This window comes from Mixophyes fleayi, chromosome 9 (genome assembly GCF_038048845.1).
Source record: "Mixophyes fleayi isolate aMixFle1 chromosome 9, aMixFle1.hap1, whole genome shotgun sequence".
In the NCBI taxonomy this organism is placed as follows: Eukaryota; Metazoa; Chordata; class Amphibia; order Anura; family Limnodynastidae; genus Mixophyes; species Mixophyes fleayi.
Genome location: NC_134410.1, coordinates 14,347,349 through 14,491,527, shown reverse-complemented (window position 1 = coordinate 14,491,527; position 144,179 = coordinate 14,347,349). Strand labels below are relative to the sequence as shown.

Genomic DNA, 144,179 nt, shown 5'->3' with positions numbered 1-144,179 from the left:
TATTCCTGGAATTGCCAGGGTGAATAAAGTACTTGCGGTTAGTGGTCTATGCTGGGTACCCAGATACCGGCTCCTGAGCTGTGATAGATGATGTTCGTCACGTGCGTTCCACAGTGGAACGCACAGGCTTACCGGACTTCCTGTGGTTGAATACATCACTGTAAGAGTGTCTCGTCTCAATGCGTTTCGTCTGAATTTGTAGACTTTTTCAAGAGAATGTAGTATGTGTGCTCTAGCTCAGCGTTATTTATGTGCCCAACTGAAATGGGATTGGTTGTTGGTCTGTCTTCAATCTTGGTTAACCATTCATGAATCTTTGTCTCTTATCCTAAGCCACCATGCTTGGTTTACTAAATCCATAGGAGTCTATTAATTGTTACATATCATAATTACAAATATCAATTTACCAGTGGTGCATTAATTAGTTATTCCATAATTTATTAGTTAGTTATTAAATATTTTGTATATAACACTAAATATCATCATATCATTAAGCACCAATATTAATCACAATACATCAATCAGCTATTTCCATTTTAAATCATTGATCAATTATTGATATCAATCCTATTACTGATACATTATCAATTATTCCATTCGTAATTCATTAGTTGGTCATTAAATATTTTATCCGGAGTTCACCATGTCTAAGATACCAATATTAATTAACCAGCATTACATTAATCAAAATATTCCCATTGTAATTTATTGGTCGGTCATTACTTTTTTAAAAAAAGGGGGGTAACACTAGACATTCCCTATACCGTATATTGTATGTAATGATATACGCCTTTCCATAGATCCATGAACTAACATTTCCATTTTGAATTTCGTGTCCTCTATAAGGTTTGATGTTTTATGTTTTCCATAACCAGACTTTAATCTCTTTATTGAAGGTTCGTCTCTGAGGAGAAAGACAACGAGGTGACCTATAATTAAATTAGCCAATAGTGGCTTACATGTTGTGAAACATAATCCATGCATTACTTCTTGTGGTATTACGATGTATCATTTCTGTCTTTAGAGTGTAGACTGTTTGGTTCTACGAGTATATGAACCAATGATTATTCTTTGGGTTATTGGAGTCTGCCGTGCACAGCCCTGTCGCTTCACCAGAGTATAGCACCTCTACCATACCAGGTGTTCTTAGGTGGTCTCCAATCCTATTACTCAGTGCCGTAACTAGGGCTGTGCGACAGGGGCGACTGCCCAGGTCGCAATACTGAAGGGGGGCGCAATTTAGGAATATTTTAGGTTAATTTGGTTAAAATTGACGGCTAGGGGGACGACATTTGTCTTTCTCGCCCCGGGCACTAGAATTCTAAGTTACAGCTCTGCTATTACTTACCTGGCTCCACCCTGCTTGGTTTCCAAGATCGAACGTTATTGGGCATCTCCAGGGTGGTATGACCGTAGTAACTGTTGCCTCTATTGGCGACTAGGCCATGCATGGATATTTCTTGTAGTCTCCATTATACACCCCTATGTCGTCTATGATCATGCATATTGATGATGTTATAACATCAAATCAAGTTCCATATTTAGACCCCATAGGCTTCGGGTTTTCAAATAATAAATGGTTCTAGTTTCCTCTCTATAGAATAACCTATTTGTTTTAAATGGTGACTGTCCTCACTACTCTGAACATGTACTAGCTATTATGGATTGGGAGCTATTGTGGAGCACCCCAAAGTAGGAGTTACTTGAAGATGTGTGTGCAGTCTTTTCCAATAATTATAATTAATACGAATATATATATAAACAGTGAATATCCAGGGATTGCTTTTGGACTGACATTTGTGTAACTTACATTGTTTGCACAGTTATCGGTCTCCATACTGAGAGAGTGACGCATTTTGTGCCACAAATACGCCCCATAAGAAGCATATTTGGGGTGGCCCATATCTAGCTATGTTTATATAAACATTCCACCCGGCACTCAATGGTGACATACAAAACTGAAATTGTCTCACGTCAGGAACCTAGACCCTCCAGCATAGATCCTTTCAACAGTCCTAAAACAGAGAGAGAACCACGACACTCACAGGCTGCAGCAAAGGCTACACTTAGCCATATTTATTTACATGACAGCTGGAGACATAGCTGAGATAAATAAAACACACAACAGTGTCCGAGTGATCTCCTTCCTCAGGTGCACAACATATGAATAAACAAACACACCAACACCTTCCTTATATCACCAGTATAGCTGCTAATTAGGGCAGACTAATGTTCTCTCAAAACTTTTAACCCATTTTGAAATAAAAAAAAAAAAGCAGCAATACTGGAGACTAGAGATGCACAGGCTAGGTTTCCCAAGAACCGAACACACCCGAACTTAGCAGATCCGAGTACCGAGCCGAGCCGGCTTGGTAACTTCGTGTGCCCACGGAATTGAAAGCAACGCAAAACGTCATGGTTACGTCGACGGATATAGCAATTTTTGGATTCTATAAGTACCGCCCTCCACGGCGATCCAGCGCCATTTCACAGAGGGACACAGAAGGGGTAGCACAGTCTGTAGAGCAGTTGGGCAGCATCATAGGTAGAATAGAAAGAGGAGGTGATAGCAGTGTTCTTCAAGGTCTACAGTGACATTCAGGAGAGCTCATTTGCTCCATTGCTAATTGTTATTGCTAAAATAGAATTAATAGGTCTGGCAGGCTTGGTCTTCAAAATCTGCAGTCACATAATGTGCAGTGTTACATAGGTAACACACAAAGAGGAGAGCTCCATTGCTCCAATGCTAATTTTCATTGCTGAAATGCAAATACTAGGGCTGGCAGGCTTGGTCTTCTGAATTTGCAGTCAAATTGTACGGTGTTATATAGGCTACACACAAATAGGAGAGCTCCTTTGCTCCATTGCTAATTGTCATTGCTGAAATACAAAAATTAGGGCTGGCAGACTTGGTGTAAATCTGCAGTCACATTGTACTGTGCTATATAAGTTACACACAAAGTGGAGAGCTCCATTGCTCCACTGCTAAATGTCATTGCTGAAATACAAATACTAGGGCTGGCAGTCTTGGTGTAAATCTGCAGTCAAATTGTATGGTGTTATATAGGTTACACACAAAGAGGAGAGCTCCATTGCTCCATTGCTAATTGTCATTGCTGAAATATAAATAATAGATCTGGCAGGCTTGGTCTTCTAAATATGCAGTCTTTGTTTGAAAGTGTATGAAAATAATATTGTGACCTGTGAGGTGGTCAAAATTGACTGCAAATGACTTAAAATTAGTGTTAATGAGGTTAATAATAATGTAGAGGGGAAAAAAGCAAAAATATGTGATTTTAGCAAAAAAATAAATATTGATTTTAGAAAAAGATTCGGGATGCAAAACCAAAACACGCAAGGGCGGTTTTGCCAAAACCAAAACCAATACCAATACAGAAAGTTAATCCAGATCCAAAGCCAAAACCAGAATACGGAGGTCACTGAACATCTCTACTGAAGACACACATACAATACAAACTGATCTATAATACAGACATCAATAGATAGCAAAATACATATACTGTTATAAAGATGTGTACAAAATCAGATATTGACTGAATCACTTATTCTGAAACAGGGATATCCTTAATATGTGGCCTGTTGATAGCATATGATGACTGCTTTTGGCACAATGACATAATCCATCCTCAGTAAACCCCCGCACCCATTACGACAATCACTCTGTAATATGACTTCTCATATAGCTGCTATGGGTTGTCCTCAATACCAGGGAGAGTCTAGAAGAAAGTTTTAATCCTATCCTTATAATGTCATGTGACAAGTTAATTCCATTCAGTGCCCAATACAGCCCCGGACAGCAGTGACAATGTGACAGGGACAATGTGAGAGATTGACGGACAATGTGTAATACAATGACACGGAACCAAAGAATTTTACTGTACGCTGCACAAATTGTAATAACACAACATATATATAACATGCAATAATGTAAAATAACCACTAAACAAAGTATGGGCATTGTACTAAGGTGGACGTGTCCAGATTTCATCCTATAACAGTTTTATCCTATAGCAGAACCACAGTTAGAGGAGACAGAAGGGAAACTGCATTAGCTGTTAGCACACAGCACAGGTAAACTCAGGTTCGTATGGTACATGCTATGAGGCATATTTAACAATCATCGTGTTTTTTACACAATCATTTTCATTCTTTATCACAATTATTTGGAATGAAAGATCGTTACTGTTTAACAAAACTGTTGTTCCGGAAGAGCAGTCACAATAAACTGCTGTCCCTGCAAACACACAAGTGCACCTATAGCCGATCTGCTCTATGGTCTGTGCTAGTGACCACCTTTGTGATAGTGAGCGGAGGAGAGAGCAGGGAAGCTGCGGTGATGGATCCGAAAGATGCCTCTACCTGTCAGGAGCCGCGGCGGCCTCGGGCACCGCCGCGACTCACTTCCTGTCCCTAGTGAACGTCCCGGCCGTCTCCATGACGACCGGGGCGTCACTTCCGGTTCTCGGGCCCGACCATTGCCAAGGCAACGGCCGGACGCCGAGTATAACAAGCGGTGCGCCCCGGCAAGTGAGGCAGCCGGGCGCATGCGCTAAAATAGCCTGTGTGGCTAATTATTGTCGGGGCATGGGCTGTGATGTGTTGCAGGGCTAAGCCCTGATTGGCCAAAGTCTGTATATAAGGCAGGGAGGGCTTAGCCTCCAGTCTGCCTGTCAGCTAATCTGCTCCTGCTCCTGTTAGTATTGGTGAAAACCTGTTTGGACTGATTACCTGTATATGACCCCTTGCCTGGATTTGACCCTGCCTGTGTATCCTGTGACCCTGACCTTCTTGCCTGTATCTGGACCTTGCTACCGTGCTTGTGACCCTTGACCCTGGATCATGTATTGGATTCCCTGTCTGCTGCCGGCCCTTGACCCTTGCCTTGACTTCACTCCGCTTACCTGGGTTCCCCCTAGTCGGTACGCACTTCACGACCCTCTGCTAGTCTGCGGCCAAGTCTGTCCCCACCACTAGGGGCTCCAGTGAACACCTGACTGGCAGAGCAGACTCCGGGTTGTGCTGTACCGGCTAGAGGGGTTCCTAACACTACCACAATGTTCTCCCCATAGGCATCAATGGCTAAATCAGGTAGAAGTTCCAAACATCTTCGCTCTTCGGAACTTGTTAAATCGTACAACGTAGCGGTCCCCATAGAAAGCTATGGGAACTGCTTTTGTATTCCAAGACACTGGGACTGCAGCAGATATCTCCAATATCTGCTGCGATGCCCTAATAATACATTTAAACAATCCTTAAATATGCGCCTATCTCCCGAAAACAGATTTAAATAATAAATAGGATTGATAAATAGGCCCCTATGTGAGGACCCTCACTACACTCAGACCTCATAGGCTCCATACACTGTATGTCACCAGCATATGATGGACATACACTGTCCACACACAGTGAGTAACAGCGAGCGTTACATTGTACCAATATGAACTTCCTCACAGATTTATCTTTATCCCCAGAACTGGTTTATATAAGGGTCACTTCTTTAGAATTAGGATGTCACAATGCTCACACCATCAGGTTATCTAGAAAAGGTTTCACAACTGTAATCAGGGCCTGACCTTTTGTTATGTAATATAAAATTATGTTGTGGGGGATGAACATGTTTAAATGCTTCATAGTTATATATTTTTTTTTAATGTCAGTTGCTACTAGCAGTATATGTATGTTGTCTATAGTATATGGAACACTGCACAGTACAACATCTCTACAGTTGTACACAAAGAGGTTCATGTAGAGTTGGACAGATACACTCCGAATGTACGCAGGAAAAGACCAGTACTTTAGGAACACGTATGTCCCAATCAGAGCTGGATTAAGGCTTTAAAGGGCCCGGGGCACTTAAGACAGGGGGGGCCCTAAGATCTTACATTAAGGGCATAGTGACACATCCTGCATTACATCACCTACAGCCCACAGTATGACACTTACAGCTCTCCCAGAGAGCTCGCCTAGGTTGTCTGCATAAGAGAAATCGTTGCTTCCACAAACTAAAATACTGTACATTAAAACTAGAGATGGGCGGGTCCGGTTCTCCGAGAACCGAACCCACCCGAACTTTGGGTATCCGAGTACCGAGCTGAGCAGCTCGGTACTCTCCCGCCAATTCCGAATCCAAATCGAGGCCGAACGTCATTGTGACGTCGTCGGATCTCGGGACTCGGTTCTCGCGATACTTCAACTTTATAAATACACGCCTCCACAGCAATCCATCGCCATTTGACAGAGGGAGAGAGCAGGGTGTAGTCATAGGCTAATTAGAGCAGGGACAGAGAAAGAATACAATATTGTTCTTGCAATTGCTCTAACCAAAATCGCTAGTGCAGAGAGGAGGATAGAGGTTTATTATTTTTTCTTCAGCGCTTTTGGGTTGTCCCCCATAATTGTGCATTAATATTTCTGGCTGTCAAAAGTCATATCTGTCAGCAGTATCTACTCAATAAATGTTAGCACTCCTCAGTGTTTTTGGGGTGTCCTCTCTAATTGTGCATTAATATTTCTGGCTGTCAAAAGTCATATCTGTCAGCAGTATCTACTCAATAATTTTAAGCACTCCTCAGTGTTTTTGGGGTGTCCTCTCTAATTGTGCATTAATATTTCTGGCTGTCAAAAGTCATATCTGTCAGCAGTATCTACTCAATAATTTTAAGCACTCCTCAGTGTTTTGCGCTCAGAATGGATTCAAAGCAGTCCACATATGATCTGAATGAGCAACCAGGTTCTGTCACCAGTCCTGATGTTAGTGTTCCCAGTACGTCATCTGGCCAAGGCGATGTCAAACAACAGAGTGTTTTCAAATTAGTGCAAAAAACAAAAACCCAAAAAAAATTTACTGTATTGAAGCGAAAAAGAAGTGTAACTGAGCAAAAGTTAAGTGACGATAAAAAAAAAATTGCAAGCATGCCATTCTACACACGCAGTGGCAAAGAGAGAATGAGGCCTTCACCTTTGGCTATTAGTGGCAGATCCCAAAAAGTTACCCAGCCTACAATTGGTGCACAACTACTGTTACGCGTCAAAGCCGAGCTGCAAGATAACAGTGAGGCATTACAGGAGAATATTTGCTCTGATTCACAAATGACAACAATCCCTGTGGAGAGTCCATCCAACAGTGGGATGTCTAATCGTGAGCATTCTGCTGATGTGTGCCTTAATAGCCCGAGTGTAGCCGGTGATACCCAAATTGAGGATGCCACTTTGGAATTAGAAGAGGATGAGGGGGAGATTTGTGTAGGCGACGAGGGCGCTAATGATGATGTTGATGATTATGATGCAGACAGATACCAAATTGCCTTTCTCAATTTCTATTTATATTCTAGATTATATAACGGCTGAATAGTTTTCTATTTTACTCCTAGTGGAGAGAGGATCTGATGCAGACAGATACCAAACTGGCTTTGTCCATTTCAATTTATATTGTACAGTATATAACGGCTGAATTTATTAGTATTTTATACAAGTGGAGGGGGGCCTAGAGAGACAGAAACCAAACTGGCTTTCTCCATGTCAATTAATATTGTACAGTCTATAACGGCTGGATTTTTTGGTATTTTATACAAGTGGAGGGGGGCCTAGAGAGACAGAAACCAAACTGGCTTTCTCCATGTCAATTAATATTGTACAGTCTATAATGGCTGAATTTTTTAGTATTTTATACAAGTGGAGGGGAGCCTAGAGAGACAGAAACCAAACTGGCTTTCTCCATGTCAATTAATATTGTACAGTCTATAATGGCTGAATTTTTTGGTATTTTATACAAGTGGAGGGGGGCCTTGAGAGACAGAAACCAAACTGGCTTTTTCCATTTCTTTACATATTTAACTATAAGTGTAGGGTGTAATATACATTCAAAGACGATGGCTGCATTGCAAATATGCATAGATGGAGAGGAAGACAATCTGTTTTGTGTGTAGAATAGGCCTACCAACGAAGAATTAAACTGTTTTTTTTGGATGATTTATTACCTCAACAATTAGATTACTTGTCTCTAAAACAGTTGGAGCACTAAATTGGGTTAATTTAGGCCCAAAAACATGGATTTTCCAAAAAAATAGCAAAACAAAACCAAACAAAACCAAAACCAAAACCAAAACACGCAATGGCAGTTTTGCAAAACCAAAACCAAAACCAAAACACGACGGTAATCCAGATCCAAAACCGAATCCAAAACCAAAACACGGGGGTCAGTGACCATCTCTAATTAAAACAATCATCAAAACACCACATTAAAATGGGTATTGACACCACACATTAAAACTAGCAATGATATTGCACATTAAAAATACCATTGATAACGTACACTAAAACTAAAATAAAAAATAAACATTGATAACATTACACGAAGTTTGACTATATATGTCTATATATATATATATATATATATATATATATATATATATATATATATATATATACATACAAGTTAACCCGTGCATGATACTCATGCATTCTAGTCAAATCAAGCTACTTAAGGTGTTAAAAAGGTTCTTGTCATGCATTTGGGCCTAGCCCAGGCCTCCTCAGGGGAAGAGCGTTACTTCCCGACGCAAGCGCCCTTTTTTAACGTGGTTTTGTCCACATGTCACCACCTCATCATTTTTCTCCATCACCTCATCCTTCATCTTCATCACCACATCCTTCATCAACCTACTTAAGGTGTTAAAAACTCCCCACTGTCACCCCTGGCAACCACCAACCACTCCCAACTGTCACTTCTCCTTCAAGAAATATATAGGTCAGTGTATAACTCTGCCCAGCAGGTGGCGCTGCAGCTTGTTTTATTTTTTTCCACACACGCCACTAGGCATTTATATAGTAGATATATATATATATATATATATATATATATATATATATATATATATATGTGTGTGTGTGTAGTTATGTATATTATATTAAAGCTTTAATTAGATTACATGAATATGTGTATAAAAATAAATATATATATGTGCTACAATTTTATTCAATATTTAATCAAGAAATAAACATGAAGGCTTTTCTATATATACTTTTTTATTTTTTATATTTTTATTATTTATATTTCCACTCACCTCTCTTCATGCCGAGGAGGAGCTACTGCAGCTGCACATGCTCAGCAGCTCCATTTCGACCATTTTAGATATTACAGCAGCCGCGGTGCTGCTGACACAGAGTGGCAGCATCGCGCATGCGTCAGTAGGGACCCCGCTGCTGTCAGATGCGGCGGTTGCTGTCAGCAGGGCTGCCAAAAGGAATTCAGGGCCCCGGTACAACAACTTCATGGGGCCCCCTTATAGTTGAAAATGTAAAAAAAAATGCTAATGGGTGTTTTTATACAATTGGGGGCGTGGCTATGCATCATTGGGCGTAAACAGGCCACCCTCCTACAGACAAAAAAACCTGCATTGTTGTTTACACCATTGAACGGTCACCAAAAATTGGTATTGTCCCACTAGAATCACAACATTTCACAGACTCTGCTGCTCTCTCCTACCTGTTCTTCTCACTTTCACCACCTGTGCTGCAGGTTTCTTTAGTTGCGGCTTATCTGGATCCTGGAATGTTGGGGGCCCTATTTGGAAAATAAAATGGGTACATTTAGAAAATTACAGCCAGCCCCGGCATTTAATTAGTACCACCCACGATTAATAATTAGGCCTTCTCCCAGCCCCAACATTAACATAATAGTATTCACATTTAATAAATAAACCTATTTCCCTACCTACAAACGACCACAGCAATTAATTAATAGTATTTACATTTCAGAAATATACCTATTTCCCGCAACCGTGACTGCCATTAAATAATTCATAGGCACATTTAATAAAGGGTCCTCATTCTCCCCAAACTCACCCCCACATTCAGTAGTGCCAAAACCACCCCATCTTAAATTAATAGTCCCCACTATTGTGCCTCTCTCCCCCCCTTTTTCCTCATACTGTGCCTCTGTCCCCCCCTTTTCCTCATACTGTGCACCTCTCTCCCCTCGTTTTTCATCATACTGTGGTTTTCTGCTTTCCTCCCTTCTTTTACTTACATTTGTATTAGCTTCTTTCTTCTCTTTTCTTCTGTCTTCTCTCTTCTTGCTTCTTTCTTGGTCCTCTCTGCGCCGCTCCTCACTGAATGTCGGGCGTGACTTGGTGACGTCATGCCCGACATTCAGTGTAAACAGAGCGAGCAGAGAGGAAGAAGGAGGGACGCCGGCGCAGCGATCACCTGATTATATGTATTATCATTATTATTATTTTTTACTACCCAGCTCCCCCCCACCAATAAAGGGGGGGAAAGTGAGGAAGCAAAACGCGCGTTGGCGTTTGCCTTGCTGTGCTACAAATCTATTCACTTTGCTTTGTCCAATTTGCCTGGACAAAGCGAGGAAGCAAAATTGCTCCTAAATACAATTTATGATGGTTGCTAATCGATTTGTAGCACAGCGAGGCAAACATCAACACGCGTTTCGCTTCCTAGCTTTTTCACTTGGACAAAGAGAGGAAGCGAAAAGCGCGTCGGTGTTTGCCTCACTGTGCAACCATCATATATTTAGGAGCAATTATTATTATTCTCTGTTACTAAAAAAAGGAATAAACTTTGCAGATAGGATATTACCCCTCACTCCACTGCTCCTATCTAATGATAATATAGTAACCTCATATATAAGGGGTTTATTATTCTATTTTGCAATTGATTAATAGATGCAATTTATAGATGGTTGCTAGAAGTTATTCAGGAATGCATGATGTTGAATTAGGGTTCTGTTAGGATTAATCATGTAATCGTGACAATATATGTTGCGACGGCAATAAAGGACAGTATATGAAAAATACACAGCGAGGCTAGTAGCAGTGCTACTATTTTAATCACCTTTATCTTCACTTTATTATCACTATCACGTATTTGGCTTTAATATTTCGCTATCATTTTTGCTCAGGATTTTTGGGAGTTTTTGTTCCTCCTTCTATTTTGTCTTAATATCAGTAAAGATTATAGTATTAATGGTTATTATTTTCTGAATCATAGAGTGCCCCTATGAGTCAAGCTTTCTCTTTATCTGCCCTCTGATATTATATTATAGTTAGGCTATGTAGTGAGTGAAAAGCAAATGACGAGTGGTATTGAGTGATCAAGTAATTAAATAGATAGATACATAAATAAGTAAAAAAATTGAGATAAATAAATAATTAAATCAATGCATTTCAAATTATTAGGAGGGTAGGTAGAACTCGACGCGTTTCACCATGATGCGCAGCTTGCTCATTGGGCTCTGCACAGGGATGGCTCACTTCTGCTTAATTAGGGACAGGTCTTGTGCTAGGGATTAGCCTTTGCTGTGGTTGTACAACAGATCATGGTTCTGTGGCTTCAGCATATATTTATGTGGGCTAACCAGTAAACACATATATTATACATCAAGTAAAGTATAAATAAAAACGTTCCATCGGTATCTCCTGAGTACAGTTAAACATCTCACTTCCATAAATAGAGTAAAAGAAATGAAGACGTTTTTCCTGTTACATTGGCATATACAAAGCTTTCTTCTGACTGTATAATCCCCTTATATCTGGTTGCTGTGGTCAGGTATAATCATAGGAGATGGAAGTAGCAGTCATTTGTCCTGGACAATAGATCACTCCTGGTGAATACTAAAGTCACTGTTCACTAGTAAAGTGCATTGTTTAGGCAATTAGCTACTTGTTTGGTGCAGTAACACAGCTTCTATTTTTGGAAAGTAAAAACCTCCTGGTTCAGCATACAGTACAATCAAATAAAGCATTATGGTTACATAAATTAAGGTTTAAGCGTACATTATGGCACCATAAAATTCTGGGCTATAACACCACTGTCAGTGAGGAGCTGTAAATGTAAAAAGTACATTGATCCCGGTCCCTATTTATGTGAGAAAAAAGGCGCAGGCTGGTGGAGGTGACATTATCCAACCATTTCTTGACAATATATATATCACCCAAATTAACAGGACTTGTTTCACTATCTACTAGAGACTTCATACTAATTGAATTGGAACATACGTGTTCCTAAAGTACTGGTCTTTTCCTGCGTACATTCGGAGCACATATCTGTCCAACTCTACATGAACCTCTTTGTGTACAACTGTAGAGATGTTGTACTGTGCAGTGTTCCATATACTATAGACAACATACATATACTGCTAGTGGCAACTGACATTATAAAAAATATATAACTATGAAGCATTTAAACATGTTGATCCCCAACATCATAATGTTATATTACATGACAAAAGGTCAGGCCCTGATTACAGTTGTGAAACCTTTTCTAGATAACCTGATGGTGTGAGCATTGTAACATCCTAATTCTAAAGAAGTGACCCTTATATAAACCAGTTCTGGGGATAAAGATAAATCTGTGAGGAAGTTCATATTGGTACAATGTAACGCTCGCTGTTACTCACTGTGTGTGGACAGTGTATGTCCATCATATGCTGGTGACATACAGTGTATGGAGCCTATGAGGTCTGAGTGTAGTGAGGGTCCTCACATAGGGGCCTATTTATCAATCCTATATATTATTTAAATCCATTTTCGGGGGATAGGCGCATATTTAAGGATTGTTTAAATGTATTATTAGGGCATCGCAGCAGATATTGGAGATATCTACTGCAGTCCCAGTGTCTTGGAATACAAAAGCAGTTCCCATAGCTTTCTATGGGGACCGCTACGTTGTACGATTTAACAAGTTCCGAAGAGCGAAGATGTTTGGAACTTCTACCTGATTTAGCCATTGATGCCTATGGGGAGAACATTGCGGTAGAGGCATCTTTCGGATCCATCACCGCAGCTTCCCTGCTCTCTCCTCCGCTCACTATCACAAAGGTGGTCACTAGCACAGACCATAGAGTAGATAGGCTATAGGTGCACTTGTGTGTTTGCAGGGACAGCAGTTTATTGTGACTGCTCTTCCGGAACAACAATTTTGTTAAACAGTCACGATCTTTCATTCCTTAACATTGTGATATGGAATGAAAATGATCGTGTAAAAAACATGATGATTGTTAAATCATTTAAATCATTGCAGCGTACAGTAAATTTCTTTGGCTCCGTGTTATTGTATTATACATTCTCCCTCAATCTCTCACATTGTCCCTGTCACATTGTCACTGCTGGCCGGGGCTGCATTGGGCACTGAATGGAATTAACTTGTCACATGACATTATAAGGATGGAATTAAACCTATTCTTCTAGACTCTCCCTGGTATTGAGGACAACCCATAGCAGCTATATAAGAAGTCATACTACAGAGTGATTGTTGTAATGGGTGCGCTACTTTACTAAGGATGTGTTAAGTCATCATGTGCTATCAACAGGCCATGTACGCTGCACAAATTGTAACACAACAACATATATACAAAATGCAGTGATGTAAAATAACTACTAAACAAAGCATGGGCATTGTACTAAGGTGGACATGTCCAGATTTCATCCTATAACAGTTTCATCCTATAGCAGAACCACAATTAGAGGGGACAGAAGGGAAACTGCATTAGCTGTTAGCACACAGCACAGGTAAACACAGGTTCATATTAGAGATGCTCAGGCTCGGTTCCCCCAGAACCGAACACACCCGAAATTAACAGATCCGAGTACCGAGCTGGCTCAGTACTTTCGCGCGCCCTCGGAATTGAAAACGAGGCAAAATGTCATTGTTACGTCGTCAGATCTCACGAGCTTTGGATTCTATAAGTACCGTCCTCCATGGTGATCCAGCGCCATTTCACAGAGGGACACAGAAGGGGTAGCACATTCTGTAGTGCAGTTGGGCAGCATCATAGGTAGAATAGAAAGAGGAGGGGTAGCAATGTTGTTCAAAGACTCCAGTGACATTCAGGAGAGCTCCATTGCTCCATTGCTAATTGTCATTGCTGAAATACAAATAATAGGTCTGTCAGGCTTGGTCTTCTAAATCTGCAGGTTTGTTTGAAAGTCGAGCAGGGTTCTCTTACCTCTCTGTCTGTATGTATTTCCCAGTATTGTCTCATTAATGTTTGTTCCCAATTGTAAAGCTGTATGGAATCTGCTGGTGCTATATAAATAAATGTTGATGATGATGATGATGATGATGATAATGAAAGTGTATGAAAATAATATTGTGATCTGTGAGGTGGTCAAAATTGACTGCAAATGACTTGCAATTAGTGTTATTGAGGTTAATAATAATATAGGGGGAAAAAAGCAAAAATATGTGATTTTAGCAAGAACAAAAAATCGTTAATTTTTTTTTTGGGGGGGTGGGGGGGAAATCGGGATCCAAAACCAAAACCAGAACACGCAAGGGTGGTTTTGCCAAAACCAAAACACGAAGTTAATCCAGATCCAAAACAAGAACACGGGGGAACATCTCTAGTTCAAATGGTATAATGAAGAGACCCCATAACATGCTATGGGACATATTTAACAATCATCGTGTTTTTTACACAATCATTTTCATTCCTTATTACAATGATAAGGAATGAAAGATCGTTATTATTTAAGAGAGCAGGGAAGCTGCGGTGATGGATCCGAAAGATGCCTCTTCCGCAATGTTCTCCCCAAAGGCTTCAATGGCTAATTCAGGCACAAGTTCCAAAACTCTTACATTTTCGGATCTTATTAAATCGTACAAAGTAGCAGTCCCCATAGAAACTTATAGGAACGGCTTTCACTTTTGAAGACACTGGGACTGCAGCAGATATCTCCAATATCTTCTGCGATGTCCTAATAATGAATTTAAACAATCCTTAAATATGTGCATATCCCCCGAAAACGGACTTAAATAAAAAATGGAATTGATAAATAGGCCCCTGTATGAGGACCCTCACTCCACTCAGACCTCATAGGCTCCATACACTGTACACCAGTATGAGAAGGACATATCCTATAGATTGTAAGCTTGTGAGAAGGGTTCTCTTACCTCTCTGTCTGTATGTATTACCCAGTATGCAAACAGAGCCCAACAAGGGGTCTAGATGAAGTCTCCGCTGTCCATCATAAACACACACAGCTGCACACTGCGCATCATCCAATGGAATTGTGAACTTTGTTTCCTACACCTGCACACACTCCTCTCATTAAACACCACTATATTAAGTCTAGGGATGTTCACTGACCCACGTGTTTTGGTTTGGATTTGTATCTGTATTACCGTCGTGTTTTGGTATTGATTTTGGTTTTGGCTTTTGTTTTTGGATCTGTATTTTTTTTTTTTAAATTGCTAACAAAATGCTAAAAATCACATAATTTGGCTCTTTTTTTGTTCCTACATTATTATTAACCTCAATAACATTAATTTCCAGTCATTTCCACTCAATTTCTGTCAAGTGACAAGAGCACTGCTACCCTTCTTTTTTCTGTATGAGCAATGTCACTGGAGACTGGAGAGTGACCCCCGTTTCTGTGGGAGCAATAGCACTGGATCTCCTGGGGAGGCGGGTACTTACGGAATCCAAAAGCCGCGAGATCCGACAACGCAACAATATTGTTTCGCTTTGATTCAGATCCGAGGATACCCCTAGTAATGTGCCACATTGTTTATTTTGCTTTGTTTGTTTTCATGTTATGTGCCTGTTTAATAGTTTTTTTGGGAGGGTTCCTATTTTTGTTGCCGATTTTACTCCTTACAGTTTCTCAAATTTTGCCCAATACGTTAACTTTTTTTTTTTTTGGTCATTATTTTATTCTTTTGTATTAGAGTTCCATAATGAGTCTTGGAAACCAAATTGCAGGTATAAGTATATTTGCAAACTTTAATGACCAAACAGACACTAAGATTTACAAGCCATAAGGTAATGTAATTTTTGAACCCCCTTTATTCTTCTCTCTCAAATCTCTTTGAAATGGCTGAGGCCCAGGTGGCCGCACAGGAGGGCAACAGACGTCAACTCCTTCAAAACCAGCAACTGATCCATCGTCACCAGACCACGGAGCGTATCTTCAGGCCACATGTCAGCCTCTTTGGGATCTAAGATGCTGAGGTGGTCCGTTGCTATCGGCTCCCGCCTCATGTCATCATTGACACACTGCACAGAGTGACCTAGAGCCAATGCACAACATTCCAACAGCTGTCCTGCCATTGAACAGACTGTTGGCGGTAATTCACTTTTGCACCACAGTGTCATTCCAGACCACTGTGGTGTCGCGGCAGAGATGTCCCAGAAGTCCTTCAGTCGTGTGCTGAAGGCTGTTCTGCTGGCGTTCCTGTCGCGGATCAGGCAATTCATACATCTGCCACTCAATGAGTCCCTTCTGGCAATAAAGTATCAGTTTGCCATCATAGCCAGCTTCCCGCATGTCATAGGGGAAGTAGATGGAACATACGTAGCCCTGGTCCTATCGGGTGGGAATGCTTCGATTTATTTGAATCGGAAGCATCTCCACTTGGCAAATGTCCTGCCTATATGTGATCCCTCTCTCCTTACTCAAGACCAGGTAGCTGTGTGGACAGGGAGTACCCATGACTTCTTTGCCTTCCGGCAATCAGAGACCTGGCAAAGATTGCAACAGAGGCAAGGGGGTGCAAGGACACATGGTAACACGTGGCTATTAGGTACTGTTTCCATCTTTTAAATTATTGATAATGTTGCTTTATTGCGCACAAAAACCCTTCTTATATGTTGTACTTCGAACTGGAGTTATATACTGTGGTTAGAATTGGGCAAACTTTTCATGATTGGTCAGAGCGAACACCAAAGGTCTGGTATGTGAAGGGTGCCCCTGGTGGCCATAGCTGCAATTACATGCTGTACTTGCTGCCCCGACTAGCTGGTGGAGACGGACAACCAATACCAGAGGACTCTCCCGAATAGACAGGTGTTTAACAAAGTCATGATGTGGAGTGGACACTAGTGGCGGTGCAGTGCAAACGTACATAAATATTGGGAGCCAGGCCATCTCGATTCAAGACAACGAAAACTTTATTACACTCCATCTTCTCTTCCAGCACATAAACATAACGGTTGCAGATACATTTTGTCTGGTAACTCCAACTCCTTAAGCACACACTTAGCAGCAATAAAACAGATATGGCAGCTCACTTACCTGGTGTTATGGGTGCAGTTATTACACAGCATAAGTCAGAGCTCATCATGTCTACAGACAGACTGTAGGAATAGACCAGAGGTTCTTGCACTCTACTTGTGCACTCCATCCCTTATATTAGGGACCTCTTTATAAGGGGACATTCCTACTACGGCTGTTCGGAGTGATTCCCCATTATCCAGGGACTTCCCTCCACCCCCCTCAGGGGCGCACGCAGGATTTTTAAGAGGGGATTCCCCCCCACCCCCCCAAAAAACCCAGAGAGAGCTGCTGCGCATGCTCACCACCGCGGAAGCTTATTTGACAGCGCCGCGGCTGCCATATACTACAGTGCTGCTATGTAGGGACACTTCTTTAGCGGAAGGGAGGGGTTTCTGGAGACCCAGAAACCCCCCACTGTGTGCGCCCCTGCCCCATAGCTGATAAAAACCCTTTAGGGAACTCTTTCAGATTATTTTCTTGTATTACACATCCCGGTTACAAGGGATTCTTCCACTACAGACTTGCAGCCTCTCAATGTCTCACAACACTCCCCTGACTGCAGGGTCCAGCCGTACAGCTGTACATGAAAAGCTCCCTTCAAACAGGGGCGCAGTAAATCACAGTCTCCCATGGTATCAGTGTTTTTCTGCTGGATCCATTCTCAATTACAAGGTCGTGCTCTCCCCTCCACCGGCCACTTTGCTAGAGTGACCGTAGAGGAGATAGGACATAGGTAAAATGTGTGTTCGCGGGGTCAGCTGTTTACCGTGACTGCAGAACACTTGTAATAAATGCTCACTATCTTTAATTACGATAGGGAATGAAAATGATCTTGTCAAAAATGTGGTAGATGATAAATACGCCCCTTGTCTTGTTGATGTTTCTTCCTATTTCTTATGAGAGTATTATTATCTTTGATTACATGCGAGTCTTCTTCGCCTGTGTTCTCTTTAGTGTAGCGGATAGTGTGATCATTCCCAAGAAGCATTGTGGTACCTATACCTATTACTGTGATAAAATCTTCTTCTTATGCTCGATCTGTGGTGTTTTCTTTTTGATTATTGATTAATATACACGTCACAATTCTTGCGAGAGCAGCAAAATAAACCACAAGTCTTTGATAATGTTGCTGTTCTGATGTTTAACTTTCACTTCCTTGGTTGTTCTTTGGAAATTTTCTTATCTGTATTTCTACATCATTCCGTGACAGTTTTACCCCTCCCACTATTATCTTGAAATTCATTTATCCACCAGAATATAAACCTGAGCCCTGAGCTGAGAGAAGAACATTGTCAGAGACACTGATACCTCCGTGAGACATCTGCAAAATGGCCAAGAGGACCACACTCGAGCTGTTTGAAGAACCAGATTTTAAGGGAAACCCCATCTCTCTTCATGGTGATGTCCCCGACCTGTCAGCAAACGGCTTTTTGAATGAAGCCTCCTCCATGCGCATCACTGGGGATCCCTGGGTTGTCTATAAAGGCAAAAACTATGGTGGAGACTATCAAGTCTACAAGCAAGGAAATTACAGCTCCATCCCTGAATTTAACAACCAAATCGCCTCCGTGAGGGTTGTTAAAGGTGGTCTGTATAATCCCAAGATCACCGTGTTTGAGCATATCCACTATGGAGGCAAGACAGCGACCATAACACATGCAGAGCGGTCACTAAAGCCTTATGAGATGGATAACATGATCTCATCCCACAAAGTGGAATCAGGATGCTGGATCCTGTATGAGAAGGAAAATTACCAGGGAAGAAACATGATCACACTGGCTGGAGATGAAGTAGCAGACTATCGTAGCATAGACTGGAATGATAAGGTTAACTCTCTGAAACCTGCTGAGCCCTACATATGATGACCTACAAGAGGCGCCCTGATTACTGCGCAAAGCTTGCTAGAGAAATCAATGAGCTCACAATTACCTGCATATGGCTGATTCCTGTCCTTATATCACATACCTACAGTAAGAGACTGTTCCCACTACCATGCACATTGTGCCACAAATAAACCTGTACAGGAGCCTCAGTGGTTCCCCACACACCTCTGTCCTGTTCCTCTTGTCTGAGAGATGCTGCCTGAGACATGGAAATATTATGTGTGGGATCCTGGCTGCAGATGGACAGATCAGGAGAGGTGGAGAGAACAGTGACATTATATCATTATAGAGGTGCTGCTGGTGAGAAAAGCTCCGGATGGTAATTGAGACGTCTCTGACATCTAGTACCCCCCCCCCCCAAATAATCTACTATTCTTATTCTTGTCAAATGAATAGATTGTTCCCTCTGTGCTTATTCTGCTGATATAATAAACCTTTCTTAGAGCAGTGATTGTCCTGTCATATATATTGTATATGTGTAAGTGACATTGTGGTGATACTGGGAGTGAGAGAATGTGAGTGTGTGAAATAATAACATACGTGTCATTTATATAGGGAGTCATCACTTTATTGTGTATCTTTCTGTTGAACACTTTGTATTGATCTGCATAAGGGTTATAACTATGCACATCATTCATCCAGCAGGGTTATCAGTTTTATACTGAAACAATTTATATATGATTCATTAAGGAAAGTAAGGCAAACAAAGGAGTACGTTTTCTCTGGGACAAACCATGTTACAATGCAAGGGGTGCAAATAAGTTTATTATTTTTCACATAAGTTAAATACTGGCTGATTTTCATGTAGCACACAAATAATTGATAGCGTGTGTGTGTCTCCTTGAGACGATGAAACAATGTCTCATTAGCCATGAGGGCATATTGCAACTAAAATAATACATCCATATATATATAATAATAATAATGTTTAAGGAGATATAACAATCATGTCAAATGACATAGCGCTGACCTATCTGGGTGATCAGATACCAGCCTAATTTAGATGGATTTGTACATAGATTGTCTGTGTTACAGACTGGACATGAGATGTATGTAGCCAGGAGATATGTGTCTGGAGTACATGGGATTTAGAGTAAGGTGCAACTTTTGCCCAAGTGTAGAATTTGTACCTAGATAGACCATGTTGCACTGCAAGGGGTGTAAACACAAACATATATTTTCTTGCAGGGCAAAGACTACATACAAGCTGCACTCACATACTGGTCACCATGTTTAAACTGCATTTTGGGCTGGGAGTTAGCATTTGTACATATGTTTTTGCTATTTTTTTTATGAAAACACACAAACACACCCACAATCAGTGTGAAGTTTGCATGTACCCACCATATTTGCATGGGTTTCCTCCATGTGCTCCAGTTTCCCCCCCACAATCTAAACATATAAAAATGAAAATTAATTAGCTGCTGACTAAAATGGATACTAGTGTGTGTGGTATAGAATTTAGACAGTAAGCTCCAATGGGGCATTGACTGATGTGAAATTTTCACTATACGGACACTTGGGTCGATATATAAATATACACCTGGTGAAATTATTGTAGTTCTTATACTTTTATATGTTGCTAGATGCAGCACTACTGCCATCTACTGTCTTAAGATATAACTTGCATTCTCGTATTCTTTCCTTTAAAATTATTAGGGATGTAAAACTAAGGTAAACTAATGTGTTATATATAATACAATTTCCCATATAGCTAAAATTTAGGAGAGAGATTTGGCACATGATCATGTGTAACTTTTTACTGGCAAATTTGGTATATAATAAAATCTTTTTATAAATTGGTTCCATATTCTTTGTCAACACTCAAACATGTCTTTAATAGTTGGAATAAAAATGTTCTATATCTTATGGTGCCAGTGGCCCTAGATTACATCTTAAGAAAGTTTTCAGAGGACATTGGTCCTGCTCTCAGCAAAAGCCACATAATTTACATCAGATAAGGGGTGTTTGAACATGACTTTATGGTCCCTCCTTGCCGGACAGAATACATGTATACAGAGATGTAAGAGGAGGCTGTGAGTCTGAGAATAGCTTTGGTTTTACTTCAGGCAGGTCATCCCTGATATATTAACACCCCAGTCAAAAGCCCACAACCAGGTAATCTTCCCTTTCTATTGTGCTATGGTCATAGACAACATTTTATTGTTGTCTGTACTGTTTAAATAATTCTGGGTTGTATTCCTGTTTTTTTTAAAGAAATTGAGAAGTGGTTGACTTTTTGACAATTAGGGCTATGGTTAAATTGTCAATAGAGTCATAGGGGTATATTTACTAAACTGTGGATTTGAAAAAGTGTAGATGTTGCCTATAGCAACCAATCATGTTTGAGCTGTAATTTTGTAGAACATACTAAATAAATGTTAACTAGAGTCTGATTGATTGCTATAGGCAACATCTCCACTTTTTCATACCCGTAGTTTAGTAAATATACCCCATAGGGAGCAAACTGAGAGACATTACAAATGATTTGGGGATTCCTTTTTTTTCGGGAATTAGACGTTGGTTCAGTAAAATGCAAACTCAGCGTATTCACACTCACGCCTGTACCGTGGGTAATACAAATACAGAGAACAATTGGGAGGGGAAAGGGCAGAGTCCATCAGGGATTGTTCCATTTTGGATTTGGAAATGTAACAAAATTCTGTGAAGAGGGACTTGTGATTGGTAAATATGTATATAACTGTTATGGGCTAAAAGATGCAAAATAAAAAAGAAATGAGTGGGTATGCTGTCATTGTTGTAAACTATATGTTTTGTTTTTAAAAAGTGAAAACAACTGGCTTTTTACTAATTGGCCTGATTATTGAAACTGATTCAGAAGTCGCAAAATGGAAGTAATTTAAACTCAAAAAAGCCGTACTTAGTATATTTACACCCATATGCATCTTAAGAGACATGCCGGTTAACATCAGCAGCAGTCCATTAGCTAATGATCAACTCAGCCTCCTAGGCAAAGGCTTTAAGGGTGCCCCTCATTCATACCCTAACAAATTTCACATCTATATTAATCTACACAAATTTCTTTGCACAATCTGCTTAAACAAATACTTTCTGAAAAACCCCATTCTAACAAATTCCACCACAGAACCAAATGGATATATACAGTGGCCAAAGTGGGATTTAGAAGGGCTGGTTTGGAAAATTGAAGAGAATGGCCGGGGTCCAGGGGCCGTCTTGACCCCTAGAAGGTTTAAGGGTTTTTTTTTAGTGTGAAATTTAAATTTTAGATAATGTTTAAGACTGTATAATTTAATATAAAATATATTAAATGATGTAAGGCTATCCACTCTGTTGCCAATGTTCCCTCCCACTTCCACTCCATGTCTCTTGTGATACTTCAAGTTTCCTTAATGTCTCCCCCGTGTTTGTTCACCTCTTACTTATGTCTAGAGTGTCACACACCAGGCTCTCAGGTCCTATCACTTACCTCTTTGCTGCCTTTCCAAGTTGTCCCTGCGGTCCTCAGGCTCTGCTGGTTTCACACCTCTCTGTAAGAAGGTGTCTAGTCTGTCTCCACTCCAGAGATCCCTCCAGAATCAAAGTATGGGCGTGGCCATCTTGAATTCCCTCCAAAACCAGTCCATGAGAGATGCCATCTTGTATATAGTCACCTGATCCATTTCAGCAACTCAGAGTGCTGCTTCTGCCCAGCTGATTGCAGTCACCAATCAGGAATCAACAACAACTATAAAAGGACTTCCTAGAGCCTTTACCTGTTGCCAGTGCAATGTTGTATTTCAGATACCAGCCTGGTTGCCCGGTTGCCCGTCCATCCCAGTCTGATTCCAGCAATCTGGTTCCATCCACTCCGGTTACAGCAATCCCCTTTCAGCATTACGGTTCCAGTCTGGTACAGTATTCCAGTTCCTGTTTGCTCTCTTCTGCTAGTGTTATCACCATCTCCACCAGTCCATTCACTACATGCAGAGGAACACTATCAGGCCACCCAGCTTTGTCCACATAATCACCAGTCCAGCTCCAAAGACACAACCCAGTCTGGGTACAGATCCTCAGGCGTGACATAAGAGCTGTTCACTGACCCCCGTGTTTTGGTTTTGATTTTGGTTGTTGATCTGTATTAAGTTCATGTTCTGGTTTTGTTTTTTGATTTATTGTTTTTTGTTTTTATTACATTACACTCAATAACACTAATTTCCAGTCATTTCCAGTCAATTTTGAACACCTCACAGGTCACAATATTATGTCAATCCACTTTTGGCCAAAGACTGTGTAACAGATTCTGGATACTAAATTACTAATCTTGATTAGCGCTGGCTTACCTGAGGTGCGGAGTCTAACGATCTCCCCGGTGTTCACCAAGAACCGCCGCAAGGCGGGGTGGGCTTCGCTGCCAGGAGTCGCAGGTCGCGGTCCCCAGGTTCGCCTCAAGATGTAGTACAGCGGAGTGAAGCGGTGGTAGCGGAGTCAACAAGCCGGTTCGGTACACAGGAATGGAGTCAGGCAGAATCAGAAGGCAACTCGGAGTCAACAAGCCAGGTTCGGTACACGGGTCACAAGAATAGGAGAATGGTCAGCAAGCCGGGTCGGTACACAGGGATTAGAGAGCCAGGGAAGTCAAACAGGCAGAGATCAGCACACAGGAGACACTGGAAACAGGAAGACACTGCAATCCACGAAGAGCAGGAGCCAGGAACAGGTAAGTGTTGCTCTGACACTCAGCGAGTGTCAGAGTGAGGTTTTTATACTGAAGGGGATTCAAAATCCCCGCCTCTAGGTTGTGGTCATGTGACCGCCTCCGGGTGCGGTCACATGGTCCTGAATGCGGAAGTGCGGCTGGACGGAGCGGCGGGGATAAGGTAAGTCCGTGACAGTACCCCCTGCCATAAAGGTGGACTCCGAACACCTAATAGGGTTTCAAAGGAAATTTTTTATGGAAGGATTTAAGTAGACGGGGAGCATGTAGGTCAATGGCTCTTACCCATGAGCGCTCCTCAGGGCCGTAACCCTTCCAATCCACCAAGAACTGTATGGCACCTTGAACTTTACGAGAATCTAGGATAGTTTTAATCTCGTATTCAACTTGATCCCGATCCACAGCAGGAGGAGGAGTTCTGGATGAGGTGGAGAATCTGTTGGTTACCATCGGTTTTAACAAGGAGACATGGAAGACATTGGGTATGCGTAAGGAGGGAGGCAGACTCAATCTAAAGGCTACGGGATTAATAATCTCAGATATAGCAAATGGGCCAATAAACTTGGGAGCAAATTTTTTACTGGGAACCTTTAAACGAATGTTCTGGGTGGATAGCCATACCCTGTCACCAACTGCAAAACTTGGAGTCATTCTTCTCCTTTTATCGTAGAATTTTTTGGAACGAGTAGTTGCTTGTTTTAAGTTTGTCTTGGTTTGTTCCCAAATATCAGAGAAGTTACGAACCAGAGAGTCCACTGCTGGAACTTCAGAAGATGAGACTTGAGAGAAGGTGGGTAGTCTAGGATGGCAGCCATACAGAACAAAAAAGGGGGAGTTAGAGATGGCCTCATGAAAATGGTTGTTATGGGCGAACTCGGCCCAAGGGAGAAGGTCCACCCAGTTGTCTTGGTTACTAGAGATAAATATTCTTAGAAACTTCTCTAATTCTTGGTTGGTTCTCTCAGTAGCCCCATTGGACTGGGGATGATATGCGGAAGAGAAGTCAAGCTTAATCCCAGATTTATTGCAAAAAGACCGCCAAAATTTTGATATGAATTGTGATCCCCTATCGGAGACAATATGTTGAGGACAGCCATGGAGGCGAAATATTTCTTTAATAAAAATATCGGCTAAGAAGGAGGAAGAAGGAAGGCCTTTGAGAGCAATAAAGTGGGCTGTTTTAGAGAAGCGATCCGTGACCACAAGCACTACAGTACAGGATTTGGAAGGGGGAAGGTCCGTGATAAAATCCATGGAGATCTGTGACCAAGGGTAATCAGGAATGGGTAATGGGAGCAAGCATCCATAAGGCTTCTTCCTAGAGGTCTTGTGTTGAGCACATTTGGAACAAGCAGCAACAAATCTCTTCACATCCTCCAGCAAGGAAGGCCACCAGTAGCTTCGGGACAATAAGTCCCAGGTCTTGCGAATGCCGGCATGCCCAGAGAAGAGTAAGTGATGAGCCCAGTGAAGGAGCCGGGTGCGTAGATGTGGCAAGATGAATGTTTTGCCTGGAGGACAACCCTTTTTCAGGTGTGTAGCTGCCAATACTTGACATGGATTTACAATGAATTTCTTATCTTCCGAGGATTCCATGTCAGCTGGATCAAAAGAGCGAGATAAGGCGTCTGCCTTCGTGTTCTTAGATCCTGAGTGAAAAGTGACGTTGAAATCAAAGCGTGAGAAGAATAAGGACCACCTTGCTTGTCGAGGATTTAGACATCGAGCAGTGTGTAAGTAAAGCAAATTCTTATGGTCGGTATATATGGTGATAGGGAATTGCGCTCCTTCTAGTAAATGTCTCCATTCGGAGAGAGCCAATTTGATGGCCAGGAGCTCTTTGTCGCCAATCCCATAATTCCTCTCAGCAGGTAAAAAGCGACGGGAACAGAATCCGCAGGGATGAAGTTTTCCAGAAGGACCTCGCTGTGATAGTACGGCTCCTGTGCCAACAGAAGAGGCATCTACCTCCAGGACAAAGGGACGAGAACAATCTGGCTGTTGAAGAATGGGTGCGGATGAAAAGAGAGACTTTAATAATATAAAGGCTTGGATAGCCTCAGAGGACCAAATACCAGCATCAGCAGATTTGCGGGTCAATGCTGTGATGGGAGCCACGAGAGAGGAGTACCCCTTGATAAATTGACGATAATAGTTGGAGAATCCTAGGAAGCGTTGAGTGGCTTTAAGGCCTGAAGTTTGGGGCCAGTCAAGTATGGCTTTCAATTTTGTGGGATCCATCTGTAGACCGGTGCCCGAAATAATATATCCCAGGAAGGGAATTTGTCTCTGCTCGAAGGTGCATTTCTCCAATTTGCAAAATAACTGATTTTTTCGGATACGCGAGAGGACCTCCAATACATGAGTACGATGAGATGCTAGATCTTGAGAAAAGATGAGAATGTCGTCCAAGTAGATGACTACAGATTGGTACAAGAGGTCTTGAAACAGCTCATTCATAAAGCTCTGAAATATGGCTGGGGCATTGCATAGCCCGAAAGGCATGACCAGATATTCAAAGTGGCCGTCTCGGGTGTTAAACGCCGTCTTCCATTCATCCCCCTCCTTAATGCGTATAAGGTTATACGCTCCTCTGAGGTCAAGTTTAGAAAAGATGGTGGCACCCTTGATCCGGTCAAATAGTTCAGAAATCAGTGGCAGTGGATACCGATTTTTAACGGTAATGGCATTCAGGCCTCTGTAATCAATGCAAGGGCGGAGGCCCCCATCTTTCTTTTTTACGAAGAAGAAGGCAGCCCCAGCTGGGGAGGCAGACTTGCGGATGAAGCCCCTGTTTAGATTTTCTTGTATGTACTCCTCCATAGCCTTAGATTCCGGGAGGGAAAGGGGGTAAACACGGCCCCTGGGAATGGGTTTACCAGGTATCAGATCAATGCCACAGTCCCAGATTCTGTGAGGGGGAAGTCTAGTGGCCTCTTGTTGACAAAAAACATCAGAGAAGGTTTGGTATGGCTCAGGCAGGAGAGTCACAGGAAATTCTTGGGTACGTCTGGGACTATTCGGGGGAACCACTCTCTGTAGGCAGCGAGAGAAGCAGGACTGTCCCCAGGACAATATGTGACCAGATTTCCAGTCCAAAGTGGGAGAGTGGACACGAAGCCAAGGAAGTCCTAGGATGACTGGGTTGGTAGATCTCTGTATTACTAGAAAAGAAATCTTCTCCCGATGAAGTGCTCCTATCTGAAGTAGAAGAGGAATAGTGCGTACCAGGATGGACCCCTCAGGGATTCTTCCCCCATCAATGGCCATCAGAGAGATGGGTTGTTCCAAGGCTTGTGTGGGAATAGCGAATTGTTTAACTACTGTGGCAGAAATGAAATTTCCTGCGGCTCCGGAATCTAGAAGAGCCGACTGCGGGAAGGTCTTTTGTCCTAACTGAAGGGAAATGGGAATAGACAGGCAATCATTACTATTGGGAACTGACTGACACTGAGAAAAGAGGCCCAACGACACAGCTCCAGAACTCGTTAGGCCCTGTCGTTTCCCGAGCGTTTGGGACAAGAACTCAGAAGATGGCCACTCTCTCCACAATATAAACACAACTTGTTCCGAAATCTCCTCTCCCTCTCTTCGGCTGATAGGCGGGTCCTCCCAAGTTGCATGGGCTCTTCAGGGGGAAGAACAGGGGTTTGGAAGTTGGGGGCCAAGCGAATCATGCTACGCCGCGACTGTTCCTTCTCGGAATTATGTTCCTTGAAACGCAAATCAACTTTGACACAGAGGGAGATAATGTCGTCCAAAGACGTAGGGAGTTCCTGGGATACCAACTCGTCTTTGATTCGGTCTGAAAGGCCCTGCCAGAATGTAGCTACTAGAGCCTCATCGTTCCAGCGAAGTTCAGAGGCCATGGTTCTGAAGTGGACCGCATACTGCCCCACAGACTGGTTTCCCTGGCAGAGACGTAGTAAGCCGGAAGCGGCATTGGACACCCTTCCTGGCTCATCAAATATTTTCTTGAAGGTGGACAAGAAGAGGTTGAAGTTATGTAGAATGGGGTCGTCCCTCTCCCATAAGGGGGAAGCCCATGCTAAAGCTTGACCGGACAATAACGAAATCACATAGGCCACTTTCGTTTTTCCGGAGGGGAAGTTCCCAGGTAGAAGCTCGAATTGTATGGAGCATTGATTTAAAAATCCTCTGCAATTTTTAGGGTCTCCATCGAACTTAGGTGGGTTAGGTAACCGTAGCTGCGAGGAAGAAGCTGCTGCTGCGGCCTGAGGTACAGGGGCCACTGCCGGCCCAGGTGATCCACCAGCCACTAGGGTGTTCTGGACAACATCCAAGTGAGTGGATAGACTATTGAGGAATTTTAAAAGTTGCTCTTGGTTAGCTTCTTGCTTATCCATCCTTCCTACTAAATGCTCCAACAGATCTTTAGCTGTGGTATCCATGGTCAGAGCAAACTGTAACAGATTCTGGATACTAAATTACTAATCTTGATTAGCACTGGCTTACCTGAGGTGCGGAGTCTAACGATCTCCCCGGTGTTCACCAAGAACCGCCGCAAGGCGGGGTGGGCTTCGCTGCCAGGAGTCGCAGGTCGCGGTCCCCAGGTTCGCCTCAAGATGTAGTACAGCGGAGTGAAGCGGTGGTAGCGGAGTCAACAAGCCGGTTCGGTACACAGGAATGGAGTCAGGCAGAATCAGAAGGCAACTCGGAGTCAACAAGCCAGGTTCGGTACACGGGTCACAAGAATAGGAGAATGGTCAGCAAGCCGGGTCGGTACACAGGGATTAGAGAGCCAGGGAAGTCAAACAGGCAGAGATCAGCACACAGGAGACACTGGAAACAGGAAGACACTGCAATCCACGAAGAGCAGGAGCCAGGAACAGGTAAGTGTTGCTCTGACACTCAGCGAGTGTCAGAGTGAGGTTTTTATACTGAAGGGGATTCAAAATCCCCGCCTCTAGGTTGTGGTCATGTGACCGCCTCCGGGTGCGGTCACATGGTCCTGAATGCGGAAGTGCGGCTGGACGGAGCGGCGGGGATAAGGTAAGTCCGTGACAGACTGCAGCAAGCTGGATGGATATTAAGTGACAGAGCAATGGCACGAACACACGGCAGTTCATAGCACATCTAGGTAACATTGCCACACAGCAGTGGCAGAAAAGAAAAGTGGTGCAAGATGCAGTTGTCCTTGGGCCCTCCCACCCACCCTTATGTAAGAAACTGAAAAGGACATGTACAGTTTAACAAACCAAGCACTCCAGCGACAAGGAATGCAACCTTTGAGGCTGAAGTGCCTGGTTTGTTTCGGCTCCCACAAAACAAGCTACCAATACCTTAGCTGCCTTAAGACCAACAGTGCTGTCAATGAACTCTACAGTGGCAAGATGTTGTCATTATCCTCACCCTCATCAGTGTGTATATCATCCTCACTCAATATTAAATCATCCCTGGTGGAATGCACCATTACAGAAGTCTTTGTACTTTGATGTAATTGCCAGTAAAGACCTTCCTCGTGGAATTTGTAGTTCATTTTGATGAACATCATATTTTACACATTGTTAGGAAGTAGTCTCCTATGCCGATCGCTGACAAGGTTCCCTGCTGTGCTGAAAATTCTTTCTGAGTACACACTGGAGGGTGGGCAGCTTTGGTATTGCAAAGCAAGTTTGTACATGGGACTCCAAATTGCTTTTTCTTCCTCCCAGTATATAAAGGGTGTCAGGGTTCCCAAGGTAAGACTACGGAGAGAGGATAAATGAATGAAGTGGTTTATTAGATAACACAGATAACACTGGTTCAATATGCAAGACTGGCAAGGCAGTAATGAACTACAGTTCATAACAATGGAATAAGCAACAATAATCAGTGATGCAGGCACAGATAGTGGAACGGATAACAGAAGTCAGTGATGCGGGTTGATTGGATAACAGGTGTAGCGTTTACCACGAGTAATGGAACAGGTCTGCAGAGGTGAAGGAAATCCAATACACAGCAGTAATGAACACACAGCAGAAATGAATAACCGTTCACCACGGATAATTGAACAGGTCTGCAGGGCTGAGGGAAATCCAATACACAGCAGAGATGAATAGCAGTTTACCATGGATTGTGGCACAGGTATGCAGAGATGAGAGGAATCCAATATTCAGCAGGTGATGAACACACCAGAGATGAGTTGCAGTTACCACGAATTGTGGCACAGGGATGAGAGGAATCCAGCAAACAGTAGCGATGAACACAGCAGCAGAGATAAATATCCAGGAATCAAGTATTGCTTCTAATCAGATACAGTGACCTGATGATCTGGCAAAGGTTGCTTGAACCAGACAGGCTTATATAGGCCAGAAGCAGGTGTAAAGCTCCCAGCAATAATGAGGCAGGTAAGAACAATCCAAGTAGCACAGTGACCCCTTTGGTGGGCAGTGGTACTACAGACAGGACAATATATGCAAAAGATCAAACAAGGTACCTGCAGACAGGAGCTGCAGAATGCAAGTCGTGACAAAGGGACTGTCTGACATGTCTATTTGTACACTGTCATTAAAATCATCCTCCACCATCCTTTGGATGTTAATAGTAGGATCAGGTGGAGTTACGGTTGAGGTGTCACGGTTTTAGGTCAATTCTTTTCGACCAGACGTCAAAATGTTGTGCTGGTTCATCTGCATCTTCCCTGGTTCTCTTTGGAAAGCTAAGATTTTTTCCTAGCAGCAGTTGCCTGAGACACTGAAAGAGAAGACACCGTTGTGTCACGTAGCACTTGAGCTATCAACTTGCTCACCAGGAGCTCCTTGCATCTCTTGAGATCTTGGTCAGTTGCAAGCAAAGAGAAGACATAGCTCCTAAAATTAGGATCAAGCACAATCCCCAAAATGTAGTTATCCAATTTCAAGATTTTGATTACTCTTGGATCCTGGTGAAGTGAATAAAGTACTTGATCTTCAAGTCCGACATACTTGGCGTAATGGCTTTGTTTCATCTCCTCCTTCAGTTTCTCAAGCTGCTTTTCCACAAGTTTAATTAAAGGAATCACTTGCATCAAGTTAGCAGTATCTGAACTTACTTCACAGATGACTTCTTCAAATGTAAAGTATTCTCCATTACGTAGGACTAAAATACATTTCCCTTCCTTTCCCAATGTCATGGCTTGTGGAATCAGCATGGATGGCTTTTCGCTGTTCCTCCACCTTCAGAAACATATAAAGGGTGGAATTCCACCTTGCTACCACCTCTTGCTTCAGAATTGTTCTTGTAGCTGCTGCAATCTCCTACATGATGTCGCAGAATGCCGGAAACTTCCCTTAATTTTATGGGCCATAGACAGCATCTCCTGCACGTCCGTTATTTTTAAAAAAGCTCTGCACCACCAAGAATGTGATGGAATTTACCCAGCTGTAATTAGATATGCTCGGGCTCGGTTCTCCGAGAACCGAGTCCACCCGAACTTCGCAAATCTGAGTACCGAGCCGAGCCAGCTCGGGTGCCCTTGGAAGTGAAAACGAGCAAAAACATCATCGTTGCGTCATCGGATCTGGCGAGTTTTGGATTCTATAAGTACCGCCCTCTACGGAGATCCAGCGCCATTTCACAGAAAGACACAGAAGGAGTAGCAGGGTTGTTGGCAGTCTCCAGTGCAGTTGGGCAGCGTCATAAATGAAAGAGAAAGAGGAAGGATGGCAGTGCACTTGGCAGTCTGCAGTGACATTGTACTGTGACATAGCTCACACAGAAACAGAACAGGTGGCAGTTTTCAGAGCTGAAAGACAAATTATAGGGCTGGCAGTGTTCTTCAAAGGCTCCAGTGACATTGTACTGTGCCATAGCTCACCCAGAAACAGGAGAGGTGGCAGTTTTCAGTGCTGAAAGCAAAATTGTAATAATAGGGCTGGCAGTGTTTTTAAAAGTCTCCAGTGACATTTTACTGTGGCATAGCTCATACAGAAACAGGATGGATAACAGTGTCCTTGTCACTCTCCAGTCACATTGCTCAGTGCCATTGCTCATACAGAAACAGGAGGGGTGGCAGTGTTCTTGTCACTCTCCAGTCTTCAGTCACATTGTTCTTGTCAGTCTCCACTCTCAGTGCCGTTGGTTACACAGAAACAGGGGTGGCAGTGTTCTTGTCACTCTCTAGTCTTCAGTCACATTGTTCTTGTCAATCTCCAGTCTCAGTGTCGTTGGTCACACGGAAACAGGGATGGCAGTGTTCTTGTCACTCTCCAGTCACATTGTACTTGTCCTTCTCCAGTCTCAGTCATGATGATACTAATCCCTCTACGTCATGTGCTAAAGCATATATTCAAGAACCGAGTGGTTAGAAGTCTGGGAAACAAAAATGTAAAAAAAAGATTGTACCTTTTAAAGAAAAAAAACACCTTTCTAATAAAGGTGAAAGTTTACTGTCTGGCGCTCCGCGGCCTCCATGGCCACATGCGTCTCTGCTGCCTCCATAGCAGCATGCCCAGGCGTGGGCTGGCAGATGTCAGCCCGGGGGGGCGCACAGGCGGCCGCATCACGTGACACGCGATGCGGCCACGTCATTGATGACGCGGCCTACCCCCAGACCTAGCACCGGTAAAACTGAGCGGTCCGGGCCAGCCCGCCCCTGAGCATGCCTCTCCGCTGACTGGTACTGGCGTTCTGCAGCTTCCTTCTCTTGGAACTGCTGTATAAGCTGAATTTTGGTTGCAATGTCCGCTGGGCCCTAATGTTTTAGGGCAGTTTGCCGCGACTCTCTTCCTCTCTGTTCCGACGTCCCCGGCCATCGACATGGCGACCGTTGCCAATGGTCGGACTCCGAAACCTCTAAACATCGCGCCCCGGCGTTATTGAGCAGCCGGGCACATGCGCTGCAACTAATACAGTCTGTGGGCTGATTAAACTAGTTAATTAGGGCATTACCTACCCCTGTGGTCTGTTACAGGGCAAAGCCCTGATTTTTGGCACTATTTAAGGCAGGGAGGGCTTAGCCTCCCTGCCGGTTATAGCGTCCTAGTTTTGTACTTGTGCTGACCTGCTCTGGATTCTCTGCTGGATTTCTGTTGTGACCTTCTGCCTGTTTACTGGACCTTGCCTTATTGCCTGTGACCCTGACCTTTTGGCCTGTACCTTGGATTCTGTTGTTCTGCTCGTGACCTTGACCATTGGCGTGTTTTCTGACCATTCTACCCTGAAAGTGACCCCTGACCTTGGCTTTCGTCTGACCACCCTTACCATCTGTACTGTCTCCAGGTCTGCGCTGCAGTTAGTATAACAAACCTACACTACATTGGAGTTAAGTCCTGGGGGCATCAGAGTACCTGTGAGCGCGTCTAGCTCTACGGGAAAGGCGGCTAATATAGGTGAAGACCTCCGCCTATTAGTTCTGCAGGTTCGCTATCTGACCACTAGCAGCCTAACATGTCCACAGCAGTGTCCACACGTGAACTATTAGAATTACCAGAAATTAACAGTCCACGGTTTTGAGCAATATCCACAGTCAGGTCCTCTTCTAAATCCTGACTGTGCCCTTCCTGTGGAAAATCTCTAACTTGGCGCTGATCTCTGCATGAGGGCTTCAATTGCTTCTTGCTTTTGCCACTAGTGGGAATTCTTCCCTTCCTACTTTGTGCCATCAGCGCCTCCTTTGTCATGCTTTATTATGTCGCAGCCATCTCCTCAGTTATGTTGCAAAATAAAAACAGAGAGAAAGAAAGGGAACTGCTTTGCACATATGTCTTAAAAAATAAAAATAAGCCCTGAGATTTGTCCTTTGTTCTTATAAAACTAATGTATTCCTCGCAAGGTTACAATTAGTTTATAAGTGCAAGGGTTAATTGCTTAAACCATGCATTTAATACTCTAATTAAATACTCTAATTAAATAATCCCACCGCTATGCCCCCAATTTGTCACAAACACGCTCCCAGCTTCCGTGACTTTGTATGTTTACTGTATGAGGTTACACACGATTCCAGCACTCAAGTCTCTCTCTACCTATCACACAGGTTATAGACCTGCTGAAGCACCCCGCAACAGCACTCTCACACCCCCACACACTTCAGGTTTGCCACCACCTATTGAATACGGGCAATAGGACCTTGATATTCTGTCCCACACTGGCACACAAGGATTCTGGCTACCCACAGGTCATCAAAGCCCACACCAGCAATCAAAGGTTTAACTCGTCACACCTCCAGACTGTTACACAAATGTAAATGCAAGCACACACTAGGCTTGTTAGTCAAATGTATTAGCAAATCACACTCAAGCATTCAAAGAGTTAACTTGGTTGAGCTATATTCTTCTTAACAGGCCAATGTATTCATTGAAAACAGAAAGAGGAACTGCGCTCCTTCTTGATTGCAAGAGCAGCTCTGCTAGTAAAGGAATCCCACCGTTATTAACAATTTATAGTGCAAACAAAAGGTAGGCACTTATTGGCTAATCAATTCCTTTGGCAAGTTCTAGATGTTATGGTCAGGAATTTTACTATGTATATTATTAGCTATCCTGTTAGTGTATGTTCCCTTATTGTTATATAACTGAGGATATATATATTTCCCTGTATATTGTTCATCTTCCCTGTTGATGTGCGTTTCCTCATTAAATTGGTGACTTAATGAACTTCCGTTTTTCTCTTTTATTAACAAACCAATACTAGTAAAAACTTGGCTAAAGTCTCCCCTTTTGGGTTTCTAAAACAATAATGCGCTAATACTTTAAACAAAATTCAATTCACATTCTAAATCATTTTAGTTCCACATGAAACACAGGAGAAATGTCCATATATTGCACTTAGTCCCAGTTCGCTATAGTTACATGAATGGCCTCAAGCAGATAGCGACTCTAAACAATAAAATAAAGTCCAATGTCTTCAATATCGGGAAAGATGGTAAAAATATCATCTAATGTCCAAAATGTTGGTTAGTATTAATTGACCAAATGAGTCGATCGGGTCAGCGTCTCTAATAAACTGTTGGTTATATCAAGGAAAATAGACTCCTAGAGGAGTACATTGAAGGTGTTCAGTCAAGATATTAATATATTCCTAGAATTGCCAGGGTGAATAAAGTACTTGCGGTTAGTGGTCTATGCTGGGTACCCAGATACCGGCTCCTGAGCTGTGATAGATGATGTTCGCCGCGTGCGCTCCACAGTGGAACGCACAGGCTTACCGGACTTCCTGTGGTTGGATACGTCACTGTAGGCGTGTCTCGTGGGGATTGGTTGTTGGTCTGTCTGCAATCTTGGTTAACCATTCATGAATCTTTGTCTCTTATCCTAAGTCACCATGCTTGGTTTACTAAATCCATAGGAGTCTATTACTTTGTCTCCATTACATATCATAAATACCAATATCAATTTACCAGTTATGCATTAATTAGTTATTCCATAATTTATTAGTTAGTTATTAAATATTTTATAGGGAATTAACACTAAATATCATCATATCATTAAGTACCAATATTATTCACAATACATCAATCCGTTATATCCATTGTAAGTCATTGATCAATTATTGATATCAATGCTATCACTCATACATTATCAATTATTCCATTCGTAATTCATTAGTTGGTCATTAAATATTTTATCCGGAGTTTACCATTTACTATCCAATTCTACTATGTGACCCAATTTTATTATTAAAAGATCTGCTATGAATTTACCCATCTATTGATACCAAACAAGCCTAGGTACACGGTGTCAGTTGAGCTTATACTCATTTCCTCAACTTCTGTGTGGCAGAATTATTAATTTAACATATGAGCTGCCCTTTAACATGCTATTGAGGAATATGTGGTTGATCATTACTTTTATTGATTTTAAGTGGCATATTTTAAATCTGAATTATTCTTGTTTATATAAAATATAGCCAAGTCAGCACATGATCTCTTTGAGCCAGACACCATGCTGAGCAATTCGTAAAAGTCTATTCAGGTGTCAAAACTCCATCTGATGCCAGGGGCTTTTGAAGCTGCTATAGACGACACTTCTATCTTTAAACACTGGGATGTGCAGAGCCACCGAATACACACACAACAGATTCTCTGGCTTCACATTTTACACTTTAATAGCTCAACTGATCAATGGATTTTTTTTGATATACCATATTTACACTGCAGTTATGATTTAGGCCTTATTCCCCACAATTATGTGATGGGTTAACCCTTATAAATAACTAAGTTCTCTATGTTCACGACACTCTCCCTATGTTTCTAATAGCCCCACGTTCTGCAGCCCTCTGACACCAGCTCTGCCCCTCTCCCCCTCTAATCGATCCCTGAACTGCTGGCAGCAGAAGACCCAACAAACAAGTTCAAAGCAGAATTAGTCTGGAGGGTTATTTCCCAAAAACTATGTTTTCTTAAATATTGAGAACCCATCTATACCACTTCCTTTACTAGTGTTTTACCAGTTGCCCAAAATTCACAAGAACATCCAAGACGCACCAAGACATCCGGTAGTAGCAGAAATCAATTCCATCATCTCAAATCTAACCGAAGACATTGACTTTTTCATGCAAGACTGCCACGTCCCAAAGGAGCCACCTCAAAGACACCACTAGTATTCTACAAATACTACAGAAAATACATTGGAAGAACTCATATATTGGGAACATGTGATATGAAGTTGCTATACAAATGCAACCAGCATGCAGATCGATGCGCTCACACCTATCACTATCTATGCACCCAATCTACCCTAAATAAATGCACAAATTAATTTTATTATGAATAATATTGAATACATTTTACAGCACAAGTATTTCTGTCACAAAGGTACATTCTACAATCAAATAAACGGCACAGCAATGGGCACAAAATTTGTTCCCAGTTATGCCAGTCTGTTCATATCTAATTGTGAGGATGACAACATATGGAAAAACAAGGTATTTCATGATCAATTTATAACATGTGTAATGAGAGCTATAGGGAGGTGGCTGTAATGAGAGCTAAAGGGAGGGGGCAATGACAGAGATATGAGAGTAACAATAACACAGCTTTCATGAATGATGATACTATGCCCTTCATTTTCGATCATAGGGGCCAGAGGCAGAATTAGCAAGCTGTCTGTGGGCCCCGGTGCAGGAAATCGGGGAGGACAGAACCAGGGACCATAGCTCGCTAGCTCCCCGTGCATCGAGCCCCATTATCTTCATGGGTCCCGATGCACCGAATCTGTTGCACCAATGGTAGTTCCACTACTGATAAGGGCCCCCCAAAGCCTTAATCCAGCTCGAATGTGTACGATGGCTACATTTTAACGCATCCATTCAGCATGCTTTTGACCAAACTGCAATAAATTTATAGAGCATGTGTGCATGTGTCTGGATTTACATGACTACTCTAGTATTTAATGAATGTCATGTTACTGTCAGCCCCATAAAAACATATAGTCACAGTGCAGTCAGCTATAAGGTGTCCAAGTGTATGTAATACTGTGCAACCGATTTAATGCAGAAATGTTTTATTGAACACAACAAACAGCAATAAAAAAAGCAGAAAAAACACAATTATTACAACGGTAAGTGGGTAGTAAACTCCCTGACGTAATATGGCTAACACAGGTCTTCATATCCAGCAGTGTCAGCTCTTGTGCCTTGGTACAGTGACAACGTGGCTTCCAGGGTTATAAATACATAAATACCCCTCGTACCGAGCGTCCCAGTCCAGTCTTGTGGAAACACCGTTCTGTCCATCATTTATAAAGGTATAAAAACTGCCCCCCACGCTCTCCAGCTTGTCTGTGAGTGTAGGGAGCATTGCATTGATCAGGGCCTATCTTGCAGCAAAGGAATATTTTCATTTCTTGTAACTTAAAATGTACTAGTCATCTACACACAGTGGAGGCGGCCATTTTGTCGACTGGACTGCTATTCATGGGATTGCAGGCTATGAATTCAATAGGTACTAATGACATCACTGAGGAATGAGGCTTTTTGTGCCTCATGCCTCTGTAACGTCACAAGTCCCTAGTGAATCAATAGGCTAAACAGTGGTACGGCCCACAACATGGGTGCCTCCACTGTGCGTAGGTGACAGGTCAACGTTAAAGGCTTGCCTACTATGAACATCCCATAAATTGAGGCCATTATTTTATCACAGAGGATTAGAGGTGCAGAGGTAGGATACACTTTTTTCTTATATATGTTACATATGCTTCATTGCCAATTAATTAATGGCACCACTATTGTGCAAACTGCTTCCCAAAATTAATCTTCCATTACTATAAAAGGTACAAACAGAAAACATTCTACCTTCGAAAAAATATCCTGTTTGGGAGGTATAAAAGTACCTACATATCAGAGTTAAATATTGGAGAGATGATCCACTTTGGGGTAAAATGGAGATTGGCAGATTGAACTGCCCAATTAAAAGAAAGAAAAAAGTGACCGGCAGTGTGTGGAAGGGTCCGAGGAGCAAGTTCTTGGAGTAAGAGGAGAAGACTGCAGTGGACCACACCACAAGGGATAGGATAGGTAAGAAGAATACTGAGGAGTAGCGGGTCCAAGTCATTCTGCAATGGGGAGGATAATGAAATATGTGTCATTATTCCAATGTAGAGCGCTGTAACATTAAGTGAGCCACTTTTCAATGCACTTGTGGAAGATGGTCTCGTTCGAGTGCCACATTGTGTGCATGACGTCCGGGACAGAGTAGACCGTGACTGCTCCACGTCTATCTAACGTACGGAGACCAAAGGAGTCATCTTGATAGACCTAGGGGATATTAGAAGGACATTACGCAGATTGGTTATTTTAAATATATTTTGTTTTGTACGGCATCCTCTACCCTACATCTCATGTCTCCACCCTCCGTCTAACTCGAATGTACCAGTTTATGTTTTCTATGTCTATTGATGTGAGTGTTATCATCCTGTGTTCAACCATGTGCAAACGGAAATTGTACCGGTATACGTGCTAATTGCAATTGCACTTATGTCTTTATTTCACCAACGCGTTTTGCCATCCCTTTTATTACTATGTTTAACTAGTGTCCATGTGATTTATAAGCGGACTGTCCGGCGCTGTGGAGTTCGCTGATGAAATAGTGACATAGCTATTTTGGAGTCACATGGCCCACACTGAAAGTGTATAATGAAGTTTAGCTGTGTTACTAGTAAATACATCTGCAATGTTATGTTGTAAAAAAGCCTGTCAATTTTAAAACAGAGTGCACTGTGGGTAGACGAGGGACACTGGAAGGTGCTATGCAAAATTTACTATACAGATTCTGCCGATTTCCTGCTTATAATGATCTTTAAACAGAATGTGGACCTAGATGTGAGGAGAGTCTCACCAGACGTGTGTATACATCAATGGTATGCAGTAGCTTATGCCCATACTCCACTAAATCTGATACTTCTACTTATATGTTGGCAAATGGTGATTATTTGAGCCAGGCCAGACAGTAACAATAACTTGGTGGAGGGAGAAAAGTTTTATTCAAGTCCAAACCTTCTGCTGATTCATATCCAACACAGTCTCGTTTTCATCGTAGAATCCAAAGTGACTGGAAAGACAAGAGGTGGCCTTATTAGATCACACAGTATGCGCAGGAAGAACGGCACAATTCCCCCTAGACCACCAACCTCCGTACCTGGACTCCCAAGGCGTAATAACACCATCGTTAGGACCGCCAATGAGAACCAAATGGCGGAGACGCAGGAAATTTTTCTTCCAGTCTGTGGGGAGAACGAGTGTGAAAACGGACACTTGTGAGGGTGGAAGGATGTATGACACTACAGTATATGCGAGATGAGAGTTATCCAACAGTGCCAGCCAATCAGTGTAACCGCCGAGACAAAGGACTTTCCATCAGTTCTATAGTCCAGAAACAATTATACTTATACTTTGTTAAAACAAAGTTTTCAAAACTTCTTGGTAACCTGGAGAGTCTGAGACTGTGAATTAGTGCTGGAGTGCGACATTAATTCATGTTTCCTCTGCTCCCAGACTGGTTCCGGTGGCAGCGCCACAACCAGTTTTATCGCTATCTGCTCATTCAGCAGAATGCAGTCTATGGAGGAGATTCAATTCAGCGTGGTACAGTCCACGAAACAGTCCGCGTAAACACATTGGGGCTGAGACACACTGCGCCGATGTCCGGGAAGGAATCCTCGTTCATAGAGGTGTGCAGAAAAATGAGCGGCGATTCATTACCAGCAATGTGCGCAGCCTGACATTGTGGTGATTTCCGGTGGCACCGCGCAATGAATTCAATCTGCCACTATGACTTCACTGGCAATGAATGACAACACTGATGCTCAGTGATGTCACTGGCTCTTAGGCAGTGGATAGCCTGAATTCTCATTAATACTGTTTCGGCTGATAACACTGCAACATTGTGTGTGATGGATAGACTAAAATATTGAATGAAATGTACTCTGGTTGCCAGGATCCCATCCATATACATTTACAGTAAGCTAAGCATGACCCGGAGAACAGAAAGATGAACAGGACTTCCCATATGTACCACTACATCTGTAATGATTAGTGAAGGTTTATTTACCTGTAATGTTCGGTTCCGGCCTTTCAGAGTTTAATGGTGCTAGGAAATCACTGCTATTAACATACATGTCGTGGTGATGCGGATCTGCGCACACACAGAGAACTGGGGTTAATACATGTTACACACACAGGGCCTGATTCATTAAGGAGAGTTAAGCAAAAAAATTGAGCAAGTTTTCTTACTCAAGTTTTCTGGACAAAACCATGTTACAATGCAAGGGGTGCAAATTGGTTTATTGTTTTGCACATAAAGAAAATACTGTCTGTTTGTTCATGTAACACACAAACACTTGATAGCTTATTTGTACACTGAAATTTAAAGTTGATCTAAGACATGCCCTACCCCAATTATAAATCTGTCCCTACATTTTAAATTTACCTCCCCCTCCAATGCAACATGATTTTGGCTTACGTGTTTAACTTTCCTTAATGAATCAGGCCCACAACACGTTCAACCCCATCCATTCTCCTGCTGCCTCTTGATGCCAGCAAGTGGAAATCTGGGGCACTCATATAATGTAGATTGCAATACCTTGAGACAATGAACACGAGGCACCTCCACACTGTATCTAGCGTAGGCCACATACTCCACCTCTTGTCGCTGCCTTCTCACACACTACTACATCTCTCCGCTCCTCACACATACTGCCACATCTCGCCCCCCCCCCACACACACTGCCACATCTCGCCGCCCCCCCCACACACACTGCCACATCCCACCGCTCCTCACACACTACTACATCCCACCGCTCCTCACACACTGCTGCATCTCACCACTCCTCACACACTGCCACATCTCACCGCCCCCCACACACACACTGCTACATCTCACCGCTCCTCACACACTGCTACATCTCACCGCTCCTCACACACTGCTACATCTCACCGCTCCTCACACACCGCTACATCTCACCGCTCCTCACACACCGCTGCATCTCACAGCTCCTCACACACCGCTACATCTCGCCGCTCCTCACACACTGCTACATCTCGCCGCCCCCCACACACTGCTACATCTCACCGCTCCTCACACACTGCTACATCTCACCGCTCTTCACACACTGCTACATCTCACCGCTCCTCACACACTGCTAAATCTCACCGCTCCTCACACACCGCTGCATCTCAACGCTCCTCACACACTGCTACATCTCACCGCTCCTCACACACTGCTACATCTCACCGCTCCTCACACACTGCTACATCTCACCGCTCCTCACACACTGCTACATCTCACCGCTCCTCACACACTGCCACATCTCACCGCTCCTCACACACTACTACATCTCACCGCTCCTCACACACTGCTACATCTCACCGCTCCTCACACACTGCTACATCTCACCACTCCTCACACACTGCTACATCTCGCCGCTCCCCGCACACTGCTACATCTCACCGTTCCAGAAGTTGCAGATGGAGACGCTCTGGCCAAACTGCGTGTAGCAGAACCGATACAGATTGGCTTTCACATATGTGGGGAACAGATAGCGCAGGTAATCTGTGTCTGGGATATGAAATATAGGCAGTGATTATGTACATAGAAGAGTGTACAGGATTTCATTGATATATAATCCAATCATTGCTATTTGTACAGAGTGATGTACAACAATCATGATTTTGCTGGTATAAATCAGTGTGGAATAGACAATTCCTAGGTAAAATCTGTACAGAAATAAAGACACAACGGGATTCCAAATGAAAAAAAATACCCTTGCCATGGAAGAGCTTGCAATCAATTTACCTGACACCTACACAACTTATTGCCACCTATTTAGCAAGATGAGCAGATATTCATGTGCATGCCGCCTATATAAACCCACAAATTGGCTTTTCCAATGCTTATATTGTGTACAATTGTAAAGCTTAAAGAACCGTTAAAGCTGCATTACCAGAAGTGGTGAACATATTAAATTGGCAGCAGAAAAGGGTTGTGAGCAGGAGGACCAATGGAAAGTCTCAATGTTTGTGATACTAGCTTCTTATTGGTCCTCCCACTCACAACCCGCTGCAATACATCACTCAGCCCCGGTTTTCAGACGAACCACGACGAACCATGGAGCCTGGGAAAAAGCAGCGGGTTCCAGGGCTATAATGCTCTGCTCCCTCCCTGCCATTTAAGAAACTTTAAGCATGCAAAGTAGGGACTAGCTATTACACTATAAATATATAAATTCTGTACCCTGTATATGTCCCACCTCTTCAGGCAAACTTATAATATTCCTCAACCACCCTCTTAACCTCACTAGGTTACCCTATTACCACCCTTTACACAAGACAACAACCCTCTGAGCTACTGACCAACATTGCTGTGTGACTGGATCACATAGCATATGAATCACTTTTTATCCTTTGCAATCTGGCTGGACCAATGTGCAGTATGTAGATTTAACCTCATGTATCAGACTCCCTTTGACCTATAGATTGTAAGCTTGGGAACAGGGCCCTCTTACTTATTTGTCTGTATTACCCAGTATTGTTTATTACTGTTTGTCCCCAATTGTAAAGCGTTAGGGAACTTGCTGACGGTATATAAATAAATGTTAATAATGATGATATGTCTTGGTATGAATCATGGGTCAATATTGTATAATGTGTACTTGATCATTATAATGTGTTATGAAGGAATAATAATTCATTATTAAACACATGTAGGGTGAGGAACTTATCACATATGTAAAATATGTCTACAGAGTTGAACTGATGCGAGTTCTCTGTACAGCGCTGCAGAATTAGTGGCGCTATAAAAATAGCTGATGATGATGATTGGAAAGTTCATTAGCTGGTGATGATTTGCTCCTTCACATCTTTTTTTGAGAAATCTGTCTAGAAGTCTCCAAACTGAGACATATAGAATCTAGAGTTTCAGAAACATGTCCCGTTCTATATGGTAAGACCTGCTTTCTGATTGGAAGTACAACCGAAACTACTTCTCTTTCCCCCAAACCGATGTACAGAATTTTCAGCTATCAGTTACTTCTCCCTTTTTATTTTGTAAGTTTATAGACATTCCCATTTAAAAAACCTTTCTATGTAGAAGCTCGGTACCTTTTGTATTAAAGCTAAAAATGTTAGTGTCTTTCATACTATAAATAAAGAGAATAGCCGTCGCCTGACCGTGTTAACCCTTTTATTTCCGGAGTGTGGCGTTTTAACCCTCTCTGTGCTGCACAACGGTGTGCATGTATGTTATATTTTGTGGGGTGCTCCTAAAAAGATACCCAGTTAAATTCTTTAGGTGGTGGCAGCATAGTTAGAGTTTTTTGCACTTGGGGTGCAACTTCAATGTGAGCGAGAGATTAAATTAAATTTCATGTCTGCGCTTATTTTGTTTAGCTTGTATGTCCCTGTTTTATGCATGTACTGTGTTCCCTACTGTACGGCGTTGTGGATACTGTGGTGCCTTACAAATCTACGAGAATAATAATAATTAAAAGATTGAAATTAATTCATTATTTGCACCTAAATCCAAGTCATATGTGTGTCCGCGTGACATACTCTTTAACGGAACCTTTAGATAACTTCTAAGCCTTTAGATAACTTGTATTTTTGATTTATTTTTTTTACTAGAAAACGATAGATCCCCCTATTGGTAACCCCTTTTTTTTTATTTGAAACTTACTTTTCAGGCTTCAACCCTTCGGCTATACCGGATTTCCAATTGCATTATTTGTTACCATGACTTCTATATGCAAGAAGAAATTATTATAAAACAAAGGAAAATTATAATAAATGGAGATGCCAGGCTCCAAGTAACAACTGCAGAAGCTTCTCTACCTCCCACTTCCACAATAATATTTTCCAAGGGCCAGTAATCAAACACTAAAATGCCTTTAAATGTTTGGCATTTGGAAGCGCAGAGCGAGGGAGCTGGAAAGCAGAGCGGCTGGAATGTAGGCACCTCTTGAATAATAAATTCTATAACCATTACTGGATCTCACAACTAGACCTTTTTCAACTGTGTCATTTCTGTCCCTGTATAATGGACTAGGGTTCCAGAAGACCCCTGTCAGAATAAACAAATCCATACAATTTCTATCAAGTTTATTTGCATAAATGACACACAATCAATAAATAAATGGTCTTTTCCTACACAGCCCCTGGCGTTCCCCTCCTCGTGAAATTGTTTAGCAGTGCTCCTCACAGTGAGTGCAGTAGGAGACATTCACTGCTCAGTGGTTGAACTGAAAATTCCGATCTTGTTACTTTGTGTCTCAACGGCTCCTCACAGTGACTTGATGATCATGTCTGTGTGTATAACACAATCTCTCAATAGACGTAATTAGTTCTCTTTTAAATAACGGGTTTCCTAGGCATAAATGTCAGATTGACATGTGTATAACTGTCTCATCAAACAGTTATATACATCAGTCAGTTATACACATCTGTGGGCAGCACGGTGGCTCAGTGGTTAGCACTTCTGCCTTACATTACTGGGGTCATGAGCTTGATTCCCAACCATGGCCTTATCTGCGTGGCGTTTGTATGTTCTCCCCATGTTTGCGTGGGTTTCCTCCGGGTGCTCTGGTTTCCTCCCACATTCCAAAAACATACTAGTAGGTTAATTGGCTGCTATCAAATTGACGTGTGTGTGTGTGTGTGTTAGGGGACTGAGGTGAAGGAGTTCTATGTACAGCGCTGCGGAATTAGTGGCGCTATATAAATAGCTGCTGATGATGTTGATAGATCCGTCACTAGAACCAGTCCCTACCGGCTCCTGCATACTAAAAGACAACCATACCAAACACACAAACATACCGCTGATATAAAACAGAAATCAAAAGCGATATAAAATAGGTATACAAAGAGGGGTGTACATATGCAGGAGCTTTCTTTGTAACAAAATGCAGAAAAGTGACCATTTCTAATATGCTGCGACGCATACACCGTAACCGATACAATTCCAAAAATAATGACATCTCAAAAAGGAACGAACGCTTCCTCTTAATTCTTCAGTTCCTATTTTATAAAGACAGATCAGCGGCTCTAGGCAAACATCTCCTGCTGACATTTCACTCCAAAGAGTGTGAAAAAAACAAGTTTTGGTGGATCAAAAGGCTGTGTGCCCCCACAAAATATCAGGTAACACCCCTGTAAATGTACATTAAAATAAATAATCCCCTCCACAAATGAAATCTCATTTCTGCGTGTGGATGGAAAGGTAAGCACATTCATTCCTAATCTCCACTCAACAAAGATCGCCCCCAATCTTCCGACTGCCCCCACAGGACACTGCATCCTACAGACGTCACCTCCATTCACATCTCTGCAAGACCCAAATGTGCAAATGCGCTTACTTGACATCACACAACAGCGTCCGCACTGCGCCTTTTGGCTGATGAATCACTGTACCTATTCTAAGCACTATGACCGCTCCTAGTCACATTAATGGAATATACAGAACAAGCAAGGCCTCTGTGTAACATGACTCCTGCCTAGATGTTTACCATTTATGGGAAAATAAAGTGAAAATGATCTTAAATGATATAAGGGTGTATCTACCTTTAAAGGGCAAGACATTACTGAAACTTAACAAGCAATAGAGCTATTGATGGGAGATGTCATTCAGCAATCCCTGGTTAAAGTGTACGTGGTATTTGCTCATACTTTGTCCATCCATGTTTATGGTCCTAAATCCAGTCCACGGGCCTCTCTAAATGCCGTGGCACATGGCCGAAAACACAATCTTTATATTCTGTATGTGAGCAGGTCTGAGAACCACAGAACTACATCCTCATATCTACAGCTGGCTGCTCTATCAGCAGTAACAGGAGATTTATAGAGAATCTCTGTTTGTGTTAGTAAGCTGTAAAAACAAAGCACACGGCTTTATATACAGTTAATGCCCAAAATACAACAATAAGAAGGGGCGAGGTAGTAAGTGAGAAGTCAGCATGTTATAAGCTGAGCTACAGATGGGAAAATGTGTTATTCCCACTGGGCAGTTAGTTCCTGCTCCTGTCTTAGCTCATAACACCTGAATATATTGCTCTGTGTCACACGTATATGCTGGTGAGGAATGAGGAAATGCTTCTACTTTACACCGCTGCAACAATAAAAGGGTTTTAAGAAATAAAAATATATACATTGTATATATATATATATATATATATACACACATAAGAATTTCTGCAGCACTTTATAACTTCGAAATATACGAGATATAATAATGATTCCAGTGTTTCTGTGACCCTCACTGTCCCGAGGCCCTGCTGCCTGAACATGATTTATTTTTGTACAATCAGATGTAGTTTATCACAAACAAAACAAAAATCACAAACGGAGCAGCTGTAATTTCATCCAACTACTCAGTGATTCTCACGCATGACTAGTATTACAAGCGGGAGGCAAGGAGAGAGCTGGAAATGTACTGCTGTAGTCCACAAAACTAGAATTAAAAAAAGAAAAAAAAAAAGAAAAGAAAAAGCACCCCCCCACCGCCAAAAAGAGAAAAACAGTGTTCACTTTATGAAAATAACCCGATTATAAAATAACAAAAACATTAAGATATTAAAAATATCATATCACTGAATGTGCTGAATGTGCAGCCAGACTCCATTCCGCCCCCTCCACCTGCGGCCTGTACGGCCCGACCCCCTCCACCTGCGGCCTGTACAGCCCGACCCCCTCCACCTGCGGCCTGTACGGCCCGACCCCCTCCACCTGCGGCCTGTACGGCCCGACCCCCTCCACCTGCGGCCTGTACGGCCCGACCCCCTGCGGCCTGTACGGCCCGGCCCCCTGCACCTGCGGCCTGTACGGCCCGGCCCCCTCCACCTGCGGCCTGTACGGCCCGGCCCCCTCCACCTGCGGCCTGTACGGCCCGGCCCCCTCCACCTGCGGCCTGTACGGCCCGACCCCCTCCACCTGCGGCCTGTACGGCCCGACCCCCTCCACCTGCGGCCTGTACGGCCCGACCCCCTCCACCTGCGGCCTGTACGGCCCGACACCTACACCCTGTACGAACTGCCCCCAAATCCAGGCCTGGGTGATGGAAGCCATGTTCAGCAATACACACCAGGCACAGAGCAATGTGTGTGAACTATAAGGATAAAGTTACAACAGCGTCTTGATATAGCCACACAGTAATATTACATAAGACAGGTCTGCTGACCCATTAATACGGAGAAGTATATGTAACCTGATACCTCCTTCTCCTCTGCAGATTATAGGGTACATAGAGTGAACTGCAGTAAGATAATGATGGAGCTCCATGTAGATAAGAGGATCCCGCCATGTATCCTGGGAGTTGCAGCATGTTCCGGACTACAATTCCCATAATGCCACTCTACTGATTACCTCTAGTCCTGTAAATTGCAGCTAATTACATTATAATTTGGAAACCTAATATTTTTTTGGGGAACTTGCTTTAAAATTAAGTGTTCTAAATATTAGGCACTAAACATTAATTTGTAGTACTTAACACTGACATTGAGGCAATTTATATTTAAGTATTTTATATTATATGTGGGTGCGAATAAACTAAATGTCAGAACGTTGTATTACTCTCCTACTCTCATGGTGGCGGAGTATAATACCAAGGTTCTCCACGATTTGAATCTGGAAGGCTGGAAGATGTGGCAAGGGGCAGGCTATCATAGAACATTACAGCCAATGGAGTTACTCCATAACATGACAGCAATAACGTGCTGTATCCCACATCAACCAATCACATATCAGTTTAGTGTAGTCAGACTAATAAAAGATAAAATCTGGTTGCCATGGGATACATCACTGCTCTTTGCATCATGTTATTAAATAAGTCCCACTGTGTTACCTGCTTATAAATGGAAGACTGGAGCATACAAGGGTTTTGTAGGCATTAAACTGTCTGTCAAGAATTTTCTTTATAATATATGAAGTGATGTGAGAACTTGTATAAACAGTGGTGAAGTATAATCCTGATCTGTGTCACTGAATGAAACCACTGAGGTGACCATTTATCCAGCCTTCATCCATGCCAGAGAGTGACAAACACAATGCACTTCGTAGTTGTTAATACAACGTGTTTGAACAATACCTAGAGCCTTTCCCATTCCGTCCTCTCTTCTTCCATTAAATGTATAGATAGAATTACCCTCAGGAAAATCACAAACAGTACAAATTCTAATCCCCATTTCCTAAAAGGTATCCACTTCCCTCATGGCTCAGCAGGGCTTCAATTAGAATCCCTGCTGGAGAAGCCAAATTTCTCCATTCATAGCTCCCTATTCGAGTCAGCTGTCAGCCCCTATTACAGACTAAAAAACTCTGCGTATAAGAGCAAACACATGGTTCTGTGGCCAATAGCTATAACATCACCACAGGACTCCATGGGGGGAGTCCTGCAGTGGAGACATTTCGATTCCCCCACCCCTCTGCTTTAACTGAGCCAAACACGGAGTAGGCTGTGAAAACAGTAAGTGCCACCAGCAGGGCTTCTGACTAAAGCTCCGCGCATCCCTGGGAGAATGGGGAAAGGGGACAATTTAGGAAAGGGGGAATTCAGATTTAAAGAAAAAATAAAAAGTTTTCATTGTATGTTTCCCGGACCTGTGACAGAGCCGATAAAAGCATCAGAGGAATTTTACTCCAAGCTCAACAGCGGAATTCACACTTCTGTTGTGTATATTTGTAGATACACGAGTCTCACCTCCATATTGTCCCATCTGCGGGGAGGACAAGGAAATAAAGGTGTCCACATTGTGGTCTGGAATAGTCTCTAATAGACCTCGACAGATTAATCCTCCTGAGCAGAAAGAGAGAGAGATATAGACATGTAAGAAAGATGGAGGAAGAGCAATGGGATCTATTATTATTTATTATCTTTAATTTATAAGACGCCACAAAGGGTCCGCAGCATCGTACATAACATATCAAAAACAGTGAGCCATGACACAACATGATACAGAAAGAACAAAAATGAACAAAAATATACACACACACACACACACACAGGTAACATGGTAATGCAAGTCAAATTATTATTGGGACAATGAGTGAAAGTGATGGTAGAAATCAGCAAGAAGTAGGCCGAAGAAAATAGGGCTAGGGAAGCTGGCCAAGAGATACAGAGGGTGATGGAATAGTAAAAGGAGCACACAAGGTAAGAGGGCCCTGCTCCTGAGAGCTTACATCCTAAAGGATGTAATCTATGACATACAATATAGATTCCATAAGGAACGGTGACATTGGTCAGATAACCATTGCTGTCAGACACTTTTATACCATTCTGTAGTGTAAGGAAAATTAATATTAAAACAAGTTACGATAAAGTATCCCTAGCCCAACACCCCAAACACATATCCGGCTACAGCCAAGGCAAATCATCATCATCATTTATTTATTTATTTATTTATTTATAAGCCACAAAAATAGACAAACCATCTAACATTATCCAACTAACATCAGCCAATATTATGTGAAATATTGAGGAATACTGGTGCAAAGTAACTAAGTGTTGTTGAACATAGTAACCAATTAGAGGTTTGCTTACATTTTGAAAACGACAGTAGAAAAATGACAGAATCACTACTAAGGGGCATATTTACCAAACTGCGGGTATGAAAAAGTGGAGATGTTGCCTATAGCAACCAATCAAATTCTAGTTATCATTTATTTAGTATTCTACAAAATGACAGCTAGAATCTGATTGGTTGCTATGGGCAACATCTCCACTTTTTGATACCCACAGTTTAGTAAATATACCCCTAAGAGTCTATGGGCAACACCTCATTTTGTCTTTTCGACACTTTGCAAAACATAGGAAAATATCATTGTGAATTCATGGAAACAGGAACTATAGGATATGTAGAAGTGATTAGTGAGGAAGCCGTGATGGTTACTGTGTCATTGTACACGCCTACCTGTGCTACAGGCGTGTCATATCAAGTGATTAAGCTCAGGAATGAAACTATCCTGAATGTCTGGATATCACAGACATTAACACAAGGGCGGAAAAGAGATATAGCACGTGACAGAACAGAGGTAGAAATAATACATGTAGAGAGATAGCTATGAGATAGAGAGATAGCTATGAGATAGATAAATAGATATGAGATAGATAGATAGATAGATAGATAGATAGATAGATAGACAAGCTCTCACCTTGTGAGTAACAGAGTAAGTGCACTCCCTCGCTGCCAGCATTCTGCATTATTGGATAGATGGCCTCCCGGAATCCCATCACCTGCTTCCAGAGAGGCTGTAAACTCGCCTTGTGGACAAACAGGTCCAAGACTGAGATATTGGTGCCAGGGTGAGACTATGGGCATATAAAGAAGTGAACGATATTAAAACCACACAGACAAAATATTTACTCAGATGCACATTATTCCTCCTGTCTCCTAACACACAGATTCTCTCCTCACAAGTCCACCGTCAGTCCATGTCTAGCCCCAGAAACGTACACAGGCAATACCAGCCTCTCTCCTCACCGATACAAAAACACAACCAGCCTCCCCCTCACACAAACCTACTGGCGGTACCAGATCCTCCCTCACACAGACCTACTGGCGGTACCAGCCCCCCCTCACACAAACCTACTGGCATTACCAGATCCCCCCTCACACAGACCTACTGGCGGTACCAGCCCCCCCTCACACAAACCTACTGGCTTTACCAGATCCCCCCTCACACAGACCTACTGGCGGTACCAGCCCCCCCTCACACAAACCTACTGGCGGTACCAGATCCTCCCTCACACAGACCTACTGGCGGTACCAGCCCCCCCTCACACAAACCTACTGGCATTACCAGATCCCCCTCACACAGACCTACTGGCGGTACCAGCCCCCCCTCACACAAACCTACTGGCTTTACCAGATCCCCCCTCACACAGACCTACTGGCGGTACAAGCCCCCCCTCACAAAAACCTACTGGCGGTACCAGCCCCCCCTCACACAAACCTACTGGCATTACCAGATCCCCCCTCACACAGACCTACTGGCGGTACCAGCCCCCCCCCCCTCACACAAACCTACTGGCTTTACCAGATCCCCCCTCACACAGACCTACTGGCGGTACAAGCCCCCCCTCACACATATCTACTGGCGGTACCAGCCCCCCCTCACACAAACCTACTGGCGGTACCAGCCCCCCCTCACACAAATCTACTGGCGGTACCAGCCCCCCCTCACACAAATCTACTGGCGGTATCAGACACACATACACACGCAATACCAGCCTCCCCTTCTCACACACACTAGCAGTACCAGTCTTGCTCCTTCACATGTACACAGGAAGTGCCAGCATCCCTATCACAGGCACTCTCAAACACACAGAAACATAGGCTTCCATCTAATAAACACAGGTCTCTTTCATATACACCATCCGCTGCACATATATACAAGGCCCCCAAAACACAACCAGCCTCAGCTCACCGTATTGATGTACTCCACCATATGTTGAAAGTTGGCAGAACTGTCAAAAAGACCATGGACCAAAATGACCGGTTTGTAAGCCAGCGTGGGGTCTAGTAGCCCCACCAAAAGGGGAACAAGAAAAAAAAGTGAAGGCAGCGCAAAGGGAAATGTAGTCGCCATGTTTAAAGTCACCTATAAACAAAAAGAGAGATGGTGTAACGGTGTGATCCAACTCTTAAAAGGTGCATGTGAGAGGAGGGTGTTGATTTACATGTTCAGCAAAGACATATTAGTCACTAACACTAATTGTTGGTGACACAGACACACAAACATCTCCTTCTGACATGCGACATCCCTCCGTGCTCCTCCTGCTCTAATGTAGTTTATCATTCTATACTCTCCCCCCTTTGCTCCGGGCACTCCTTCCCCCCGGGACCCCTTTGCTCAGGCCACTCTCCCCCCCTCCCCGGGACCCCTTTGCTTAGGCCACTCTCCTCTCCCCTCAGCAGGACCCCTTTGCTCAGGCCACACTCCCGCCCAGACCCCTTTGCTCAGGCCACTCTCCCCCAGGACCACTTTCTCATTTTCTCTTCCATTCTCCCCCCCCAATGTCCAGTTATTTCCTATAGCCCCAGACTCATTAAGATCTAATTTTATCCACAGTAGACATACAGAAAGACTACATGGTCTCTCGCTGTCTGGTCAATTCCTCAATCAATTATTTGCAATAAGAGATCATGATGTCACCCACTTGCCCTGTCCAGTATTAACCCATTATTTGACACAATGAGAGATCGTATTGTGCGCTCCTGTAATGTTACCCCCATCGACACTTTATTTGCCAAGAGACCATGTTTTCCCATCATATCACTTCATTAACCCTTCATTAGCGTTAGCAAGTGACCATATTGTGCCCTGACTGTGACATTACTCCATTAAAACAGTATTTGCCATAATGAGGCCGTATTTTCTCCTGCTTGTCCTGTCACTCCATTAAGCCAACACGAACCCTAGCTGGACTGTCCGCTTTCTGATCTGACACTATGTGAACCCAACAGCAGCCATAATTAGACACATTACCCCCAGCTTGTTCGGTCATCCAATAAACACATTATTTTCCACAACATTAACTTATCCTTTGCCAGATAGCCATTCCCAGAATTTATCCATATTTATGCTCCATCTGTAATGACCACTCCATTAACCCTTCCTTTGCCAGGGTGAAATCATATAACCGCATGTACTGTGGTATCATTAACACCTTCACTACCAAACTGAGTGAGGTTATCTCCAGATCTGACCACATATTAACCCCTTCCTGTCATAATCAGACCAGAATATCCTCTGCTTGCAAGCATGAACTTTTAACTCTTAAACTATCGTGACACCTTGGACTGATGTATATCTGAGACTCTAAACTTCAGCGTTACCCCTTCAACTATCCTGTTTCTTTGTTAACCCATCCCTTGCTAGAAGAAGAGGCAATATTACAAACCACCGATGTCATCACTATATTAACCAGATCTACACCAGATTACACTGCTACACTGTCGTATGACCACATGATCAATATTTCTGATGCCAAAGAGAGACAAGATTTGTGGCTTGTCCTGTGACTCCAACATTCTGAATGAGGGATTATATAATCATTTCCCTGAAAGCCCATTCACATTAACCCCACATTTGCTGGCGAGTGCATGAAACTGGTTGGATGTAGGATGTTAAATTTAGTGGAGGAAACACAGTTTTGGAAAAGATAGATACAAGACCAGACAGGAAATATACAGAACAATTATTAACCAAGACAGATGAGGGAAGGGGTAACAAAAAGACATATGAAGAAAAAAAATAAAAGCCAGAAATAAGAAGCGATTCCAGTAAAGTATTGATGGCTGAAAAGAGCGTCTCTCTTACTCTCTACTGTCTCGTTCTCCTCCTGGGACGCAGGAAATCTCTTGGATCTATTTTACTCTCTCCAGATGTCTCATTTTCTTCTGTCCAAGTCTACGATAACTAGGACTTCATGGCTGTCTCTTGCAACATATACCCTTATGTTATCTCGTATCACCACTATGTGTCTTTGTTATCTGACCTTCAGGGGTCTGTGTGTGAGCTGCCTGTCCTACAGAGCAGTCTATTAGATTTCTGTTTCTTTTTGAGTGATCTCTTGGCCCCTTGACTTCTGTCTCTCACTTTCTGTGTGGTCTCTCACTTCTGTGTGCTGTCTCTCACTTCTGTGTGCTCTCTCTAGGTGTCTCTATCAATCCCTGAGATCTGATTCTCTGTACAGCCTGTAAGCCATTTTTTTTTGGTTGTGTCTAGTCCCAAGCAGTCTCTCAGGCTGTGTACCTCTTTGTGCTGTCTCTCAGCCAGTCTGTCTCATTCTGTGCAGTCACAGCCTGTATATTTATGCCCCCCCTTTACTTTCCATCTGTGTGCTATTTATGTCACCAGCTGCATGTGTCCTTCTAAATGCAGCCTCTCTGTGGGGTCAGAACGCTCTTCTCATGCTCTCTGCGGCTGTCTCTTCTCCTGAGCTGTCTCTTCTCCTGAACTGTCTCTTTCTCTCCCTTGTTTACACTGCCTGCAGTCAGCAGATGCTGGAGCACTGGCCACGCCTCTTCGCCCCCACGTCACTTCCGGTCCCTTGCCATCCAGCTGCCTGGAGGGCTTCCTTAGCAACCGTCCTTAGCAACAGGTTCCTCTGGTAATTGGGTTATCTGGACAGGCAGGCAGTTACTGGGGGGGTGAGCATGGCAGAGAGAGACAGCCCGGCATGAGTGAGAGACATGTCACCCAGGCCAGCTGCCAAGTCATGCACTGGAAACCAGACACATAGGGCATGATTGCAGCTATATCACTGACATCTTCAGTGTTGCATAGTAAAAGCTGCTGGCTTGTGAGCTAACTAATGCAGCCAGGCAGCATGGGCATGCCCTGTGTCTGGGTATACAGATGTTACAGACTTATTTTGCAATTATTCATGATCCATGAATGCACTTGGTTGCTATGCAAACATACAGCAAGCTCTGAACTGATTGCAATGCAACCATGGACTATGCCTTTTACGTTTATCTGGTAAACATAGATATAGATATATATTACATAATATAATATTGCCCCCACATAGTAAATGAGACATGATTTTATAGCACACATACTAAGAGCAGATATTGCAAATTGTTATCATCATATAGAGCATGGAAAGGGGAGCAGTGGTTCTGCATTACAATGGGACAAATGTTTAACTTGGGGCGTGATACATTGTAGAAGGTCAGATAGTGGATTTAGACTGTTTTTAAAATGCAGATAACAGAGAAAACCATGGAGCAAGACCAGCTGATTGACTGTTTTTGAAGAACAGACAAGAAACTGTATAGTTGGAGGTAGAAAATGATGAGAGACTGCATGAAATAGCTTTAAGGGAGACAGACGGTGACAAGAGACTGCTTGGAATAGCTGAAAGCCATGGATCTGTCTCCATGTGACACACACAATAAGGGACAGTGTCAGGGATGTGAAACATCTGGAGGTAAGAAATAGACAGCTGAGACATAGGGGTCTATTAATGAACATTCAAAGTGGTATTTCTGCATAGATTCCACAACTATAAAGCACTTTGCTGTTATTTGTTTATTTTTTCAAAAAATATTTAGCATGGTTTTGCATTTCAAAGTTCACTCTTCAGATATATGTCACATATTTGGATGTACTTCTAAAACATCCATGCATATGTGATGCTGCTTTTTCAACCTCTATTTTCCTAGAAAAGAGAAGTGTGCATTTTAGCATATCAAAGGCTAAAAAAATGTTGCCATGACAACCACAGCACAAGAATGAATCCTTAGTATTGGTGCATGACTCCATGGGGGTAATTCAGTTTGGCGCGAGTTTTTGATTTTTTGTTTAGATCACACATTAATAATCTTCCAATTTGACATGATTTTTTTTCCTCCCATTTTTTAACACACAATCGTGTAATATAAGCTTGGATCTCGCAAACCTCTTTTTTTTTACCATAGTAAAATATAGGCTGCCATGGAAAAATCTCTTACGTTACTAAGCCTGCAGTAATAATCGCTCATTTTTACCGTTAATATCACTCATTTTACTTAGCACCTCAGAAGGTGGTCAGAAGTTCTAGATATTATTAATTTATTTATTAATAATAAGTGTGTTTTGTAAGCATGTCAAAATGATAATTATAATTATAACAAAACTTCCTGCGGCTTTCGGATCCTTCACCTGTGGCCCCCAGCTTCTTCCTGCTCTATTGGCAGATTGATTTCTTATAGCATGTAACACTTGTTTAAAAATCTTGCTGATTTGTTATACAAATAGGTGTCTTTTTATTTGATTAAATGTATTGTTTTAACTTACAGAAAATTTCTCCCGATGCGATATCGTTAACAATTTTACCAACAACTGAAAAAGAAAAAGTCCCGATCAGCAGCTAATCCATGTGTACACACTATACACGTTGTACAAGAGTTACCTTCAGATCTGTGCTCTTCATCTGTCATAACCATCGGCTGAAATGATCCTGACTCTGCACACTCCATAGAGATCTATGGACGCTGCTGGTCCTGAGCGCATACACACTGCAGAATTGGAACAACATCGTTCCATCGTTGAACGAGATTTTTAGTTGAGTGTAAAAATCAAATGAAACGAAGCAATGTGCTTTGGAACGATGATCTTTCATCGTTGGAGAGTACACACTAATGTGATATCGGGCCAGCTGGTCGTTTATCGCGTGATTGGCCTGATAGGCTAGAGGGCCGTCACCGGTCTAGAGGTTGATCCTGTTGTTTATCAGGTTCAGGACCTTTCTGTTGCCGCAACAGAAGTTGGTGATGTTGGTAGCCGAGTTTGCCGTCATGTCAATGAGAAATTTGTTTTGCATGTAAGTATGTATAAATTGTAGTTTTTATACTGTTGTTTTGCTTGCAGTTGTGGTGGCAAGTTAGAATAATGTAAAACCTCTTATAGAGGTTTGTAGGATCAACAGTAATCACCAACCAGAGGAGCCAGTGAGAGCAGTTTAGAGAAGGAGCTGAGAACATGGCAGCTGGGAGCGGGTATTTCTAGGCGGGATTTGGCAGAGTGAGAAAGTTTACTCCCTTGTAACTGGCGTCCTCGCAGTGGGCCCGGTTTAGGGCTTCATATGAGTGTGAATATGCTTTGAATTGAATTGCGCTTGGAACCTCACACAGTACAATATCACGTGATGCACACAGAACATTACCATGACGGTAATGTTCACACATGACGCACAGAATTGAATTGTTACCCATGATGGGTAGGGCCAGAGACTGAATAACTTAAGTTAAACACACTGGGGCCTCATTTATGAAGCAGATAAAGTCCGAAGGGCAGCGCAGTGTCCTATTGGATGGTGCTTTGCCCAACGATCTGATCACATGCGCTTATTATTTGACCAAAGCCCACGGGTTGGTGTCGTTTCCGAAGGAACAGAAGTTTGCACTGGCTGATGGGAGAAGTTAGGCAGAGACTCAGCGTTCCTTGGCAAGCACAGAGCAGGTGCCTAGTTTTGCAGAACAGTGCAGTGCAGAGCCTAGGTTTAGATAAAGGGATGGAGAAGGTACCTTTTTTGAGGGTGCTCCTTCCTGTGCCATGTCTATTTTTACTCCACTAATGCATTTAAATCTGGTGTCGTCCTATATTTAATAGGAAATATTTTGCGCTTTGCAATTGCACTAGACTTGACAAGAAGTCAACTTGTAGGCGGACATTGCCCTGATGTTTACACTATCAGAGTACACCCCCCGGGTGCACCTTGCGTTCACAAGAATTCGTAGGGCTGAAAGTAATAACTGTCATTTTTCTTTTGCCAGTTTATCCCCTTCGGTTTGTTGACACTGTGTAGTTCAGGTATAAGTGAGTGTTTATAGTAGCACTCAGGGCTTCTGATGTGTGACTATGCTTGTACTAGAAGAACCCTTAATCATGTTTACACATACTTATCAGTACCTCCTCACATGCTCAGTATACCAACTAATGTATTTGTCACAAGTTATTTATTAGCTGGGAAAACCTTGAGTAAAACACGGACTGGAAAACAACTCAAACCAATGTGTGCTCCGATGTTGGGAGAAAATTGCATTAAGGAAATGATGTGCAACTGAATGTGATTTATCACATGCAACTTTTAAGGCGCCTTTGACTACGTCGTAGCAGAGCAGCGCTCCCACCCTCTTGTTTCAAAGCAGTTCTCACATCGATTCAAATCAGATATAATTCTCACAGCAGCACAGATTATTTTAGGGCATAATTGTGCTGATTTGTGGGAGGTACAGATCTGTCCAGTTTTGTGATTGTATTAGTGAGGATAGGGTTTCATATGATAGGGAAGTGGCATAATGTGAGGAGGGGAATAGAGCATACTTGCCAACTTTTCCTCATTGGCTTCAGGGAGATCCCGGGGAGGTGGACGTGCGGGGACGGGGCTTGACGAATCAAATCATTTTGGCCCTGTCCCCTAAATGATTGTCACAATTTGGTCAATTACAGCAGGGGGCGGGGCTGAGATGACACAATATTTTCGACATTAAGCCTCGCCACTTTATTGCGGGGGCGAGAACTGGGAGGTTGCCCTGCTCTCCCGGGAGGTCTCCCAGTAATGTGGGAGTCTCCCGGACATTCCGGGAGAGTAGGCAACTATGCGTTAAAGAAAAGCAGCTAATGAATCTCTAGAGACTGAAGTGTCTTTTACATTTCTGTCTTCATTACTGAAGTCACGTTGTCTTACCTGTCAGTCTTTCATTAAATCTTGGTCTCCATGAAAATGGCCACCTCCATAGGCATCAATACATGGACATAGGACACAATTTCTGAACTGTGTCATCATGCCACAGATGGCGAAGCCAACCACGTCTTGTACTGGCTCAGCATCAGGGAGGATGCCAGACTCTTCAGGGAGTGAGGGAGATCACCCAGAGGCAAACGCAGGATTTGTAGATGGGGGTTTCCACACCATGCCGCCAGTGGGTGTGACTAGCAGGCATGGGGGTGTGGCTATAATTTTAGACGGTGTTTGGCTGCTCTCCAACTCTTCCTATCCCCATAATATACATGGGCAATGCTGCGTGCACTACTGTTAGGGGCACAGCAGCTCTCCCTTTTCAAGCAGAGCCTTGCGAAGCTGGGGAAGGGTCCAGCCACCTCAATTATACAGTGCTCCAGGCTTGAATGGGGGTTTCAGGCTCTTGGAAACCCCCCCTCCCCCTCGGTTTGCCTATGTCACCCCTATTTCAGGACTTCAGGGAGTTTCCTTGGCATTCAGGAAGTGTTGGCAAGTATGGAATAGAGGCAAGATGGAAGCTACAAACTGAGAGAGAGTGGAAGGAGCAGGGTTCCCCAACAACACAAAGTATTGATTTGAGGCTCCTTTCAAATTGATGCAGGAAGATTGTGGTGTCAAATGCACCTTAGTTCACACATAGTTCATACATCCTACTTGGGTTTTTTTGTTAGTCCTCTGTGGTCCTCTATTATACGTCTGCCACACTACACCAAGCATTAAAACACAACTTCCCATTTCTGGGAATAGATAATAGATGTCGCAAGCACCAAGTCATGACAGTGCAGCATGGTTTGGGGCCATTGATAACAAGTTATGCAACTGGTAGGATGCAATTGTGACAAAAAGTTTAAGTTTAAGTAGTAGCCTTTATGGTTTAAAATAGAACTCATTAGACCTAAAACATCATATGTTAATTATTAAAAATACATAGAAATTACAATGAACATAATGCTGGACACACACTCTGCGATATCGCTGTTGGCTCAGTACCGCAGCAGGTCTGGGTCAAAAACAGCCGCAGTGTCCATGGTAAACTGATTTAAGTTGTGCGGACCGTTATCGGGCATGCTGGTAAATGAAGTGGGAAGTCAAAAGCAATTTATTTTTGTGCGGGGCAATCCTCTGACTCCACTAACACGCTCCAGTCATGCCAGAAGTCATCCAGCCAATCAGCCCAAGAGACCGAATGGCCACCTACATACATGGCCAAATTGAACATGGACAAAATGAACCTGCTGCTGGTGGCGATCAGCAGTATTGACCAGTGTGTTGCCAATTCAACACATTGGTCAATGCTGTTCTTGGGTACTTTGTATTTTACCAGTAGAAAGGGAAGCCCATCAGAATTATCACTGGAAGTTTTCTTGTAGCTAATCCTGCAGCAAACAGTCCCCGATGCCTGACAGGCACATGAATGGTAGACTTAAACGCCTCTACAGAAGGTTTTTAAGACAATTGAGTCATGTATACTGCCAAATTCCACTTACTCCACCCACTTTCCCCTACATTCCCCAATCCACCCACAATTCATTATCTGTAATAACTGAAGTCTCTGCACTCAACTCATCATCTCACCCTACAACCTGTTCCCTCGACCCTATTCCCTCCCAGCTTCTTCGCTTCCTCTCCCCCTATATATGACCACTTCTATCTCACATCTTCAACCTGTCTCTCTCCATTGGCAAATTTCCATCCTCCATTAAACCACGTGCACATTTCACCAATTATAAAGAAACCGTCTCTCGATCCAGCCTCTCTCTCTCCAACTACCACCCTATTTCCCTCTTCCCCTTTGCCTCTAAACTACATGAGCCGCTTGTGTACAGCCACTGGTCTCACTTTCTTTCCTCTCACTCCATTCTCGACTGTCTGGCTTCCACCCCAGCATCTCACTGAAGCCGCTCTCAGGAAAGGGATCAATCATCTCTTACAGCTCAAAACAGAACTTATCACCTTCTCTCCTCCCAGAGTCCCCACGTAACCTCAAATCTCCCTCAACATCACCACAATTTCCTTGACACTTGACTCCGCTCTCTAAATTATTCCTCACATCCAGTCTCAGTCCCACTTCTGCTTTCCAAAACTCTTAGCCATTCTCTCTCCATTTCCTGACTTTACTACTGCATCCCCCTGCTAGCTGGTACTCCTCTGACCCATCTATCCCCACTTCAATCTATCTGAAATGTCACGGTTGACTGATCTTCCTCTCTCTGTGGCACCACTTTGCAGATTCTACACTGGCTCCCTGTGTCCTCCAGAATCCAATTAAAATTACTCAACTGTGCCTACCCCTTTATACATCCATACTTGTCTACTCCCCCCGAATATCCAAGAAATACACAAATCCAGACCCCCCCTGGAGAGCAGGCCACTGTTCCGCAACTTTCCCGCTTCCTAATAAAGTGTGAGGTACAGGTACATTCCCACCTATAAGACTTCTCCCTTGCGACTACTCAGTTATGGAATTCCCTACCAAGCCAATCACACTTTCCCACAGCCTTCAAATATTTACACACTCTCTGAAAGCCCATCTCTTTATTAGATGTTATCCTACTCTCACTTATACTAATCACACTAATACACCCATTCTCCACTCTGAGCCACACTCACTCCTCTTGTCTCAGCTGTGCCCTCTTCCACTTAGAATGTAAGCTGTCTAATGAGCAGGGTCCTCCATACTCTTTGTTTTCATGTCTGCAATTATTTTGTCTATCTTGTATGTCCCTGTTTTATGTATGTCCTGTTTTATGTATATCCTGTTTTCCCTACTGTACGGTGCTGCGGAGCACTTTGGTGACTTACAAATCTACAATAATAATATTGAGTACAGATGTGCGGCTGTAAAATATTCAGTACAGGTATATAATGGGTGATGTTATAATACTGAGTACAGATATATACTTTGTGTCTGAATAGTTGGCCCACTTCCACCACTGTACATAGTACAGATATATACAGACCAGTGAGCCTTACATCAGTAGTAGGGAAATTGATGGAAACACTCTTAAAGAAAGAGTTGTAGAATATCCCAAATCCAGTAACAGGATCCCAAACACCATGGATTCACTGGAGGAGATCATGTCAAACAAATCTTATTGACTTTTTTGACTGGGTGACATAAGTAATAGATCGGGGGGATGGGGGGGGGGGCGTAGTTGTAGCTTATCTAGATTTTAATAAGGCTTTTGACACTGTCCCACTTCGCAAACTGTTGAACAAACTTGAAAGCTTGGGATTGGATTCAAAGATGGTGGAATGGATAAGATCTTGGTTGCAGGATAGAAAACAGAGAGTTATAGTAAATGGAGTACATTCACAGGAGGGAAAGGTTACCAGTGGAGTACCCCAAGGATCTGTTCTTGGGCCAGTGCTTTTTAATATATTTGTTGGTGACATTGCAAATGGTATTTAAAGGAAAGTATGCCTTGCAGATGACACAAAGATATGCAACAGGGTAGACACACCAGGAGGGGTGAAACAAATGATTGATGATCTAGGTAGACAAGAGGAATGGTCAAGAGCATGTCAACTACAGCTTAATGCCAAAAAATTCAAAATCATGTACTTGGGTCCCAAAAATCCAAAGGCTAAATATAGTATTAATGGAATAATAATGGAAACTACTGAAGAGGAAAGGGATCTAGGATTTATTATTTCATGTGACTTAAAGGCAGGTAAGTAATGTAACAAAGAGAAAGGCAAGTCAGATGCTTGGTTGTATAGGGAGAGGAATCAGTAGCAGAAAGAAGAAAGTAATAATACCACTGTATAGGTCATTGGTACGGCCTCATCTAGAATACTGTGTTCAGTTCTGGAGGCCGTATCTCCAGAAGGAAATAACATTAGAGACTGTACAAAGAAGGGCAACTATAATGGTGCATGGCCTACAGCACAAAACTTACCCGGAAAGACTAAGATATCTTAATATGTATAGTTTGGAGCAGAGAAGGGAAAGGGGGGGGCATGATAGAAACTTTCAAATATATCAAGGGTTTGAATAAGGTACATGAGAGAAACATTCTACAAAGGAAGAGAAGTATTAGAACACGAGGACATGTACTGACACTGGGAAGTAGGTTCAGAGGAAACTTGAGGAAAAACTACTTCACATAAAGGGTAGTGGATAAGTGGAATAGCCTCCCATCAGAGGTGGTAGAGGCTAATACAGTAGAGCAATTTAAACATGCTTGGAATAGACATAAGAATATCCTTACAAACAATAAAGTATCAAATATGATTTGAGGTTACTGTAGATTAACAAAACAACGGGCAGACTAGATGGGCCAAATGGTTCTTATCTGCCGTCACATTCTATGTTTTTATACTATGTGGGTGCATAGTAATCAGTACAGATATGTACTGCATGGCTATACAGGATTTTTTTCCCCCAACAAAGCCTTATATAGCCTCTTCCCCCCACATTAGCATGTCTCCCCCCTATACCAATCCCTTCACTGGCTCCCCTTCCCCTACAGAATCGTGTTCAAGCTCCTCACACTTACTTTCAAGGCCCTCTCCAACTCCACTGCTCCCTACATCTCCAACCTCATCTCCATCCACGCTCCATCCACGCTCCATCCCGCCCTCTACGTTTGGCTAATGACCGTCGCCTCTCTTCCCCCCTGGTTACCTCCTCCCATGCTCGCATCCAAGACTTCTCCCGCTCTGCCCCCCCTCCACTGTAACCAGCTCCCCCGCTCCATCAGAACATCCCCCAACTTGTCCAGCTTCAAATGGGCCTTAAAAACCCACCTCTTCCTTAAAGCCTTCCAGTCCCCCACCTAACTGACCTCCTTCCAGTCTCCCACCTACCCCCCTCCCTCTCCTGCCCTCCTCCTACCTCCCTCCTCGTCATTCTCCTCTCCCCCCCTCTCCGTCTCTGCCTCCGTTCTCCCCCTTTCCTCCTCCTACCCTTGCGTCTCTGTCCGTCCTACCCTCCCCTTAGATTGTACGCTCCTTCGAGCAGGGCCTCCTCTCCTCCTGTTCTCCACCACCTTAACCCTGCTCTCCAGCTCCTTGTCTCTTCCATGAGGTACTCCTGCCCTTCTACCCCTCTCTCTACCCCGATGGGGGCTCTCACCTCTCATCTAGCTGTACATTGAGCTTCCGAGTTACTGTGCTTTTTTGTTAACTGTACCGTGTTTCTGTCTGTCCCTGTTCGGCGCTAGGGATACCTAGTGGCACCCTATAAATAAAAATTAATAATAATAATAGCATAACTGACTATGAGCTCTTACTGTACTTCAGTTGCGTCCCTTATCTCTCATAGGTGGCAGCAAGTAAAATTTACGTGTAACTCTAAAATCCATGTTGTTTTACCACACATACAGAGTACTGCACCTGAGAGTTGGACTTATATCTATGTCTAAATCAGACCCTTGGGGGTATATTTATTAAATTGTGGGTTTGAAAAAGTGGAGATGTTGCCTATAGCAACCAATTAGATTCTAGCTGTCATTTATTTAGTACATTCTACAAAATGACAGCTAGAATCTGATTTTTCAAACAAGCATTTTAATAAATATACCCCTTGGTATTTATAATATGAATTAAAGTTGTAGTACGTCCATTTCTAGCACTGTAAAAGTATGAAGCCACATCATATATGTCCATCACCATATATGTGTACACAGATCAGACAACATTAAAACCAACGGCCTAATATTGTGTAGGTCACTCTCGTGCTGCCAAAACAGCTCTGACCCGTCGAGGAATGGACTCCACAAGACCTGTGAAGGTGTCCTGTGGTAACTGGTACCAAGATGTTAGCAGCAGATCCTTTAAGTTGCGAGGTGGGGCCTCCATGGCTCGGGCCTGGTTTTCCAGCATCCCACAGATGCTCAATTAGAGTGAGATTTGGAGGCCAAGTCAACACCTTGAACTCTTTGTCATGTTCCTCAAACAATTCCTGAACAATTTTTGCAGTGTGGGAGGGCGCATTATCCTGCTGAAAGAGGCCACTGCCATCAGGGAATACTGTTGCCATGAAGGGGTGTACTTGGTCTGCAACAATGTTTAGGTAGATGGTACGTGTCAAAGTAACATCCACACGAACATCAGGACTCCAGGTTTCCCAACAGAACATCGCCCAGAGCATCACACTACTGTCTTCAGCGACTTGCCTTCTTCCCATAGTGCATTCTGGTGCCAGTTTCATCCCCAGGCAAACGACGCACACGCACCCGGCCATCCACATGATGTAAAAGAAAACGTGGTTCATCAAACCAGGATACCTTCTTCCATTGCTCCTGTGCAGTTCTGGCGTTCATGTGCCCACTGCAGGCGTTTTCAGCGGTGGACAAGGGTCAGCATGGGCACTCTGACCGGTCTGCTGCTATGCAGCCCCATACACTGCAAGTTGTGAAGCACTGTGTGTTCTGACACCTTCTATCATAGCCAGCATTAACCTTTTCTTTTGTGAGATTGGACCAGACGGGCGCCTTCGCTCCCCACGTGCATCAATGATCCTTGGGTGCCCATGACCCTGTCTCTCGGTCACCGGTTGTCCTTCCCTAGACCGCTTTTGGTAGATACTAACCACTGCATACCGGGAACACCCCACAAGACCTGTCGTGTTGGAGATCCTCTGACCCAGTCATCTAGCCATCACAATTTGGCCCTTTTTTTAAAGTCGCTCAGATCCTTACACTTGCCCATTTTTCCTGCTTCCAACACATCAACTTCAAGAACTGACTGATAACTTGCTGCTTAATATATCCCAGGTGCCATTGTAACAAGATAATCAATGTTATTCACTTGTCAGTGGTTTTAATGTTGTGGCTGATCAGGGTATATACACACATTAAAAATATAGTATCTAGATTATATGTATGCTTAATGATAGAATGTAAATATTTTGGCAACAAAAAATCCTATTGTAAAAACTCGTTTACATACTGTGGGGGAATTCAATTGGCCGCGTTACTGGTAAAAGTAAAGTGGCCTGCGCGTTATTGCCGTTATTATGGTAATAATGCGCTTAATTACCATTATTACGATAACACCGGCTTTTGAGCTGCGAGCAGAAAGCCGGGTTAAAATGACCGTACTAACGGTAACAGCTTTAACGCTGCGCTAATTCGGGGGGAACTGAATTCTCCCTGTATGTCTGACTGTAGTTTTCTCTATACATGGTGTGGGCTAACAGACCTTGCACATGGTGTTATATAACATGCACAGGGCAGGGCTGCCCACTTTCCTATGCACGTGGATCTCTGAGCAGCAATGGAACATGTATTCCTCACTCAGAGGGCTGCACACCACAGGCGTGTGAGATTACAACACCAGGAAATGTTTTCTATCTTTGCACATTTTGTCCTTTTAATGATCCCTGTAAAAGCCATTACTTGGTCACAACAAATATAACAACAAGCAAAGTATAACACAGACATACATGGCAATCTCTCTATGTATATAGAGAGAGACACTTTGTATCTGCAGCATATGTTTCCACAAGCTATCCACTTATGTAGGCTCCTCCCATCAGGAAGTGTGGATCTGTCCCACCCAGGCCATTCAGGCCTATTCCTCCCCCCACACCTCTTACCGTGAGCTACCCCTAGGGGTTGATTTCACCTTGTCCTAGAGGGGAGGGGGGCAGCAGACAGGATGATCCGGAATCTGATCTATGGTACAGCACCCCTCAGGGCTTCGGTGAGACACCAGCACAGTTTAATCCTGTTTTCTGGCAGTGTGTATACAACTTCATGCTTGTAGATATTGGCAGCTTCCTAAATGCTGTGTAATTAATTTCAATAGGCACTAGCAGGGTATTCTGGTGTTTAAGGACTTGCATAGCATTATAATGTTTTCTAAAGGGATGCAGAGCATTGCAACTCTGTTTCCAGCTGTTGCAAAGTCCCTTCAAACCTGCAGAGCTTTGCAGTGTTTAAGGATCTACAGGTCATCTGCAGATGCTGCTTACATTACTATGCTTCATTTGTAGGCACTGTAGTCAGCATGTATTAGTAAGCATAAGCTGTGTTAGATAGGATGTGAGTTTGGAACATATAATCTGTTTTATTGTTTTATAACGCTAACAGAGGCACAAACTGACATTCCAGCTAGGTACTGAAAGGGTGTCGTATAACAGAACTAATACATCTTCATGCACTTGTCTGCAGATAATACACCTGGCAGTGATGTAATGGGGGTTATAAAGAGGGGACACTTGTACTATTTAAGGAATGAATCCTTTTTAGTCTATTTGGTTTGAGATATAAGGGATAGATTTATCAAACCTTTTAAAAAAGGAAAAATGGAGATGTTGCCCATAGCAGCCAATCAAATTCTAGCTATTTTGTACTAGATGAATTATAGCTAGAATCCGATTGGTTGCTATGGGCAACGACCTCCACTTTTTCTTTATAAAAGGTTTGATAAATTATCCCACAATGTGAGTTGTGGTTTCTGTAATCGGTCTTCTTCTCTACCCGCCACAGGTCTCCTTCCATGTGCTCCGTAGTTTGCACTCTCCCCCTACACTCCTCCATCAGCCAGTCCCGGACCTCCGCCAGACTCTTGCCAGTTACCTGCGCTCGCTCCAGCCTCTGATCAGTGATGAAGAGCTGGAGAGCACCCAGGAACTGGTGGAGAAGTTTCTACGCCCCGGAGGACAGGGAGAGGAGCTGGAGAGACAACTGCAGAGGAGAGCAGAGCGTACGGAAAACTGGGTGAGACCACAGGAGCTTACAGCTTGGTGTACCCATGTGGTGCCAACTTCCTGAGATGTCATTAAATTATCACCTCCCCCTCTGAAGTCTCCTCTAGTCATTGTCTCTGTTATCCTCCAGATTAATTATATTCCCTCATATAACCTTTCCTTCTCTTTCGCTCTTGCCCCAATTCCTTCTTATCTGTCCCCTCGGTCACCGGTCTCTGTCCTCCTTAGCTCACAGATTGGAGACAAGAGTGCATATACCTGGAGAATCACCTACCGCTCCCAGTACACTCCAGCCCAGCTGTCCTTCTACCCCAGCAGGAACACCAAGACTGGAGGGGACAGCTGAGGTATGTATGTATCGTCATCTCCCAGAGTCATCTGACTGGCTACTGAAATACATATAATATGATCTAATCTATTTACACAGTACCAGACTGTTCGTTATGCTGGATGTCTAAAAAGAATAAATTCATAACATTATCCTCAAGTATTGATGTGTTCTGATGTGAAAAACATCCCAACGTTTTATAGTGTACCCACCGCCTAGAGGAAATGCAGATTGTACACTTGGAACTAATCATATCTTGTTAGATCTGCTGCCTCACTGTGGCACAGTGGTTAGCATCGTTGTCTCAGGGCGCTGGGGTCATGGGTGTGATTCTGACCAGGGCCTTATCTGTGTCCTCCCACACGCCATGAACATACTGCTAGGTTAATATGCTGCTGATAAAATTGACCCTCGCTTGTGTGTGTTAGGGAGTTTAGACTGTAAGCTCCAATAGGGCAGGGACTGATGTGAGTGAGTTCTCTACAGCGCTGCATAATATTATTGGCACTTTATAAATAAAACTATGATCATAACAATAATATTGGTTCAGCTCAGAAAATGCCTCCGCTGTGTGTTGGAGGTGGGTTAATCTATTCATATGATTTCAGATTTGCATCTAAATTGATCTCCGGTGTCCTGGATTTCAAAGCCAAAATTGAGAGGTGAGTTTGACTTCCAACATTACTTCATAGTTTCCCCCATTGTACTTTCATTCCTGTTCCTATTTATGTTATCTCCCATGTCCCACGCACAGCTGTGGTGGTTCCTCACCCCAGGCTTTTACTGACACGTGTTCACATCCACTACGGGAAGAGCATGGGAAAGCTACCGCCAAAGATGCACCTGGTATATTGTTATACTTCTACAAGGCATAGTTAAGGGAGACGTGCACGTTTTGTAACACTGGTGTCACTTTTCCATATTGAGACCGCCATTGCTTCCTGATTCCAGCTGCCGATGTGTTCTGTTAGTTGTGGGGAAAAGCAGAGACCTTTAAACACTAGATTGCACTGGCTTGGAGATTTAAACCTTATGGACAGGAGGTGTGTATGGAATGTGACACCTGATTGGATGGTTATCCTGTCGGGTGCCACATTCAATACACACCTCCTGTCCTAGCTGCTTGATTGCCTACTCCTCCAAGCTCCCGCTTGCCCCTTCCCATGAAAGGACACGGTCTACTGCTGGAATCTGTTTATATTGCTTGTCCCAGGGAAGGCCCTTAAACTGTCCTCATGTCATTTCCTCAATATGAAAGGAATAAGTCACTCTCCCTGTTTCTGCCTGACAGCCCTGGTGGTCTGGAAGAGTTGTGGCGGGGTCGCAATCTGTGCCCCGATCAGTATCACAAGTTCTTTGGATCCTGCAGAGAGCCCGGCCACAAGAGAGATCGGGTACTTCTGCATCCGCCAAACAAGTCTCCCCCTCATCATGTGACTGTCTGCAGGAATTACCAGGTGACACGTTTGTCTTTTACCCCTGCACCTAAATGTAAGCTTTGTTATATAACAGGACGGATCATAACATTCTCCAGTTGCCTATACCATCCAATCAGATGTCTCCTTTCATTAGGCTGCACAGCGTGATATCCCATTGGTTGCGCATACCATTGCTATTTGTAACAGGATATTAAATAAGCCCCTTTTTTGTCTCCTTTCTCGGCTTGCCTCAGTTTTTTGAGCTCGACGTGTACAATAGTGACGGCTCGCCACTGACAGAGGATCAGATTCACCAGCAGATGCTGTTCCTGCGGGCACACTCAAAGAAGACGGACAAGGAGCCCGTGGGAGTGCTCACCACTGATCACAGGAATAGCTGGGGGCGTGCGTACAGCACCCTCATCCGTGGTGAGTTTAGAGACTGATTACATTGGCTGATCAGAGGTGCGATGAGGACAACGAATGACATTGTTGTGTGTCTCTCCTACCCCCGCAGACCGGCTGAACAGGGAGTCTGTGCGTAGTATCCAGCGTAGCCTCATGACCGTGTGCTTGGATGCGACGGCACTGAAGTACTCCGAGGACCTGTACAGCAGCCGTACGGCCGCTCAGATGCTGCACGGAGGAGGGAGCCACGCCAATAGCGGCAATCGCTGGTTTGACAAGACCTTGCAGGTGTGGGCACTAGTATGTTCTCCCTACATCCTGTGCTTACTCCCCATCGCAGTCATCTGATGAGAACTCGCTACACAGTATTGTTGGGTTCCACTAATAACCACAGCTACTGCTTCTTGTCATTTTAACCACGCATTACACCCCTCTGCTCTCTACTATACTCCTTACTAATGTCTCACAGCATAGACCCAAACAACTAACTCCTTGCAGCACCGCTGCCTTTCTAAGCCACAGTTTACAGTGACACTGAGTATGACCCCTACAGTTCGTGGTGGGAGAAGACGGAACATGTGGTCTTATATACGATCAAGCAACAGCTGACGCCTCGGCCGTGCTGACGATGCTGCGCCATGTTTTGGACTACTGGTATGTGGCATGTTGTCCTTTGTGGTATTATTAGTGCACAGTATAGTAACCTCTTAACTCATGGAGGCCGATAGATGATATTGCTATATCCATATATGATTGAAGGGCATATTGTATGATGTACTGTGTGGTGCTACTGACAAGGTGAGCAGGGTGATGTGGTGTTAGGTAGTGTAGGGTCTGGCCATGGAGAGCGGTGTGATGTGGTGGTAGGTAGTGTAGGTTCTGGCCATGGAGAGCAGTGTGATGTGGTGGTAGGTAGTGTAGGGTCTGACCATGGAGAGCAGTGTGATGTAGTGTAGGGTCTGACCATGGAGAGCTGTATGATGTGGTGTTAGGTAGTGTAGGGTCTGGCCATGGAGAGCGGTGTGATGTGGTGTTAGGTAGTGTAGGGTCTGGCCATGGAGAGCAGTGTGATGTGGTGGTAGGTAGTGTAGGGTCTGGCCATGGAGAGCGATGTGGTGTTAGGTAGTGTAGGGTCTGGCCATGGAGAGCAGTGTGATGTGGTGGTAGGTAGTGTAGGGTCTGACCATGGAGAGCTGTATGATGTGGTGGTAGGTAGTGTAGGGTCTGACCATGGAGAGCTGTATGATGTGGTGGTAGGTAGTGTAGGGTCTGGCCATGAAGAGCAGTGTGATGTGGTGTTAGGTAGTGTAGGGTCTGACCATGGAGAGCAGTGTGATGTGGTGGTAGGTAGTGTAGGGTCTGACCATGGAGAGCAGTGTGATTTGGTGGTAAGAAGTGTACGGTGGTGGTGTCGGCATTACTACTATATCTATAGATGATGGTTGGGCATATTGTGTAATTAGCAGAGTCTGGCATGTTTAGTAGTGGGAACTTATATGTACAATGTGCAGTGCTCGAAGTATAGTTTTATGACTCCTTTTACTCCACCAGCTCCAATGGTCCCAGCCTGCTGTCACCCCGAACTCCTATCACCAGGGTTCCTCCACCAAGAAAGCTGTACTTCAATTTCCCCCCAGAGACTAAACAGCACATAGAACAAGCCAAGCAGAACCTGGACATGTGAGTTTGGATGGGAGCCTATCTGGGAATGGGGTTGTGGCCTCATTAATACGAGTGGGCGGGATTATGATAAACACTGATTTGTATTCTTGGGGATAACATCATGATTAGAATCACTGGGCTGGCATTGTATGAGTATCATGTTTATCAAGCGGATTGTATAGAGAAAATATTTTATTCTCTACAGGTATTCAGTAACGTTTATAGGGATAAATATTTCCGCTCAGATTATTTCCTACCTGAGTGATGTCACTAGTTCCTAGTGAACTGATTGGCTGTATTCTAATGAATATTGGTTCAGTCTACAATATGACCGCCTCCACTGTGTGTGACGCCTCTCTACCACACTAAACATTAAACAAAAGAGAGGGCGTCATCACGATTTATTTATATAGCGCCACTGATTCCGCAGCGCTGTACAGAGAACTCATTTTAGAAGCAGTGGCAGATCCAGAGCAGAGTGTCCGGGCAGCATCCTTTGCCTAATTCTCGTCCGCCAGACATGTACATAGCGTGCAGCCACAAGCAGCGCACCCCTGCTAGCAATGACACCAGCCCTCCTAAGGATAAGTCTGGATCTGCCCCTGTCTGGAAGGGAGCCTGTGTTGGGTCCGGTGGGTTGAAGGGATCGATAGATGCCAATGTATGCTATTAACCAAGCTACCTATGAGTTATATCACAATCACCCGACAAACACTACACCACATCATGAATAATGTCACAATAATCAGAGGCCTGCAAATTCACTTGTATATCCCATCTTATCCGCACAAGTCAAGATTTATTTACAGTGGAAAACTACAACTAATTTTATCAGGGATACATAACAATATGGGCTCAAAGGTCCATTGTTTTGTGACATAAAGGGCCTTCTTCAGGCATAGTTTACTAATTTAATAAAAATGATAACATTTCTGGACACAGAGACTCCTCTGTCAGGCTTGGTTCAAGGATTTCTTTTATTTATAATGTTTGTTTTCCACTACATAATTGATCCCACGTCTTTTGGATTTAGTTGTCCTTCAAGTAACATAATAATCAGGATATAGACTTTCACATGCTCCCTTCTACTCCATCTGATGAGCCCCATTGTAATAGCAAAATGATAATTACACAGATCCTGTGCTGTCAGTTGAGTTTGTCAAATGGGTTATCAACATTTGTACATATGTTGCTTTTAATTTTATAAACTGTATTGGCGATCATAATATTAATCATTTATAAAGAGAATTACAATGGAAGCGGCTATATATAGCCGTGTGGGGGTGGCATAACGATACAGTTCTTTGTCCTCTGTATAAAATCTCTTAATCAAGTGATACTCCCCTTACTTTATTCAACTTCAAAACACCTGCACTCTTTAGGTGGCTTTGGCTAGGTTGAAAGTACCTATTGTAGTTGTTTTTCCGAACTGGTTACACACGGACATAAAGGACAATGAAATGGGTGGAGCTAAAACAGCCTATAGCCAATCAGCATTTTCTAATGTTAACAGTAGCACAGGCAGGTCCTGCATGACCATGTGTAGGCAAGTTTGAAGTGGGAAAGGTTAGGCCTCCATGTAGCCAATCCGAGCATCCAAACATTAACAACAGTGTGGTGTAATCATGTGAGGCTCCTGTCACACCCTCCTCTGTATGAAACATTAATACATCCAGCTTGTTCATTTATGTGATGTCCCTTTAACAAATATCATGTTCTGTCTTTTCGCCTCCGCTTTTTACAGATTGGTTAATGATCTTGACATCTGCTGTTTCTCTTTTCCTGATTTCGGAAAGAAATTTCCTAAGAGGCACAACATGAGGCCCGGGGCTTTCCTGCAAATCTCCCTCCAACTGGCGTATTACAGGTACTGGGAGGAGGATGAGCTTATCTGTTCTTACAGGAATTGGGTCCCCTACCCGGCTTGCCTGATTCTTCCCTCTTGCCCAGGTTACACGACTCTCTCTGTGCCACGTGTGAGGTGGTCTCGCTTAGAGCGTTTCGTCGGGGGCGTTCGGATGTTGTGCGCTGCTCCTCGCCCGAGGCACTGGAATTTGTGCAAGCTGCAGATGATCCAAGCAAATCGGTACCTCATGGGTTGGTTGGGGGGGAGGGGGGTGTGATCATGTGACATGACCATGGATCCTCATGGGAGGAGTTATGACATAATGGGCTAGATTTACTAAACTGCGGGTTTGAAAAAGTGGAGATGTTTCCTATAGCAACCAATCAGATTCTAGCTGTCATTTATTTAGTGCATTCTACAAAATGACAGCTAGAATCTGATTGGTTGCTATAGGCAACATCTCCACTTTTTCACTTGGTTTTCAATGAATGTATAAATTGCTTCTTATGAATATTAGTTTTACCTGTTTAGTCACGGAGTGTAGCTGGTGGGTGCACTTTAATCTGCCATATAATAGCTCTCTGGTAATGGTGTACCTTGTGTGTTTATGGACCAGGCAGAAGAGAAGTTCTCTCTCATGTTGAGAGCTGTGGAGAGCCACCAAGCAGCCACGGATCAGGTGAGATTTTCCATATATATATTATTTGTCGTAATACTTTGTACGATTTCCGTCTGCCTGTCCCTTATTTCTCCTTTTCATAAATCACATTAGATGCTGCTTTGCTTACCTTGAAAACTTGGTTTCTTCAAAAATAAATAAATCCTAATATCACATTTCCCAACGATAACCAGTAGGTGGTGCTAGTCTTATTCTCTTATCTGATACTGTACTTGCTCTGTGCTGTCAGCATGTCTCTTACACACTAATAGCAGTGTGTACAATAGCCGCTGTGGTTTTAAGCACCCTGCCTGTCTAATGTTGTCCATTGTGTGGAGATTACTAGTCCATAACCTTCAATGTGGTTGAGGCATAATCAAGGTCATTGAGCCTTCTCTCTGTCACGTCTCGTTGACCAGCCTGGACATAGTCAGATCTCCAGGAGCGCCGATCAGAAATCTGACACGTTCAGATAAAGGTCCTATCAGGCATTTAATAACTGGACTGTGGTGTTATATGTGAACTGGATTTACATTGATTGAGAGCTGCGCTTAACTATGGCCTAAAGTGTAATTGCCAATATACTGAATATACATTCACAAATATTGATGTGAAAATGTTCTATGGGAATATATTATATACACTAATAATGAGGCACTTATTGTTGGAGTGCAATATTTGATGAGGTGCTTTTATTGTTTGTATGGTGTTTGCATTGTTTATGTTGCTTTTATGTTATGTTATATCCTTTATGTATTTCCAGTTGGTACTCTACCACAAATATATGTCTGTATATAAAGTGTGCGTGCATGTTTTGTGTATACAGCATTGTGCACCCGCTACATGAGATTCTTTAACCCTATTAGGTTTGTTAGTTCACCTGCTTTTCTAAGTGCATCAGTGATTAAGGATCAACACTGAGGGCTAGATTTACTAAACTGCGGGTTTGAAGAAGCGGAGGTGTTGCCTATAGCAACCAATCAGATTCTAGCTGTCATTTTGTAGCATGTACTAAATAAATGATAACTAGAATCTGATTGGTTGCTATAGGCAACATCTCAGCTTTTCCAAATCTGTATACCCCTTAGTGATTAAATAGTATATAATAACTATATATTATGCTTGCTAAGTGTTGCTGGAACCCCTTCATTAGTTGTCTGTACCTGCATGCTCCCCCTTCCTGCCGGTATTCCTTCCTGATGCCAGTATATAAAATGATACAAATATATGCCTGTTACAGAGGGTTCTAAAATAAGTGATTGTCCAGGTTTGCTACACTTTAAGCAACTTAAGAGGCATCCTGTAAATATTCTGTGTTCTCCCAGGTGTTACAGGGGCAGTGTGTGGATGGCGCTATCCTGGCTATGAAAATGCTGTGTATTTCCTCCGGCTTGGCCCTGCCCGCCCTCCTCATGGATACATCGTACGCCGTGTCCTCTCATTGGAAGCTCTTCACAGGACAGGTGACTGGAGCCTCTAGACTAGAGCTTCTCTACACTGTCTTCAAGTATCCTAACCGGCCACTGTTTGCAGATATAGACGCAGGTTCCTACACAAAACGTGACCTTGGGGCTTCCTAGAGTGCAGCTGTCATGTACACACAGGGGGATACTATGGGTAGATCTATCTAAGCTTCTAAAAAGAAAAGGTGGAGATGTTGCCCATAGCAACCAGTCAGGTTCCAGCTATCGTTTATCCAGTACATTCTAGAACATGACAGCTAGAATCTGATTGGTTGCTATGGGCAACACCTTCACTTTTCCATTTTAAGGTTTGTTAAATCTACCCCTTTGTGCCTCAGTGATGTTGTTGGTTCCTAATGAATTCAAAGGCTATAAATAGACAAACTATAAGGAGTTTTATAAACTAATTTCTAGAACATACATTAGAGAAGTTGTCTTGCGTTATCACTGCAGCTTACAGTCTGACTGTCTCTGCCGGGTTGCTGGTTACTCTCTCGTTAATTTAGACCTATTTGTGATTCAGTAGTTTAAAAATGTTCTTGCATATAAGGTTTTATCATGTGCGTTCTACTATAAAGAGAAAAGTCACTGGACAATGTCCCTCTGTTTGACACACTGGTTGTACACAGGGTAACGTGGATGTATAACGTGGCATTAATGTAATGTACATGTAAGGGTAACGGGTGGGCGTATAACGTGGCATTAGTGTAATGTACATGTAATAGGGTTGTACACGGGGTAACAGTGGACGTATAACGTGGCATTAGTGTAATAGGGTTGTACAGAGTAACGGTGGATGTATAACGTGGCATTAGTGTAATGTAATAGACTGCTTCCATACTACTTATAAACACACAGATAACATCTCTCTCTCTTCCCCCCCCCCCCCCCCCCCCCCCCCCCCAGGTGTCCTCTGCCGTGGACTGTGTGATGTGCTACGGGCCCCTGGTTCCTGATGGGTACAGTGTCTGCTTTGCCCCCTCCCAAGACAGTATTACAGTGTCTGTCTCTGCATTTGATTGCTGTCAGGAGACCGATGCTCAGAGACTGTCTGACAGTCTGCAGGGTGCGCTAAGAGACATGCGCTCTTTGATACTAGAGTGCCGTCCTGGAGAGGACTAGGTTCCGCTTACTCCCTACTTTGCAGATATGTCTCTTGCTGCTGAGACTGTCTCTCTTAATTCACGATATGAGGTGTCTCTCAGTAAACCAAGAAATCTGCTGCTGACTTATTTATTGTGACAATGTAAGGATGGTGACTGCAGCGTACTAGGAGTCATACAATATACAAATCTTTTATGGTCACATATGATTCCTCGTTCTATTAACAGGGAGTGAGCGTGAAATGTCATTCTTCTAACTATTGTTTATTAGAAAACATCCTTCCCTCTGTACTTCTTGTGTCAGCAGCATCAACATTTAGTACAAATTCGTATGCAGCTCTAGACGTGGATCAGTGGCATCACTTGACTTATCAGATGGTTCTGATAAGATGTCAGGCGTTACAGCCTCTGATATATATCTAGAGATCTGCCAAGTTCTCCCCAAGTATCTGGCACTTGTATAGACTTGAATGCAGCAAGTGGACGTTGGAAGATGGTTTAGGAAAAAAGTGCCTTAGATCTTGTGATCAGAAGAGATTGTAAAGGATGGAAGGAAATGTTACAGTATGTGAACTACGATACGGGCAGAGGCTAAGTGTTACATTAAAGCCAAATCTTGTACATGTTCTTATGTTATTCAGGAATAAAGGCAAAGAGAACCAAAGCTTTAATTCTATGAAGGAGGTCTTATGATGTTGTTTAAAAGCAGAAAATAAGAAAAAATAAATTTGAGCAACTGACTGATCTTGTGTTTTGATAAATGCAATAAATATTTCTGATTGCAGATTTCAGTTTGGAGTTAAAATATTTTAAGATTTGTTTTAGAAACCAACTTTTTCACAAAGCTTAAAGTTAATGGACACTATATAGGTGAGATACATGGTTTAGGGTCCTGTGTTGAATATCCAGATTGTGAGCAAATATTTAATTATTTAGAGGGTGTATTGTTACCGTGAAATGATTGTCTGTATATTCTGACCATTTCGAGATATTCCTCATTTTGAGACAATATACTTAGAGAAACGTTCTTGCACACCACACAGTTGTGGCCACAAATATTGGTACCCTTACAATGTTTTTGTAATAATGCACCACTTTTTCCAGAAAATTGTTGAAATTAAAAAAATATGTATTTCAATGGTTTGCAGTGAAATAAAACACAAATTTAGCTTGCTTCACACAGAAATCTTTAAATGGGCCAGACAAAATGATTGGCACGTTTTAGAAGTTGGTAGAAAAAATTAGATTCCAGCAGGTGATTCACCTTTACTTTGGAACTGAGCTCACCTGTGGTGAGTAGCAGGTGCCTGCAATATAACAATCACTTATGATCCTGGATGGAGAAGAAGACTCGTTCTCCTGTCATGTGTCACTGTGTGTACTGCCATGAGCAATGGAGGAAAGAGAGAAAGCCAGAGAATTGTCTGAGGAGGTCGGACAGGACTGTAGACAAGCATGGACAATCTCAAGGCCACAAATCGGTCTCCAGAGACCTTGATGTTCCCATTAGGGATGTGCACCGGCCACTTTTGGTGTCTCGTGTTTTGTGTTTTGGATTCGGATTTGCTTGAGGTTTTGGGTTCGGATTTGTTTCGCAAAACACCTGACGAAAGGTTTTGGTTCGGATTTAAGGTTTTGGATTTATTTTGAAAAATACAGCACAGTGCAGGACAGAGGCCCACCTAACACAACCTCCATCTACCCTGATCAATGCCCGAGTGAAGATGGCGGCGGCTAGCGGGGAATTTATACAATAGGAGTATCGCGAGATCCGACAACGGGATTATGACTCAGAGCCTCGGTTTCAGTTTTGCAATTGGCGGGAATACCCGGATCTGTCTCGGATCGGCAACGTTCGGGTGGGCTCGGATTTCAGATATCCGAGCCCGCTCATCTCTAGTTCCCATCTCCACAATACGCATTGTTATTAGGAATTTTAAGGCTCACATTATTGTAACCAACCGCCCTGGAAAGAGAAAACTTGAACGGAGATTGCAGCACAGGATTGTTCAAATGGTGGAGAAAGCACCTAGATCAGTGTTGGCTAACCTGTGATACTCCAGGTGTTCTGAAATACCCTTCCAGCAATAAGCTGCTATATACTGGAAAAGCATGCTGGGACTTGTAGTTTCACAACACCTGGAGTGTCACAGGTTAGACAACACTGACCTAGATCAACTGCAAAACAATTTCAAGCTGAGCTTCAGACACAAGGATTCAACTTGCGCCATCCACAACCAACTCAATGATAGCGGGTTATATGGATGGAGGGACCCACTGCTGAGAAATAGACATAAAATTGGATTGGAGTTTGCCAAAACACGCCTGAAAAAGCGGAATTTCTTCTGGGAACATGTTTTGTGGAACTAGAGTGTTTTGGTAAAGCACATCATTCCTTGGTTTAGCAAAATTAAGCTTTCAAAGAAAAGAATACCGTCCCTACGGTCAAACATGGAGCAGGGTCAGTGATGTTTTGGGGTTGCTGTGCTGCATCTGGCACTGGGTGTCTAGAACGTGCACATGGTGTCCTGAAGATTAGAGATTACAAGGCCATGCTGGGTCTCCGTCGAAGGGCATGGGTCTTCCAGCAGTGACCCCAAACAATTCAGAAAGCACCCACAAACTGTCCCGGACTAGACGCTGGACTGTTCCGATGTGACCAGCATTGAGTCCAGGGGGTGAATGTATCAAGCTGAGAGTTTTCCGGCGGGTTTAAAAAACCAATCAGATTCTAGTTATCATTTATTTAGTACATTCTACAAACTGACGGCTAGAATCTGATTGGTTGCTATAGGCAACATCTCCACTTTTCAAACCCGCCACGAACCTTGATACATTTACCCCCAGTTCTAATTCCCATAGACCACCTGTGGAGACCTGGCGAAGTTTGCATAAGAAGAGAGGACCACACTGCCAGTAGACAGGGACAGGGACATCATCCATGGCTATAGAAGGTTGATGATTGCAGTTACTTTGACCAAAGGCTGTGATACCAAACACTAAATCTAGGGTGTCAATAATTTTGTCAGTGCCATTTCTTTTCATATTCTGATTTTAAAAGGATACATAGCATTAAAGACACAATAAAAAAAAATAAAGATTCCGTATGTTAACAGAGAGAGAATCGTGGATACTAAATACTATTGTTAATTTTACCTTCTAATTAGAGGAAATTGTGAGTTATCTGAAGAAAAGTGCAAGGGTGCCAATATTTATAGCTACCACTGTATAAAGGAAATGATTGTACAGCTACATTACAAGACATGTTTGCTGCATAGCTATTTATCAGTATGATTCAGTGTTAATGAAGGCAATCAGTCTGCCTGTACGAGGAAGCAGGCAACACCCACGTGTAGACATCACACTGTTTCATAAAATAATTCCCAAACCATTTAAAGCACTACACCCATAGCTATCAGCCGGTCCTCCTCCATACAGCAGGTATAGGATAAATATGCACTGACACCTGTGGGGGGGGGGGGGGGGGTTGGGATTTTAGCCATTTTGTGGGATGAGAAAGGACACTTTGGGGTGGATTTATCACACCTAAAAGTGGAGGTGTTGCCCATAGCAACCAATACGCTTCTAGCTGTCATTTATCTTGTACATTCTAGAACTCGATGGCTAGAATCTGATTGGTTGCTATGGGCAACACCTCCACTTTGCCTTTTCAGAAGCTTTAGTAAATCTGTCCCCTGGTGTTCTCAGTGACCTTTATAATCAATGTAATGCCTGGGGCTTGTCCTTTGTTATCCATGCCCCTACAAGCGACACTCCTGTTATTTTGGCATGGCAGATATACTTTACTGTGGACTAAAATAAAATGGACTGTGAGCCAGTTATCGGATCTGACACTGATTTTCAATGTACTACTTTACAGCCTCTTGTAAATCCCTCCACGTTCTCAGTATTGTGAGCCCAGGCAGAGATGTAAGATTGTGTACCTGCCGCATTGACGCCAAAGATGGAAATAAGGTCACCTGCCGAGTGTACGGGGAATAGAGGCTTAGGAAGCGGGATAGATTAATGACACCGCTGCTGGAGGCACTGGCAGTTTTATTAAAGTTTCATATTGGAGCACTGTTCCCCCCCATGCTAAGGAGGAGGAAATATTTCTGTGGTACAGAAACGCTGTGAGGGACAGGGGTACACGTTCATCTATTCTAACTAGGCTACAACATGACAGAAGCATAACATGACTGATCCGAGCAAACACTGGGAGATGGGAGCCTGCAACACAATGCTGAAAGGGTTCTCCTTGTTTACACACAGAGCAGACTGCCATCTATATCATGTTATTAATAATAATATACATGATAATGCGTCATCATTTATATAGCCAAACCAATTCCGCAGCGCTGTACAGAGAATATTTGTCACATCAGACTAGGGTTAATTTCGTCAGCAGCCAATTAACCTACTAGTATAATTTTGGAGTGATGGAGAAAACTGGAGCACCCAAAGGAACTCACACAAACACAGATAAGACCAGTTTCGGGAACTGAACTCATGACCCCAGTGCTGTGAGGCAGTAGTGCTAACCACTGAGCCACCGTGCTACCCCAATCAATTTTTAAGAGTCCCATCACTGAGGCATGAGGCACAGTGTGGTAAGTACTCTTTCATATGCTCTGCATTACAGTTTGTTGCAATTAAGATGTTTAAATAAGAGATTTTAGTGTGGGACAAGCTGAGGCTGTGAATGAAACACTGTATAACATACAGCATCTGAAGTGCAACACATTAGTTATAGTCCTACTCTCACACAACAAGCAACTAATGCTCTACAACTCTCCACGTGTGGTCCAGACACCTCCCCGCACCCACCTACTGTGATTTACCTTCAGCATTTCCAGCTTCCTTTTATTTTGGGAGGGGGGGGGGGATTTGACCCTGATAAGGGAATGTCCATGAAATTGATACATACTGGTAATTCTAACTTATTGTAATGTTTTAACCTGAATTTAAGAATAAAATCAAACACGGTTTCTGAAACGTTTCATGGGGTGTGGTATCAGCACGATTTAATCATGATTATGTCATCGTCATGGCGACCTGACCTGGCTCAACCAATCCGAAAGGAGTAGGTCCCCCAAAGATCATCTTGCTGCCTTTATGATCCACAGGGTGATGGAGAGTGCATTCAGCAGTCTCTCACTGTAGCTTAATTGCAGACTGAAAGAATGAAGGATAGAACACAAGAAAGTTATTTTTGTTACTTTCATGTTAAATTTATAATTTTATATATATGTACTCTTTAACTACATATTTTGATAGGGAGTTTGAATCCAGGAAATTTTGATGTTAACGCGCTGCTTACCATCCACATGAAGCGCCTGCCTTCCTCAGGTGCTCACTGCCCCGCCTGCTCTCCTGCAGCAACCCCCTGCCGCTGTAATTGTCTACCATGGGCACAACGCAGCTCAGAACGCTGTCTCTTTATTATAAGTGCCCTCCACATAACACATCTGTGAGCTCTTTCTCCAGAGGTGTCCACCCATTAGAGCTCTAGTTCTTGTGGGTGCTGCACAGGGCCGGTGTGACCACTTGGCGAACCTAGGCTGTCACCTAGGGTGCCATGGTTTAGGGGGCACCTAAACCACTGAATGAAATATCGCAGTGCCCCCTCATTACTTGCAGGCCGCTTACACAGAGGGGCCGCAGTAGCCGGCTTCTTACCGGTGAAGCTGACGACCGCTGCTCCTCCATGTTGGCACTGGGTGGGAGTGCAGTACCGGGCTATGATGTCACACACTGGCTTCACGCTCCCATGAGGAGAAAATGCTGCTCTGCCCCCGCTCCACACAAAGTAAGAAGTGGGGACGGGGGGCTGTCTGACAGGATGTAGGGCGGCACCTGATAGGATGTGGGTGGGGTGCCACCTCGGGGGCGTTCACTTAGCTCCATAATTTACATATATGTGAGACTGACATGCCAAGCTTTGTCATTTCAGCTTTTTGTCCTCTCTGATCTCCTTTGTACACCATCTAAGAGCGGTGGCTATAGCTGTTATGACGGAGAGGGTAGAAAATAAATTTTACTATTAAAAAAGCTGTTGAAGGAAGTCGGGGTAAGACTGAACAATGCATTTCACCCTCTTTCATCTATGACTTTTAGGAATTTGTAATCCACGGATTATCTGTTCACTAATCCCTGTAAAATAATGGTTCTCTGTTTCAGCCCAAGTGGATCCCCCCTTAATCACTAAGTTAGTATTAAACTCAATGAAGTATCCCAAAAATCTGGTCTGTTTCTGACCACCGTGGACCAAACCCGAGAACCTTAGCTGTAGAGATCTGCACAAAGTTCTGGCATTCCAGCTACCCCATGCCAAATACATATTGACATATTTTGCAAAGTAAAATATATAAAACCTGTAAACCAGTGATTACCCCAAATCTTAGAGGGACTGCTAAATTCCCAAACAGAAATTTCCAGATATGACTGGTCTTCTCATGAGAAGATACCAAATCCAGACCAAAATGCTGGGAATGCAGTCATTTGAGCTGCTGTGAAATCACTTGTTCTGTCACTGTGCATAGACATACTAACCCACTCAATGCACTCCTGCAAAGCAAGTCTGCAAAGCTGTCAGTCACTCTCCGTGTACTGGATAAGAGAAGCACTTCCCTCCTAGCATGGTAACCTGCTGTAGAGGAGTGATGTATTTACTGGAATATACACCCCAGTTATTTTATCTATATATCCAGCACAGAAATACACAGCCTTTGATATCAATTTAGGTGAAATAGTGGATTTACTTGTTCTTTAATGGTTTGTGATTCCTCCCACCTCAACCTCTTCAATTGTTAAAGGAATTCTGTTTCTGCATATAACTTCTTACAGGAACAGACCGGTTTTATTCACTAGTGCGCCACTGTCGTTGCCACAACGGAATGTGCAATTGCTGTTGTATGGGAAGCATCACAAGCGTAGTCAAGTAGAGGCTGGATAGATCAGATGGAAAGCACTATTTGATCAGCAAATAAAGGCTTGTGCTATATGCATTTTAAGAATCAGATCTGGGCACTCCCTTGGGGGTTAGAGACAATTGTCATTTTCATTACAAAGGTTGACATAATATTTGAAGCCATCCCATTGTTTGACAAATGAATCAATGTGACCTTTAGGAGGAGACAGGGAAAGAGAGAAGCGGCCAGGGGAGAGATGATAAAAATGAAAGAGGAATAAAAGAACAGAAGGAGGGAAGACTGAAGTGGAAACAGAGAGGATATCAGGAGGAGGAGAAGAGAGAAACAGTGGGGGACACGGAGAAAGAGAATTAGAGGAGAGAGGAGGGAAATCAGAGGAAAGGAGAGGGAGAGAGAGAATCAGGAGGAGGAGGAGAGAGGGGAGGGCGAGAGAGAGAGGCTGCTGCAGAAAGAATTGGTGCAGGATCAGAAAAGACGAACTGAGGGGGGGAGACAGTGATAGGGGGCGAGGAGAGACCCCCAATCCTGCCAGATCCATCTGAGGACCCCCCCAAAAAAATCAGCACAGTTCCCTCTCCCTGGAGACATGTCCAGCGAGAAAACAGGTGAGAGGGGGAGAGGAATACAGATGAGATCACAGTTTATGGGAAATGAGGGATGGAATGGGGGAGATGAGGGGGGGGGGGGTTACTTATTGACAGGAATTCTCCATAAATGTATCTGTGTTCCGTCTGTATTGTAATGCATCTGTCATCTGTATGTGTCTCTCATTCCATGTCCCTGCCCCTGCCTGTCCAATGTTCATCATCACCACAAAATAGTTACCGGTTACTGCTAGAGATGTATGGAGGAGATGGAGGACTGGGGGTGAGAGGAATTGGGGATGCTGTGGAGGAATGGGCAGAGGTGAATGTGAAAGTAATGAATCTGTAGTAGGCCATTTACACTGCCCAGTGCTATCAGATATTGCAGACACCTATATGTATAAATATGCATCCACAGTGTATAAATGGGCTGTGTGTGTGTCCATCTTGTACATGTATGTCTTGTGTCGTACTACAGATGTGTCCATAGTCATGCTGAAATTCTAGGGCTGCAATTTTATAATTATGTGCGCTAAAGATAAATAACTATTTGTATATCGGCATTATATCTTACACATATGTGTATGCATGCCTGTGTGTGTCTATATATATTGCTGTGTGATTGTCCCTGTCACTTCTTGTATGCTCTGACCTGTTATTGCCCCAGGGGGTAGTATTCTACAGCTCTGTGTGTGATAATGTCATCTCTCTCTCTCTCTCTCTTCTCTCTCTCTCTCTCTCTCTCTCCTCTCTCTCTCTCTTCTCTCTCTCTCTCTTTCTTTCTCTTTCTATCTCTCTCTTCTCTCTCTCTCTCTCTCTCTTTCTCTCTCTCTCTCTTCTCTCTCTATCTTTCTCTTTCTCTCTTTTCTCTCTTGCTCTTATCTCTCTCTCTCCATCTCCATCTCTCTCTCTCTCTTTTCTCTCTCTTATCTCTCTCTCTCTCTCTTATCTCTCTCTCTCTTATCTCTCTCTCTCTCTCTCTTTCTATCTCTCTCTCTTCTATATCTCTTTCTCTCTCTCCTCTCTCTCTCTTATCTCTCTCTCTCCATCTCTCTCTCTCTCCATCTCTCTTTCTATCTCTCTCTCTCTCTTCTCTATCTCTTTCTCTCTCTCCTCTCTTTCTCTCTCTCCTCTCTTTCCCTCTCTCTCTCTCCTCTCTCTCTCTCTCCTCTCTCTCTCTCTCTCTCATCTCTCTCTCTCTCTCTTATCTCTCTCTTTCTCTTCTCTCTCTCTCTTCTCTCTCTCTCTCTCCATCTCTCTCTCTCTCTTCTCTCTCTCTTCTCTCTCTCTCTCCATCCCTCACGCCCCCTCCTACTCTACCTCCTTCCTCTCTTTAGGCCCTCCGGATTCGGGATCCCATAGTTCCCCCCCACCTTATAACCAACCAGGGGGGGAAGGTCCCTGCAATGGAGTTATTCCAGGCTATAATGATCCTCCACCCCAGCCAGCCAATGCCACCCTTCCCCGTCAGGACCCCCAGGGATACCTACAGGAGACCCCTTTTTCGGGACCACCACCTGCCCCCCAAGGATACGTGGTGCAGACTCACACAAATACGGGGACTATGCCAGTTGGAGGGTACGTGCAACAAGCCACAGGGTATCCTATGCACCTGCAGCCGTGCACTGCCTACGTCCCTGTGTACCCCATGGGAACGGTGAGTAAAAGTAAACAAGAAAACATACTTGTGGGAATGGGAAGACAGAAGTTAGCTGGTCTCTAATCAAAAATCTATATGCATTCAATGTGAAAAGACTTTGCTATGTAGCTATCCAAAAGCTATTATCCTCTGTTATCAGTCATTTTAGGTAGCGCTTTAAATGTGTGCAATTAGTTGTATCACTGCTATGTAATTACAGCCGTATAGATCTTATTATGGCAAGTACCTGGAATGGTATATATTTCTTACTATTGCAAATATATTTTTTCTATAGTATAATATATATAATAAACTCTTAAATTTGCTGGCCCTTTAGTGGGGAGAATTATAAGAATAGATGGATTTGTGTACAAATGTTGAAGCTGAGAGGATTAGGGATCACCTCCCCATTCCCCAATTGGCCGCTTTTTTACATTTGGGTGAGCGCTGGTTCATCGTTTTATAAATGTTGAAGCAGGAATGCACTGAAGGGAAGAGACACAATTACTGGGCAAGACAGTGTGGGCCTGAGTCGTTGGGGAAAGTAAGGCAAGAAAAGGAGTAAATGTTCTCTGGGTCAAACCATGTTAGACTGCAAGGGGTGCATATTAGTTTATTATTTTGCCCAAAAGTTAAATACTGGCTGTTTTTTCATCTAGCACACAAGTACTTGATAGCTTTATTTTCACACTGAAATTTAAAGTTGATCTAGGACATGCCCTACGCCAACTATAAATCTGTCCCCACATTTTAAATTTACCTCCCCCTCCAATGCAACATGGTTTTGCCCAGATGCAAAGTTACTCCTTTTTTTTATGCTTTACTCTCCTTAATGACTCAGGCCCAGTGTGTTTTTATTTCATTGACCTATGTTCTCCATTCATCAGCAATACCAAACTGGAGCTGTTCCACCCCAGCCTGGGATCCCACCTCCTCAGATCCCCCCAGGATTGGCCCTGCTAGAGCCACGACGCCCGCCCCATGACTACATGCCGATTGCTGTGCTTACCACAATCTGCTGCTTCTGGCCCACCGGAGTCATCGCCATCATAAAGGCTGTACAGGTGAGTGTTTTACCCTACGTTAAGGGAGAGCCATGCGTTCTGTGCCTTTGTGTTACTATACCACACAACATGTGGAGGAATAACCCAATACTCTGAGATTATCATGTCGCCTCTTAAAAACCTGGGATTACCTTGTGTGTCATTTTGTGGTCCTGTAAGGATGGACCGAGCCTTAGCAATTCTGTGTGTGTCACTGGGCAGGGCCGTCTTTCCCATTGGGCATGCTGGGCAGGTGCCCGGGGGCCCTGCAGCCCGGGGGGCCCGTCGGAGGCAGGAAAAAAAAAACCCTGAAAAAAAAGAAGAAAATACTTACCTTGCTCTCATCTGGCGATCCGGCTCCCTCCCTGGTCTCCTCCTCCGTCGCGCTGGCAGTGCATGTCGGGCGTGATGTCATCACACCCGCCCGACATCCATTGCGGAGCGTGACGGAGGAGGAGACCAGGGAGGGAGCCGGATCGCCAGCTGACAGAACGGTAAGTATTTTCTTCTTTTTTTTCAGGGTTTTTTTTTTCCTGCCTCCGACGGGCCCCCCTGGGCTGCAGGGCCCATGTATATAATCATTTTTTTTTTTATTTTGTATATATAGGGGCCCCGGTGCACTGCTGTGCCCGGGGGCCCAAGAGGTTCTTAAGAGGGCCCTGTCATTGGGTCCTTCTTTCTGGAAATACTCACCCATTGCACTCTCCTATGTGAAAGGACAGACTCCTAGCACTCTCCTATGTGAAAGGACAGACTCCTAGCACTCTCCTATGTGAAAGGACAGACTCCTAGCACTCTCCTATGTGAAAGGACAGACTCCTATCACTCTCCTATGTGAAAGCACAGACTCCTAGCACTCTCCTGTGTGTGATCAGGCTTGGCTTTCTTGAAGGAACCTATAGTCTCTACTATAGTCTCTAGGTTTCACTAGGTCATGATTTCTGGAAGGGTAGGCCAATAAGATTCTCCTGTCTTCTGTATTACTGGATCCCCCTAGCACTCTTCTGTGTATCACTGGTTCATCCTTTCTGGTTAGACTGGCCCGTAGCACTCTCTTGTGTACCACTAGGTTATCCTTTCTGGGTGGACTGGCCCGTAGCACTCTTCTGTGTACCACTGGGTCATCCTTTCTGGGTGGACTGGCCCGTAGCACTCTTCTGTGTACCACTGGGTCATCCTTTCTGGGTGGACTGGCCCGTAGCACTCTTCTGTGTACCACTGGGTCATCCTTTCTGGGTGGACTGGCCCGTAGCACTCTTCTGTGTACCACTGGGTCATCCTTTCTGGGTGGACTGGCCCGTAGCACTCTCCTGTGTACCACTAGGTCATTCTTTCTGGGTGGATTGGCCCGTAGCACTCTTCTGTGGATCACTGGGTCATCCTTTCTGAGTGAACTGGCCCGTAGCACTCTTCTGTGTACCACTAGGTCATTCTTTCTGAGTGGACAGGACCCTGGCACTCTCCTGTGGATCACTGGGTCATCCTTTCTGGGTGGACTGGCCCGTAGCACTCTCCTGTGTACCACTAGGTCATTCTTTCTGGGTAGATTGGCCCGTAGCTCTATCCTGTGGATCACTGGGTCATCCTTTCTGAGTGAACTGGCCCGTAGCACTATTCTGTGTACCACTAGGTCATTCTTTCTGAGTGGACAGGACCCTGGCACTCTCCTGTGGATCACTGGGTCATCCTTTCTGGGTGGACTGGCCTGTAGCTCTATCCTATGGATCACCAGGTCATGCTTTCTGGTAGGACAGGTATCTAGCACTCTTCAGTGTGTGTGTATCACTGAGGAGGGACAGACTTTTAGCACAGTGACCTTTGTCACAGGGTTATACTATCTGTATGTCTTATTTTACTCAGAGGTGCATCTGTCCATTCATTCTAGCTGCACATTAATATAGATCACTTGCTACCTGTGTCTCTATATTTCTCCATAACCTGCTGAATGTACTGATAGTGCATTTTACTGCTTATTTCACAAGCATACATCAGTATAATAACTCGGGGACATTACAGGATAAAGGACTGCACGTTGGTAATGTTTCATGTTTACACAACTTTTACGTGCAAATGTGAGACAGGAGCATAAATAGATTCTGATCAAAATGTCACGTACTATAATACAACCTGCCTGTGCTCTGAATGGGATGCCTCCAAGTTTTTAGTGATAACCAACTTTTCTTTATTTAACTATGAGAGCTACATAACTACCACCACTGTTTTGTGCTTTTTGCACTAAAATGAACCTGCTTAGTTATTCCTACAGCTTACTTTGCCCATTGTCCTGACAAATTCTTACCGCATTAGCACGGCCGCAAGTCCAGGTACATATGGTAACAGCTGTACATTATCCCTCCTGTCTATTTTGAGATTGGCGATACAGATGTTTAGGAATGATGTTGTATGCTCATTCCTAGAACTCTTTTTGTGTTCATTTGTCACTGCAGGAGGAACAGGCCCCTATAGCACTCATAACTGTCATTTCATTACTTTATACCAGGCCTGGCCAACCGGTAGTTCTCCAGGTAGCCATCCGATGGCTGGCTAGGGTATGCTGGGACTTGTAGTTTTACAACGCCTGGAGAGCCACAGGTTGGCCAGGCCCGCTCTATGCACTAAGATAAAGAGTTTAGAGCTCTTTTGTGTTTTGTTTTTTTTCAGTTGAGGTGATTTCTGAAAGTGCAATGGTGCAAGGCCGCAGCACAGGGCTGTTGTGCGTAGGGCAGTGGATTCCAAACTTTTTCAGTTCAAGGCACCCTTAGGGTCTCCAAAATGTTTTCAAGGCACCCCATAGCCAAAATAATTACCAAGTAGTCCCCCGCCTTACTTACCACTGGCCCTGGCCGAGGAACCCCTGTGAGATCGCCGAGGCACCCCTGGGAGCCTAGGTGCACAGTTTGGGAACCACTGGTGTAGGGGGAGACGCATAGATTTGCGTCCAAGATAGCAGGGATGCAAAGATTTTGTGCCAACCAATGGAAACAGTCAGGTGGAGAAGAGGCATTCCTTGCTAAGTGCAGAATAAGCGCCCAAAAGCGTCAGTTTTGTACAGACACGGAAAAAATAGATTACATTTTGCTGGACAGGATTATTTAAAATAGATAAGGGGATGGAGAGGGTGAATTTACAGGGGTGCCCCCTCTTTCTTCTTCCCGCATAATGGGTTCAACTTTTTCTCTTGACTTTAAGAATTCCAGTTACACTTCTGCGGGAAAGTGTCGATGGGGCAAGTAAATTATCCTGTTGTCATTGGATCGTACATGCCCCTTTTATTAATTATTATTATTATTATTATTATTATTATTATTATTATTATTATGATATATGTATGCAACAGTTGTTTTTCATTCCAGCAAAACAGCATTTGTTTGAGGAAAGGTTATCTCCGTTGTATTTTGAAAACAAATAGAACTGGTCCTAGGATTGACCATAATAAATCCCTTCTAGACGGGACAAATAGTCTGAAGAATTATTGTGTTAATCATTGTTTCAAAGCAAGGGGAAAAATGTTACAAAGGTCTACAATTTTCGTTACCAATCTGGTTACTAGGCAGAATTTGTGTTCTGCTTACTCGGTGTAATTATTTAGAGCTAAGGTGTGGCTTTGTGGAGCAGAATGCATCTGAACTTATTGTATCCTCTATCACAGAAAATGATACCTGCTGATCTGAATATATTGACGATTTCTGTGTCGTTGTGTTTCTAAGCGCACGTCAAGCTATGTAATAAAAAGTTTACAACACACAAAAGTGACACATGTGATAAGCACAGTCCTGATGTCAACCCACTGGTATAGTTAAGTTAACAAATAAATAAGGCTCAGTCAAGCAGTATGTTATAATAAAAAATTAAAAGTTATGGTCCCAAACTGCATTTTTGCAGTTCCCGCAAAACGCATTTTCTGAGCATCCACCGGTCCGCAAATGTGACCATATACTGATTTTAAGTGGATGATTCTAAAGAGGGGTATTTCCAAAGGCCGTTAAGTGGGTCTGTATAGCAGAAAGGAGGCATGAACGAGCGCTACTGAGAGTGAAGGGGGAGGGGCTGTCACAACAAATGCCGCCATCCTTGTTTCAGCTACTCGCTTATCCCCAACTCCCGCCCAACGCATTGTCTTCAGCCTTTACGTGGGAATACTTCAAGATGAAAACCTTACTAAATTTTTCTTTCATGTTTTCTTTTTGCTTTGGAAAATAACTATTCTCCTGTGTTTTAAAATTCATTTCAGTTTATACCTCTCCCTGTCACAATTTTGCACCCACCATAGCCTCACGCCCTAGGATGCAGCCTAGTCATTCTATTGGTTAATCATACCTTGGAACCACAAACCACCAACCAAACACTTGCTTTCATTGTCTAACTTGTACTAGGCAGATAAAAGCTGATTGCTGATTGGTTGCTGTGGTTCAGTGCATATTTTGAAACTAAATGTAGTGAGCCCGGGTGTTTAAGGAGTACATTTGATCCTGAACAAACCATGTTGCAATGCATGGGGTGCAAATTAGTTTATTATTTTGCATGTAAGGAAAATACTGGCTGTTTATTCATATAGCGCACAAATACTTGATAGCTTTATTTTTACACTGAAATTTACAGTTGAGCTAGGACATGTCCTATTAAAACTATAAATCTGCCCCCACATTTTAAAATTGACTTTCCCCTCCAATGGAACATGGTTTTGCCAAGGTGCAAAGTTACTCATTTTTCCCCTCCAATGCAACATGGATTTGCAAGGTGCAAAGTTACTAATTTTTTTATGCATTGATCATCTTAATGACTCAGGCCCAGTGTTTGTAAAGAGTCTCTGTGGTTCTACAGGTGAAAGCACATATGTCCTGCTCTATCCTTGGAATGTCATTCTGTTCGGTGAAGCTACAGTCCGTTAATTCTCTTAGTCCTTTCTGTATAGATGTCTACCACCTCCAGTACTGTTTTCTGTGTTCTGGACACGGTATAGACATGTAGCATTTTTGTTACTTGTGGAAATATTTTACTGTCAGATACAGTGGAGAGTGCTAGATGTTGGTTGAAGGTTCTCAGCGCCTCATTAAGAGCCCATGGGGCCCCTGGCAAGATACTGGCTTGGGCCCCCTTCCCCTCTCTCCATTTGTGAAACAAAACACATAAACATTGGTTACGGTTATCCGGTGCCCACTGAGAATAAAGCGAGAGCTTAGGTTGCCTAATGGATGATTTGGCTGTAGAGGTACTGACCACTCGTACTCGACAATTAATTGGTGGAGACAAAGTCCTGCAGCTTGCCCCTATCCTTGCATAGAGGTACAGATCCAACATGTGCTCTTTCTTGTGCAGAAGGACAGTCTTGGAGATGTCGTGACAGAGATAAAGCTTCTTTTCCTTTTGTACTTGCAGGTTAGGACAGCTTTGGCCCGTGGGGACCTGATGTCTGCAGAAATAGCCTCACGTGAGGCTCGGAACTTCTCCTTCATCAGCCTGGCAGTGGGCATTGCCGCCATGGTCCTGTGTACCATCCTGACAGTGGTCATTATCATCGCAGCTCAGCACCATGACAATGACTGGGGTAACTGAATTATTCCTCCGAGACTTGGGGGCAACTGGAGGACAGGCCAAGCCACCAAGATCTCTCCCAGCACTTTCTTAACTCTCTTCTCTTCAGTCCTTTTTTTGGATTCTCTCTTTTTTTAATCCTTTTTCATCTTTTTTAATGTCTTCCTTTCATTTTGCTTCTGTTCTTTCGTTATTTAACCATTTGTATAATTTCTTCTACATTTTTTGTGTCTCTTAGTTTCATTCTTCTAGTTAAAATTTTACCCCTCGGTTGACCATGTTCCATCTTTTCATATTGTGTCTCTCGTCTCCCGTTTTCCTTGTCTATCTCTATCTCTCGTCCTCTTACCCGTCCAATCTGTTCCCCATCCCACCTCCTTTGTTATAAAATAATACAGGTGCCATCTAGGGGCTATTATGGGGTGTAAGAGTTTCATTGGGGTATTTTTCAGCTATGTGTCAAGGGCGCAGGAGGCCAATGAGCTGAGAAATGTTGACTCTAGGAGATAGCAGGACCTTTGCTGTGAGAGACAGCCGAAGACAGGAAAATAAGAGGACTAGTCAGTCCTATAGACAGAGACAGTTTGGATACCAGGCAAACTTAAAGAGTCGTGTGGAGTGAGTGAAGAAGATTTTTGGAGTGGATGGGTGACATGAGAAGTTGAGGAGCTCTTAGACATGAGAAGCCATTCGGTGGTATCTAGACGGTGACCCTCATTCGCAGGTGCATCTTGCTGATGCTGAGAAGAATCAGAACGATTAATGATACCATGCGCTTACATAGTGCGTACATCTGAATAGACAGGTGGACTATACAAGCTCTAGTGACTTTCCATTTTAACAGAGACATTTTCTTGACAATGTGATCAATTGGCTTCTCTCATAACCCTAATACGGAGATATTTTTGGAGTGTTTTATCAGTGCTTGAAACATTTAGGTCAGAGAAGATGCAGGAGCTGGTGAGACAGCTGCAGTGTGCGAGAGATTTAGTGTCTACATCAGCTTATAATTAACTATAACTACAACTAGAAAAGAGGGCGAAATTCGCTGCCACATCTAAGACATAACCTGCATCGTTACATTGTTAGGGGATAGGGAGGGGGCGGTGTCTTTACAATCGTTTTTGCAATATTAAGTTATATGTCAGCATTAGACCAGGGGGAGGCTAGCTACATGGCTCTCCAGCTCGCTTTGAACAACAAATCCCAGCATGCCCTGCAGCTTGAGTGTCACATGACATGCCACCTGCACCAAGGGAAAAAGGAGCATGAAAGAGATAGAGAGAGAGAGAGAGAGAGAGAGCGTTGAAGTTTGAGTGTGTAATACAGAGACAGCTGCTATATTTAAGAACAATGTTATAGGGTGGGATGGTTTATTTCTGTGATTAAAAATATATTCATGGTTCCGATTAATATTCTTTAATATTCTTAATAACTTATTTATTTATTTATTGGTTGGAGGGATGCATTGTGGGTATTTATTCATTAGCATTTGGAATGGTTATTTAGCTGCATTATATATAATAAAATCCAAAATCTATTTCAGTGGTTTCTCTCAAATCTTTGCTGGGAAAATGTCTTTCAAATATCTTGAATACTTTGACAATGGTAATGTTGTGAGCTTCATCCAAATAATTGTTCAAGGGTGGCGGTTATTTGCTGTCTGAACATTAATATTTTAAATTAAGACGATTCTTAATTGCAATGCCTATGTAATCTTCTGCACTAACTTCATACTTGCCAACTTTTCTTTGTTGGCTTCAGGGAGATCCCAGGGGAGGTGGGTGTGCGGGGGTGGGGCTTGATGAATCACATCATTTTGGCTGGGGGCTAAGATGACACAATATTTGCATCATTAAGCCCCGTCCCCACCACTTATCTATTACAGGGGTGAGAATCGGGAGGTTGCCCTGCTCTCCCAGGAGGTCTCTCAGAAATGCGGGAGTCTCCCGGACATTCCGGGAGAATAGGCACCTATGCGTTAAAGAAAAGCAGCTAATGAATCTCTAGAGACTGAAGTGTCTTTTACATTTCTGTCTCCATTACTGAAGTCATGTTGTCTTACCTGTCAGTCTTTGATTAAATCTTGGTCTCCATGAAAATGGCCGCCTCCATAGGCATCAATACATGGACATAGGACACAATTTCTGAACAGTGTCATCATGCTACAGATGGCGAAGCCAACCACGTCTTGTACTGGCTCAGCATCAGGGAGAATGCCAGACTCTTCAGGGAGTGAGGGAGATCACCCCTATTTCAGGGAGTCTCCCTGACATTCAGGGAGAGTTGTCAAGTATGACTAACTTACAACAATCTTGTTAAGATTTAAAAGCACACTTTTGTGGACATTGATGATAACTGGTGCAATCACCCATATTAACAGGACATTGGCTTTCAATTTCTAAGCACACAAGCTCTTTCCTGTGACGACCGCCTTTTACCCCCCTCCTGTCCAGACATAACATTCATTGCTAAGCGCATCAATGGCAGATTCAAGCAGCGCTGAACAGGACATACCAACATTCTGGCTGTCGGGGATTTGGGAACAGTGGGACAAAGCCTTCACATCTGGACTGTCTTATCTAAATAAGGACTGTTGGGAGGTATGAATGGGTAATATTATATATGGGAGAATGTACCCCCTAAATAAGGATATTATAGGTCACCAAGTAGTCTTATAAAGGGGTGCTTTTATATTCTCATGGACATCCGATGTGACTTGTGATATCCGTAATATACATGGTTGCCAACTCTCCCGGAACGTCCGGGAGACTCCCGGAACACTGGGAAATCTCCCGGACTCCCGGGAGAGTACTGTAAAATCCCGAATTTACCGGCGGAGTCCTCTTTCCAAACTGCGCATGCGCCGGTGATGTCATCGGCGTGATGATGCGGCGCGCCTAATATCCCAGAAGACCCCGGCCATTGCGGAACACGGAGCTCCAACGCCTGCGCAGTCCACGGGCAAAGGTAACCGGGAGTGGAGGGATGTTGATTACTGTAAGCCTGGACTTTCTCTACGGTCAGTCAGAATAATATTTACAGTCGTGCTGATCAGAAGATCCGTGCCTGCACTGTATACAGCCTGTGATATTTTCCCTGTATATATTAAACTGAGAAATACAAATACAGAACATGTTTATATCAGTGTTGGTTTTCCCCAGGGGTTATCTGGTTACTTGATTGGGAAACAAGGGCAGAGAAAAGTTAGGAAAACACCAAATATTTTCTGCTTAGTAACCACCTAACACTTTGAAAGGGTATTTAAGGAACAAAAGTTAAGAAGTAGTTTCCATGCAGCTTCTGAACAATATATAAGTTAATTTAATAGTCCCAAATTCATACAATACTAAATTTAATTTACTGAACTTCATATGCTATACTGTTTTTTCCTAGAACAGACTGCCCATGTATTTATCACAAACATTATGTGCTAAAAATGTATTATACGAGCTCTAGCAGTAAAATGTTAGGAAACTGCCTAATTTTATGTCTAAGTGTTTTATATACTTTTACGGAAGGATAGGAAATCATTTTTGCAGTAACAAAAAGTCATTAACAGTCATGAACATGTTTGTTATCTTATCATCATGCCCGATGGATCAAACGATATATTACCTGTGCCCAGTAGGACAACTCATCTCCAGCCATTACAATGGTGGACCAGCTCAGTGGTCTCTATATGACAGCAGAGGTGTTGAGAGCCCTTTCTGTCAGCTCTGCTGTTGCCATCACTGTTCCACAGTACCAGATTGTATTGGTAAAGGAGCAATGCATCCAAAGTGCTTGGAAATATGTTCAAAAGGCATCACCAAAATCAGATCTGAGGTGCATGCTAGTTTTCATGCATCTTACATATTTTCCATTACATATGTGTGAACAAGCCCTTAATTCATGGTGGCAGGTCAAATGAACACTTTTAAACTATGAGCACCATTTATATCATGTGAAGCAAGGTCGTATTTCTGTTTCTATAATACAGTTTTATGTATTTCTTCCCAAAAATGTTTCCATTATGTTGCCTTTATTAAGCACCCAGACGCCGGGGTACAGCAGCTTGTTGTCTGTGTGAGGCGGCTGGTAACCTGGGCAGGGGGAACTGGAGGAAACTGTCAGGGGAGGGCGTGGGGAATTCGGACATCCTGCCGGCCACATAGAGGGGCGATGAGGCAGGATGGAGTCAAGAGGGAGCCGGGGAATCATGCTGGAGGACTGGGGGAGTGAGCACATCCTCAATAGGCCGATTCATCTGGGGAATAACCAGGGGAATCCCAGTATTTACTTTAAACTGTTAAAGTTTAAAAGTAAATGACATTATAACAGAAATTTTAATTGGGGCAGAATGTCTGCATAATTCAGCTTTCAATTCACCATAATGTATAATGCACATGTCATGTTTTGTTAAATTTCTTTTACACCACAACCTGGTACAATAGTTAAATTAACTATTGTACCAGGTTGTGGTGTAAAAGAAATATAAGAAAGCATGACATGGGCATTATACATTATGGTGAATTGAAAGCTGAATTATGCAGACATTCTGCCCCAATTGAAATTTCTGTTATAATGTCATTTACTTTTAAACTTTAACAGTTAAAGTAAATAACATTACCAGTTCAGCTGCTAGGTGTTGGAGATCCGTGCTCCACAAAGGCCGGGGTCTTCTGGAATATTGGGTGCGTCGCGTCATCACGCCGATGATGTCACCGGCGCATACGCAGTTTGAAAAGAGGACTCCTCCGCGAACTCCAAAGGTAAATTCAGGATTTTACAGTACTCTCCCGGGAGTCCAGGAGATTTCCCAGTATTATGGGAGTCTCACAGATGTCCCGGGAGAGTTTACAACCATGATTGAGCTGGGGCACGCCCAGTGGGCGGGACAGGGCACGCCCAGTGGGCGGGACAGGGCACGCCCACAATGGTTTTTAATTTCTCCCTGAAATGAATTTTCAAAAGTTGGCAAGTATGCGTAATAAGTTACACTAGGTTTTTTTTTATTCTTTGTAATGCACAAGTTGTCCTAACAAACCCTGAAGTGGTGATTTCAGAACTCACTATTTATACAGATATTATTTACAGCAGCGTATTATCATCATTATTATAATTATTAATACTATATTCAAACTTATATGAGCAGTGTAGTATTCATGATGATAGAGGGACAATTATGACAATTGTTGCCCAGGAAGAAGGTGCTATAACTTATAGCTGGCAATTAAATTCTAACTATTTTTTTTAGGACAATGTAGCAAATGACTAACTGGTTATATAGGTTATAATGTACTGGGTACCCTCTCAGAAAGCTCACTCGCTTTGCAGTTTAAGTACTCAAGGTCGGTCACGGTCATGAGTATCTCAAGGGGACATGAGCTTAAATATATGTATCAGTGCACACTTTTTTTATTTTATTGAAGCCCGAGGTGCTGTGGTTCCATTTGCCCAGTGCTGGTTAACAGCCAGAGATTGGTACTTGGGACTTTGAACCCTTCTATAAATGGAAAGTTCTCAGTTCTTCCCCATCCTCCAATACCATAAGGCCCCCCTTTGCTGAGTCTTGGGGGGCCCTTGACAATCCAGACCGCTGAAGCTTTACAGTTCTTTAGGGGGCAAGGGTCTCAGGCCCACCTCCCCCGCAAGGCTATTGTGAGCCCTTTTCTCCCCGAGATTGGCCTGAAAATTCTCTCGGAAAACTGGTTCTTCAGCTCCCCTCTAAAAGGAGGGACCCTCTGGATGACTTGGGGAGAGGGTAACCCATAAAGGTCTAACCCAAACTCCTCAAAAACTAACATCACTTAATAGGAGAAGACAAAAAATGTGCAAGAAATGATAAAGTGCCATAGACCCCTGACTTACGGCGTAGGGTATATAAATATTTCATACCCAGCCATGAGGCTAGATCAAAGAAGTACTGCAGGGAAGTATGAGTGTATTGTGATCCCGAATATAAAGCACTACGGAATCTGTGGCATGTGGTCAGTACGGTGGCTCAGTGGTTAACACTTCTGCCTCACAGCACTGGGTTCATGAGTTTGATTCCCGACCATAGCCTTATCTGTGTGGAGTTTGTATGTTCTCCCCGTGTTTGCGTGGGTTTCCTCCGGGTGCTCCGGTTTCCTCCCACAATCCAAAAACATACTAGTAGGTAAATTGGCTGCTACCAAAAATTGACCCTAGTCTGTCTGTGTGTTAGGGAATTTAAACTGTAAGCTCTAATGGGGCAGAGACTGATGTGAGTGTGTACAGCCCTGCGGAATTAGTGGCGCTATATAAATAAATGTTGATGATGATTGTGGTCTTGTGCCTTAACTCATGCCCAGTGCACCATGCATTTTCAGATCACCCCCAGGCCCTGTTCATACAGGCACCTAGGGCTCAATGCACTAGCGGCCTTCTGACATCAGACCAAGGCAACACCGCTCTGCCAGGGGGGTGAACGTGGAAGACCCCCTGATATGAACAGATACTGCACAAAGCAGACATTGTCAGCCAGTGACCCTGCTGGGGCTTGCAGCTTCATCATAAACCAAATGACCGCTGACCCAGAGTTTTCATGCTGGGACTTGTAGTTTTACAAAACCTGGAAAGCCGCCGGTTACCTAAGCATGTTGTAGGTCAACAGACTTATAAGCTGAGCTTTGTGGAAACCTCTAGTTACTGAATTTCACCTTGTAAAACGGGCTCTAACAAAATGGCTGCTGCAACATGGACACGGGCTCCAGCTGTGCCAACGTTCTCTTACTTCTCATAACTAAAGTGGATTAGGAAAACATTTGGCTGCACCTCATGTGGTGCCGAGATGCTGCCCGCCGCTCCACTCCCACACATACATTTTGCAGCACAATGAAATCAGTACAGAGCTCAGGAAGTCTCTCATTCATACAGGCGTATTGATTAATGCTCCATCTGCTGAACAGCCAGAATAGGCTCAGTGTAAGTGCAGCTGTGACACTTCTCTGTCCTGTGTGCTGCTAAAGGCCAAATTATTTTCTAAATCGTTCTGTCCCTGCTTTCTTCCAAATGTATCACTGCATATTAAGCTTTATGATCAGTGGACCTCAGTACGATGATACCAGGTGCACAGTGCTGTAACCCATAGCAACCAGTCAATGCTTTATAACAATGCAGCTTAGATAATGAAAGCAAACATCTGACTGGTTGCTAAGGGTTACAGCCGTACTTGCCTACTCTCCCAGAATGTCTGGGCACCCTCCCAGATTCCACCCACTTCCCTAGAGGAGAGGGCAGAGATGGGGCTTGATGACACGATTCACTGCGAGCATGGACCTGCCCAATGATGTGCGATGGCGTGAATTGCGCAGCTGGGGCAGAGCCATGATTATTTGAATCATGTCTCTATGCCCCCCCGCCACTTGGAGAGGAGGTCCAAAAAGTAGAAAACTATGGTTACAACACCTTTGTACACACAGCACCATTTCCCAATGTCTTCTGGGGTGAGTGCATTCCTCTGATCTTGTGAAAATGGGTGTATGTTTAAGACAAATCTGTCCCTCATTGGCCAAGGTAAACGTAGGGTGGTATGTGGGATGCATGTATTACTGAACCTATAAATTGTCTACTATCCAAAACCTCACAGTTCCTCTCTCGCAGTGCGTACTTTTGTTTGCTCTACTCATTTTTTTTATAGACTTTGGAAGTGCAGCACTCTGCATCTGATTGCAGAGCTCACAATTAAGTACAGTTCCTATTTTTTGTCTTGTGGAGAGTCAGGATGACCATCAAGTACACGATTGTTATTGTTGGAGACTTGTTCATCTCTGTTTATCACTCTGTGATTAGTAAACGCTGTAATAGACCCATCATCCATAGGATTGTTATTCAGTGGAAGATTGAATTGGCTCAGTGCCCGTCGCTCAGTTCACAGACTGCATTACGTGACAATAATTGTAATAATGAAACAAAACAGAAAAACTTGAGAGAGGTTCCCAAGTGAGAAACCGGCCACAGTCTCATCGGTGTCAGGTCTGCTGCAACCATCCCCTCCACTTGCAGAGATAACCTCCGTTTCTTCATATCAGTATCTGCGTGTCACTTGTTTTCATGCTGAACTTGCTTCTCACCAGGGACATGAAGTTCTCTAATTTGGAAGCCTCTTTGCAGGTTTTCATTTACTATTCTGTAAGTTTTGCTAATGTTTTTAAGCATACTATTCTATTAGCCTTTTTTATGCTCCACTTGTTACTTGCTTTCCAAGATCATCAATTTCATTGAATATATTGAATTGTAGAGAGCATGCAAGCTTTGGTCACTGCTGACAACAATGACCAATGTCAGGTTGTGCAGTCTGACTTGCTAAGAGACGCCTTGGACTCTTACGTTTCCTGCCCTGTCAGAGATGCCAAGTTGCTGAGGAACCTGGTTCTTCACCAGTATCTGAGATGATGGTTTTCTCGGAGGAGGAACAAAAATGCTCTCCTTAGCAACCAAGGCAAGGTGTGTAATTCAAATATGCCTAGGCTAGAGGTGTGTAACTATGGTGTCACCTGAATGGACACAACCTATGGGCAAGTTAGTTACATAGATTGACCAAGACACTCTAGCACTCGAGTTCCTGCTCCTTACCCTGAGACTGTGAACAAGGCGCTGAAGGCATTGCTGAAAGAGAAGGGGACAACCCCTATAATTACTCGCACATTTACATTATACAGGTTCTGTGGCCATTCTGAATCTTACCTGGTTCTAATTAGCCACAGAGCCTGCATGATCATTTATGTGCCATAGTAGTTAAAGGGATAATTTAGTAACCTCTTATTAAATTAGCTTTCAACAATCCTGTCATTATGCTACTACAACTCCAATTATTCCTGCTCCACACAATGTGCCCATTGATGGAGGGTAAACAGCTTGTCACAACAGCCCTCTTCACCCTTTCGGAACAAATGGGCGGTTTCCATGGCAACTGACAATTATGCAGAAAGTTGTATTTTCAGGAACGTACAGACCCAGCCTCCATATATAAAACTATATAGCTTACAGAGTCAATAACACATAAGACAACACTTTATTTAAACAAGAACCAACAAATAATGTGTATCTTATATAAGTATGGTTCACTCTATGATTTCTACACTTGAATTTAGAGTAAACGCTAGTAATTCAAAACATGCAAGTGTGTTGTCTTCTGAAGCACGGTGGTTCTAGATATGGTTAAAAATTGTACAAAAATAATGCTAAGAAGTGCAGTAAACCCTAAATCTACCATAGAACAACATCTTTATAATATTACAGGCAGTGGAATAAGTGTTATGACCAGGTGAGAGTGATTTATAAATAGCTTGATGATTTTTTGAATCAGTGGGGCAAATCAACCAACCGAAATCACACCGTGACTCATTTTAACATTTATTCATTGTTGGTCCTCTCTCATAAATATGGCAGCAATCAGTGAGCAACTAGGAGTTCATAAATGTATTTCATGAAGCTTAAAAGAAGTGGCATGTGTCCACTACGTCTCTTTAGTACTATGCAGCAAAATTTCGCACCACCCAGAAACTGACTCCTCAGGAGCCCTCGCTGGCTGCACAGTTACCGCTGATAGGGTTAACCACACAGACGCCACATGCAAAGCTGGAGACTGGTACAAAAGTGTTAAATATAAAAGTCATTGCACATTATCATCATCCCAGCTGATCACACACACATAGATTATCCGCTGCTGCACATAATTACACTCCCACATACAGAATTCATTTTACAGATCTTTATTCAGACACACAGCAGTGGCCTCTCTCACCTCCTCCCAACCTCGTTTTACAGAGGCTGCTGGGAGGAGGGTCATTCTGCGGCTGTGTTACCCCCAGATCTGGGGAAAGCGACCTCATAAATCCTACATCCTTCTGTCCAGGTTTTTCTCAGAGCCGGGTAACATTCATAAGGCACAGGGTCCCGAGACAGGGCGATAGATGAACTAGGGGACTCTCCTGGGGCAGGCGGCTGAGATTTTACTGCACTGTCTCTCTTACATAGGCAACCCGAGGGGGGTTTCCTAGTGCATGGAAACCCCCATCAAAGCCTGGGGCACTGTATAATTGAGGCGGCTGGACCCTGCTCCCGTTTCACACGGCTCTGCTAGAAAAGGGAGAGCTGCGTGCACCTAACAGTAGTGCACGCAGCATTGCCCATGTATATTATGGGGATATGAAGAGTTGGAGAGCAGCCAAGCACTGTCTAATATTATAGCCACACCCCCATGCATGCTGGTCACGCCCACTGGCGGCGTGGTGTGGAAACCCCCCTCTACAACTCCTGCGTTTGCCCCTGTCTTACGCCCTAAAACAAAAACAATGGATACACCTGTAACAATGATTAATGTATATATAGAGAACATTGAAATTTTCCAGAATGCTGTCTGATAGTGGAATGAACAACATACACAAATGATTCCTGCTTCATGCAAACACTGTGTAGTCACTGACACAAATATATACTGGGGGGGTGGCATGTAATTGTTCCGTAAGTTACTGTGTATAATAGGTGGTGACACCCATAGCAACTAATGTAATCAATACATCAAAAGCCCAACAAATAATCCAGCACAAAAATATAAATCACTAAGAAACTGATTTGCTAAAGATTCTAAAAGGGAAAAGTCGAAGTGTTGCCCCATAGCAACCAATCAGATTCAAGCTATCATTTATCTCATACAGTCTAGAAAATGATAGCTAGAATCTGATTGGTTACCATGGGCAACACCTACACTTTTCCTTTTTCCTTTTTAGAACCTTTAGTAAATCTATCCCTAGTTCCTAAAGTATGAAGGATATACAGGTGGGTGTTTGTGATTTATTATTTGTGTAAATAGAACTTGTTACCAAACAGAAAATATTATATGTGTTTTAAGCGCTCAGTGAATGACTGACAGCCTGACAGCCTGTGAGGACGTTCTGTCAGCTGGGTATAACCAGCCTTCACTATTCCCTGGACCGAGATCAACTGTCAATCAACATCTTCCAAAAGCCAATTTCAGGCCTCACCAGAGGGACAGGGCTTCTGGATCTCTGCAAACGTGGATTAAAATCTCTAACTATCTGAAGAGTCCTTATATAAAATATACATGACTGCCAAGATAGACGTTTCATGCATGTAAGTTCATAACAGAGATGCACATAATATGTATTTTTCAATGACACCGGTCCTCTGCGTCCTCTGCTTCTGAGAGCCAGAAAGTACTGTGTAACACATGATACTGAACAGAAGCCCAGCAGTGTCTGTCATTTTCACATATTAAAGGTTCTCTGTCTATCAAGAGGGAAACAAATGTTTTCCTATTTCAGCCAAGAAATGGCAAAACCATCTGTGGAGTTTTACTGTGATCAACGTCTCTGCCAGCGCAAGGCTCTATATTCTCCATTTACACAGGGCTTCTGCCGAAATCACTCCTTGTTAGTCCCCTATCGCTCTCTATTCTGCACCCCAGGGGTGACCTTTACAAAAGGGAATCACCAATTTTACAATTTAGCTGTCACACAGGCGAATGCAGCAGGCTTAGGCCTCGCTTGTGACCCAGTTTTCCCCAAACAGTTCTGCCTTTCACCACGTTAAGGCACAAATAAAACTTGAAAATGATATCAATAGACATACACTATATGGACAAAAGTATTTGGCCACACCTGTTAATTATTGAATTGAGGTGTTTCAATCAGACCCGTTGCCAGAGGTGTATAACATCAAGCACCTAGACATGCAGTCCCCATTTGCAAATATCTGTGATACAAAATGGGTCGTTCTGAAGAGCTCAGTGACTTCAGGCGTGGTACTGTGATAGGATGCCACATTTGTAATAAGACGGTTCATGAAATTTCATCCCTGCTGGATATTCCACGGTCAACTAAGTGATATTATTAGAAAGTGGGAGCGTTTTGGAACAACAGCAAGACAACCACGAAGCGGAAGACCACGTAATATCACAGAGCAGGGTCAACGACTGCTAAGGCGCATGGTGCGTAAAAGTCACCAATGCTCTACTGATTCCATAGCTGAAGAGTTCTGAACTTCCACTGGCATTAATGTAAGCACAAAAACTGTACGGCGGGATCTTAATGGAATGGGTTTCCATGGCTGAGCAGTTACATGCAAGCCTCACATCACCAAGACCAATGCAAAGCGTCGGATGGAGTGGGGTAAAGGACACCGACACTGGACTGTGGAGCAGTGGAAACGCGTTCTGTGGAGTGACGAATCACGCTCCTCTGTTTGGCAGTTAGATGGGCGAGTCTGGGTTTGGCAGATGCCGAGAGAACATTACCTACCTGACTGCATTAAAGTTTGGTGGAGGAGGGATAATGGTAATAGGCTGTTTTTCAGGATTTCAGCTAGGCCCCTTATCTCCAGTGAAGGGCAATCTCAATATTTCAGCACACCACATTTTGGACAATGCTATGCTTCCAAGTTTGTGGCAATTGTTTGGGGAAGGCCCTTTTCTCTTCCAATATGACAGTGCCTGTGGTTTGATGAGTTCGGTGTGGAAGAACCTGACTGGCCCGCACAGAGCCCTGACCTCAACCACATCCAACACCTTTGGGATGAACTGGAAGAGAGATTGTGAACCAGGCCTTCTCGTCCAACATCAGTGCCTGACGTCATAAATGCTCCACAGAATGAATGGGCACAAATTTCCACAGAAACACTCCAACATCTTGTGGAAATTCTTCCACGAAGAGTGTAAGCTGTTATCGCTGCAAAAGGGGGACCAACTCCATATTAATATATATGTATTTGGATACAATGTCTTTGCAGTCCCTGTTGGTGTAATCGTCAAGTGTTCGAATACTTTTGTCCATACAGTATATATGTATATATATATATATATATATATATATATATATATATATATATATAAAGACTGTATTACAGAGATGTATGATATACACAGAATAACTGGAATATTGAGGCTAAATATGTCCACAGTGCTCTCTCTCACTCCTCTGCAGCCAGTGGCTTGCCATGTTGGGAGGGAGGAGCTTCTCTGGCAGAGCAGGCAGAGAGTGACTGACAGCTTTGTAAACTTGCTCTGTAGAAATTCACAGTGTGGCTTGGTTAATTCACAGGCAGGGGTAGTGATGTCCCAGTGTTACAATTCACTAGAAAGAATGCATTGTCTTGACAGAGGTAAACCTTGAGCTATAGTACCCTGACCTGCTGAGACACGATTTGAAGACAAGCGGTATACTCCATGGTCACACCGAAAGAAGTGGACAGAACACGATCATTTATTGACACCTACAGACTGCACATACAAATGTAACACTTGTTAAATTGTGAGTTCATTATTCTACCACATGGGGTCGCATTAAATAATTGCATCACGTTTCCTGTAATAAAGAACTTCCTGCAAAACATTTTTCTGCCACCAGAAGGCGCAGAGAATTGTACTAACTGTACTATGCTAACCTCCCAGACTCAATTAAGTAACTGTCCGTTATTTGCAGAAGAAAAACAAATAGTGGAGATTTGCAGGTGATTGACAGTTACCTTCGCCCATGTCACAGATGCTGCCCCTTGTAATAATAAAATAATTTTATTTATTTATTAAATGGGAAATGTAGACCAGGGTAATAAGTAAGAATGAGACCTCTAGAGTGGAAAATTCACCATCATCATCATCACCATTTATTTATATAGCGCCACTGATTACGCAGCGCTGTACAATGTCAGTAGTTCGAGTATAAGTAAAAAAAAAAATCACAGAATTTATAAAAAAACAAAAACATTTCTTGAATAAACAGCATCTAAATATAAAATAGTAATTTTTTTTTTTGTTTGATCAAAGAAGTTTGCTGTATCAGGAATTGTCACACGTCTTGTCTTAACAAGGGACTGAAGAAGCAGAACACTCAGCATTAGGTTGTTGAAGGACAATGGGAAGAATATGTTCCTTACTGATAAGTGACATCATCATTGGTGGATGATCTTAACCAATCGACTGAGAACTTCCTTCCTATGTGCCGCCATCTTTGGTGGGCAAAGTCTATAAAGTAACTGTGGCCAAGCTTATAGAAAGGGTATAATTTGGGATAAACTTCTAGAAAATAACAATTTCCCCACCCACAAAAGTACAAGCAGGATTACTGGATAATATTACAAGAAATACCCTCTAAAATATGCTTACAGTAAGTTTCCTAGTGTTAAACTCTGTTTTTGCAGTCATACATGTGGTCAACCTGGTGGAAACCAGTCAAGGCTGGGGCTGGTTGAGGATTTGGGGAGGAAGAACACTGTTCATTTTTGAATTTCTTTATTTTGTATTACACCGTGCAGCACCTGTGATGTGAGTGGAGGTAACTGTCAATCACCTGCAGTTCTCTGCTATTCAGCTGCGTATGTGTGATTATACTAAATACAGATTTCATGAACAGCAGCAGCGGTTTCCGGAATGTACAAGGAATCATTTATTTCATAAATAAATGTTAGCAATCATTTATCTCAAATATTTAGCCACCTTCCGTTCTAGAATTTTTTTTTTGCTATTTCATAAAAATGTCAGTAAAAATACAAATTATCCTTATAGAAATGGTCAGTAAAGTTTCCCAAGTTCGATACCTGGCACTATAATGCATTTTGCTAATGTCAAATTATTACTGTTGTCACCCTCCCAACATAGGTATGTATTGCTCTGATCCCCACCCAGGCTGACAATCATCAGAGCATCTCTCCACTGTCGCCACCTAACAAGACAGCTGCAGAGCATCTCTCCGCTGACTGTTTTTTTTATATGAGTAAGGCTGGGTACACACTACAGGCTTTTCAGCCAATTATTGAGTCAACCACACGATAAACGAACATTCGGCCCCGATATCGCATTAGCGAGTACGCTTCAACGATGATTGATTATTGTTTCAAAGCTCATCGTATAGTTTCATTTAATTTTTAAACTGGGCTAAAAATCTCTTCAACGATGGACCGATGTCCAATTCTGCAGTGTGTATGTACTCATGACCGGCAGAATCCATAGATCTCTATGGAGAGGGCAGAGTCACCATCTTTTCAGCCGATGGTTATGACAAATGAAGAGCACAGATCTGAATCTTGTAAAACGTGTTTTCCAGGTAAAATCGCTAATGATATCGCATCAGGAGAAATTTCCTGTACTGTGCACCCAGCCTAACACAACGTATCAGCCACCTGCTTTTCCAACTTATTTGGCAATTGAACTAACTGGATCATATTTAACAGGTAGTGATTATCTGGAATATAAGTAGGAAAAGCAGAAACTGAACGTTACAATATTACTGTAAATAGAGCCAGGTTGTCAGGTGTATTAAGTGCTCCAGTACCCTCTGTGCTTCATACCCTGCAGAATAATCATATTTTACACTTCTGACTTGAAAATGTGCAGATGACCCCATTCAGATATAAGACATTGTACATTCCCTGCCCACATTCTCTGTTATCTAAAATACCTGTTGTACTGACCACTAATGATCAATCAGACCATGTTTCCTCTCTTGTGTGTGTGTCTCACACTGCCCTGTGTCTATGTGTGTATCTCCTGCTGTCTGTACTTGTTGTGGTCACCACTCCCTGCGTTACACAAGCTGTATGCAGTGCAGGTGAGAGGACCCACTGCACCCCCTTCGTTGTACGGACCTGGTCCTTTCAGCGAAGGAGAACTATCCAGTTCAGTATTAGCGGGCTAATTCCCCTTCGGGAAAAGGACATTTTCGCCCCCTACTGGTCAGGTTCTGCAGGGGTACGATGATCTTGGTGACATCCAGGAAGAGGAGAGGGCGAATCTTGACAAAGCGACAAAGATAGAGATGGGGATTGAGCAAGGGACTGGATGTGGGGAGTGAAGTTGAGGATGGAGTCAATCATGAACCCCCAGCATAAGCAAACCGAGGGGGGGGGGGGGGGTTTCTAGTGCCCGGAAACCCCCCTCTAAGACTTGGGCACTGTATAATTGAGGTGGCTGGACCCTGCCCTTGCTTCACACGGCTCTGCTTGAAAAGTAGTGCATGCAGCATTGCCCATGTATATTATAGGGATAGGAAGAGTTGGAGAGCAGCCAAGCACTGTCTAATATTATAGCCACGCCCCCATGCATGCTTGTCACGCCCACTGGTGGGGTGGTGTGTAAACCCCCCTCTACAAATCCTGTGTTTGCCCCTGCCCAGGTACCGTAAATTGGGAGAGGTTGACACCATCAAATTTGGGAGACGGGAGGAGGGAACCTGACACCAGGCAGTAGAAAGACAATAAGCTTTGTTTTTGGATATGTTGAGGTAGCTCTCAGCCATCCAAGTGTAGATGGCACAGAGTCAGATGAAGAGAAGGAAAGAGAGGAGAGGGGAGGAGAGATACATTAGAGTATTGGAGGACGAAGGAGTGGGTGAGTCGACCACAAGAGGAGGTGTGAAGAGATGGCCCATCCAGTCACAGTAATATTCAACTGAATTGTAGATTTAACCATATTTAAGAATCAAATAACGTTATAGGTAACATGTATTATCATGTAAGATAAATGCATTTCACAGATGTATCATTTTGATACAGTGCAAAGGTCATTATTCATCAAACGCAGCAGCAATCACATTGGAGTGCATGGCAACCTTCACTGATACACAGGTGATAATCGCTTCTGATGATAAATGCATTTTAGCTTAATGTCTGTACATCGAGGGCAGTGCAATTTTTTATTCATTTTAACACATTTATCATTTTTCTTTAAGCCAAGTGAAATGAAATAATGACACTTCCTGCAGCGTTTACACTCTGCCATCACATCTTTAGGCCCGTGGATCTTGCAGAAGCAATTAGTTGTGAGTTAATTATTTTTCTAAAATTTTTGGTGCTTTGTTTAATCTAATATGAGGAAACATAGTAAAGTGATCCTCGCCAATGCATTTGAATAAATGGTTTCTCATCTCAGTTTGTTCCAAATGTGTGTTATTAAAATTGAAACCAGTGAGTTCGCATGGCCTATGGCAAAAGCCACACAATCATTGACATCATCCTGGTTATGGCTACAGTCCAGAACAGAGTATTCACCACAACATAGTGGAGAATATGCATGAAAGATCTGTTGTTTTTTTTTTTTAAGAATGTCTGGAATTATCAACGATTTTACAGTCATAAAGAGTCACTGATTTCTGAGACCTGTGTGACCCAGTGTAAGCCCAATCGGTGATATTTTTGTAAAGGTAGAACAGACAAAAAAAAGTGGTTAAAAACAGTGCTAATGTGGGAGAAGTCAAGTCACAGGGCTATGTCCATACAGAAGTCGCCAGCACTATTTAAACGCTTCCTTAACCAGGGGAGCATTCAGCAGGGTCTTGCAGTTAGAGAGAGAACACTTGGTAGACATTCAGGTGAAGAGTTCCGGGAGTAGGGTGCAGCATACAAGAAGGGGTGTAGTCCTGAGATCTGTGGTAACCTAGGAAGAGAAGGAAGATTGGCGTGAGCGTTGGGATGTAGTGAGATTGTGAGCTTAGATCTAATAAGTAGAAAGGGATTGGAGAGCACTAAATACTTCTGTAGAAAATGCATAATTTAATAGGAAGACAAGGTTATTTCAGTAAGAGAAAGGCAGATAATGATCAAGAGGAGAGAGGTTATTCCTGTAGCGGCAATTTTGAAAAGATTGTATTTGGCATTTTTATTGCAGCAGGATGGAGGTCGCAGCAGTTTTCATGTGCACTGATAATGGTATTAGGCTCCAATATGACATGACAAATGCAATTGAAAATGGGCATTGGGGGAAGCTGGTGAGCATTGACCTCAGGGGGATGCTGGGGAATAAGCTGCACGGGGCGGGAGGGGTTGTATGTGAGGGAAAATATGGAGGGTGTGCACACGACAGGGACAGTGGTGGGTGGAAGGTGTACACGACACGTAGAGGGGGCGCGAGCGGCATAGAAGATTGCCCCCCTGCACACCAGCTTTTTTCTCACATGTCCCCCTGCATACCAGCTTTTCTGAGGATGGAGCAGTTTTTGAGGGGTGTGCCTGGGCTTGGTGGCCATCAGGCTTCTCTTGGATTTTGAGATAACGAAGGACGAGGTCAGGAGGGTGATTGATATCACATAGAGTCCCCAGGCCCAGATGGTTTAACCCCCGACTTTTATAAAACCTTTGTGGACCTCCTGGACCCACACCTGGTGGAGGTGTTTAACGAGAGCTTGGGTAGAGGGGTACGCCCTCCCTCCATGCGGCTGTCCGCCCTAATTCCCAAGTGGAAAGATCCATCCAGGATTGAGAATTGCCGCCCAATCAACTCTTCTCAATTCTCAAGGTCTTCTTTAACAGGATTATGGAAGTTTCAGGCTTTCCCCTTCTCAGCACTGTACGTGAAGGGGCAAAATTGGGAATTGAAACTGGCATATGTCGCCTCTAAGGTGGAGAATTGGAAGAAGTGGAAGCTGTCCTACAGAGAACGGATTGATTTGATCAAGACTTACTTCATCCCAGTTTTCTTGTACCTCAGTTACATATGTCTGTTGCCACATTCATTAAGGGTCAAGGTTCCTTGTTCTTTCAGTTGTTATGGGGGAACAAGTTGAACGTCATCAAGAAAAGTGTGACATACAAACCGAAGGATGAATGTGGCCTGGGGATGATAAACCCAGTGCCGTTCTTTACTAGGTCGTTACTTACTGCCTTCTTGAAGCTTCATCTTGGGAGTTTCTTTTTAGAGTCTTCTCCCTCAGTTGGTAGATGGCTTTCAAGTTTGGGTGCAACCCTTCTCAGTGATTGATTGGATGGGGGTCCCATTAAAGTCTTTGAGTTAAGCATGGATACCACCCAGCCTATGTGATTCAGGGTTTGAAGGTGACAAAGAAAAGGTAGATCGAGGTGGGTGAGGGAGAAAACTCCTCCAGGAGGAGGGTGCTGGAGAGAAGAATTTTGCATACTCACTTAGATGTGCCCGTTACTAACAGAGTACCCAGGTGATATGAGCTCGAAGGGTCTGTCTTTGGTGAATCCCAAGCGAATTCCTCCGATGTTTAGAGATCTCTCTTGGCTTGCATTTCATCTTGGGGCTCTACGTTAAGGGGAACCTGAAACATAGGGGTGTCGATGATCATGGTTGTCCTCGGGATGAATGTCATGGGGAGGTGGAGTCAATGGACCACTTCTTGCTTCAGTGTCCTTTTAATATAGGAGGTTAATATAGAGGTTTACAAGGGAGTGTCCATCATCTTGGGCCTTCTGTGTCTTTCGGTACTCTGAGTGGCTGTATGGAGCGCTTTGGTGTACATAGTTATCTTATTTGGAAAGTGATGCAGTCATTTTTGTGGAGGGACTGTAGTAAATTGGGAGTTATGATCAGGTGAATTTACAATCTTATTGTTCCTTTTTACCCAACTCCTTTGATGATGTATACAGTCTATTTTGTTTTGGACAAACTGATATGGTAATTTTTTTTGTTCCATTTTTTTAATAAGAATATTAACCCTTGCAAGATTACAGCTACAGGGGGCAAACGCAGGATTTGTAGAGGGGGGTTTCCACACCAGGCCACCAGTGGGCGTGACCAGCATGTATAGGGGCATGGCTATAATATTAGACAGTGCTTGGCTGCTCTCCAACTCTTCCTATCCCTATAATATACATGGGCAATGCTGCGTGCACTACTGTTAGGTGCACACAGCTCTCCCTTTTCAAGCAGGGCCGTGTGAAGCTGGGGCAGGGTTCATCCACCTCAATTATACAGTGCCCCAGGCACGGAAGTTTTTTTTCGGGCACTAGGAATCCCCCCCACCTCGGTTTGCCTATGATTACTTATTCAAAATCATAAACTATGGTGCCGACTTTGGCACCTGACTTCATGCCGTAACCCACGTTGAGCCAGGCTAAATACAATTGCAATTTGTGTAACAGACACCCTTTCGTGTTAAGCTAATCTAAGGGACATCCTTTTGTGTTAATCAGTAATCAAACCTGATTTAATCCTTTATAAATAAAGCTTTCTGAATAAGAAGCTAACTTCAGCCTCGTGATGTAAGTTGTTATTATTTGTAAGCATACTATTCTATTAGCCTTTTTTATGCTGCACAGGAATTTAATTGAATATATTTAACTGCAGTTAGCACACAAGTTTCGGTCACTGCTGACGACAATGGCCAACGTCAGGTCGCTTGATCTGCCTTGCTAAGAGACGCCTTGGAGTCTCAAAATTTCCTGCCCCATCAGAGATGCCAAGCTGTTGAGGAACCTGAAACCCCACCGCAACCTGGGAGGAGGTGTTTCCAGGAGGACGTACAAAATACTCTTCTCAGCAGCCAAGGCTAGTTGTGTAATTCAAATGTGCCCAGGCTAGAGATGTGTAACTACGGTGTCAGCTGAATCAACACAACCTATGGGCATAGATTGACCAAGACACTCCAGCACTCGAGTTCCTGCTCCTTACCCAGAAGTTGTAACTACTAAAGGCAAGGCACTGGAGTCACTACTGAATGAGAAGAGGACATCCCCTATAACTTACATTATGCAGGTTTTGTGGCCTATTAGAGCCATTCTGAATCTTAACTAGTTCTAATTAGCCACAGAACCTGTATGACCATTTATGTGCGATAGGAATTAAAGGGATCATTTTGTAACCCCTAACAGACTAATAATGTGTATTTTATACAAGTATGATTTGTTCTATAGTTCTATATTTTCTACACTTGAATTTAGAGTAAACGTTAGTAATTTAAATCGTGCGAGTGTGTGGGGGTGTATAAAAATGATGGTAAAAAGTGCAATAACTCCTAAATTTACAATAGAACGCCATCTTTATAATATTACAGGTAGTGGAATAAGTGTTAGGACCAGGTGAGAGTGATTTAGAAATAGCTTGATGACTCTTTGGGGGGTATATAATTGTTAGCGAGATCCCCGGAAAAACGAGCGCTCAAAATATATTAGCGTTAATACGGTAATATGCGCGTAAATACCGTTAATACGGTAGTTTACTCGCTGAATTTCATCTCAAATGAAATTCAGCGAGTAATTACCGTATCAACGCTAATATTTTTAGAGCGCTCGTTTTCCGGGGATCACAATTGAATACCCCCCTTTGAATCAGTGGGGTAAATCAACCAACCGAAATGACACCTTGAGGCATTTTAACATTTATGCAGCTTTTGTCTTTTGAGAGAGCCTCTCTCAGAAATATGGCAGCAACTAGTAGTAAATAAATGTTTTTCATGACGTCTAAAAGAAGTGGCGTGTAGCTACTACCGCTCTAGTGCTATGCCACCCAGAAATGGCCTCCTCAGGAGCTGCACAGTTACCGCTGATAGCGTTAACCACACAGACGCCACATGGAAAGCTGGAGACTGGCACAAGAGTGTTAAATATAAAAGTCATTGCACACTATCATCATCCCAGCTGATCACACACACATAGATTATCCGCTGCTGCACATAATTACACTCCCACATACAGAATTCATTTTACAGATCTTTATTCAGACACACAGCAGCGGCCTCTCTCACCTTCTCCCAACCTCGTTTTACAGAGGCTGCTGGGAGGAGGATCATTCTGCTGCTGTGATGCCCCCAGATCTGGGGAAAGCGACTTCATGAATCCTACATCCTCCTGTCCAGGTTCTTAACTGAGCCGGGTGACATTAATAAGGCACAGGGTCCTGAGACGGGGCGACAGAAGAACTGGGGGACTCTCCTGAGATGTCCGAGGTTAGCGGGGAGTAATGGGCAGGCGGATGAGATTTTACTGCGCCGTCGCTCTTACACCCTGAAACAAGAAAACACAACAATTATTTAACGTGCATATAGAGAACACGGACATTTAAAATTATGTAGGGGCAGATTTACTAAAGAACTATGTGCCACCATCTCCTGGGGGCGAAGTCTATACCATTTCTATAAGCTCAGCCACAATCACTTCATAAAGTGGAATAAACGTCCAGAAAATAAGTATTTCTCCACCCACAAAAGTACAACCAAGATTTGATATTACTGGAAAATATTACACGATAGTCACTCTGAAATATGCTGCATTTACAGTATGTTTGCTAATGTTAAACTCTGTTTTTGCAGGCACGCATGTGGTCAACCTGATATAGCAGAAACCAGACAAAGTTGGGTCTGGTTGAAGATTTGGGAAGGGAGCACGCTGTTATTTTTTTTATTTATTTTTTTGTATTACACAGTGCAGCACCTGTGATGTGAGTGGAGGTAACTGTCAATCACTTGCAGTTCTCTGCGTATGTGTGATTATACTAAATAACAGATTTCATGAACACCAGTGGTTTCTGGAATGTACAAGGTTAGGAATCATTTATTTTAAATATTAAGCCACCTTCTGCTCTAGCACCTCTGTTTGTTATTACATAACCATGTCAGCAAAAATACCTATTATCTTCATACAAACAGTCAGTAAAGTTTCCCAAGTTGGACACCTTGCACTATAATGCATTATTAATATGACCATGTCCTACAACACTCCCCCCTAGTGACCACTAACGCTCTGGACATGTACCATGAGATATTACGCTCACTAGACAGTGCTGGCATGATACAATATCCCAGCAGAAGTGATGCAGTCGTTGCCTGATCAGAGCTGTAGTTAAAGGAAACAAGGTGGAACCATCCCCCCAGCACACAGGAGGCGGCCATTTTTTTAGTTAAATTTCACTTACAGTAGGAGGAGCTAGTGACATCATAGTGACATCGTAGTGAACGGATAACTGCATTCTCACGAATAATGGTTTGGCACACAATATGGCTGCCTCCTCTGTATATAGGTGACAAGTCCACTTTAGTCATTTAAAAAACAAGACATATAGAAGTGTAGTATAAGCCACATCACATTTGCACAAAGTGCAAAGTCAATGTCCAAGGGTTACTTCACCTTATCAATTCCAGGGTGGTAATGAAAGGTGCTTCCCATTAAGGGGAGATTCAAGTAGCTGTGAATTCCCCTTCCAACAACCAGGAGAGTCCCGGGAAGTGACCCCTCACACTAGTCATTTAAGAGTCAGTATGGGTGTGGTATAGAAACACGTACAAAGATAAAGGGAACCTGTCACATTCCAGCGATACCTCTCACGCTAACTCCGTTCCTGGTAAGAGTCTCATACAGGTGTTGTGGTTGGAGGACCCGTTGTTTGTCATATATTGTGTATAATTATTTAATATATATATATATATATATATATATATATATATATATATATATATATATATATCGCTGTATATGGAAACAGAAACACACATTTACTATACGCTACCTTTGCGCAGGGCACATGACGGCATAGCCGCTCCATTCTCCTCCTTGCCTTCCTCGTTCTTGGACCCGGCGATTTTGCGAGCCACATAGCGGCAAGCTGCATGAAAAAGAAGTGATAGTATTTATGGAATGAAGTAATGCTGTTTTTTTTTTACTTTTTTGCTAAAGCCCAATTAATACCCGCTCAACATAGGTAGGACAATGTACTATTATGTTATCTGCAGAGCATTTCTCCCCTGATCGTCGCTTGGCGAGTCATCCAGCAGAGCATCCCTCAACTGGTCCCCCCTCGGCTATACACCTGCAGAGCATTTCTCCCCTGATCATCACTTGGCGAGTCATCCAGAAGAGCATTCCTCAACCGGTCCCCCCTCGGCTATACACCTGCAGAGCATTTCTCCCCTGATCGTCGCTTGGCGAGTCATCCAGCAGAGCATCCCTCAACCGGTCCCCCCTCGGCTATACACCTGCAGAGCATTTCTCCCCTGATCGTCGCTTGGCGAGTCATCCAGAAGAGCATCCCTCAACCGGTCCCCCCTCGGCTATACACCTGCAGAGCATTTCTCCCCTGATCGTCGCTTGGCGAGTCATCCAGAAGAGCATCCCTCAACCGGTCCCCCCTCGGCTATACACCTGCAGAGCATTTCTCTGTCGTCACCTACATGAGCAAGACAACCTCCAGACCTATCTGCCAACCTGACTACTTTTCACAGCATGATATTAGCCACCTCCCTTTTATTTTGCAATTGAATTAACTGGACCCTATTTAACAGGTAGTGAATATCTGGAATATAAATAGAAAAAGCAGAAACTGAATATTACTGCAAAAAGATCCAGGTTGGTATGTGAAGAGCCCCCTGTGTCTTCATACCCTGCAGAATAAATACCCCAAACCTGACTTGAAAATATGCAAAAAAAACACCATTCATATATAAGACATTGCACACACATTCTCTGTTATACTCACCACTAATGATCAATCAGACCATGTCTCTTCTTCTGTGTGTGTGTCTCACACTGCACTGTGTCTATGTGTGTATCTCCTGCTGTCTGTACTTGTTGTGATCACCACTCCCAGAGTTACACAAGCTGTATGCAGTGGAGGTGGGGAGGGGCCGCAGAGCATGCTGGGAGATGGACCCCCCCCCCTCCTCATGCACCCATCTGTATCATCTCCCTGCACTTCCTGGTAGACCCACAGCCCAGCTAGGAGGTAAGTGCAGAGCTGTCATATATATTCCTATCATCCGGCCCTGTTGCTGTATCTGTGCAATGCATGCTGGACATTGTAGTCCTCTGCCCTGCATCTATACAGGCAATCCTTAGCTCTACAGCTGTGATGGAACTATAAGTCCCGGCATGCCCCACGGGCCTCTGGAGCTGCTCTGTGGACATACTGACAATGGCTGTTTGCAAAGTGTTCCTGGAAATATAGTGAGATGTTGGCAGTGGTATTGGTATAATAATGTATTCTGTATCCTGTCTATAGACCTGCAATTCACCATGCTCCCTTATCACTAGAAGAAGGTAAAGGATTGTCATTCTCACTTCATTGCTATTTTTTTAAGGGTTTATCCCGTTTTGTTACCTTACCATTCTGTGCCTTAGCTGTGATTTGTAATGCAGTAGGGCCAGATTTTGCAACTGCAAAATTATATAACTATATAATTGTGTGTGTGTGTATGTATGTATGTATGTATGTATGTATATATATATATATATATATATAAAATTACACATCTCCTTCTGATTTATTATGAAAATCTGTTTTTATTGTATTAACACCCATACAGCTAATACTATTTTAATACAGAGTACAAATGATTGCAAAGCACAGTTTAATATATACTGCTATAAGCATCGCAAAGCACTTAGTAGTTATTCATATACAGGGTGAATAAAAAGCATTCACCGCTGTTGGCATTATTAACATTTAATTTTCTTACATCATGGAATTAAAATAATGTGTTTATTCGGGATCAACACAAAATGCTTTGTAATGTAAAATATTTTTGGTCTTACAAAATGAAAATATTTGTCTGAGTGCATGTTCTATTTATATATAATTGGATTTATGTATAGTTTATGTTATGATACATTGTGGCTAATGTCAAACTATTGTTGATAGTAGCCTGATAATGTCCACTTTAAACAACTTCTGACATTGGCCATAACCTATACATAAATATAGTATCAATTTTCTGCCACCACCCTCCTCTGTAATTTTCTTCTCCACCATCCACTCTTCTCTTGTTATCCTTTATATATTTACTGTTATTGCTACTACCAGTTGAGCTATATTTTCTCCATTTATTTTCTATGTGCTCCAGGGTATATTAAAAGTCTTTGAAATCTACTTATATTCTACTCTTGGATGGTGCTTTTAAACAACATCTTGTTGGATTTGCTTTAAAAGTTATTTAGTCTTCATGATGAAGCTGTTTGGAATAGCTGTTTTAGAATCAATTGAAACCCTTTAGTTGTATATAAGTGAACTCCAATCTATTATTTGACCTTTGAAGACAACTTATTCCACCAGTGTTTATATAGGTGCAGCGTAGAAAAAGGAGACTATTAAAGTGTTCAATATATTATCTGTTTTTTTTTGTACTTAAGAAAAAGCTTTATGCTTTGATTAGTGGTAAAAATTCCTGAAAATATAGCCCAATGCAAGAGTATGTCCATATAGGCGTAAAAAAGAGGGACGGTTTAGAAGATAGAAGGGGACGTAATACTTTCTGTATATTTTAGGTGATTATTGAAGTATATAGCATGTAAGTATGACTCTAATTTATCCCTTTCCATATCCCGTGCAGAAAACCTGGCTTGTCTTCATCAGTAATCCTGAGCAATGGAGGGGCTGCAGACCTCACCAGGCTGTATTTCATGGCAATGCCCAGATGGCAGTTTCACAAAGACCATATTAGAGCCAGGATCTGGGGTGGACAAACCCAAAGAATGTTCTAAGTGCAGGATATTTGTGGAACCTCTTGGCGACCCTCCAGCTCAGTTATCAGCAAGCGTTGGTTATCCTGAGGGCACATGGATTGACATAGAACTTGGGGAAGGTGACACCCTTCAGGAACGCCTGGTTGATCAGTGTCTAGAAACCATGCTTCCTGGAGAAGTTTGCCGAGTGGACAGTACAACAGGGTATAGGTTCCACTTGCGCTTGGCAAGTTTTGAAAACGGGAAAGAAGCTTGGGAAGCAGACACAAGTGAGAAGATCAAGAGGGCCATAAGAGATCGGGAATGGGGCGGGAAAGCCTTCAGGGACGGAAACATTGAAGGGGCAGAGAGACGATACGCCAGAGGGCTCAGACTTCTGGTCTGTACCCCCAGAGAGGTCGAGGAACAAAAAGTAGCTCTTCTCTCCAACTTGGCCGCTTGTGACCTCAAGAGGGGACGGTTACGGGAGGCGGAGCAGAGGTGCACACGAGTTTTGGACAAGGAGCCAGCCCACCTGAAAGCTCTGTACCGGAGGGGTGTGGCCAGAGCTGGCATGTCGGACTGGGAGGGCGCAAGGGGTGACTTCGAGATGTTGTTAAAACTGGATCCGAGTAACAGGGAGGCGAGAAGGGAAATCGCAAGAGTGCGAGCAAAGGAGAAGAGCGAGCAGGCGCAGATCAGCAAGGACTTGGGGAAAATGTTCCTTTAAAGTGTACCTGTTGCCTACACAAAGTAGAGGCGGCCATTTTGTGGTCTGAACCAATTATTAGTCTATCAATTCACTGGGAACTAATAACATAGTGGAGACACAAGGTCGCTAGTGATCAATAAGTTGCATTCTCATGAATAGTGGTTCAGACAACAAAATGGCTGCCTGCACTGTGAGCAGGTGACAGGTGCACTATAATATAGATGTTACTACTCGGCCTCTAGTGAGAGAAAGTGACTCTTGGTATACTTTACCTCAGGGATAAGACACATAAACAGACTGGTATGGTGAGTGATACATGGAATGATGGATACATTTTTTGTGTGCAAATAAAGAGTATTATTTATGTCATTTTCTGTTATTAATCTGGTTCATCCAGTTTTGAACCCCAGGCTATTATGCAGAGTAATCATTGCAGAGTAATCACATGCTCAGTCTCGCTGTTTTAGCTCAGTAAAATGGAGCCTGGTACAAAATGACGGACAGAATGTGACAGAGAAAATAACTTAAAAAAGCAACTGCGCCATGCCACCCTATACCCGTGCCTGCCAAAGCTTCATTACAAGAGCACCCTGCTTGGCACCTAACATACGCATATGGGTTCTGCTAATATTAATACCAGTAATACAGCACAGCAACGCAAGTGTAATATTACTAATATAACTGAAAGTGCACAAGTTGTGCCAATCTAAGTTCAGTTACTTATAGAGAGATCCTACTTTCAGATAACTTTAATTTGTGGGGTTGCCCATGCCCCCTCCCACCTCTGAATATGTTGCTTCATGTTTCCGGCTACCGTCTGTGATTTTTAGTCGTATTTATATCATCAAGCAGCTTACTGCTGTCCTGCTATGTTATGACAGCGCTATTGTGCCCACTGCTCTGGGTATTGCTGTATGTAGAAGGCGACTCTGGGTCATATTTTAGAGCACAGGGAATAACACTCTGCCTGGTGAAATAAGACTATATACAGAGCACAGAACTAAGAAAAAGAACTGCATTTATGCATTTAGGACAGTGTACAGGAGCGCACTACAAGCCAATAAAAGTGCATCCATGGTCTAGTGTATTGGTTCAGCTACAAAAGGACAGCTTCCACTTTGTGTAGGTGATCTGCATTAAAGTTATCTGAAGGTGGAGGCCTTCACCATTTATCTGTGTGTTCTGCTACTGGAACGTTAATGTCAATATAATGTGGTCACTGAGAGGTTCGCTGTTATCTATATTTATTTTAGGAAAATGCAGGGTTCAAAAGATACAGAATGCTTTCTATAAAGTTCCCTCACTGGGGCAAAAATGGGCATCATCAGGCCCCGTAGCGACGTTTGGATAGGGGCCCAGTAATGCCACTGTATTCCTCCGGCAGAGAGTAGGGCTCTTCTGAGCATGTGCAGCTGTGTCCTTGGCTGTGCGGGGTGTCCTGCGGGAGCCTTGGAGGCAATCAGTTCAGAGAGAGCTGACTTACTAAAAAATACTAATTCTGCAATGTCATTTTCTTAAAAAAAGAATATAATGAGACCTTGTTTTATGGAATAGAGATGGCCCCTATTTAATAAGATCGATTGATGAAGGCTGATGTTGGTAGCAATTAAAGGGATGATATTTTTGGACCACTTAGCAATAGAGCAGTGATTCCCAAACTGTGTGCCGCGGGACCGATCTCAAAGGGGTGCCCCGGCCAGGGGAGGTGATAAGCAAGACATGGGACTACTTGGGGACTACTTGGTCGCTTAGGGGTGCCTTAAAAAACATATGGAGAGACTAAGGGTGCCTCGAACTGAGAAAGTTTGGGATTCACTGCAATGGAGTATTCCTTTGCGTAATGGACCAGAAAATTCAGATACTGATAATACACTGTTTAGTGTTGCCCTGACATTCAGCTGTAGCTGTTATTATAAACACTGCTGACTCCTCAAATCTAAAAATAAGTCAGTCCAGTATATGTGTGTTAGATGTAAAAACAGCCGGGATTTTCCACGAATGCAAAAAGCCCCCAAACAAATAAATACATTTGCATCAAAACATGGTTCGTCTTACATGACCTGACTGGACCTTTGCTAGTCAGCTGACCAGCTCGCCGTACTGAATGCTCCACCCATATTAATTTCGCAGAACGGATTGTATATATTATTTGTTTTTTTTTATATAGTTTGTTTTACACGTCTAGGGAGGGCTGCTTGAGGAAAAAGTCTGTGTCGTTGTTGCATTTATGTACCCACTGTAACTGCTCCTGCCCTTATGAGTAGCTTGGTATTTGTTATTTATATAGCACCAACAAATTCCGTAGCGCTTTGCAATTGGGAACAAACATTAATAAAACAATACTGGGTAATACATACAGACAGAGAGGTAAGAGAACCCTACACGCAAGCTTACAATTATTATTACTATACGCCATTTGTGTTATCAAATAAGGGCTGGACAAGATATACTGACCACTATTTCGACATTGCGCTCCAGCTCTCCTGGTGCCCTGAGGTAGGCGGGGCTTGACGATTTCTGTCATTATGGCCCCTCCCTGCCCACCTTGCAGACAGGTAAGTCGTTGCCAGCTGTCCCTGATTGCTAGGAACAGTCCCAGGTTTCTGGAAATGTCTCTATTTTTTCAATATTAATAAACTGCACAGTACAATTCCTCTCCTGCATTGTGAGTGCCATTCTAACCATCTATTCTATGTATCGGCCTTTACATCTTTTTGTTTTAAACAAAACCCAGACATTTTTTTATTGAAACTTTTTTATTATCGCACTTACATGTAGATTTTATAGCTCAGGATGATAATTAACAGTATACATGTAATTTGTAGTACAAAAAATGTTCATATTAACAATAATAAACGTAGAGAATAAGAGTAACATCAAAACACGGTATGCCGGAACTTTTTCAATAATTTCTTGAAAAACTATATTAATGATACTCCTAGGACCTAAATATCCTCTGAATATCCAATCAATCCCCTCTCTGACTTTATATCGGAAGGGAGCTATGTGTAACAGATGTTGACATAAACAAAACAATCACATAAACATACTTCAAACTCCCATTACCTATTTTCCAAACATAAAACTGGCCGAGCGCCAGATATTGTGCCGCATTCCGCCAGGTGTAACTTTTAACGTTTACAGAACAGGTATAACTAACGTTTACAGAACAGGTATCTGAACTCAAGGAGAAACAAATAAGACAGAAATTGAATGTAACCCCTCCAGGTCTATATTTATTTTGATCCCACTAATTACTATGGAACATTGGAAAAGTGAAACTATTCAGCTTTGTGGAGAGTGGGTGGCTCTGGCCGGTGACCCCCCCTGGGAGGACGAGTTATTCAAGAAATAACTCGTGGCAGCAGAGGCATCATCAAATATCAGGGTTTGACCGTTCTCGGTCACCCTAAGCTTAGCAGGGTATAAAAGAGCAAAAGTTATGTTATGATCCACTAGGTGCTTACATATTGCCGAGAATTGTTTTCTCTTTTGCATGACTAATGCAGAGTAATCTTGGAAAATTAAAATCTTATTTCCCTCAACAAACAGCTGTTGTACTTTTCTGTACGCTTTTAGTATTTTCTCTTTATCCCTGTAGCTTAGAAACGTAGCCATTACAGGTCTGGGTCTAGACGGAGCTCCTGCCTTCCCTCGGCCTATGCGGTGGGCTAGATCAATATCTAGTCTTCCCATCTCATCTCGGAGCCCCAAGGCTGAGACTAGTGTCACACTGAGATAATGGATAAGGTGGGATCTCTTAACACTTTCTGGTATCCCGATAAAGCGGAGATTATTTCTACGTTGTTCGTTGTCTAAATCATCTACTCTGTCGGCTAATTGTTTCAAAGTTTTTGCTTCTTTATCCAGAGCGCTCCTTAATGTAAGCCTTGAGTCCTCCACGTCACTTGCTTTTAGTTCTAAGGTGCTAATACGTGTAATCAAAGAATTTTCAATTTGTTCTCTGGTTTAGCTCCTAAGCGGTGTGAAAGGTTTTAAAGGCTGAAGTCTTTGTTTGCCCATTGTGGCCAACTCCGACTTTTGCATAACAGATTTGCTGTTTCAAAGAATACTCAATGGTGTAAAGAATAATACGAAACAGAAGATATTCCAAAGCAAATATTAGCCCAAGAATTGTGATCTACGTCATGGAATCACCCTCTACCTTGTTACCAAAATATATTACAAGGGAGAGGGAGGGTTGAAATGGGCTACAAATTGGGAAAAGGATGCTTAATTAAAAGTAACTGATTATGCGGTGTATACAGGAAGAACAGTAAATAAAAAGTAAAGTCCTGCAAGTGATGGCTTAATTGAAGATCTGATGCTGTGTCGATATAGGTGAAAATTTATCTATTGCTAGAGCTTATAGGGGTGAAACAAATGGAAATTTCGAGGATTAGAGGAGAAACTAGGAAAGGAAGAGTTAAAAATGAAACGGGAAAAAGCACAAAGGTTTATGGTAATGATGTAGATGGCTGCAGCCAAAGTCTCAAATGACGGACGGTCTCCTATTTCTGGCTCAGTGGTGAGCCAAGGGCGCCCGCTAGCTGGTTTTTCCCCCGCGCCTATTGTCACCGATGAGATTCGCTGCTCGACTCAGCAGCTCCAGCAGATGAGGACCGAGTCCCGCAGTGGAAGGGATATGCCACCGTTCAGGCGTCTAGATTTCACCGATGTCTCCAGGTGGACTTGACTAGTCGAAGTAAATTTTTAGCCCAGGAGTGTGGAGGATTTGTACCTCCCTGGGGGGCAACAATGTCTGGTCAACAGCTTCCACTGATATGAGGCTAAAGTTAATGGACAAGAAAAGGAAGAAAGGTTATAATGATGGAGGTTCATTAGGTCTATATATTACCTGTACTAAGAAACGAGTTTAATTTTCAAATTTCTAGCATTATTAAAATTAATTTTTATTTCTCAATTTTAAAACAATCTAATAATTCAATATAGTTTCCCAAGCGAAATATTAAAATTGTGAAAGTGAAAAAAAAATAAAAATTTAAAATTATATGTGAAATAGATTAAAAACCATGAGGAGAAAGAGAGATTCCTCCGTTAGTGTTCTGATGTCCTTCTATATTCATTTATTGTTTGGTTATAGTAATTTCTGATATTCTTACTCCTAAATTCTCAATTTTATCCTCGTAGGTTTTATGAATGGGGATTCGCTTTTCTGTCTCTTGTCTTTAAAATATGATGTATTAAAATTCAGCTTGACATCAAAGGATTGTTGTTATTGGTTTCATAAAATCTTATAAGCAGTGTTTTATACAAGGTGCTGATACAGTGTACATAGTACAAATACAGGATGTTGATACATTATAGGATTAATATCTTTTTAAATCTCTAAGCTACTGCTTGCTACTAAAGTTAATGGGTCTGGTCCGTACCAAGGTATAGTGGACCAGGGGGTAAATGTATCAAGCTGAGAGTTTTCCGGCAGGTTTGAAAAGTGGAGATGTTGCCTATAGCAACCAATCAGATTCTAGCTGTCATTTTGTAGAATGTACTAAATAAATGATAGCTAGAATCTGATTGGTTTTTCAAACTCGCCAGAAAACTCTCAGCTTAAAACATTTACCCCCAGGTGTACGGCCCCTAAGGAGGCGGCTACAGGACAGCTCAGCTATGCAGTTGTTTTAGGCTGAATGCCATTATAATATGTGTTGCACAGACACCGTGTGGAGACTGTGGGTTTCCTGTTCACCAGCAGCTACGCTTAACCGTACAGTGTGCCCCACGATCAGGGAGGAGAAGTCCAAGGATCCAGACCTCAGCATATTAAGTTCTGGCCAAAACAATTGCCGTTCTCAAGGTATTCATTATATTACATAACCTTCCGCTGGGGCAATCCCTTGGTTACTTAAGACACCTGGTTATTTTGGCAGAAAAAGTCATTCTGTCTGGAGTCCCCAGTAATAGGGCCGGAGTCCAGGAGACCCTCAGTGGACACATTAGGGGTATAGGTGTAATCCGGGTTTTCTCCAGCTTCAGAATCTGGGGCCTGATTCATTAAGGATCTTAACCTGAGATACTTCTTATTTCATTCTCCTGGACAAAACCATGTTACACTGCAATGGGTGCAAATTAGTTTTCTGTTTTGCACATAAGTTAAATACTGACTGTTTTTTCATGTAACACACAAATACTTGATAGCTTATTTGTACACTGACATTTAAAGTTGATATTTGTTTGCTACATGAAAAAACAGTCAGTATTTAACTTATGTGCAAAATAGAAAACTAATTTGCACCCCTTGCATTGTAACATGGTTTTGTCCAGGAGATTGAAATAAGAAGTTTCTCAAGTTAAGATCCTTAATGAATCAGTTGGCAACTATGGCAATCATTATACTAGTATTACTGTACCTCCAGTATGAGAACAGGTGCAGGCACCCAGATACTGGCAGGGCATGCAGGGACTTGTAGTTCCTCAATAGAAGAAGAGTCACAGGTTGCCTAACTGTGAGCTAATGCCCAGTATGTCCATCTTGTAATCACACGGCGCATGGTAGGGAAAGTTTTTGTACTTGGAACTACATTTCCCGTCAGCCATTGGCGCTGTGCTACTACGCATACGCCACCATTGGCGCTGTGCTAGTCCTACTACGCATGCGCCAAGCACCAAAGCATGACGGTCTGTCTGTCAAATGATGAATGTCATATTCAGATGCCACCCAGAGGATTCTCTTCGCCTACCATTGGTCTGCTCGTAGCCGTCCCGTCATTGGCTACATCGCCTGTCAGACAAACTGAAGAAGGCTGTCCATTGGCTGATTCTTGTTTACTCGCCTCCTTCCTTCAACAACTGGTTGACGCTTTGGGGGGGCGGGACATCACTAGGGCCTCCTCTGATTTGCTGGGCTCTGGCCGTCGTGGGCTGCGATTGGCGGACACGTCCCCGCAGGCCGCGCCCCTCTCCGGACGGTGCCTGCTGCAGGCTCTTCCTGACACAGGTGGACGCGGACACTTCTCATTCCGGTGATGTAACGGGATCCTCCAAAGCGCTGATCCTCCGCCTGCGGCATCACTGCGGGGTGTTAGGGAGTACCGCGGCGTGACGTCACTGGGTGTAGGGGGGGCTGGTCCCGCCATACGGCAGTGACGGTGTACTAACCCGGTCACCGGTGTGACTGAGGGTGTGTGCACTGTGCACATCGTGCATGGGCGTCAGATGCTGGGGGCACCACCTGGTACAGGGGAGGGGGGAGACTCGGCTCAGCAGCCTATTAGGAACATTGTAAAGTAAATAAAATGCAAGTAGCCCATACTTGCTAACTCTCCCGGAGTGCCCGGGCGACTCCCGCATTCTGCGAGAGTCTCCCGGGCGAGTGTGGCAATATCCCGGATCTGCCCGATTCACTAGGAAGTGCCCACTTCATAGTGAAGTGGGCAGAATTACCTCCCAAACGCCGTGATTCCCGGTGAATCGCGGTGTTTGCCCCCGCCCCCCCCGTGTCAAATAACACGGGGGGGGGGGCGGGTACAAAATGCAGCACCTCCTCCGCAGGCTCCCGGATACCAACATTTCAAAGTTGGTAAGTGTGAAGTAGCCCAGTGACCCAGCCCAAGGTAGCCCACTGTGGGACAGGCCCCGGGGGGTAGATGTCCCTCAGCCCCAGACCTGGTCCATAGGGAGCCTCAAAGAGTTTTCACGGCCCTGGGATCCCCCTCAAACCAGACATAGGGCTTCCAATATATATATATATATAGAGAGAGAAGCTGCTGTATCGCTGTTTATAGTACAGTACTTCCAATGGCTTTTTTCTGCAAGGCAGTGTGTTTCAATTGTACTATATACACATACACACACTCTGTAATGTAGACTATGGCATGACCCCGAGTGGTCATAGTGAGGCACCTCATTAGGACAGGGCTGTCCCTAGTACCTCTCTTGTAAAAACAAACTTGGAGCTGTTATGTACATGGCATTGTTGCCAGGTTTTTATTGTTGCCCTCCGGGAGATCCCAGAAACGGGGGTTGTGGTGAATAATGTCATTTATGACCCCACCCCTGTGACATTTTGTCATGGGGTGCAGGGCCAAAATGATGTGAATCGCGTCATTTAGGCCCCTGACGGGCAGGTTGCGGGAGAATTGTCAGCCTGGAATTCAGGAGTCTCCCAAACATTCCGGGAGAGTGGGCAAGTATGGTCTAGGTCAGTGTGGGCTAACCTGTGACACTCCAGGTGTTGTAAAACTAAAAGTCCCAGCATACTTTGCCAATATATAGTGGCTTATTGCTGGAAGGGTATGCTGGGACTTGTAGTTTCACAACACCTGGAGTGTCACAGGTTAGCCAACACTGGTCTAGGGTGAGCAGAGACATGTCTTGTGTTGGGGCACATCTGCTGGCTGGCGGACAGGCCCTTCAAATGATGGCTGTCCTGCCTAAATTAGGACAGTTGAGAGGTATATAATATTGTAATATGATATTTTATTGAAAGGTGAAGACAGAAAACCCAGCGTTTGCCGCCCCCGTCTTTATTATGACTCGTTAAATGTTTTGCATGTCACCCTCCCCCATCCATTCCATTATCCTCCCTCATTCTATCCTTCCTCTTTCCTCATGCCACGCTTTCCATCTACAGGCAAGGTCAGACTCCACAAGGAGAAGCCACTATGGCGACTGAACTTCTGCTCAATGACCTGGACACCAAGTTCTGTGCAGACAACCTGCTGACCAGCGAGGACTGGGGTACATATTATGCACATATATAATACATAAACTGTGTTATACTAGGTTCTGGTGTAAATACTGCATGTGTACATATTTCTTGATTCTTCATAACAAAAGAATATAAAATATCTTGATTGTTACATAAATACGGTTCAGTTCATTGCATTTTGTTAACTTTAATAAACAAAAGGGTATTAATTAACTCCCTTTATAACAAAAAAGAATTGCATGTGGGAAAAACCCTTAATGGCATAAAGGATAACAGGGAAGGATATGGGAGGTAGATAAATATGGCAGACCTGTGTAATGTAAATCTTATGGGTATTAGAAGTCACCAGCGTCACAGATATCTGAGAGTGACTTCTATTATCTATAATAATTACAGTAAGGGGTGGCATTATTCCCTATAATACACATGTTTCATTAATAAACAATGCAGCAGTGGCATCAAAACTCATTGTTTATATAGATATTTACATAATCTTTAACATATTTTAACATAACATATTCTATGCCTATACAGCATGTGTACTTTATCCTATCGGTGTTCAGTTAATTTACTATATATACATTCATCTGCGTGCTGACCAGCAAGGTTAGGTGTACTAAAAGTTTATATAATACACAAATAAGGCTCTTGTTAATAATACGTATACACAAGTTGAGTTCAGGTCATCACTTAAGTGTTCATTCGGAAAACTTGTATGTTGTTATAACCATATATACATTTTCAGGAGCCAATGATATAATCTATCCACACGGGTCTGTACATCATACACACAAGGGAGATAGTTTGGAAGGATAGAAGAACAGGGGGTTTGGCCTGGAAAAGACATTTGGGAGGGATGATTCTTGCTACGCATGCTCACCACTGAAGACCTGGGTGCAAGTTTCGGGTACACAGATTTTTATACTGTGGATTATATATAGAACTAATGTACTCGTGTAATGTTAAGGATATACTGTGCTGCACGATTCTTAGTATAAAGGTATGTATTTGTTAATGACAGAATTTCTGTATTACTGGTAAATGCTGGAATGATGGCATTGAAGAGCACTATTTACGTAGATACAATTATAGGGATTCATCTAATAATGTGACTTGTGTGTTTTACCTATTATGGTAATACTCGATAAGAATGTATACAATTACATCTCTTAGACACAGGCCTGTACGGTTACCCAGATGTCGCAGATGAATGCGGGGAACTATTTGCATCTGCTTTCAGTTCTTACCCGCTGCATTTGGTAAGTGACCTATCGCAATCTTCTCGCTCGAACCCTTTTCATCACATCTCTACATCAGTCTACATCACATCTCACCTATCCGCAGTATGACAGCCAGATGGACGTTGAGTCTTGTTCCGTGTCCTCGTCTTTGGATGAAATCCACAGTATGAACTTTTCAGGTGTGTATATATCAAGTAATTCCGCTCCCAGATAGCAGTTGGATCAGAACAATAATGTAATGTGATTTGTTATTGTGGCTGGTGAATGTACTGAAATTAAAAACGTTTTGTAACGTTAGCAAAAATGCATGAAAGCCTATACACAGGGAGTTGTATCAACAAGTATAAAGTAAAATGGAACCTTGCTATTTATTAATTTGTAAAGATAAGTATATATAGTTTCAGTTTTAACATAATATTGTGGGCAATACTCCTAAATTTTTCTGCACAGTCATCCTTGGAGTGTATAATTGGTTAGAGAGACTTGTCAATTATTCTAGTCAGCCAATGAGTGTCAGCTGCCTGATATCGTTCTCTCTTCCGAAAAGACAGACTTTTGCCATTTTCAACATTTGTGCAATGATGATCTTATTCCCCCCCCCCTCCCCCCATTTTATGTAATCCCTCTGTAGATTGAATGCCGGTGCAGTGTATATTTTGTGACCCAAATTTTAACATTATGCATAGAAACATTATAGTAAATTCTATTTGTCTTTTTAGACCTACTAGTTAAGACGGAGCCGGCATCCCCCTACTCTTCCTCGTCTTGTGATTCCTCTTCATCCTGTGATGGCCTCTACACAGTGAGTAAAGCCTTATTAGAAACATAATTATTATTGTAGCTTGCTTCCTGCCCCAACCTGGTTTGTAGACAGCTCGCCCTCTTCAGATTTGCCTAATCACCTGCTTTCAACCCCCTAACGTTTCTAATGGTTCTCCTTCATTACAATCAAGTAATCTGCCTTGTGGCTTGCTTTACTTATCACTTGCCTAGCGTCCCCCGCGCACGTCGCCTGCCTAGTATCCTCCTCCTTTGTAGTCCTCTATTCTCCATGACTTGAAGGGTATTTTCCTATCTCAGACCTGCCTAGTAGCCTCCTCCTCTTCTCCCGATGGCCCATTTACCTGCTATCACCTTCCTGATGTCCACTCTATCTAACCCGCCTTTTACTCCCACATCCCTAGTGGCCCTCTTACCCTTCAATGCTTTCTTCATGCCATTCACTGTAGACCACATATCTGTCTTTGATACCTATATGTTTCCCTGCTTGGATGTACAGCCGTCTCTAGGAGAGGTAGGAACCTCGGTGAAGATTGAGCTGCCGCCATCGCCCCCATGTCCGAGCCTGGAGCAACCACCTACCCCTTGCAGTGCTCTACAAATAACTCTCCTCCCAGTGTCCGCAACATCTGGTGAGTATAGAGCTTTCCTATGTGGCTGGGTAATATACGTAAAGGATCAGAACTACTGTCTTTCTCTTTGTAGCTGTACTCGTATGTCGCCCTCTGCAGGAGAGAGGCTCCATTACTGCAACGTACCTTTTTTTTTCTTCTTCAAATTTTGTGATTGAGTTTCAAAGTTAAAGTAATAACTATTGTTACGCAGAGCCCATCCAAGGTTACGCTACAGTTAACAAAACACATGCACTGAACTCAAGATTAAAATAAATCTTGTGAATTCAGGGAGTTTAAATAAATAAAATAAGAGAATGTCCTAGAACAATGGGACACACTTTGAAATTGGGAAAACGGAAGACTGAAATATAAAATAAGGAACTTTTTTTTGCAGAAAGGTAAAGATCAATGGAATAGTGTCCGAGCAGTTGTGTTGGGGGTTTATTCAGTAAAATAATGCATAGGACAAACATAACGCCAAGATTTATGTAGAAAAATTAACAAATGCACAAAAAAATACAGTAACCCTTCCAGGAAAACACACACCCAGACTAGATGGGCCTGTAGGTTCTCTTCTGCTTCTATGTAACAAGCACAACGGGAAAGGGGGGTCCCCAAAGGGTTCGCACTATGGATGCAGAGGTATCTCACACCTCTTTGCAGGATAGGCTTCTGATAAGCTATCATCATTTATTTATATAGCGCCTACATATTCCGTAGCGCTTTACAATTGGGGTCAAACACAGTAAACTAAAACAAACTGGGTAAAACAGACATAGAGGTTAGAAGGCCCTGCTCGCAAGCTTACAATCTATGGAACAATGTGAGTTTGACACATGAGGTTAAGTCTACATTTGCAGTCGGCCCAGCCAGATTGCAAAGGTAAAAGTGACTCATAAGCTAAATGATCCCGTCACACAACAATGTTGGTCAGGGGGTAGTTGTCTTGTGTGAAATTGTGTAACGTGTGGTAACAGGGTAATCTAGTGAGATTAAGAGGGTGGTTGAGGAATATTATAAGCTTGTCTGAAGAGGTGGGTTTTCAGAGAATGCTTGAAAGTTTGTAGACCAGAGGAGAGTCTTATTGTGCGAGGGAGAGAATTCCATAGAGTGGGTGCAGCCCGAAAAAAGTCCTGTAACCGGGAATGGATGGATGAGAGACGCAGAACGGAGTTGCCGAGTTGGGAGATATTTTGAGACGAGAGGAGATGTATGTTGGTGCAGCTTTGTTGACGGCCTTCTAGGTTAGTAAAAGTATTTTATATTGGATTTGGTAGAAAACAGGCAACCAGTGTAGAGACATACAGAGTAATGATTCAGCAGCATCTTGAGTCCTGAGTGTCTTTGGGCTCGTCTTTGCATGTCTCTATAGGCCAAAAATGGCTGTCGGGAGAATAGATGGGCAACAGAAGGAATAAAATGTTGTAACTGCATCGGGCTCAGTGCCCCGACAGAGCGGACAGTAATACTCACAGCACTCTACTCAAACAGTGAAAGATCTCAACTACCCATCATGTCATTAATATACACTGTGTTTACCACAAGCAAGCTAATACTGTAAATATAGGATTAACCAGCTTCCACCCCAAGATTTCTGTTCAGTACCTTAAGCCTATGTCCCACACTCAGCTGTGTTGTTGAGGACCGTTAGTCCCAACCATATTGGTGACGTGTTTTGTTTCCGTAAACTGTTCCTGGTGTTCAGGCTGCGTTATATGTAATTCTGATTGGTCATGTGTAGCCTGACACCAATTACTTGATATGAGGAAAGAGATGAGGCTTTGAAATTGGGCTTCTGAGTTGTATAATCTCTGAGAGAGGTCACCTCTGTATTGATGGGGTGTTCCCTCTGCTCACGATCCCTTCCAAGACTGGCTGTGTCCATTGGTGTCATCCACCACTATGCTGGTACTGGTTACTACATGTATTTATGCATGGATCATCCAACCCACACATATATCTCCTTCATCCATGGTAATAAAGTACAGGTGGATTAAGTGTGGAATTACGGTGAGAACACACTTGTTTATCCACCAGTTGTTCTTCGTGTAGATGTTGATCAGATTGTGGATGTCCACCTAACCTGACAAGGTGACCTCTTTCAGATGGACATCCACAATTTGATCGAATTCTGCACCAAGAACCTACTATTCTTCCAGAAATGAATTACACCACATCTTTGCAGAGTTTATCATAAATATATTTCCTGTTGGTCTTGGAGTTTAATCTATAATAGTGCAGTTTGGTTTGTGTGATGTTCTTGTCCAACTCGAGGTTGTGGAATTAGCTTTGTGTAGGTTATGGAGAAATAATCTGGCTGAGAAAAGCAAATGAGTTCGTGCCATTATTCTGTATATAAGATAAGTAGTAAGTTAAGATAGTATGTCTTTAAGAAGACATCAGGGCAGACGTGACCAGGAAGGGAAATGAATACATAGAAGAAAATAAGTGACAGCATGGAGATATTCTGAGTGACTTTAAGTTATTTGCCAGTATTACTACTAATAAATAAACTTGTATAATCAGCTTACCTGATTATTCCTTATTGTGATTATAACCAGAGCCTGGATATAACATAAGCGATAGTCAGTGTAATAAGAATAATGTAACAATGTAACAGGCAGCATGGTGGCTAAGTGGTTAGCACTTCTGCCTCACAGCACTGGGGTCATGAGTTCGATTCCCGACCATGGCTTTATCTGTGTGGAGTTTGTATGTTCTCCCCGTGTTTGCGTGGGTTTCCTCCTGGTGCTCCGGTTTCCTCCCACACTCCAAAAAACATACTGGTAGGTTAATTGGTTGCTATCAAAATTGACCCTAGTCTCTCCCTCGCTGTCTGTCTGTGTGAGTGTGTGTCTGTATTAGGGAATTTAGACTGTAAGCTCCAATGAGGCAGGGACTGATGTGAGTGAGTTCTCTGTACAGCGCTGCGGAATTAGTGGCGCTATATAAATAAATGATGATGATGATGATATCTGACGTTTCATGAAGTCCTGTATTTATATAACTACCTCCATTATCTCCTTCTCACAGCTCAGGCTGGATGTCTCCCTAAGTCTAATACGTTCCTGTCTAAGAAACCGGCCTTACAACCGAGACCTGCCCCTGGCACCAAGTCCTGTGTGTCCCCGAGCAGCACGCCCCACGCCATCATCCTGCACCCCGTGAGCAGCACCCCTCCTGTGCCACAGCCACCCACCCTCACAGGTAATCCTCCGCTCTCTCTCCTTCTCTGTACATCTGGATATACCCCAGCAGAGACCCTGTTGTACAGCAATTCAGCTTTATATATGTTTCCTGAAAATAGTCATGAATGCTGAGAATAACAATGTGATAAACGATGATGCATCAATCAGCAGTTGTTTAATATAATGGATGTATTGGCTCGCAGCAGCCAGCAGGTGTCACTGCTGCTCTTTGTATAGGGATTTAAAGCAAGTGCCGCTTTATATGAGCAGCTGTTGGTGTCTTGTTTTGCTCAAATCTGCCGACAGATGCACAGTGTGTGCTGGTCTAGGAGTTCATAGCAGATTGTACTTTATATCTTTTTTTCCTGTATGCGTTGTTAGATAGTGTATGTATTCAGATATTTATTATTTAGATGAGAAATCCCTTGTTGCTGAAGCAGTAAACTGAAGAATCCTTTCAGTATTAAAAGTATATAAATATATGTGAGCTAACATTAGTTGACTTTAGCTTTGGGTCACGTTGCCTGCACACCATGTAACAAGGATTTGCTGGTCTATTGTATATTAGTGTCTGCTATTACTGGCATGATACGCATTAGGTTTCCATGTTTCAGTGTCTGCTAATATTTGTTTAATCGGTTGATGCTGCAATCCTTGTATCAGGGTGTACCAGGCTCTCTGCAGTCAGATCCATTGAGAAGTCCTCATTGAATGCAGTTTACTCTGTAACTTCCCCTGATTGTCACCCAGACAGAAGTTCCAATGCTCCATAAGGTGTGATCAACTCCTGTACCACGTAGGCAAGGGGCTGTCACATTTCTTCTAGAGGGGGGAAAGAAGGACTAAGGACAGAGGTTTTACGTTTGGGTGGATTTCTCATTTAAAAGTTATAATTAGAGATTATTACCAATCATTTCCAGAGCAGAAAAGACACTACTTAACATCCATTATATCATTGACTATATCTTACTAAGGTGAATAAGATGCCTGAGATAACTGATGTAGTTATACATAACAAAGTACAGCCATCATGGTTCTGTCTCTATCACAGTGCGAGTGACAGACTTGCTGTCATGCTCAGCAGAACTGCTCTTCTTTTTTTATTTTTTTTAAATTTAGAAACGGGCGTGGACTATTAATGTCAAAGCAAGCTGTGCTTTGCAATTTGAGCTTTTTGTCCAGAATCTGTTCCACTTAGGACAGTGTCCTTAAGATATGAGATTTGTCTTCAGCTCCCCGTAGTGCGAGGGTGCAAATACTGTAGTGTGATATCAGGTTATAACTTATCAGTTAAGATGTTTGAGTTTAGTTCTTTCTGGTTCAAGAATACTGTTCTGAATTCTAATGAATGGTATAATAACTACTGAACATTATACGGCTGTTCGTTATAATCCGCAGTTCCTAAAACTCACAAGTTGATGCTTAATACTGTCATGTAATTCCTTGGAGATTTCTATTATCCTTATAAATTCCTATACTATATAATAAGGATATGTAAATATTATATATCTCCAGTGAGTTTTTAGTACAGTATTCTGTATTATCTTGTTCCTTTAATTGTAAAACATGACGGTAGTGAGCCCAGGAGTCCTGGGTTCTCCCCAGCAATCGGTGGCTTGTTGGTTTTTGCTCCTGTCTGGGGCCCCTGCGCTGGTCCTGGCGTTGAGACCTTTCTCTCTCCTGTATTATTGTACGGAGGCCCCTGCCCTCAGCGATCCAGTCCAGCTACTAACATACAACCCCTGTGTATGGATCTGCTCTCCATACAATGATGTCATTGTTGGCAGGACATTATTATGTGTGACTACCAAGACACTTACTTCACGGATAGGCGGCTCCGGCTATGTCTTGTGTTTGTCTCCTGGCTGATCACGATGGTATCTGTTACTCATCTTGATGATGTTTCTTAAAGAAGAAGAAAAATCTAAAATTGTGTTATCATTGTGGGTAAGTTGTACGGTGTTACGTACCTAAATGTCAGCCTGGGTTACTATGGCATATAATTCAGAAGTTGCTCAGTGGTAGCTGCCATAGTTTTGGGAAAGTCTTCTCTGCATTCCTAATCGCTGACTAGGATGTTATTCCTATTATTATTATCATTTATTTGTAAGGAGAAGTAAAAATCCGCAGTGCCGTACAGTGGGAAAGTAGGGCATATAGCAAAACGTAGAGGTCCTACAGTGCATGGATTTTCAAGTAAAGATGGTGGTGCCTTGTGATGCAAAGCTGGCAATGTCTGAGGGTCGGGAGGACCTGGAGCATTACTTGCTGAGCCCACATTCACAAATGCGCAAAACAAGATTTACTTTTATGGGCTGAGATTATTTAAATGATTTTAGAGGGGGTGTTCGCTGCCCGTTTTCTCCCATGGACGTGCCTTTTTTTTCAGCACACCTGACAAGGTGTCATAGATTGGGTCTCTTTCCTGTACTTATAATGGGGCACAAGTTGTCCATCTGTGGGAGTTTTCTCTGCACATCTTCAGCCAATGTGATTAAGAAATGTCATCTCACAAAAGTGATATTTGCGGGAAAGATCGTTCTCATGTCCCTTCACTCTCAGGAATAATATAAGACATACGTGAAGGTATACGCAGCAGTGTTTTAGGAGAAAAATGGAGAACGTTCCATTGATCTATTCCTATGATGTTTTGTTTGGGAAAATAAAAGACTATATAATTGTAGGGAAAATAGAGTTTATTCTGCACACGATGGATGTGTTATGCACATTCGGTGATGAGGTCAGATAACGGCCTTGTCGTATATTTGGGCTGTAAGATTATAGCGATTATTGGCTGAACTGATTTTCCATCCTGCTCCCCGGGCAGAAGCATTGTTGGTAGTCATTTGGAGCCAACACACTTGAGGCCAATTTGGCTGGAAAGAAGCAAATCGTCTGACCATATGATAGCGTGCGAGGCCAGCGTTCTTCCAGCTACTAGGATAGCAGCCACCATTCCTGCTTTATACACAGTGTAAACGGCATAAAAGTTCACACTTTCAAAACTGCAGCCCTGTGTAACTCTTTGTACCCTGCACTCCTTATATAATGAAGAATGAGAGTTTATTCCTTATTATAGGAATAATGTGCTGTACGTTTGGTTGGTAATAGAATTCATGTAACGTGAATAGTACTGCTTGCTATTAAGGCTGTTTGCACATAACCACCACAGCACCGCAGTGACTGAGAGAAAGGGATTATGGGGGATGAATAGACGCCACAATGGTGAACGCTGCAAGAAGATAAAACATAGAAATAAAGTATAGTTGTATAATCAGAATAATTTATACGTTTTTACCTTCAAATGGACCTAAGATATATGCAATAGAAAAATATAGGATTCAAGTCCCTTAAATAGTTTGAAAGTAACTACAAAAGGATTCCATGAAGCTGAGCTTTAGTTTGTGTATTAGATCATCTTTCTTTGTATGGATTCCTCCTTTGCGTTTCCTTTGTAATGCTCCGCAGTTTATTGCTTAGCGTGGTGTAAAGTTGTGATCGCTCTTGAGGAGCACAGCGCCCTTGTTGTGTGGTCTGTTCTGAATACTGTGGTTGGACAGAGAGCGCGTCCTGTTCAGCTGGGCCCTGGTTACTGTACTCTGGAATTTACTGTTTTGCATTATTATCTATTGTGTTAAAAATAGCAGCAGTTTTATCTCCGATCGTCTCCAAATGTTTCATTATGTGCTGTCTCTTGTACTCCGTGGAGGATTGTCAGCTCTGCGGCTAGAGATACTCTTGTTACTTGGCCCTATGCTCAGCCAGGAGTCTGCAGTTTCTGCACACATGTTGCTGTTTATTACATTGCTCATTAATTTAATGTCTGATTGGAATCATTTGGCTGTCGTGCTCCTTCTGCTTTCTATAAATGCACACAGGCTCGTCCTTTCCTCAAGCGCCTTTTACCATCTACTGGGCTGGTTTTCTGGGACTGTAATCCTGGTTCTTATGGTAACACTTTCCCTGGTTTCCTAGTGCAAAAAACTTGTGTTCTGACTTCGCCTCTGAAATACATTCCCCTCCTACTGATCCCGGAATGACGTCCAAGGTTGGCTCCCTGTCCTCTTCCAAACACATCACTTACTGACCATAATACTAGATCAGACTGACTGTTTTTTTGTGTATGCTTCAATCAGATGCAGTATTGCTGAAGCAAGAAAATATAGATTAATATAAGCAACTGTATGTTGGAATGTTCTTCCTGCTGTGTAAATTGTGAGTACTCCAATTGTTGGGCTAAGAAGAAAGGCTTAGTTGCATTTTCACTGTGTTGCAGTACCTCCCCGCAGCCTTTAGAGGGCGACCACATCTAAAATGCAAGTAAAGTTATCTTCAAATGCACATATGTATAACATTGCACTCCAAGGCAGAGATATGCAAGCTCTTATCCTATGTTATTAGTAAATTTTATGGTTACTCTGAACACGCATCAACAGAGCAAATAAATGTCTATACTGATCCAGTATGCCTGATAAAGATCTGAGCCCACACACCCTGCATTAGACTAATGAAATCACCTATCTAGTAGTTGCTCTTTGTATTGTTAATGAATAAGGTTTTGGAGGGGAACTCAATTGGCCTAATGTGGCCTGCGCTCTATTACCAATATTACGGTAACCGCTGCATTATTCTGGGGAGAATTGAATCCCCCCCCCCTCTTTGAGTGTTAATGGGAATCAATCGCCAACAATTTATTATTTTTTATTTCCTTTCTCTATCAAATAACAAGGGGGGTTTAGGGGTCTGTTCCTCTTGAATAGTGAGACCCCCCCCACTATGCCCTGTTACTACCAGATGGACAGAGTCTCATAGATGGTTATATTTGTTAGCTGATGGATAGATGAGCCGATGTCTCACTTATTACCTACAGAGGAGTTATCAGTAATGTATTTTCCGTGTTGCTTTCAGCCTCACCGTCTGTGTTGGTGTCTCAGCTCCTGACCGTACAGAATGGGGGGACCGGAACATCGCCCGTCAAACCTGAAGCCAAGACCATCGTGCCTGCCCCAAGCACTGGGAAAAACAGCCCCGCACAGGTGGATGTAAGTCTGGTGGGTGGGGGGGGGGGGGGATTGTGTGACAGGTGCAGCCCAAAAATCATCTTCCGCTCTCTCAGACGAATTAACGTTCTAGTGATATTTTGTGACTATTTTATTACTAATGACGATGATAAATTGGAATTATGTTCTAAATTCTATCCACAAAATATTCTTGAATTTGACTTATGATAATGACGATGATAAATTGGAATTATGTTCTAAATTCTATCCACAAAATATTCTTGAATTTGACTTATTTGGCTATTAGAGTTTTGTGCTTTCTAAAGGTGTGAATGTAAAATGTTTTATTTTAGTCTTACTATGATTGTTGTGTTCTTTGTTATGTCTGCAACCCCCTAACACCCGTGTCAGTCACAGAGTGCTAGAACGACAGTAATGCACAAGTCTTTTCTGTATCCGTCTGCTACAGTACTAGGAGCCAACCTGATTCAAGTGTTGCTGTCTGAGAAGAGTATTGTATGTTTGTTTCTGCATAGATATAGCTGGAGATAAATCTCTCACTGCATAATTTAGGGGTTGGCTAATGTACGGCTACCCAGCTGGGACATTTCGCTGGTCAGTGGAGCGACAGTCTTCAGGGTCTCTGACTTGGGTGTACTTCACAATTCTTTTCAGCCCAAGCTCTTAAAGAGACAGCAGCGCATGATCAAGAACAGGGAGTCGGCGTGCCAGTCTCGGAGGAAGAAGAAGGAATACGTGCAGGGGCTGGAGGCGAGGCTGCAGGATACGGAGAGACAGCTGGAGAACGCTCGTCAGGAGAACAGAGAGCTGAGGGAGACCATGCAGCATCTCATCAGGGAGGTGGGTAGGAGATAAGTGTGTGTGGCGGGTGTGGATATTGTGGGGTGGTTTATATAGATACCTCGCTCCTCTCTCCGACACTCACCAACTCTCCTCCAATACAGAACGCATCGCTCCGCAGCTCCTCCAGCAACCGCAAGGTTGTCTGCGTCATGGTCGTCCTCGTCTTCATGACCTTCAACTTCGGGCCCACCAGGTGTGTCAGATACAAGCAGTGCCCCGTTCACAGTAATATTGTCAGAGGATCCTGCTACTCAGTCCCGTCTTGTCTTTATGCATTTGATAAACAGGCTCCTCCCATGTGTTCCCTGACTGAGTGCACATCGGGATAGTTAGGATTGCACAGTATTATGATGATCAACTGACATTAACAACTTGTATGTTATGTCTTGTAATGTGAAATAATAATTAGCCTTGGGTGTGCACTACCTGATGAGGATAAGTACTTTTTATTCATCCTAAAAGGCATAGCGCCATCTACAGGAGTAGAGACGATGGTGCTCTTAGGAATTTGTGGACGTTCTCTACCTATCCAATGGTGATTGTGACACACATAAGTATTTGTTCTTCTTTTCCTCTGTGTCAGTTTGATCCGCACTGTGCCGGAGGAACCTGTGAAGAGTCCGGAGATTTCCCACCATGCTCGTCACTTGCTGACTTACAATAACGAAGACAGGTCGCCGGAGCCCCCGGAACCCAAGTTCTATGCACCAAATCCTCCCAAACACAAGAGCTCTTTCAGGTATCTGTGGGCAGGTTCTAGTGATTCTCCAGACTGGGGACCGCGTTAGATGTTCATGTTCTAGATGTTACGAGTTGTGTGACCACCATGGAGCCTGCAGCTGCTCCAGTCACAGCATTGTCTGTTATACTACTTACTGGTGTCAGAATCGCTTATACTTGGGAGGAATTGGGTGTTTTTTGGGATTGATTATTTCTTCGTTCCAGCTCTGGTGTTGACCACGTTTGTGTAGTAGAAGTGTCAGCTCTGAGCTTTCATCTCTTCCAGTAACCATACCGGGTCTCTGGCCAACGTCAAACACCTGATGGTCCGAGATCTGGACCAGCTGTTCCTCACCTCTGACTGCAGACACTTCAATCGCACTGAGTCGCTCCGGTACGTATCCCCCCGAACTCAGGGGCTGATGGAAGATAAGATTATACACAAAGCTATTATTATTATTATTATTATTATTATTATTATTATTAGTGTTGTAAATATGATTCATACTTTGCCCATTTGTTTGGTGGGTTTTTTTGTCTCTCCTTCTACAAAACTACTTCAGATCGTTCCTGTTTCGTCCTATTTAATGTACAGCTACCAGTGCCAGTTTAGTTTCACTTGTGAATATCACCTACACACTGTATGGGAAGCCTTTGTGTGGCTTGTGCAATGTCCATGTGACTGCAGCCGACCAGCACACTAGGAACTAGTAACCTCACTTAGGCAGGAGGCACTTCTACTAGTCACCAGTGGACTAATAGGCTGAATGTTTCAATCTACAACGTCCTTTCTTTCATTGAGCTAATCATAGTTATCAGTAGTTTTGTTTATGTACTGTACTGTGCGGAAAGTTTAGGCAGGTGTAGAAAAAAGGCTGCAAAGTAAGAATGCTTTCGAAAATAAATTTCAGTTTCTAACTTCAATTAACAAAATGCAAAGTTGGCTCCAAATTTATTCTGCAGCAGTACAGTGACACCAAACATACAGCCAATGTCATTAAGAACGATCTATGTCGTAAAGAAGATCAAGGAGACCTGGAAGTGATGATACGGTCCCCACTGCGCCCTCAACATCATGGAGTCTGTCTGGGATTACATGAGGTGACACAAGGATTTGAGCAACCCTACATCCACAGAAGATCTGTGATTAGTTCTCCAAGATGTTTGGAACAACCTCCCTGCAGAGTTCTTTAAAAAATAGTGTGCAAGTGTACCTAGAAGAATTGGTGCTTTGTTGCTGTTTTGAAGGCAAAGTGTGGTCACACCAAATATTGATTTGATTAAGATGTATCTTCTGTTCATTTACTTTTCATTTTGTTAATTGATAAAAATAAGCTATTAACACTTCTATTTTTGAAAGCATTCTTTGCAGAATTTTTTCCTAACACTTTTGCACAGTACTGTACATCTTGTAGAGTTGTGCAGGAGTACGTAAGACGAGGGGAGAGGGCAAACAGTTGTCAGACCTTTTCATACCTCCCCATGTCTTCATGTCTCTCAACTTCCTTACCCCACTGTCTAATTTAGATTAGCCGATGAGCTCAGTTTGTGGGTTCGCCGACATCAGAATGAAAGGAAGACCGGAAAGCCGCCCCCTAAAAAGCCAAGGAAGATAAAGGTGAGTGAGCAGACGAGCGGAGCTGCCGGTTGTTACAGGAAGAGCGACCGTTGTGTCAACGCTGTCTGTTTCTTCTTTCCCAGAAGCCTCTGATCAGGAAGAGTGTGGCCTTATCAGACCTGGTCCCCGCGCAGCCGTCCAGATTGCAGCCACACAGGTTCTTGGCTCTCTCCTGTACTTTTATACTGTGCTGTTCCTGCCCCGTTACTTCCAGTGTGTTGTATTGTACACATGATTAAATCATCTGATATATATCAATGTCCTGCTCACTCCCTCTGTCTCTATTTCCTGTGTGTCTCCCTTGTTCACTCCCTTTGGCTCTCTCTGTCTATCCGGCTTCATCATGTCTTATTTTGCTGTATTCCTCTCTCTCCCTTCTCTGCCTTTCATTGATAGTTTCTCAGTGTGTCTTGCTGTCCCTTCCTTCCGCCGTTCTATCTCACAATTATAAAGCGCTACGGGAAATGCTGGCACTATATAAATAAGCGATGATGATCTCTGTAGGTCTCAAGGTCCTTTGTCTCACGAGCTCCCTCTGTGTCTCCCATAGGATACATAGCGCTCCGCTGCAGCTGTACGGCCCCCAGGAGCCCACAGATCATTCTCTGATGGACGCCATAGAGAGACGAGAAGACACGTTTTATGTGGTGTCTTTCCGGAGGGTCAGTGCTGTGGTCATGGTGTCTGTCTCTGCCACGCTCTCCTCTCACCGCCGAGTCACGTTACGCTCTCTCTCTCTTTTTTTCAGGATCACCTTCTCCTTCCAGCTATAAGTCACAATAAGACGTCTCGTCCTAAAATGTCCCTGGTGATGCCGGCCATGTCTGTGAACGGTGAGTGACGGATCCAATATCCTGTCCTCTCGTCTAAACGTTCATGACGTCCATCAGTCTTATACCTCTTTGTCTGGTCCACCACTGTCTCGTTGACAAGTCTTTTATTTCCTGCCTTCTCGCAGATAGCGTCTATAACCGCACCCCGGGGTACGAGGCCATGATGCAGATAGACTGCGAGGTTATGGACACCAGGGTCATCCAGATCAAGTCATCCACAGTCCCCCCCTCGCTGCGGACACCCCGCACGCCTCCTCCACAGGCGGGGGCGGCACGCGGCAATCTGTCCCTCTACTTACAGGACCAGATGTCACCGGCAGACGGACAGAACTGAGGACGGGGCGGAACACCAGCACTTAGAGCTTTTTATATTGTAATGAGGGATTGTAAATACAGTGATCTGTATATAAGAGAAATATAGGCAGAATTGTGAGTAGTTATGAGGTGTGTATGGGTATAATAATGGTTTGTACGTATGGTGTTGGATGATGTCAGATATTTGACTACATTGTGCATAATATTTAACTGACAAATCTGTTACTGCATTTTTTTGGGTGCTGGTATTTGTTCAGATCTGTATTCTGTCCGTGTTATCCAGGCATCCTGGGAATATCCATTAGGTATCCTTGTACACGTTAGAAGTCACCAAATTAGTTTATTTTTTGTTGGGTTTTACTAACTGCGTGAAAATACCAAAGAGTACAATGATGGCTCCTTTTCTCCAATACAGTAAAGATATTTAGCTGCATATGTTGAGAAAAGGTTGCCATGTTTGCTCCAGAAAAAAAAAAACAATGTAAAAATCACTACAATAGACTATATAATTAAAAAAATGAACTCCACTCCATCCATTAATGTGAAATCTGGCCAGAGGTTAAATATCCTCACAGACACCTGGCGATGAAAGGGTTAAATGACACCCAAATCTGCCTCTCCTGCCCTTCTCTGCTATCTTGGATGACCAGCTTGTCTCTCTGTTATATGTCCCAATTCTATCTAATGCTCAACATGTCCAAAACAGAGCTCATCGTCTTCCCACGTCCCAGAGTCTTCTCAGCTTCTCCCTCACCATAAACAACACCACAATTACCTCCAACTACCCAAAGCCCGCGGCTGTTGTTTCCTCCCTGACTTGGTTCTTCTCTTTACTGCTTAGTTCCCGTCTCCCTCGCAGCACCATCACGCCCACCTTCAAAATATAGCTAGAATATGCCCCTTTCACCTAAGATACAACCAAAACTCTTATCCATTCTCTCATCATTTCCCACCTTGATTACTGCAACCTCCTCCTATGTGGAATTCCCCAGACCTTTTCCCTCTAGATTGTAAGCTCATGAGAACGCCTTCCTTGGCGTTTATTTACATGTCTGAATTTACTTTGTCCACCCTGTTTACCCCCCTATTCAGTGCTGCAGAGCTCTGTGGCGCCTTCCAAATCTACGACAATATTAACAATAAATTAAATGTTCCCATTTATTTTTATTTTTTTCTTTAATCGTTATGTACTTCGGATGAATACTGGTACAACCTGCAAGATACTTGTCTGCTGTGCGTAGGCAGGTGGTTTACCTGCATTTGCCATTTGCAGCTTTACGACATCATCCATAACTAATGCATATGTATGTGTGCTGACACAGTGGTTGACTGTTTTTGTGTATATATGTGTGTGTTTTATTTATACTATATTGAGTTTATATATAAATAAAATTGAACCATATATGCAGATTTGAATGGGATGTACTATGAATATATAAGTTGGTATATTCATATATAATAATAAATTAGCTGGACTAAAGGGAATTTTAAACTATTATGCAGCGAACTCGATTTTCACCTTATTGCTTTAGCACCAAGGGAATGGCAATCTGGCTGGGTTTTCTGGTTCTGTATATGGGAGATGCAGGGGGCCTTGTTCCTGAATGTACAGAGACCGTGTTAAGGGTTTAAGTACTTTTTATTGAAGATGTGTGATAGTTGTGTGTATGAGGGAGTGTGTGTTGTAGGATACAGAAATTTGTGTTTGTTGCTGTCATTCTTTTGTATTTTTTGTTAAGGTGATCATTTTTTATAATAAATATTGAAAACAAACAGCCAGATTCCTTGTGTTACTTTCAGTGATTGTGTCCCAGAGACATGGTGATGGGGAGACCTAAGACACAAGCTGGTGAGATGATATGAGACGTGTATCACACGCAGTGAGATGAGAGACGTGTGTCCACATGTAGTGAGATGATGAGAGACGTGTATCACACGCAGTGAGATGATGAGAGACGTGTATCACACGCAGTGAGATGATGAGAGACGTGTATCAC

General features: G+C 43.1%; 6 protein-coding genes and 1 long non-coding RNA gene across 9 annotated transcripts; 5 read left to right on the top strand and 2 right to left on the bottom strand.

Moving 5' to 3' along the window:
• Positions 1-18,364: 18,364 nt before the first annotated feature.
• LOC142101480 (epidermal differentiation-specific protein-like) lies at positions 18,365-18,898 on the top strand. Its single transcript, XM_075185934.1, has one exon. It carries the CDS (start codon positions 18,365-18,367, stop codon positions 18,896-18,898), a length of 534 nt encoding a protein of 177 aa, XP_075042035.1.
• An 18,100-nt stretch (positions 18,899-36,998) lies between these two features.
• On the bottom strand, positions 36,999-54,040 carry PPT2 (palmitoyl-protein thioesterase 2). Its single transcript, XM_075186533.1, has 9 exons — positions 53,316-54,040; positions 51,420-51,593; positions 50,145-50,301; positions 48,691-48,786; positions 41,458-41,565; positions 40,060-40,143; positions 39,148-39,232; positions 39,006-39,060; positions 36,999-38,267 (listed from the first exon to the last, which is right to left on the bottom strand). The coding sequence occupies exons 2-9, from the start codon at positions 51,579-51,581 to the stop codon at positions 38,124-38,126; spliced, it is 891 nt and encodes a 296-aa protein (XP_075042634.1). The 5' UTR covers positions 51,582-51,593; positions 53,316-54,040; the 3' UTR covers positions 36,999-38,123.
• An 11,167-nt stretch (positions 54,041-65,207) lies between these two features.
• On the top strand, positions 65,208-76,515 carry LOC142102026 (carnitine O-acetyltransferase-like). Its single transcript, XM_075186532.1, has 14 exons — positions 65,208-65,880; positions 66,669-66,899; positions 67,118-67,236; positions 67,826-67,879; positions 68,509-68,674; positions 68,890-69,064; positions 69,153-69,331; positions 69,597-69,697; positions 70,595-70,723; positions 72,450-72,572; positions 72,656-72,791; positions 73,168-73,230; positions 74,535-74,672; positions 75,579-76,515. The coding sequence occupies exons 1-14, from the start codon at positions 65,836-65,838 to the stop codon at positions 75,792-75,794; spliced, it is 1,875 nt and encodes a 624-aa protein (XP_075042633.1). The 5' UTR covers positions 65,208-65,835; the 3' UTR covers positions 75,795-76,515.
• A 6,607-nt stretch (positions 76,516-83,122) lies between these two features.
• PRRT1 (proline rich transmembrane protein 1) lies at positions 83,123-93,045 on the top strand. Its single transcript, XM_075186531.1, has 4 exons — positions 83,123-83,312; positions 84,629-84,948; positions 85,818-85,994; positions 91,350-93,045. Exons 1-4 carry the CDS (start codon positions 83,294-83,296, stop codon positions 91,524-91,526), a joined length of 693 nt encoding a protein of 230 aa, XP_075042632.1. The 5' UTR covers positions 83,123-83,293; the 3' UTR covers positions 91,527-93,045.
• Positions 93,046-112,894: 19,849 nt separating this feature from the next.
• On the bottom strand, positions 112,895-115,821 carry LOC142102023 (uncharacterized). Its single transcript, XR_012679183.1, has 3 exons — positions 115,666-115,821; positions 114,700-114,795; positions 112,895-113,201 (listed from the first exon to the last, which is right to left on the bottom strand). It is a non-coding gene; the product is annotated as an uncharacterized LOC142102023 (long non-coding RNA).
• Positions 115,822-115,831: 10 nt separating this feature from the next.
• On the top strand, positions 115,832-118,702 carry FKBPL (FKBP prolyl isomerase like). Of its 2 annotated transcripts, none has more exons than XM_075186530.1 (2): positions 115,832-115,911; positions 117,515-118,702. In XM_075186530.1, exon 2 carries the CDS (start codon positions 117,550-117,552, stop codon positions 118,354-118,356), a length of 807 nt encoding a protein of 268 aa, XP_075042631.1. In that variant the 5' UTR covers positions 115,832-115,911; positions 117,515-117,549; the 3' UTR covers positions 118,357-118,702. The 2 variants fall into 2 exon arrangements, with proteins under 2 accessions (XP_075042631.1, XP_075042630.1); XM_075186529.1 differs by lacking the exon at positions 115,832-115,911 and adding an exon at positions 116,035-116,225.
• A 6,420-nt stretch (positions 118,703-125,122) lies between these two features.
• On the top strand, positions 125,123-143,955 carry ATF6B (activating transcription factor 6 beta). 2 transcript variants are annotated; one of them, XM_075186527.1, is made up of 17 exons: positions 125,123-125,321; positions 126,932-127,038; positions 128,183-128,268; positions 128,354-128,429; positions 128,970-129,052; positions 129,530-129,662; positions 132,678-132,851; positions 137,741-137,874; positions 138,508-138,693; positions 138,798-138,889; positions 139,280-139,435; positions 139,703-139,810; positions 140,944-141,034; positions 141,118-141,191; positions 141,585-141,696; positions 141,783-141,867; positions 141,993-143,955. In XM_075186527.1, the coding sequence occupies exons 2-17, from the start codon at positions 126,963-126,965 to the stop codon at positions 142,199-142,201; spliced, it is 1,875 nt and encodes a 624-aa protein (XP_075042628.1). In that variant the 5' UTR covers positions 125,123-125,321; positions 126,932-126,962; the 3' UTR covers positions 142,202-143,955. The 2 variants fall into 2 exon arrangements, with proteins under 2 accessions (XP_075042628.1, XP_075042629.1); XM_075186528.1 differs by lacking the exon at positions 125,123-125,321 and having other exon boundaries at positions 125,801-127,038; positions 141,121-141,191.
• Positions 143,956-144,179: the final 224 nt, after the last annotated feature.

Coding starts and splice junctions, on each gene's coding strand:
- LOC142101480 (XM_075185934.1), top strand. CDS start 18,365: ATGGCCAAGAGGACCACACTCGAGCTGTTTGAAGAACCAGATTTTAAG.
- PRRT1 (XM_075186531.1), top strand. Junction 84,949..85,817: donor CTGTGTACCCCATGGGAACG/GTGAGTAAAAGT, acceptor TCCATTCATCAG/CAATACCAAACTGGAGCTGT. Junction 85,995..91,349: donor CCATCATAAAGGCTGTACAG/GTGAGTGTTTTA, acceptor TTGTACTTGCAG/GTTAGGACAGCTTTGGCCCG.
- PPT2 (XM_075186533.1), bottom strand. CDS start 51,581: ATGGCGACTACATTTCCCTTTGCGCTGCCTTCACTTTTTTTTCTTGTT. Junction 50,302..51,419: donor TGGTGGAGTACATCAATACG/GTGAGCTGAGGC, acceptor ATATGCCCATAG/TCTCACCCTGGCACCAATAT. Junction 38,268..39,005: donor TGGATATGAATCAGCAGAAG/GTTTGGACTTGA, acceptor AATATCCCCTAG/GTCTATCAAGATGACTCCTT.
- FKBPL (XM_075186530.1), top strand. CDS start 117,550: ATGGAGGGGCTGCAGACCTCACCAGGCTGTATTTCATGGCAATGCCCA.
- LOC142102026 (XM_075186532.1), top strand. CDS start 65,836: ATGATCCGGAATCTGATCTATGGTACAGCACCCCTCAGGGCTTCG. Junction 67,237..67,825: donor GACTGGAGGGGACAGCTGAG/GTATGTATGTAT, acceptor ATATGATTTCAG/ATTTGCATCTAAATTGATCT. Junction 67,880..68,508: donor TTCAAAGCCAAAATTGAGAG/GTGAGTTTGACT, acceptor TCTGCCTGACAG/CCCTGGTGGTCTGGAAGAGT.
- ATF6B (XM_075186527.1), top strand. CDS start 126,963: ATGGCGACTGAACTTCTGCTCAATGACCTGGACACCAAGTTCTGTGCA. Junction 132,852..137,740: donor ACAGCCACCCACCCTCACAG/GTAATCCTCCGC, acceptor TGTTGCTTTCAG/CCTCACCGTCTGTGTTGGTG. Junction 141,697..141,782: donor ATGTGGTGTCTTTCCGGAGG/GTCAGTGCTGTG, acceptor TCTTTTTTTCAG/GATCACCTTCTCCTTCCAGC.